Here is a 144,179-nt window from a genome sequence, read left to right on the forward strand (position 1 = left end):
AGCTGCTTGCTTTCAGATTGGTTTCAAAGTCTGATTGGAGTTTTCGTTCAGGAGTAAATCAATACTAGGGCTGTCAAGGTTAATGTGATAATGCGTAAACGCAAATTTGTTTTGACGCCACTAATTTCTCTAATGCATTAACGCAACTTGCGATTTTTAGGTTGTAGCGGGCTCAGTTTTAAAGCTAGAGTGAAGATACTGACATCATATGAAACTAGAAAACTTTTAAAATGGCCATGCCAGTTTTTCCTCGCCAAAATTTAGCGCAAGTTTGGAGCGTTATTTAGACTCCTTCACGACAAACTAGTATGGCATGGATTCCTTAGGTTTTCCTAGTTTCATATGATACCAGTATCTTCAGAACATAGACTTTCTCTCTGGTCTCCTGACGTGAGTTGAGTCTCGCAGCACAGGCTTGTTTGAGGGGGAGAAAGGGGTTCGTCACGGGTTGGCCGTCAACGCAACCCTCTGGAGGCGGGTCGGGCACACTTTGGCCCGACTCCTGGAGATGGTCCATCTCGGGCACGACTCGGCACAACTCGGCGCGCTAAAACTGGTAATGGAAATGCAAACCGGCGCAGCATGGTTTGACTCGGCCCTATAAACGTATTTAGCCACCTTATTGGGACACTCTTGACAAAAGCACCTTTGTGTTTGTGATTCACTGAAGCTAAATGAGTGAGCAGCTGCTGCAGCCTGTGACAGTGAACAGCTGGAGCTGCATTCCACTGAGGCTCCACAGCAAAGCTCCAAAATCCTACTGGAAGCTCTGCACACACACACACACACACACACACACACACACACACTAAAACACACATGGACTGTAGGTACCACAGACTATGACCTCACCTGTTCCAATGGAAACATGGTGGGGACCAATGCATTATATCCTTAGGTCAAACATACAGTGTATATACCTAACATTAGCTCACACACACACCGATCGACAGCAGGATGAGCTGAGAACCGTAAACCTTATTTATAGATCATCATGCACTCAGACACACTCACACAAAATAACCTCACTGTGTGTAGGTGTTTGTGTGTGTGTGCGCATTTTATTTGTGTTTGTGTATTTCTGTTCTTGCAAAAAAAATAAAAAGTTTGGTTTTGTGTTGTTAATTGATTTCCAATAATTAATATATACATACATTTACATAAAGCAGCATATTTGCCCACTCCCATGTTGAAAAAGTGTTAAATACTTGATATATATTCTCGCTAAATATCCCTTTAAGGTACATTTTGATACTGATAAAAAATGTGTGATTAATCACGATTCAATATTTTAATCGGTTGACAGCTCTAAATAAGTCATAGTATACTATGTCATAAATATCTCATCAAAGTTCATTGTAAAAAAAGTCATGGTATATTTCGAACATTTCATGAAAAAAAAGTCATAGTATAGTATGTTGAAAATTTCATGAAAAAAAAGTCAAAGTATAGTATGTCGAAAATTTCATTAAAAAAAATGTCGTAGTATAGTATTTTGAAAATTTCATGAAAAAAATATCATAGTATAGTATTTTGAAAATTTCATGAAAAAAAAGTCATAGTATGTCGAAAATTTCATGAAAAAAAATGTCGTAGTATAGTATGCTGAAAGTTTCATGGAAAAAAGTCATAGTATAGTATGTTGAAAATTTCATGGAAAAAAGTCATAGTATAGTATGCTGAAAATTTCCTGAAAAAAAATGTCGTAGTATAGTATTTCGAAAATTTCATGAAAAATAAGTCATAGTATAGTAGGTCAAAAATTTCATGAAAAAAATGTCATAGTATAGTATTTCGAAAATCTAATGAAAAAAAAGTCATAGTTTATCGAAAATTTCATGAAAAAAAATGTCATAGTCTAGTATGCTGAACGTTTCATGGAAAAAAGTCATAGTATAGTATGCTGAAAATTTCCTGAAAAAACATTTCGTAGTACAGTATTTCGAAATTTTCATGAAAAAAAATGTCGTAGTATAGTATGCTGAAAGTTTCATGGAAAAAAGTCATAATATAGTATGTTGAAAATTTCATGAAAAAAAGTCATAGTATAGTATGCTGAAAGTTTCATGAAAAAAGTCAATTATAGTATGTCGAAAATATCTTGGAAAAAAAAGTAAAGTATTGTATGTCGAAAATTTCATGAAAAAAATGTCGTATATAGTATGTCGAATATTTCATGGAAAAAAAGTCAGTTTAGTATGTCGAAAATTTCATGAAAAAAAAGTTAATGTATAGCATGTCGAAAATTTCATGGAAAAAGTCAGTGTAGTATGTCGAAAATTTGTATAGCTTGTTATAATAAATGTCCTATAGATTTCCAAAAATCATAATATATAATGTCATAGACATAGTAGTATGGCTTAAAAAAAATTATTTATAATAGTAGCCTATAGTATGCCGGTGTGTATAGTTTGTCATGGTATATAATAACCAGTTAACTCTAATCTGAGTTTTTACCTTTAAATAGAAGTGTATGCATTAAATACATTTCACTTAAATCAAAACAAACTACACTGTAAGAAACATGGATTTTGTTCTTCATAGTAAATATTTAATTTTTTTGAAGATGTGTTGTCTTCATTACACCGTCCTCCTCCTCCCCACTCTGTGTACCCGTCTCTTCTCATTGAAAAGACAAAGTAAATGTTATCTTCTGTTCACAAAATTGCAGTTTTGCTAAAAGCAGCTCACTTATAATCCAGTGTCTGTACTGAGCTAGTTACAGTGTTAAAAACAAACAGGATCTGCTCTCTCCATAAATACATCACTATTTAACCATAATAATAACAATATGTCACTTTAAAACCACGATTTCCCCAGATTTACAATAAAAAAACACAACTGGGTTCAACTCACTTTACATTTAAAACAGAAAGATATTACTGAAATAGTTAATTCTGTCATCGGCAAATAAATGCTGCATGTCAGTCTCTGTTTACATTTCCTTAAAATCAATAAAGTGAGTTGATGCCTGGTTATTCTCTGAGCATTCACACATACATGCGCACATTCTAGCATTTTTCAATGACTCTGAATACCTTGTAGCCCTTTAACCATGAAGTCTGTGATCCTTCGATTCGTTCTCCCAAGTTCTTTTTCTCATATTTTCCATACGGTTTCCGTTTGTGTAGAAAATCTTTTGCACTGGAAGCCCTGAGAGGCATGTGAGAAGTTTGATCTAAATTGTTTTCTCTCCTGTGTTTATGACTTCAAAATAGGGTCAGTAATGCATACAGTAGTGCCGAAAGGAAATTAAAACTCACCTGGACAAAACATGAATGCTTTTAGTCCTTTTAAGAACTTGGGATAGTGGCGCAGTTCAGCCTCTTGTGGCCAAAATGAGTATTACAACAACAAACACTTTTTTTTTTTTCCACCTGTTTTTAAGTTAAGCACAGGAGAGAAAACAATTTAGATCAGACTTATAAAATGGAGTTTGAGTATTTGGCTCAATAATGGTGCTTTTTTTGGTAATTATTTGTGAACATCAAAAGTATTTGTTGATTTTCAAAGAATTTCCATTGGTGATCTGTTTTGGGAACTCTCAGTAACTTCCAGGTTGATCTTCAGAAAATATAACTGCGCATTTTCAACACATTTCTGGTTTTTACACATAATTGCTTTTTTTTAAGTGTTTATATTGTACACTCATAGGTCTTTTGTGCTTAACATTAACATATTTAATCAAACTAAACTTAGCTGGGATGCTAACATCTTTTATCTTATAAATACAGTAATGGTAATGGCACTAATGGCACTAACTGCAGATCTTACTCACTCTGGATCATCCAGACATTAAAAAGTAAAAGCTAACAATAAATGTGCTTTTAGTGAGATACATATCATTTTTATGTTTTATAGCTATAGTCTAGTGTTTTTCTTTATGATAACCATGTGAAGGATTTTCTCCTTTGGAACAGTCCATCAGTCCAGCTGTATGGTTTACAGAGGCGGATCTTGTAATGAACAGTCAGTACATCCATATGTATTTCACGTCTGATAATCAGCAGTCTCTCTTTAGGTTTTGTACATCTGGTGGTTTCCTCCTGCGGCGCTTGGAGGCAGCTGGGCGCTGTTTCCTGCCTGGACGTCAACAAATCCCATCCTCTGTCTCCTCTTCCTTTGCTCGGTCATCTACAGAAACACAGGAAGTAAGTGTTTTTCCTACATCCTCATCAGTCAATTCACAGTGAGAAAAACTCCCTTGCTTTGGAAACGTCAGCGTATAACATGTCAAGTATAGTTCGTCGTAGTATAGGACAAAGGACTATAGCATGTAATTAGGGTCAGGCATAGTATAGTATGTTGAAAAAAATCATGAAATAAAATAAGTCATGGTATAGTAAATTTAATTAAAAAAAAAAAAAAGTCATAGTATAGTATTCTAAAAAGTCATGAAAAAAGTCGTAGGATAGTATGTCGAAAAAGGTCATGAAAAAAAAGTCTTAGTATAGTATGTCGTAAATTTAATTAAAAAAAAAAAGTCATAGTATAGTATTTGAAAAAGTCACGAAAGAGTCGTAGTATAGCATGTCGAAAAGTTATCAAAAAAGTCATATTGCGTTTCGAAAAAGTCATGAAAAAAAGTCATAGTATTGTCTAATTTTTGTTTCATTATGAAACTGTGGCGGGACAAATGACTGTCTACTATGGTGGTTCACCACAGTCTAGGTAATAATTGGAAACACTGATGTGTGTGTGAATACCTGCTCTTTCAGCTCAGTCAGCTGAGTGGTCAGCGTCGTCACCACCTTCATTGTTGCTGCCAGTTTGTCCTGTAACATCCTCATCTCGTTCTGCTCCCCGTCGCTGTCGGTTACCACCAGAGACATCGCCTGCATCCGTGGAAACCAGTCCAAGTTGTTGTTCTGAAACAGAAGAAGACGTGTTTGTGACTGCCGGATCACGTCCATGTGCTTTGATATCTCCAGTATTTAGATTAGATGGTGTGTACAGTAGATGTTTTACTTTGATCATGTGTGCTACGTAGCTCTCCGGTCCGGTGTAGTCCGTCTTGTTCTTCTCGCGCACCAAAACGATGAAGTACAGGTAGTTCCAGATGTTGTGCTCCAGTTTGAAGTGCTCTTCGAATGACACTGTCTTATTGTCAAACTTGTCTCTCTCCAGACCTGCAACAACACACAAAACTGGTGGTCACATTTTCTGCAGAAAATGTATTAAAAACCTGCAAATCTTCTTGATAATAAGCCTAATGCTGAGTTCAGACCAAGAGCGAAGCCACCGGTATCATTTGTGTTCATTCACACTAGACAGGAAAAGGAGCTTGTCTCCATAGATACCAACAACTTTCTTTCCATCAACCATGGAAGAAATAACCACTGTTGCTGCTTTGTACATGTTGTGGAAGTCCCAGAAAACGCCGTCTTGTCTGGGTTCATAACCTCACCCGGCGGCGAGCTGTATTCACATACAGTGTTGCACTGATTGTATCTAGCAAGCCACACGTCGCTACTGCGGTATGGACCTCAAAATAAACAGATTGAGCTGTGATTTAATTGCAATAAATGGATCAAAAGGATGCCAAAATAACTACATAATGCCAATTTGTAAAAAGTCTGAATTTAAGCTTTGTCAGGTCTGTCTGACAGACGACAAGCAAACAACTTTTAAAATGCTTCTTTTCTGACTGGAGTTCTGATCGATCAGTGGCAGGCTATGCGGCTGCTCCATCAACACTCAACATAACGTCATCTAGGCATAAAAACGTCAGCAACGTTGTTGTTTCTACCACAGACAGTCTGTGGTTTATACACATACATTTACACGCAGAGTTTGGTCCGGTCTCTGTACAGATATGATGAACTATCGTAGCTCTGGGTGACCACAGACGGAGAATCTCAACACTGATAGGCTTTTACGACACAGCGACTGGCGTATTGTATTGACTTTGTATGTAACCGTGTCGAGGAAGAAAACTTCGTCTGAACACAGCATAACAGTCAATCCGAACATGTTATTTGTTTCTACCCACCGCAGATGAAACATGTGGTCTTCAGTATCTCTTCTTTCTTCTGTTTCTCGCTCCTCAGGTCGGCAAACGTGTCGATGATGACTCCAAAGATCAGGTTGAGGACGATAATGATGACGATGAAGTAGAAAAGCAGGTCGTACACCACACGGGCCGGAAACAACGGCTCCTACACACACACACACACACAGTATATATATATATATATACATATATATACACACACATGTACTTAAAGGTGCAATGTGTAAGATTCGGCCAGAATTTTAGTTCAAAACATTCAAAAAATGAACTGACATTATCAACAGAAAGTCGGCGTGATGACGTTTAGTAGTCTCATTTAGACACTTGTTAGCAACTGCCTTTTTTAAGAAACATAAAGGCTTAAAAATTCACGAGTGGAATATTCACGGACGTATTTTATATCGTATAACAAAACGTTAAAATCTCTTCAGCTTGTGTTAACCCCAGACCTTATTTCAGGCATTTAACTAAAAACACATCGACTTACAAACGAGGGAACCGGAAGCAAAGAGACGAACTCTGGTATTTTTCTGACAACAGCCGCTGCCGCCATTTTGGACTGAAAATGCTTATTATATTTATAATATTTTATTGTTCAACACAGGCGATATCTGTAGAATATCATAATAGAATAGAAATAATTTTGTTTTACTTAAGTATGGCACTTGGTAGGCAGACGTTTTACTGGCGTCCGGTAGTCGCGAACAATTGACTCTCACTTCTTAGCAATATACGTTTTTTGGTGAAAGTCAATACACTTCCACCATTTTGGACTGAAAGTGACTACCGGACGCCAGTAAAACACAATTTTTTAAAGGTTTAGAAATCATTTGGTAATCACTAACAAATACTTAATATAGTATATAAAATAAGATGATAATAGTTTACTAATGTAATCAGAATATAATTGTTATTGTCTCTTATCAGCTATGATACAATATAGAATGTATAAACTAATTATTTTATATTACACAAACTAATATTAAAATATATTTTTTTTGCATTTCCAATATTAGTAAATATTAATTATCATTTTATTGTTTGACATTAAAATAACTATTAACTAAGTTTAATTAACTATCAATTTACCATTTACAAATAAAGGTTATTATAAAGTGTTACCAAAACGATTTTGTCACTTAAAATTACAGATAATTTAAGAATTTTTGCTTATAATAAAGTGAAAATCATTACCGTTTATTAACGACTATTAATGATTTGACTGAGAGAATTTCACAATCTGGCAACCCATAAGTTGTTCTCATTAATGTCTTATAACTGATCTATAAAGCATAAGTAAAAGACTTATTAACCATTAAATAAATAAAGTGGTACTGTAAAGTAAATGTAGAAGCATTATCTAGCATGAAATGGAAGTACTCAAAGTAAAGTAGCTTAAGTACTGTACTTGAATTTGTAAAGTATTGTGTTGCGTTCCACCACTATCGATATGTGTGTATGATGGGATGGATACAGGTAAAAATAAAACGTCGCTTACATTCTTGGATGGTTTGCGGAGAACGTCGCCGACTCCTCCTCCGTTCCTCAGTCCGTGGTTCAACACAGTGACGATACACATCAGCAGGGTGTCGCACGCTCGCTCCAAGTTCGGCTCCTCTGAAACACACAACACACGCTGTCACCGCCGTGGTAATGATGTTAAAGATAGACATGTTGCAGAGGTCCGACACCGCACCGGGCTGCACTGAGATTTGTTTATTTCTCTAACAGGACTTTTTCTCTTGTTTTCTTTTTGGGCTTAAAAGTTGTGCGCTCCCCGTCGTCCGGACCTGTTAGAGACCGCAAACCTCCAAAAAGGGAATCATCTGCTTTCTGTTAATTTATCTCCAGGAGGAGATGGTTAAGAAGATGCCATTGTGAAAATAAATAACACACTAAACTAAGGTGGAGGAATCTAAATACATATTTATGCAACGAGTTGGGCTAGCTAACTAGAAAGCATGAATGCGCCTGCAGCTTGGAGGATGACGTCTGACCTGTAGCTTCTGAACATCTAGCTCTCCTGACTGACTCTCACCTTCCTCCTCAGTGACGCCGACGGCGGCGGTGGTCTCCGCGGTGCAGCTGACTCCATCTGAAGAACACGACTTGAGGAAATCCTGTGAGGCTTCACTCGGCTGAGGAGCTGAACAACAACAACAACAACACAGTGTTATTGACAGAAGCTGCATCCAAAATCTCTAATTTAAAACAATTAAAACTATGTTCTTATTTATTGTTTTTACTTATTGTTAACTATTACTGTTGTTTTTGTCACACTGTAAGCCACATTACCCACAGACAATAAAGACTGAACTGATAAAATGAACTCAGCGGGGTTTCATTCTCAGATCTGTCAGCGCTGACAACATTATACCGAAGAAATATGGCGACACCATATTACAACACTAAAGCTCAATAACACCAGTCATCTGACTGATTTTAAGAGGAGACACTACAGGAAAACAATATAGTTTTTCATGCACTGCTCAATTTAGAGATTTGGGGCTATTTTGTTTCTATAACATGTCTTCTTTCAGACTAGTGGGAAAAACGTTTATTATACTACACTTTGCTTATTTGCATCTGTCAATGTCTCCCAAAGTTACCATTAGATAATGCCTCATTTGCATATTTAACATAAAATTTCAGTGAAATTTGTGAAGTTTTAGAAGTGGGAATAAAGACAAATGATGGCAGAACTGCAAACATGAGACTCGGTTTAGGGGCCAAAGGTCTCTAGTGGTTTCTACTGAAGCTATCTAATAAAGGCACAAAATAAACAGCTACCTGCAGCGATCTGCGCCAGCGGGTCGACCTCCATGACGAAATCATCCTTCAGGCAGAGGAAGCCGACGATGGAGAAGAGGTAGACGAGGATGAGAGCGAGCAGCGCCGTCAGTAGGATGGAGCGACCGTTACGAGTCACGCTCTTTATCACGTTGAACAGCGTCTCCTCCCGGTAGATCAGGTCAAACAGCTGCACAGACAGACAAGACAGAGGAACGGGTCATTCAGAGAGCTGGTGAGCTGTGGGATCATTAGTTTAATCGTGTCGTTGTTTACCAGGATGCTGTAGAAGAGCTCGTGGACAAACAGTCCCAGCGTGGAGGTCAGGACGTACGCCAGGTGGTATATGAACTCCACATCCATCACCATGGCCTTGTATCCCATAATAAAGGTCCCGTTGTTGCCCACAAAACTCACTACAAACACCACCTTGTTGATGAGCTGGAGGGGAACAACACAGGATTTTAACATTTTAACCAGACAGACGATAGACAGAAGACACCCTCTTCAGTTATATCAGATATACTGTCTATCATATTGCATTAAAGCGATAGTTTGGGTGTTTTGAGGTGGGGTTGTATCAGGCTCACATTTGAGGTACTTATAGACCCTTTTTGTGTAGACGTCATGACGAAAATGAGCCTTACAAAGTTGACATATTGAGAGAAACTAGTATTTTCTTCAGCCATTGTTAAAAAAACAAGCCAACATCTTGCTAGCCAGCGTTAACTAACGTGTTCAGAGAATTATTCTGCCTCCACTTAACGCTCCGCCCACAAAACACCTCATCATGGTTACCAACAGAAAAGGGGTCGATAGATGGCTTTTCACATATCTATGAGTGTGCCTCCTCTGCCCAGGTGGATTATGGGTAATGTAGTGTTACTCACATTGAGCGACCCCAGCAGTATGAGCGTGTTGCCGATGCCAAAATGATAGATGGATCTGAGTATCATGGCGATGGTGAGAGGCTGGAGGCCGTAACGCTGAGAGAACAGGCCCAGAACCGAGAGACCCGTCAGGATCCAGAACAACATCAACAGCAAGGAGTCATCGATCGCTCCCACTGAGAGAGGTGGAGGAGGAGGAGGACGAGGGAGGGGAAGAAAGAAGAGGAAGACAAAGTAACATTTTTATTAAAAATGAGTTACAATCAGGACAGAATTTAAATTCAAATTCAAAAGTCTATTTTGCAATTTTATTTTCAGTGTGAACTGAAGTTCAAGTGAGCACACACCCTGACAGAAGTATCAGTACTTTCAGTATCAGTAGCACTAGTATTTGCAGCAGTACCTTGTCCCGAGGCGTAGGGGTAGAAGAAAGCGATGATGAGGTTGATGAAGACGGCGAGGTTGAAGGAGATGGTTCCCCACAGAGACATCCTCCTGGAGAACCAGTACAACACCGGCATACCTAAAGGCACATTATACTGTTTTTTAGGAACACACCAGTTGGGTTTAATGGTCTTTGATCAGCTGATCATATTACACTGATTTACCCAGAGAAGGAGGGGAGGAGGAGAGAGAAGTGGAGAATAGAGTGGAAGAGAGAGGAGGAGGAGGAGAGAGGAGAGAGGAGAGGGAGAGGATAAGAGAGTGGAAGAGAGAGAAGAAGGAGGAGGATGAGAAAGAAGGGAAGAGAGAAGAAAAGAAAGGAGGAGGGGAAGAGAGAGGAGGAGAAGAAGAAAACCCTGTATATAAGTAAAAAAAAGGTGTGTGTACTGACTCCTCAGCTTCTTCTGCCACTCCATCTCTCCGTGCAGGAAGGAGGTTTGTTCGAAGAAGCGCGTGACCTTTGACCCCTGCTCATCCTGCTCCGTGGTGTTGAACACTCGGATCTTTGATTCCTCGGTCAGAAACTCACAGATGGGATGAACCGGAAACACGATCTGCTCCATGCTGCGGTCGTCACGGACAATCTGGAGAGGGTGGTGTGTTACATTACAACAGCTGGACTACACCTGCACCGTATACAGCCAGTACTTGTAGACGCTAGTCGTAGTGGTCATAGGATTGGTAGAAATCTGCAGTAATAGTACCAGCAGTAGTCGTCACATTATTGTAAGGCTCACACAGGTACACAGAGTACCTAGTGGTATTATTAGTACCTCAATCTGTGACGTGAGCTGGTCGTAGTACTCCAGTGGGTCCTGTTCCACTACAGCAGCTGGAGCTGTGGACTTCAACATCTGGGACAGAGGACGGTTGTTCAGGTTGTTCAGCTGCAGACAGAAAAACACAAGCAGCATCATAACGTGAGTTTTAGACTACTACTACTACTCCTACTGCTACTACTACTGTTAGATGGATGGATGGAGAGTTTACCATGGAGGAGATTCCCTCCTCTCCCTCTTTACTGTTCTTCTGAGGTTTCAGCAGGCTCTGCAGGACCTTGTTGTGTCTGGCCAGCTGCACACAAACAAACAACGAGAGAGAAAACTTGTTTACAGAACTACAAACCCGGACTGAGAGCAGAGTGGGACCAAAGGATGCAGGCATCCAATGAGGAGCTTGTGTTTAGTCACCTGCTGAGCCAGGATGTAGATGTTGTGTCCAACCTCGCGGGGAGAAACCTCGCACTCCTCACTCTCATTGTCCTGTTGGTAGGCCTTCTTTATCACCTCCACCTGCACACACACACACACACACACACACAGTTACAGTATATTACACATGAACACACGCCACTAACAAACGCTCTAAATACAATCTGTTGAAAGAATCTGACCAGCTCTCGTGGTCGGAGGTTGAACAGGATCCTTTCTGCGTTCTCGCTGTCATGACGGCTCTCCATCAAAGCCAACAGCAGCTTGGAGGCGTTGTCCTGGCAACCGGGAAGAAAACAGCAGCAGTCAAACAACAGGTGTGACCCTCACAGGTGAATATAGTGCAGGATACATATTGAAGTGGAGAGTAACAGACAGCTGAGAACATGTTTAACTCCATCGTGGCTTCTCTGACATGAACTTTTTGTGGGTCAGACAGATAAGCAATGAGCTAAAACTCACCCTAATATAATAAAGGAGCTGCAGATTCAGCTGATCATTCACTACCAGAGACACATAACACAGTGTTACGTACACCGTGTGCACGTGAACCAACGTACCTTCAGCTGGAGCACCATCTCCATCCGATATCGACACAGAGGACTGATGTCATTCAGGATCAGAGCTGTGATGATGTCGATACCGTTGGACTCGTGGGTCACGATGCACGTCTGCAACAAACACACACAGAAACTGAGCGCCCATGTTCATGACCTGCTTCTATAACTGCGTCCCTGTGCTGCACCAGTCTACCTGGTTCTCCTGGCAGGGGCCCTGGCAGTACTCGGTGAGCGTCTCCAGGGTCTGAGTGATCAGGTGGACGTTTGATTCGTTGATGTAGAGGCCCAGCAGGCCCAGGCCTCCGGTGGTGCTTCCACACATGATGTCCAGGAACTGAAGAGTCTCGCACACCAAGTTGTAGTTGGTCTTATTGTTCTGGCAACGCAGGAAGTTCTGGAAACACATGCAAAGTCAAAAAGGCTTTATTTTGCTAAAAAATAACAGATTTATGGACCAAATTCATCTACAGTCCCACTGAATCTCACATTTATGGGAAGTTTACATTAGGTTTGTCACAGTAGTTGGTGTTACCGGTATTACTCGGTGGTCGGGCACACACAGATTACATTACGTATCCACCGCCCCCACCGTCATTTTGCTTTTATTACAGAAATAAAACCCATTTAGTTCATTTTGGCGTGTCAGCGCCGTATTCTCAATAGATAGTCGGACGACAGACGCTATAATCTGACAGTGAATGCATATGCTCCGTAAGGAGTCTCAGCTTAGAGTAGCAAGTTTCATATTTCACACACACTGGACGAGAGAGAGTTGACAGACCGAGAGATGACACAGGATTTGGTGTCGAAGCGAAAAGCAAACGCGCCTATTTGGCAATATTTCAGATTTAACCATAATGTTAATGAGGTAATCACCGCAAGGAGGACGAAGCGGTCACAGCCAGTATACGCGGTGCAGCAGTGCCAGGTAGATCCCTGCGGCCCCAAAGCAAAAGCTGGACCGGAGAGGCCAGACACGCCGCCACCCGACGGTAAAGATCAAGGTAAGCGCGCTACATATATTGACCGTCATCTTTTCTTGTAAATGGTGACACCGGTGTTGTCACAAGTTTATTAACCAGTGGGAAAATTTCCTCAACGTCACATCCCTAGTTTAGATGCAGGAACTTGTTCTTGTCGAACAACAGTTGTTGTTTTACTGTTTGTGTTCAGGTTAAACCAACAAGATGTGAAACGTGTTAAAGGTTGAGCTTTAGAGGTATTTCTAAACTGAGTCAGGCCAGATGTTTCCCAGTCTTTATGCCAAGCTAGGCTAACCACGTTGACTGACTCCAGCTCCATACTGAACACACAGACATGAGACTGATATCCTTCTGAACATCTCACTGAGAACCCAGATGTGTGCCACGCTGGTTTATTATGAGTTCTTTAGTCAGTAGAAACCGACCTGCAAGTCATGGTTGTGGTTTTCACACAGCAGCTGGAGGAACCTCAGGATGGGCTTCATCATGGTCACAGCTGGTCCCATCTCCATCTCCACCTCCCTCTGCTCTGCTACGGCCTGAACTGGCAGGGCGGAGGCGCCTGCTACCGGGGCGATGGATTGGCCCTGGACCATCAACGGGTGACCTCCTGTGCCAGGAAGTACTAATGTTGCAGAGCCACCTGTTCAACGGGGAAACACATATTATTATATTATAGTATTTATACAATGTGACGATTCAAACCTCTGATCTCTGTAAAGGCTGAAGAACTTCAGAGGAGACTCAATAATTCAAATACCTAAAAGGATCCTCAAGTTAGTTTCTCAGGCTTTTCAAAATAAAACATTTAACAACCAGATAATGAAAGTATAAAAACAGCAGATTTCTTTGAAGATGTCTCACTGTTCTCCAGCTCCTTCTCGTTGGCCTTGTGCGTCATCTCTCCGACATTAACAGACACTGTAGCTTTTATATCGGTCTGAGCTTCCTTCATCCGGTCATGAAGAACCTTAAAGAACTTCTCTGACTTGTTGTCGCCCATCATCGCCTTGTAGAAGGAGTTCTGCAGGAGAACGTTTACACACAAGGTTAATTCACAGAGCTACAACTCGATCGGTTTTGTTAATGTGGAAGGCTGTTTTTTTTTAAGCTTTCACCTGTATCTCCGTGTTTCCTCCCTCCAGCAGACAGATGGCCAGCTGGATGCTCTCCTGGAAGATCTTGTCGTTCTTGGTGCTCATCACCAGATCGGTGAACAGCTTCGTTCCTCCTTCTCTGTCCAGACGACACTGAACTGTAGCCACCGCCGCCCAGTCCCGCTCCTGCTCCATGCCTGACACACAAATAAAACAGAAAATACATCTTACAGCTTTTCTCACTGTGTGGAGGTATCATTTTTTGTTATTTTTACTGAACTACTGCAGCTTTCTTTTCATAGTTGTAATTTTTTTTAATGTCATTTTGTGACAAACATTCAGTTCACTGTATATGACTTCACATGAAAGCTCAAAGGTGAATTTTCTGTTTATACTATAATACATGCAACACATTGCTACACAAATACATTTACTGTAAACACGAATGTGCATATCCTGTTTCTGTGTATACAGAATTGTACAGTATTAACCTTTCCTAGTAAACTTCGACCTACTGTTGAAACGGGAATCTAAACAGCTTAGTGTGTTACACAACAGCCTTCAGCTCAACAGAACTGACCTTCTGGTATAGTACAGTCAGCAGTCAGCGTCAACAGAAAAGTAGAACAAAACAGAGATTTGGATATAAGTAACATTTCCAGGGTTGACTGCCGCGGTGAAAAAACATGTAAACATTTTGACCAGTACGGCTCACACGATGACAAAACAACTTTTCATTTTGGTGGCGTTGGCCAGTTTACTGACACAATAACTGGTTTTGAAGCACGAATGAAATGTTTTGGGTGAGTTACAACCTTTTGCAGACATGAAATAGAGTTGTGATGTCCCATCAAACAGTTGTGACAACTGCACTTACAAAAAAAGCCTCACTGTATTCTATGACATATTCCTATCTCGTCTTATCCTTTCTTCCTATCCCACAGTATGTTCTGCATTCTCTGTAACTTTACATTCATCTGATGAACTTTTCCCTCGCAGAAACAATGTTTTATTTGGTTCTGTGTGGTCGAACCTTAGTCTAGTTGAAACATCCACGCTGTGATGCCGATTTTACATTTTAAAATGTCGGCTGTGTCTCAGTGTGAAGCGGCGTACCTGAAGCTCCGAGCTCAGCCAGGTCGTTCTTCGGGGTGTTCTTCGGAAACAAGTAGTTCTGCAGTAAAACCTTCCGCAGTGAAATTCCCTGAAACAACACGGACAGCGGGTCACACTTCACCCTCCTTCATGTTACAATCAACAGCCATCACAACACATTTAGCGTGACTGCGTTTTGTGTACTTGCGTGGACTGTGTCTCTGACCGTGGACATAGGGATTAGGAAGAGGTTGGGGTCAGACACAGGGGTTAGCTTCTGGAATAATAACTGACCTTTTCATCAAAGTCCAGAGTCCTGATCAGCATCTCCTGCAGAGTTCTCAGAACTTTGATACACAACTTCTCCTCTGCACACATCAACGCTTTGGTGTGCTGGATCAGCCTACACAAACACACATATAACACACACATATTTACTTTCCCATTATCCCTCTGTCCGTGTGCCAGTGCTGCAGTGGAGCTTGGACTCTGAGAACCTGGACCTACTTGGAGATGAATCCTCCGGACTCGCAGCGCTGCCGGGCGTCGGTTCCCTCCAGAAAGAGCAGCTCGGGCTGGTGGAGGACGTCCACCAACACCGACAGCTCTGCGTTCACCAGCGGTTTCAGACGCTCCTCCAGAGTGTTGATGATGTCCTGAGGAACACACACACACAGTTTCAGTAAGTTGTTTTAAGGAGATATCTTAGTTAAAGAGCTTTGAGTGGTCGGAAGACTAGAAAAGCGCTATATAAATGCAAGTCCATTTACAATTTAAGTTGTTTCTAGGATGAAATCCTTTATCAGATTGTTTTGGAATTTGCATTCATGATTTCAATTTTTTTTTTGCATTTCTGTCTGATTTTGATATGTGGCATATTTTGAGTTATCTGTCTTACACCGTGTCCTAACTGGATGTGACACGAGCGAGCATCAGCGCAAAATCCGCTTGATTACATTGCTTTCTATTGGAGTGTCCTAACTATAGTTATAGTTGGACGCTCGCATCCAGTTACGACAAGATGTTATGTTGTCTACCTATCTTGAAAAAGAGGAGGATTTCCTACTTACTTACAGTACATATCATTTTCTTATTGACTCACTTCATTCTATACTTCTTATCTGTCATATTCAGGCTTGAAATTTCAGGACTGTGTAGTAATACTCTGCATGCAACTTGTCTCAGTTTTGTACTTGTGTGAATGTCTCTGGGCTTGTTTTCATACTCATAACTGTGCTTATTTAGTAAAGTGTTGTGTACCTGCAGTTTCTCTATGATGTTCTTGTAGTCCCAGGGGTTGCTGGGAGCGATGGGTCTGGACGAGCGGGACGAGGACTTGTAGTTGGGGTTGGAGCGGGACAGAGAGTTGAGAGCAGAGCTGGACATCACGTTAGTGATCTGAGCCTCCAGGTCCAGAGGAAGAGAGATGGAGCGACTCTTAGCTGAAGAGAGAGAAAGAGCGATATATATACAGACATCAATAACAAAGAGTGAGGAATCTGTTCCTGTGAGGTACAAACAGAGATATTACAGAAGTTTTCAGGTGTTTTACTTCAGTAAAAGTAGAAATACTACAATTTAAAAGTACCCTGTTACAAGTAAAACTCGTGAAAACGTTGTACTTAAAGTATAAAAATATAAATACTATGCAGCCAAAATGGGCTGTGTTACCTGTCATAGCGAGGGTCTTGATGCAGGTCTCCACCTGTGCTCGGTGCTGCTGCTGCAGCCAGGGACAGTCCAACAGTCGGACGGACGACTGAAGCAGCTGAGTCACAATGGTGTGATGAGTCTGGGGGAGAGAAAGAGAAGAATTGAAATCTAAACTAACCAAACATCATTAAAACTACCAATGCCAATCAAATCAAACATAATATTTGGTGTTTTGTCACCAAAGTGCATCATGGTCCCGACCTGCAGAGACGTGCTGTTCTCAGAGAAAGGGGAGCTGAAGAAGGCGTGGATGGTGTCAAAGACCACGTTGATGATGTATTTCTCCAAGATGGGATCAGAGAGACGTTTCTCTCGTTTATTACAAACCTGCAGAGGAAAGACATGAAACACTTTGTGGAGGCCAACATACACACACATACACACTTGATGACTGGAGGTAATAACTGATTATTTCAGAGTACTATGTACTGGACAAAGTTCCTATCGCTGCATTACTAGTACTAGTAGTCACCAGTACAGTGCCGTTACCCTGGCCATGTCCACTGTGAAGTCCTCAAACAGCTTCCAGATGTGATTCGATGTGTAGATTTCCTTCATCTCCACCTCCGTGTCCACGTAGCAGTGATTCACAAAGTTCACATAGGCCACCTTCACCTGGAGACAGACAGACAGAGAGGTTTTAGTTTTCAAAATGTACCTTAAAGGGAGATTTGTCAAGTATTTAATACTCTTATCAACATGGGAATGGACAAATATGCGGCTTTATGCAAATGTATGTATATATTTATTATTGGAAAACAATTAACAACACAAAACAATGACACATATTGTCCAGAAACCCTCACAGGTACTGCATTTAGCATAGAAAATATGCTCATATCATAACATGGCAAACAGCTGTCAGTGTGTCAGTGTGCTGACTTGACTATGACTTGCCCCAAACTGCATGTGATTATCATAAAGTGGGCATGTCTGTAAAGGGGAGACTCGTGGGTACCCAGAGAACCCATTTTCATTCACATATCTTGAGGTCAGAGGTCAAGGGACCCCTTTGAAAATGGCCATGACATTTCTTCACTGTGATGTTAATACTTTTACTGAAGAAAAAGATCAGAGTACTTTTTCCACCGTAATGGCTGGCAGTATTTACATAAAACTCCTTTATATAACTGTAAGTATAAAACGGTGACAAGACTGATGAAAAGATGGAGCTGAATAAAAATATAACGACCCGGTCAGTACCTCAGTGATGCAGTCCTCATGTGTCACCACTCTGACCACGTCCTCCAGAGGCAGCAGCGAAGTACATTTGATCTCAGTGTAAACGTTTTTCCCCTCAGCACAGGCTGCTAACAGCTCCACCAGAGAGATGTGGTACCTGCAGACGGGAGGAAACAAGAGATTATCAACACAACATTCAAAGACAGACATTCTCTATATGTCTAAAATCTACAAGCATATCAAATACAGAAAGGAAAGTCATACAGTGGCCACAGAGGTATCAACAGAATGGTCTAAGTCAGCTGAAGAGATTGGTGTATGGCACCATCTAGTGGCTGCATCAGAGCGGTTACACCAACATGCCACAGATCCACAGCCCCCCAGTAAAGGAAGTGAGTGGCAGTCACTACACAGAACATTTGCCTTCTGCCTGGGGCTGACTCAGACTTCCTGCAAGCACCATCTTTATTGCACAAACGGTAACTCAAATCTGCCGTTTGAATGCCTGGGTGAAATATTATGACAAGAACATAGATTAGTTTGACAGCTACGTTTCATTCGCTGAGTCTGTGATATGAGGGGTGTTTAAGGTCCATTGGAAAGCTTGGAATTTTTCACCGATATTTTGATCACAACTTGTTCTTATATTTACGAAGTTTACTTTTGTACGGCGTTATTGTTAAAATACTTCGTAACAAGACATAGTTTAGACTACGTACAGTTGGTTTACGGATTCTGAAAGCTGAAGACCTCAGCTTTTCAAAACGGTATGGCATGCATATGTTCTATAATATATAATAATATATATTTGCCTTTAATAGGCCATTTATAGAGTTTATTGTTCTTGTTTGATGGCTGTGTGGTGCTGCTGACTGTACAACAAATTGCCATTGGTTACCTGAGTGGGCTGCTCTCGCCGACCCCCTCCCTGCTCTCTGCCATCAGCTCCAACATGACATTGAAGGAGGTCTTGTCGTTGTAAAAGACGACTACGTCCTCACCTGCGTTAGTTAACTACAGAGAGACGACAGCGTTACATCACCACATAAACACACAGTGACACAAAGTGACGTATCTCGTCCTCGTCCTCACCTCGGTCATGATCATGTCCTGGCACTTCTTGACGTACTTGCCCTCGGCCTTGATGATGGTGTGGAGGAAGTTGAGGTACTGAACGTGTCGGCCGTGCGTGGCCAGACAGTGGATGAAGTGCTGCAGGACGCTCTCGGAGATCTCGCTGCACAGCTGGTAGTTGTTACAAAAGATGTGCTGCACCGTCTCCGCCTCCAGCAGCTGCAGACGGACGAGGAAAGTCAAACATAGATTTATTCAATTCATGAATTTAGTCATTTAGTTTGTGAAATGTGAAAAATAGAGCTCTGACCAATGTCATCCTAACGGTGTAGTTTTAAACAGCAAATGTGGAGATCTTGGCAATTATTTGCATTATTTTCTTCTTTGTTTTTGCTGTATTCAGACCAAGAGCAAAGCAAATTTTTGCCTCACTATAGTCGCGGGAGTTGGACCGCCGGTATCATTTGTGTTCATTCGCTAGACGCACCAGAGAGAAGGAGCTTATCTCCATAAATACCAACAACTTTTCTTTCCACCATTTCTGCCACCAACCACGGACGAAATAACCACTGTTGCTGCTTTGTACATGTTGTGGAAGTCCCAGATATGTCAGAAAACCAAACGCCGTCGTGTCTGGGTTCATAACATCACCCGGCGGCGAGCTGTATTCCCATACAGTGCCATTGCACTGACTGTATCTAGCGAGCCACATGTCGCTACTGTGGTATGAACCCAAAATAAACAGATTTTGCTGTAATTTAATTGCAATAAACGTCTCAAAAGGATGCCAAAATAACTACATAATAATGCCGATTTGTAAAAAGTCTGAATCGTACCCCCGGGTTGAGGAAGAGGTTGAGGTTCTTGTGCAGCAGAGCCTGGTTCTCCTGGTTCCCCGTACAGAACTTCTGTAGGAACAGATGAGTGTACTTGATGATCTCCAGCATCTTCACATCGTTCTGCAGACAGACAGACAGACAGACAGACGGACAGACGGACAGAGAGACAGAGAGACAGAGAGGACGAAGGGGTTAACATTTAAAGGAATCTGTTTGTGTTTTACTTCATGTTGCTGAGCTGAACTGCTCTTTCCAAACTCCAACTGACGGGCTCAGGACCAAGGTCCCAACGGGCCAGGGGGCCCCGAGACAGAACCTTTTCTACAATGTGGATATTAATATTTCAAGAACAATGATGCATTACTCCAATCAACTTTAAGTTCATCTATTTACTAAATAGAGCCTTAAATCATAATCTAGTCCCAAGGATTTAGTGCTGAAATTCGTAATTTTTTTACCAAAAAAAAGCCTAATTTCTTTGTATTTATGAAAGAAATGGAATTATATCCGTCAACAATTTCTTCCTCACAAAACAAAAAAGCAATGAAAACAATAAATGTTTGCAATATCTTTAAAGCTTTTAAGTGAAATTATTGTCATACTCTCGCCTGGTCTTTCTTTATTATTATCTATTTATTTACTTATATTTATTGTGTTTTTTTAAATTTTATGTTGGTTTTGTTTAACTTCTGTTGTCCTTTTATGTTTGGCACAGCTCTTTGTTTATGTTTAGTAACCAGCCTTACCTGGTCATATGACACCTGCAGCAGGTCCAGCATGACTTTATGAGCTCCCATGTTCTTCAACAACCTCTGCTGCTTCTTCCAAACTCCACTGCTGCACATCTTATTCAACCTCTCCAGGATCTACAGAGAGAGAGGCGGTCGACAGATGGACAATTACAAGAGACAAATGAATATGTTTGTCAAACTATAGGTAGTTTATAAAAGCTGCTGTTTGCTATTCTTAACAATAATTGTCCCCAAAGTAAAGTACCTACTGGCTAATAACAGTACAATTTACTCTCCACTTAACTTCTCATTCACAAAGTAAATAAATATAATATTATAAATAAATAACAAGTAATGCTGATACTGAAAGAGTGTCTGAAAGCAATAAGGGATAAATATAAATAAAATATGCTGGAAATCAGATTTCAATTAAGACAAAGCAAATATATCTAAGTCTATTGCAATGCTATGTAAAATGTACAATATATATAATACGGCTTCTTTATTTATTTTGAAGCTGTTCACTTACGACCCCATACATCACTTAACTCTGTCTGAATGTATGGAACATTTATGGTGATGAACTGAAAAACACACTTTTCAAACTTAAAAGAAGTTTTAAAATCATTTAGTAAACAACGTGAAATGTATGATTTCAATGGCATATTGGCATTAAAATGGTATAAATATTGTAAACTTAAATACTTTGTAGGCGGACGTTTTACTGGCATCCAGTAGTCGCTTTCAGTCCAAAATGGTGGAAGCATAGCTTTGCTGCTGGGTGCTGATGTTGCAATGGAACGAACAACTGACTTTCACTTCTTAGTAATGTATGTTCTTTGGTAAAATGGACGGGATGAAGGCAACTTTTGATAGAAAATTTAATTCCAACGTGGACATTTTGCGTGATTCGCTGGCAAAGCTTGTGATTGAAAATAGAAATAATTTTAAAGCTGAACTCATTCATAAGATCAAGGAAATACATGATCATTTGGACTTGGAGATTAGACACGTAGTGTGAAAGAAGAGGCAAACAATCAATTTGATTAGCGGGAATTTAAAGTGTAATTTTATACAAAACAAGGACTGTGGATTGTGTCCTTTATTTCTTACAGTGCAGTCATGTTAGGAAGGTAAATAAGGTTGATTAGATGATTAGACACACCAACAACTCTTTCGATATACATACTGTGCGGCCATGTGAGTATTGTATAAAGATAGATTTTTTAAAATTTTAACCTATCCTCTAATTTTCCCTTTTATTTACATTTGAGACATTTCGCTGTTATCCAGAGAATATTAGGGGAACAAAATTAAATGTAATCATTCTAAGCAGTGAAAGACACCATTTCTGAAGAGGTTAAGACAAAAGCACCACATAAAGCACTTTATCAACAAAAAGAGACATCACAGCCCCGCCCACATTGACTGATTGAGGTGATCTGTTGGAAGTGCACCGTAGAAATGCCACAATGGAAAAGGAGACCAAAAACACCCCCCAAAAAACAAATTACCATTTGAAGGAACACAGGTGGACGACTGTTCTCACCTCTTTGACTTTCTGGTAGTTCTCGTTGCCCTTCTCCTGCTTGTCCTTCTTGGGCGTTGTGACCTCTGATGCCCCCTGTAGGATGCAGCGGTTAAGACAGCATATGCAGTTGTCTCTGGGTAAGGTACTACATTATACACACTTGAATCAGTAATACAGTATATATGTTACGATTATAAACACATACACGTGATCTTAAATTTTGGGCCGCGCATTGATGTCCATGTGGAGCCTCGCAGATATGGACGCGACGTCAACGGTCTGTTATAAAGAAATAACAGACCGTAGAACGCTGTGATTGACCAACCAGTATCAAGTATTCAACAAAGCCGTGTAATAAACATCTATAACGCAGAGTTTTAATATGACAAAATGGCTTACTGCACACTAAAAACTACTTGTTATTGATCGTTAGTTAGTTAGTAAGTTAGTTAGTTAGTTAGTTAGTTAGTTAGTTTGGAACTTGTACTGGGCTTCACGACGTAAATTATGTGGTGTCGTCATATTTTAGTCTTTCGCATTTTCTACATTTGATTGGACCTCTGAATCTCTGTCCATATTTCCAATATTTCAACAATTAAAATAGATCTTGAAAAACAATTAACCTGTAAGAGCTTTGTAGGCGGGACTAAGAGTGGGAGTGTGCCCCAGAAGTGTCAAAAAGCGTAGATAAGATGTTTACAGCTGTGCAGGTAAGTCAACTTACAGAAGTAACAACTCTTAAGTTCACTGCTTTGATTGTCGTGGAAAATATTAAGTTCACTGCTCCCAGTAAATGCTACCACAACTTCGGTGTCAACTAGAAATGACATTGGCAGGACGGATACATCACTCATTATTGACTGGTTAGGCTAAAACAAGTCAAAATAACCTCCTTCCTAAACAGAAATATACTAACACGAACACTATGTCAGACTGAATGATGAAGACAAAGTAAATAACAATTCAGTCTAATTATTAGGCTAGTGTTTGCCAGAACCCAACTGGGTTATTGCTTGTTAGGTTGTTGTTTTAATGGTTTGATATGTAGTACGTATATGATGACAATGATAAAATGGTGCCATTAAAGGAGCAGTGAGTAGGATCTAGGGGGATCTATTGGCAATTGAGTTTTCATTTGTGTGTTATCACCTGAAAATAAGAATCTGTGTTTTTCGTTAGCTTAGAATGAGATGTTTATATCAACATAGGGAGCGGGTCCTCTTCAGCGGAGTCCGGCATTTCGCACCGCCATGTTTCTACAGTAGCCCAGAATGGACAAACCAAGCACTGGCTTCAGAGAGGACCTTTCGCCTTTTTTCGTTACCTGAAGGCCACTCTACACGCTATGTAAGGGAGGGGTGAGCGGAGGGGTATTCTGTTGGTGGCAATCTGTAACCTCACTGCTAGATGCCACTAAACCCTACACACTGAACCTTTAAGACACGTTTGGAGCATTGTGCCTTTATTTCACAGTACAACAAAACAGTGGAGAGAGAGGTTATGCGTGACATGCAACAAAAGCCCCAAGCCAAATCTGGACCCAGGACCATGGTTGCCCCTTAACCACCTGAGACATCAGCAAGCCCAACACCAACATTACATACAATAAGTTGAAAACCCAGGATGCAAAGGTTCCAAAAATTGTTTTTTAGTTTCTGTTTAGTAGTTAGTTTCACGTGTAATATTCTGATCATCAATTAATGTTAGTCTTCTACCAGGAAAATTGTTTTTATGCTGGTTTAATAGTGACTTTGAGTTTGTTTGTTAGTGGTTATACACTGTTAGTTGTTATATAGGTATTTACATCAGCTTGGAATGTCACTCATCCAAAGTCTTTGGGGTTTAGACAGTAATGATGAAGTAATATTTGCTTCAACTCCCTGTATGAACTCTCTGTCAATCCAAAGCTGTATGCTGATGATACTGCACTTTTCACCACCTTTTCATCTCTTTCCTACTTGAACTTGGGTACTTTTTTTGTTTCTGTATGTAGTTAGTAGTTAGTTTAATAAGTGATATTCTGACTATCAAATTAATGTTAGTCTTCTACCAAGAAAAATTGTTCTTGGTCTGGTTTAAGTAGTGACTTTGAGTTAGTTAGTTTATTAGCGGTTATACACTGTTAGTTGTTATATAGTTATTTACATCAACTTGGAATGTCTTTCAGCCATCTAGACAAGAAGATCACACCTATTAGTTCTGAAGGGCTGTAAGTCTTTGGGAGTTAGACAATAATTATGAAGTAACCTTTGCTTCCACTTCCTGTATGAACTATCTCTCAATCTAAAGCTGTATGCTGATGATACTGCACTTCTCAAAACTTTCTCATCTGTATTTCCCCCTATCAACTCATGTTTTTTTTTTTTAATGTTTTATTGTGTGTCCAATTTTAAGCATTAGGAAACAAATATGACCCAGTCATATCAGTTGTGTCAGGAACATGAACAGTTTCATGTCCAGGCACTCGGGTAGATTTTGGTGAATAAAAATCATAATGACAAAAGTAAGGAGGACAAATTAATATCCTAAAAGTCTACTCTGTTGTTTGACCCTTTGATGAAGGCTTGTAAATGTTTATTTGCATTGGTTGAATCTCCAATAGTACTTTTTCAAAATAAATGCCTATTGTGAAACTAAAGGTTAAAATAATGATGTTTTTGCTCCCCACCTCTCCTTTCTCCTTCTTCTCTTTCTTCCCGTCGCTTCCACCTGAGTTTTTCTTCTCCACCCACAGTTCAGATTTCTCCACCAGCGTTCGGAGACGATCCAGATCCGCCTTGATCAGCTTGTAGTTCTCCACATCTTGAGCCGAGATCAACAACTGGACCTGCAGAAGCAATATTTTGGAGGATTAACATGTCCCGTGTCCTGCTAACAGTGGGTTGGTCAATCAATCTGTTTCTGCATTCTTCCATTCCTACTGATTCAGAATGATTCAGATTGAGCGGATTTAATAAAGAATGTAGATTTGATCAAATGCTATCAAATCCCAACCTTACAGCAATTGTAGTCATAATGCCCCAAAATTAGCTAGTACTAGGACATCCAACACCAAATACCTTGTCATTTGAGAAATTACTCTTTATGGCATCCCAAATCTATTTTGCTTCTTTTCTTACTCAAATAATATGACAAGAATTGGAACCAGGATTCACTCAGAACCAGATTGATTATGCAATTCAGTTGAAAGTATAGGTGTAACTTTCAAATATTATGCATAGTGTATGATGCTAACTGCCATTATTTTTCCTTTTCCCTTCTGTGTATTTTCATCCTTCATTTTGTTTCCTTCTTCACTTATTGTGAAGCACATTAGTTTGAAAAGTGAGACGTTCAGGAAAACATATTAGATTTTGTCTTATGGTCGGTAGTCATTCCCAATCCTAACATTGTGTAAGCATTAAATTCTGCATGTGTGTGTTTTGTGTGTGTGTGTACCTGTTTGAAGGTGTGCAGCACTTCCTGTCTCTGGCTGAAGTGCCTGAAGAGGAGCTGCAGTGCTCCAGACACCAAAGGAGGGTAGTCGTGCATGGTGAGGTGGGTCAACACCCGCAGGAACATACGACCGCCTTCATCATCCACCTCCAGGATACTGTTCCCCTTACTGTATTCACACACAGACACAAAATATATAATACATCAATATATATCTGCTTCTTAAAGGTCCAGTATGTAGGATTTGGCGGCATCTAGTGGTGTTTGCAGATTGCAACCAACTGAGTAAAAAGTGAAAAGCTCTCTCTAGAGCCAGTGTTTGCTTTTTCCAATCTGGGCTACTGTAGAAACATGGTGGATCAACATGAGCCCCGTTCCTACTGCAGGAACTTTCCTTCAGAACTAAGAACCTTTTGAGGAACTCAATGCGTTTCAACTGCAGGGACCAGGGTCAAAATTACGTACGTACACAGCCCTATTGTTCAAACACACACAGTGCCGCTGCTTCAACTGTACCGTTTCATTCATAAAACAAAGAAGTACTCTCGTATTGATTTAGGACCATTTTAGGACGAGGGGAGAACATTTCTCTTTGTTTGATAACATTAAAAGTAAATTTAGGCTCTGCTGTTGGCCTTCCGACTCATTTAAAAAAGACAGAGAGAAAAGGAGAGAGAGAGCGCACTGGTGCTGTGAATGAATATGAATGAGTGAATATTTCACGGCGTTAACGTTCTAAAGCTCAATTAAATAACCTTCAAACACTCAACAGATGATTTAGTGTGGAGACAGACGATCTTCGTTTCATTTTCCTCCTCTGCATTTCAGTCATCACATCCAACGTGCATCAGTAAATACTATGCAAATGTCGTCGCAGTGAGACAAAACCTATTTAACCTAGTTTATTTCTTTTTAACATGATTTTTAGATGAAAAGGGCGGACACACTGAACTGCAGAGTGTGTTTACCACTACGACCACCAGCTTCCCTTGTCACATATCATGTTGCTTTTTCATACGCCAGCGGACTAATTTGCCTAATCTTCACACGTCTTCAGACCGCGGTGGAAACGCAGGCAACAGTGGGCTGAAGGAACCTTTTAGTTCGTTGAAATGTAGTTCCCGGGACTAAAAGTCCTTTTGGAGGACTCCATGAAGAGGACCCGTTCCCTATGTAGATATGAATGACTCATTCTAAGCTACTAAAACCACAAAACGATTAGTTTCAGGTTATTATACACTAATGAAAACATAGTTAGGAATATTATATTCCACTTCTGCTAATAGATCCCCCGAAATGTTACAAACTGCTCCTTAAAAATTTACCAAAAAACTCAAGTTATTCAATAGTGATGCAGGTATTTATGAATAAAACTTTGTCAATAAATAAGTAAAGTTAGAAGTCTACATACTGTATATGTCATGAACATGGACAGCATTACATACCCGACTCCAAACATAGCCTCTGCCTGCTCTCCAATGTGCTGCAGGTTGATGGTGGCTGAGGAGGAACAAACACAAATGTTAATAAACAACAGGACTGAATTCACAAAAAGTTATTTTGATTTGACATTATTCACGTACACACGCGGGTTGCTTCGATAGTAAAAACAGGAAGCATACTTGGACCACTTTAAAGTGTTTATGTTAACAAACATGAAATGCAAACAGGGGGAAAGATGGTGCAAACGCTGCCTCTAGATTTCTTAAGTTATCCTGCTAAATTGAAAACATTTTTCTAGGTTCTACCTGTCGTTTGTATGTTGACTGGGACGTCTGGAAGCATTGGGAGAAGTAATAACACATGCCTTTACCAAACTCTGCAGGGTGTGTGTAGATTGGTCACACATACATTTTTAAAATAGATTTATATTCTGGATAAAGTTAAGTAAAATTTTCCTTTAACAAATCAGGTAAAAGTCTGAATGAGATCAAAATCTCTTTTTCAATAGAGGGCAGCACATTCAGCAGCAAATCATAACTTTTTTATATTCCGTTAATATATGTTAAGTTACAAACACTAAAACTAAAAGAGTGTGTTTCCATTGGCTCTGTGTGTGTACCTGCATGCTCCAAATTAGTGGTGGCGTCAGCATCAGCCATGGGATAAACATCCACAAACTCCTTCTTAAACACAGACAGCAGGAAGGAGATGCGGTAGTCCAGACGAACGTTTAGGATGAACTGATGAAGAGCAGAGTTAGGTTGAGTAAAAGCTTCATGAAACCCTTTCACATTCAAATAATAATAATTAAACAGAGGATCCATTTACAGTATCAGTCAGAGTGTTCATGTTTGTGAGATCGTTTCTCTGTTAGGAAAAATATACAGTGTTGTTGTGCATCATTTCTCATGCAGATTACCATCTAATTGACATTTGTGTATTTATTATATGACTTTTATTTATGACTTGCCCCAAACTGCACGTGATTATCATAAAGTGGGCATGTTTTTAAAGGGGAGACTCTTGGGTACCGATAGAACCCATTTTCATTCACATATCTTGGGGTCAGAGGTCAAAGTATTCCTTTGAAAATGGCCATGACAGTTTTTCGTCTCCAAAATTTTGCGTAAGTTTGGAGCAGTATTTAGCCTCCTTCACAAAAAGCTAGTATGTATGTACATGGATGTACATGGTTTGTACCAATGGATTCCTTAGGTTTTCTAGATTCATGCCAGTATCCTCACTCTAGCTTTAAAATTGAGACCGCTACAACCTAAAAATCACAAGATGCATTAATGTGTTAAAGAAATAAGTGGCGTGAAAACAAATTTTCGGTTATACGTTTTTACCTGCCTAATTGTAATATTTTTACTTTAAAGATATTTCACAAAACTATATGAAGTTTATAATGTTCAGTTTTAGTGAAGTTATTTACCTGTAATATCTCCAGTATCTTCAGCTTGGTGTCCATCACCGTCAGGTCCATCTTGTCAATACTATCTTTACTGCCTCTCTGTCCGTCAATCGCAAGTCCCGCCCCCGCCCCTCTAGCTGCTCCACCTCCAAATATGGACTGCTTCCTGTTGAGGACCATGGTGGACATTATCTGACCCATCCCATGTATGGAGCGCTTCACGTTCTTCCCTTCAGACATGGAAGAAAAGAGCAATGGTCTGCATTATTACCTTTCATAAATTCTTTGATCACAAAAGAAACACTGAACCATAGTCATTCAAATATAAGCCCTATAGTTTCACAAAGCTAAGGAAGATTCTTGGTAATCAAGGTCATGCGATGATAAACTAAAGAAAAGGCAGCTTGAGTTTTTGTTTTAATCTTGAAGACATTTCTATACACGTCCAAGAGGACTCTTCACCTCTCCTGACTGTTCGGGATCCCAGGAGACGTGGTGGCTTCTCATCTACTTACTGCCCTCCTGTCATCCGTTCTCAGGCAGTTTCACAACAGTTCACACCAATTCACTTCATTGATGTAACCTTAACAATCCTTAGGTGACAATAGCCGTGTTTCCACCAAGAAATTCAAGGTAATTATAGTCCCTGGAACTACTTTTCAAGGAACTAAAAGGTTCCTTCAGACCATTGTTGTCTATGTTTCCACCGCGGTCTAAAGACCTGTGAAGATTAGGCAAATTAGTCCGCTGACGTATGAAAAAGCAACATGACGTGATTTGAAAATGGCGATGCCCGTTTTTCCTTGACAAAATTTATCGGAACTTTGGTGCGTTTTTTATTCTCCTTCTCGACAAACTAGTATGACATGTTTGGCGTACTAATGGATTCCTTAGTTTTTCTTGTTTCATATGATACCAGTAACTGCAATCTAGCTTTGAGCCAGCTACAACCTCCAAAACAGGAGATCTAAATGTTGAAAATGATGAAAAGCAAAACACTCCAGCAACACTTAACAAATATCTGTCAAGACAAACCAGGTTTTTACAATCATCACCATTGGTCAACATCATGGAAAATAAGAACTGTACTTGTTAGTTTAGATTAACGGTAACCAGAGCAGAGAGTACCTGATCCATCATCATGGAATAAGAGCCCTGCATATCCAGGATTGGGTCTACAGTCGATGATGCCCAGCAGGGTTCTGGTGAGTCTGAGCAGCTCAAAGAAACTGTAGAAACCAAAGTAGATCAAATGTCTGGCCAAACTCACCACCTGGAGAAAGAGCGTAAGCAAAGGAAGTGATCACAGTAGAAAAGCGAGTTGTAAGGTGTGAAATGAGACAGGAAGTAGAAGAGCAGGGACAGACCTCGTATGTGAGTTTATTTTTCTCCTCGTTGTGGAACGGCAGCTCGTCGTTCAGGACGTTGTTGAGATATTCCTCCATGAATACCATTGTGTTGGAGAAACGGTTCTTCTTGTTGTCTCTGCTGTCATCCATGTTGGAGTCATAACTGAGGATGACAAACATCAGAAAGAATTTACTAAAATAAGTCAAAGCTAACAGAAACCTGGTTAACACTAAAAGTCTTAGTCAAGAACATCTCATCTGGTTGAACCTTTTTACTGTGATTGATGGAAAGTCTCCCTGCACACCACAAAATCTCTACAAAATTCAAATTCTCTGCCCAAATGCACATCTCAATCATGGCCACAAGATGACGGAAAAACAAGACTCATTCATTCATTATCCATAACCGCTTATCCTATTGAGGTTAAGTATAAGTAAAAGACTCCTCATAAAAGGGGCATTGAAGACTTCTGGAAGTAAGGCGCATGTTCCCGGGAGGTCTGAAAGTGCTGAGCCTTGCTCAAATGCAAAACTAAGTCATGGCCATAAGCACACAGCAGACTTCCAGTAATAGCGACAACACCACAGACAAGACACACTCAAAGTTTGAGCTGGTGAATCCATAAACCAGATTGTGCTAAGTGTCCTTATAAAAAGTGCTCTCAAGAATTGTGGAAGTAACAGGCATGTTCCCAGGTGGTCTGGAAGTGCTGAGCCTTGCCCAGATGAACAACTCAGTCATGACCACTAGCCTAGTGCAGACCTCCATTAGTGATCATTACAGACATATCATAACCAGATTAAGCCTGAACAGGGACTTGAACCCTGGACCCTCAGATTAAAAGTCTGATGCTCTACCGACTGAGCTATCCAGGCTTCAAAAGGACTATCCTCTGGACGAAACGTCACCCGAAGTTTGAGCCGGTGAATCCATTAAACAGAGACAAAAATATGTGTTAGTGAAAGTATCCTAATAAAAGGGGCATTGAAGACTTCTGGAAGTAGTACTGATGTTGCCAGGAGGTCTGGAATTGCTGAGTCTTGCCCAAATGCACAAGTATGTCATGGCCATAAGCAGACATTAGACTTCCAGTAATGGCAACAATACTGAGCACCACAGACATATCATAACCAGATTAAACTTGACGCCTGAACAGGGACTTGAACCCTGGACCCTCAGATTAAAAGTCTGATGCTCTACCGACTGAGCTATCCAAGCTTCAAAAAGACTATCCTCTGGACGAAACGTCACCCGAAGTTTGAGCCGGTGAATCACTAAAACAGAGACAAAAATAATGTGGTTAAGTCTGAGTGAAAGTGTCTGACTAAAAGGGGCACTGAAGACTTCTGGAAGTAGCACTTACATTCCCAGAGTGTCTGAAATTGCTGAGTCTTGCACAAATGCACAAGTAAGTCATGGCCATAAGCAGACATTAGACTTCCAGTAATGGCAACAATACTGAGCACCACAGACATATCATACCCCCAATAAAGTTGCGCCTGAACAGGGACTTGAAACCTGGACCCTCAGATTAAAAGTCTGATGCTCTACCGACTGAGCTATCCAGGCTCTAAAAAGACTATCCTCTAGACGAAACGTCATCCGAAGTTTGAGCCGATGAATCCATAAAACTGAGACAAAAGTATGTGTTTAAGTCTGAGTGAATGTGTCCTAATAAAAGGGGCATTGAAGACTTCTGGAAGTCTTATTGCACTTATGTTCCCGGGTGGTCCGGAAGTGCTGAGTCTTGCCCAAATGCACTACCAAGTCATGGTCATAAGCACACAGAAGACTTCCAGTAATGGCGACAATACTGAGCACCACAGACATGTCATACCCCCAATAAACTTGACACCTGAACAGGGACTTGAACCCTGGACCCTCAGATTAAAAGTCTGATGCTCTACCGACTGAGCTATCCAGGCTTCAAAATGACTATCCTCTGGACGAAACGTCACCCGAAGTTTGAGCCGGTGAATCACTAAACCAGAGACAAAAATAATGTGGTTAAGTCTGAGTGAAAGTGTCTGACTAAAAGGGTCACTGAAGACTTCTGGAAGTAGCACTTAAGTTCCCGGGAGGTCTGAAATTGCTGAGTCTTGCACAAATGCACAAGTAAGTCATGGCCATAAGCAGACATTAGACTTCCAGTAATGGCAACAATACTGAGCACCACAGACATATCATAACCAGATTAAACTTCACGCCTGAACAGGGACTTGAACCCTGGACCCTCAGATTAAAAGTCTGATGCTCTACCGACTGAGCTATCCAGGCTCTAAAAAGACTATCCTCTGGACGAAACGTCACCCGAAGTTTGAGCCGATGAATCCATAAAACAGAGACAAAAGTATGTGTTTAAGTCTGAGTGAAAGTGTGCTACTAAAAGGGGCATTGAAGACTTCTGGAGATCTTATTGCACTTAAGTTCCCGGGAGGTCTGAAATTGATGAGTCTCGCCCAAATGCACAAGTAAGTCATGGCCATAAGCAGACATTAGACTTCCAGTAATGGCAACAATACTGAGCACCACAGACATATCATACCCCCAATAAAGTTGCGCCTGAACAGGGACTCGAACCCTGGACCCTCAGATTAAAAGTCTGATGCTCTACCGACTGAGCTATCCAGGCTCTGAAAAGACTATCCTCTGGACGAAACTTCACCCGAAGTTTGAGCCGATGAATCCATAAAACAGAGACAAAAGTATGTGTTTAAATCTGAGTGAAAGTGTTCTACTAAAAGGGGCATTGAAGACTTCTGGACGTAGCACTTATGTTCACGGGAGGACTGAAATTGCTGGGTCTTGCACAAATGCACAAGTAGGTCATGGCCATAAGCAGACATTAGACTTTCAGTAATGGCAACAATACTGAGCACCACAGACATATCATAACCAGATTAAACTTGACGCCTGAACAGGGACTTGAACCCTGGACCCTCAGATTAAAAGTCTGATGCTCTACCGACTGAGCTACCCAGGCTCTAAAAAAACTATCCTCTGGACGAAACTTCACCCGAAGTTTGAGCCGATGAATCCATAAAACCGAGACAAAAGTATGTGTTTAAGTCTGAGTGAATGTGTCCTACTAAAAGGGGCATTGAAGACTTCTGGAAGTCTTATTGCACTTATGTTCCCGGAAGGTCTGAAATTGCTGAGTCTTGCCCAAATGCACAAGTAAGTAATGGCCATAAGGACACCTTAGACTTCCAGTAATGGCAACAATACTGAGCAACACAGACATGTCTTACCCCCAACAAAGTTGCGCCTGAACAGGGACTTGAACCCTGGACCCTCAGATTAAAAGTCTGATGCTCTACCGACTGAGCTATCCAGGCTTCGAGAGACCCATCTTCTGTACGAAAAGTGACCCCAAGTATGAGCCGGTAAATCCATAAAACAGAGTGACATATATGTGTTTAAGTCTGAGGGAAAGCGTCCTAAAAAAAGGAGCACTGAAGACATCTGCTAGTAGCACTTATGTTCCCGGGTGGTCTGGAAGTGCTGAGCCTTGCCCAAATGCACTACCAAGTTATGGTCATAAGCACACAGAAGACTTCCGGTAATGGCGACAATACTGAGCACCACAGACATGTCATACCCCCAATAAAGTTGACGCCTGAACAGGGACTTGAACCCTGGACCCTCAGATTAAAAGTCTGATGCTCTACCGACTGAGCTATCCAGGCTTCAAAAAGACTATCCTCTGGACGAAACGTCACCCGAAGTTTGAGCCGGTGAATCACTAAAACAGAGACAAAAATAATGTGGTTAAGTCTGAGTGAAAGTGTCTGACTAAAAGGGGCACTGAAGACTTCTGGAAGTAGCACTTAAGTTCCCGGGAGGTCTGAAATTGCTGAGTCTTGCACAAATGCATAAGTAAGTCATGGCCATAAGCAGACATTAGACTTCCAGTATTGGCAACAATACTGAGCACCACAGACATGTCATACCCCCAATAAACTTGGCACCTGAACAGGGACTTGCACCCTGGACCCTCAGATTAAAAGTCTGATGCTCTACCGACTGAGCTATCCAGGCTTCAAAAAGACTATCCTCTGGACGAAACGTCACCCGAAGTTTGAGCCGGTGAATCACTAAAACAGAGACAAAAATAATGTGGTTAAGTCTGAGTGAAAGTGTCTGACTAAAAGGGGCACTGAAGACTTCTGGAAGTAGCACTTAAGTTCCCGGGAGGTCTGAAATTGCTGAGTCTTGCCCAAATGCACAAGTAAGTCATGGCCATAAGCAGACATTAGACTTCCAGTAATGGCAACAATACTGAGCACCACAGACATATCATAACCAGATTAAACTTGACGCCTGAACAGGGACTTGAACCCTGGACCCTCAGATTAAAAGTCTGATGCTCTACCGACTGAGCTATCCAGGCTCTAAAAAGACTATCCTCTGGACGAAACGTCACCCGAAATTTGAGCCGATGAATCCATAAAACAGAGACAAAAGTATGTGTTTAAGTCTGAGTGAAAGTGTCCTACTAAAAGGGGCATTGAAGACTTCTGGAGGTCTTATTGCACTTAAGTTCCCGGGAGGTCTGAAATTGCTGAGTCTTGCCCAAATGCACAAGTAAGTCATGGCCATAAGCAGACATTAGACTTCCAGTAATGGCAACAATACTGAGCACCACAAACATATCATACCCCCAATAAAGTTGCGCCTGAACAGGGACTTGAACCCTGGACCCTCAGATTAAAAGTCTGATGCTCTACCGACTGAGCTATCCAGGCTCTAAAAAGACTATCCTCTGGACGAAACGTCACCCGAAGTTTGAGCCGATGAATCCATAAAACAGAGACAAAAGTATGTGTTTAAGTCTGAGTGAATGTGTCCTACTAAAAGGGGCATTGAAGACTTCTGGAAGTCTTATTGCACTTATGTTCCCGGAAGGTCTGAAATTGCTGAGTCTTGCCCAAATGCACAAGTAAGTCATGGCCATAAGGACACCTTAGACTTCCAGTAATGGCAACAATACTGAGCAACACAGACATGTCTTACCCCCAATAAAGTTGCGCCTGAACAGGGACTTGAACCCTGGACCCTCAGATTAAAAGTCTGATGCTCTACCGACTGAGCTATCCAGGCTTCTAGAGACCCATCTTCTGTACGAAAACTGACCCCAAGTATGAGCCGGTAAATCCATAAAACAGAGTGACATATATGTGTTTAAGTCTGAGGGAAAGCGTCCTAAAAAAAGGAGCACTGAAGACATCTGCTAGTAGCACTTATGTTCCCGGGTGGTCTGGAAGTGCTGAGCCTTGCCCAAATGCACTACCAAGTTATGGTCATAAGCACACAGAAGACTTCCGGTAATGGCGACAATACTGAGCACCACAGACATGTCATACCCCCAATAAACTTGACACCTGAACAGTGACTTGAACCCTGGACCCTCAGATTAAAAGCCTGATGCTCTACCGACTGAGCTATCCAGGCTTCAAAAAGACTATCCTCTGGACGAAACGTCACCCGAAGTTTGAGCCGGTGAATCACTAAAACAGAGACAAAAATAATGTGGTTAAGTCTGAGTGAATGTGTCCTACTAAAAGGGGCATTGAAGACTTCTGGAAGTCTTATTGCACTTATGTTCCCGGAAGGTCTGAAATTGCTGAGTCTTGCCCAAATGCACAAGTAAGTCATGGCCATAAGGACACCTTAGACTTCCAGTAATGGCAACAATACTGAGCAACACAGACATGTCTTACCCCCAATAAAGTTGCGCCTGAACAGGGACTTGAACCCTGGACCCTCAGATTAAAAGTCTGATGCTCTACCGACTGAGCTATCCAGGCTTCTAGAGACCCATCTTCTGTACGAAAACTGACCCCAAGTATGAGCCGGTAAATCCATAAAACAGAGTGACATATATGTGTTTAAGTCTGAGGGAAAGCGTCCTAAAAAAAGGGGCATTGAAGACATCTGGTGGTAGCATTTATGGTCCCGGGTGGTCTGAAATTGCTGAGTCTTGCCCAAATGCACAAGTAAGTCATGGCCATAAACAGACATTAGACTTCCAGTAATGGCCAACAATACTGAGCACCACAGACATGTCATACCCCCAATAAAGTTGCGCCTGAACAGGGACTTGAACCCTGGACCCTCAGATTAAAAGTCTGATGCTCTACCGACTGAGCTATCCAGGCTTCAAAAAGACTATCCTCTGGACGAAACGTCACCCGAAGTTTGAGCCGGTGAATCACTAAAACAGAGACAAAAATAATGTGGTTAAGTCTGAGTGAAAGTGTCTGACTAAAAGGGGCACTGAAGACTTCTGGAAGTAGCATTTACGTTCCCAGAGTGTCTGAAATTGCTGAGTCTTGCACAAATGCACAAGTAAGTCATGGCCATAAGCAGACATTAGACTTCCAGTAATGGCAACAATACTGAGCACCACAGACATGTCATACCCCCAATAAAGTTGACGCCTGAACAGGGACTTGAACCCTGGACCCTCAGATTAAAAGTCTGATGCTCTACCGACTGAGCTATCCAGGCTTCAGGGGCACATCATCTGTACGAAAAGTGACCTCAAATATGAGCCGGTAAATCCATAAAACAGAGTGACATATATGTGTTTAAGTCTGAGGGAAAGCGTCCTAAAAAAAGGGGCATTGAAGACATCTGGTGGTAGCATTTATGGTCCCGGGTGGTCTGAAATTGCTGAGTCTTGCCCAAATGCACAAGTAAGTCATGGCCATAAACAGACATTAGACTTCCAGTAATGGCCAACAATACTGAGCACCACAGACATGTCATACCCCCAATAAAGTTGCGCCTGAACAGGAACTTGAACCCTGGACCCTCAGATTAAAAGTCTGATGCTCTACCGACTGAGCTATCCAGGCTTCAAAAAGACTATCCTCTGGACGAAACGTCACCCGAAGTTTGAGCCGGTGAATCACTAAAACAGAGACAAAAATAATGTGGTTAAGTCTGAGTGAAAGTGTCTGACTAAAAGGGGCACTGAAGACTTCTGGAAGTAGCATTTACGTTCCCAGAGTGTCTGAAATTGCTGAGTCTTGCACAAATGCACAAGTAAGTCATGGCCATAAGCAGACATTAGACTTCCAGTAATGGCAACAATACTGAGCACCACAGACATGTCATACCCCCAATAAAGTTGACGCCTGAACAGGGACTTTAACCCTGGACCCTCAGATTAAAAGTCTGATGCTCTACCGACTGAGCTATCCAGGCTTCAGGGGCACATCTTCTGTACGAAAAGTGACCTCAAATATGAGCCGGTAAATCCATAAAACAGAGTGACATATATGTGTTTAAGTCTGAGGGAAAGCGTCCTAAAAAAAGGGGCATTGAAGACATCTGGTGGTAGCATTTATGGTGCCGGGTGGTCTGAAATTGCTGAGTCTTGCCCAAATGCACAACTCATTCATGGCCACAAACCAACTGCAGACTTCCCTTAATGATGACAATAGTGAGCACTACAGACACGTCACACAACGAATTTGACCATAAACTAGGTTGGACATGTACTATCTTTGTAGTTAGTACACAAAAAATGTATCTCAGATCTCAGATTAAAATTCTACCGACTGAGCCATCCAGGCTCCATGTGTCCAAATTCAGCAAATCCAGTCAGGCAGGACAGAAAACACATTTCAAAAGATGTGACAATTCCCATAACACATTGAGCAATATTAAAATCTACCAACTCTTTGATGGTGATGGAGGTGGGGATCTCGGTCCAGAGGCGGGCAAACTTTACAGGTGTCACCAGTTCCTGAGGGTCTCGGTCTACGTGGGCGTGGAGCATGAGGCGACAGAAGGAGGCCCGGAGGTCAAAGGGCAGCGTCTCGTCCATCATGCACAGAAAGATGAGCTCCACGTCCAGCTGCTTGGAGATCTCGTCTATGGCCAGATACTGACGGTCCAGACACATTCGGGCAAAGAGCTTCAGCTGGTACCTGAGGGTTTCCACAGAGACAGACAGGCTTCATGAGCTTTGCTTTCTTCTATTGCCATTCTTGGGTTAACTTACAATATACTGAAAGTCAATGGTGTGATTTTCATGAAATCTTCTATGGATTACCCCTCTATGTGTGTCTACCTGTAGTAGGTGAGGACGTTCTCATCGTGAGCATTTCCTTGTCTGGCCTCCTGAGCCAGCTGTCTGATGCTTTTCTCCTGTCTCTCATTGGTCTTGTCTGTCCACACGAGCCACACCTGCAGGAAGAGACAAGAACAAAATCAAACTGATTAGACATCTCTGTCTAATCCGATTACAATTTCTGCCTACGCCACTGCTTATGGTTATGATGCCAACGTCCCCAGTTTGATTCCAGGTTTGAAGCTCCACCACTACACCCCCCTCCATGTTCCTCTCCATGTTTCTTGCCTCTATCTCTCCCTCTATCAAAATCTAAATTCAAAACAAATCATTTTAAAACTACAATTAGTGACTCGCAGTTGTATGCCTCCAGTCAAAAAAACAATCAAGTTCCAGATACACACATGACTGTCCAAAATGTCAACACTTCATCATTTTATCTTGTTAGATATTTGTGGGAAATTGTCAAAATTAGCATATGAATTATGTCTGTCAATCGATATCCATAGTTAATCGCGAATCATCATAATTTCTATCTGTTCAAAATGTAACTTAAAAGGAGATTTGTTAAGTATTTAATACTTTTATTAACATGGGAGTGGACAAATATGCTGCTTTATGCAAATGTATGTATATAGTTATTACTGGAAATCAATTAAAAACTCAAAACAATGACAGATATTGTCCAGAAACCCTCACAGGTACTGCATTTAGCAAAACAAATATGCTCAAATCATAAAATGGCAAACTGCAGCCCAACAGGCAACAACAGCTGTCAGTGTGTCAGTGTGCTGACTTGACTATGACTTTCCCCAAACTGCATGTGATTATCATAAAGTGGGCTGTCAGTAAAGGGTAGACTCGTGGGTACCCATAGAACCCATTTTCATTCACATATCTTGAGGTCAGAGGTCAATGGACCCCTCAAAAAATACCCATTACAGTTTTTTCTCGCCATTCATTCACATATCTTATATCTGGGTTTGCAGTATCTGCGGGTTCTGCAGCATATGTCACTAACAAAGTCATAAAAAAATATAGACCAAAAAAAAACAGAGATGCAGGCAGATTTACCTCGTCCTCGTCTCCGTAGTCATCCATTCCCAAGTATTCTCCCTGGCCGCCACCAGTGGGCGCATCTTTGGGGACACGACGTCTGGATGGAACAAAACAAAAATCAAGTGAAATTCTAACATGTTGACATTTACTCGCGTGTGTTGGACCGCCGGTATCATTTGTATTCATTCACTCTAAACGCGCCAGAGAGGAGAAGGAGCTCGTCTCCATAGATACCAACAACTTCTCTTAATTCCGCCATATCAACCATGGCAGAAATAACCACTGTTGCTGTTTTGTACATGTTGTGGAAGTCCCAGATATGTGAGAAAACATAACGCCATCGTGTCTGGGTTCATAACATCACCCGGCGGCGAGCTGTTTTCACGTACAGCACCATTTCACTGACTGTATCTAGCAAGCCACACGTCGTTACTGCAGTATGAACCCAGAATAAACACCTCCCCCTTTAATGTTAACCCTGTATGAATAGGGCCTTAGATGATGCAGAAATCGTTTGTGATTGAGGGGTCAAAGGTCATCCCTCCCTCCCTCTCTCCTTACTCTGTCTTGATGAGGATGTCTTGGTTTTTGGGGTCCAGCACACATTTACAGATGAGCTCCTGAGTGACCGGGATGGCCACGTTGTTGGACACACACAGGTCTGACAGGTAGTCCAGAAACCTGCACGAACACAAACACAATATAATAAACGAACAACAACAACATACTGACTGCCTCTCCCCCCTGCTTCCCCCTTCCATGTGTACCTGGGCTCTCGGTTCTTGCGGACCAGGCTGACGAAGGTCTCCACTTCGGTCTTGGTGATGTGTTTCTCCAGCAGCTTTCGGTTGTTGTGCAGCAGGGCGGTGATAGTGTCCTCAGCCAGGATGTCATAACCGATCTGACTCTGCATCACACCGAACTGCTTGGCTATATGCTCCTGGAGGAGGGAGGAAGAGGAGGGAGAGTCAGAGGCTTGCTGCAGAAGACATGCTCGACTCTAACCTGGTCTCCTGGGAAGGCGTATAAATACCACGTCATTACACGGACATTCCGTGTGTCATGAATACTCATTTATAGCTTTTTCACGTGTCATTTGTACGCCACACTAATGTCAGCACTTAAGTTTAGGCAAGAAAACTACTTAGTTAGGGTAAAAGAAAACATCACGGTTGGGCTTAAAATAAGTACATAAACTAAGTAAAACACGTACGGAAAACATGTGACAAACGTCACTAACATAACTTACAAAACAAAACAACGGTCAACAACGGTTTGGAACACGGGTCTTCTGGTTAAAAGTCCGTTGTTTGATGGAAATGGAGGACCAACTTGTTGATTTGAGGCAACAACATAAGTGTTTAATTAACGTGTCTCCATGACTTCCTCCGTCCATCCTTCGTGAATTTTCAGTACAAAGTAAAAACTAACATCACTAATTCGAACCACTAAAAGAAAAATGGTCCAAGTATAGAACCCTGGGGTACGCCTTTTGATACGGAGAAGCTAACTGAACTGAACACACTGAGTGAGATATGACAGGTACTGGTCATCATCATCATCATCATCATCATCATCATCATCATCATCATCATCATCATCATCCTCCTTACCTGGTTCTTGCGGTAGTCCTCCTGGGAGTGTCGGAGGACTCTGTAGCAGAGTCTGAACATGTACTGGTAGGGAGCGTTCTTCTGGTCCGCCAGCTCCTCCAGACGCAGCAGAGGACCCTCCCCTCCTCCCCGGTCCTTAAAGGGAGCCTTCAGGATGCCAAAGATCTGAACACACACAATCAGATATTTGGCCGTCATGTTTCCTGCTTCTGCTTCGTGATTTCTTTCTCAAATACCGGAGTCATTTTGGGATCCTACCTGTTTGAGGATGTTCTGTTCTCTCATCAGTTTCTGTCTCTCTCGGTTGGCTTTGGTCATGACTACGTCCAGGACCGCCTGACCGCTGTTGATGACGTCAGCCACGAAGAAAACCACGTCCTCCAGCAGCTTGATGGCAAACCTGACCCACAAAAAACAGCGAATATTAACTCTTCCTCAAGGCCTGCCTCCCTGCCTCATCTTGCTCATGTTCCCATGATTCTCTGAATTTGGAGACAATACAGGAAATATCTTTCGCTAATGTTGTTTTCAAAACAAAATTTTTTCAGAAACTTACAAGTTTGCAGTTTTGTCCAGAATGTTTACCGTGATTTCTCCGTAATCTACCGGTGGCTGTCAGTATTGAGTGGTTAGACGCCCTGCTTCACTTAACCATCATTCTTGGATTAGAGACATTTTCTACTAAACATTTAATTTAGAGAGAGCGTCATACCGGCGGTCGTTCTGGCTGATGAAGCCCTGGCTGAACTGGTCCACCATGGTGCACAGCATGGCGCTGGCATCGTTGGCAAAGTCCAGATCTCTGATCTCCATCACAGGAACGGAGACGATGGCGAACGCCTCCTTGTCCTCTTTAGTGGGACACGTTCCTAACTGAAAGACGGGTTACATTAATAAACACTCAGATACACTCTGACAACACTCATTTTTATTTGTATTGCACCTCTAGTCAATTGAAAGCATGTAAAGCTTATTTGAACTTGCGTGGGACTAACCATAAGTCTGATGGGTCTCTCCTCGTCTATGTCGATGGGGACGTTGGTGCTCTGGATCCAGGTGTTGGTGCACAGATGTCTCAGTCGTACGTACGAGTTTCTGAAAGACAACCAGCAAACTGTCTGTTCACTTTGCTTTATTTAAATCACTCTGCTCCTCTGTGGCGTTTCTAGTCCTGTGTGGTTCTCTGCATTAGTTTGTGAGGCTGAGTTTGATAAGTTCATCAACGTACTAACAAAATCGGCTGCTATGACTTTTTCTTTTAAAAGAAATACTGTTTTCACTCACTACGTAATTCCAATACTTTGCCATTTTTTTGGTTCTTTTGTATGAGGGGTGGAAGTCAGGGCCTGCTTAAGGCATAGGCAATATAGGCGGTCGCCTATAGGGCGCCACCTTCTGGGAGGGCGCTGGTCGCCCTCTAAAAAAACATAATTAAATAAATAAAAAATAAAAGGCACCCTTCCTCATTTTGTGACAAATGAACAAATAAAGAAAGAAAGAAAAACACTTTTCATCCCTGTAACTCGTTGTAATAAAACTGACTAAACACTTTTAAGCCAACAATATCAGGGACCATTAGAGCCAAATTTTGCCCCTGGTCCCAAAAGGGTTGACAGTTTTTCTCTCTAAGATTTAGTGTAAGTTTGGAGCGTTATTTAACCTCCTTTGCGACCAACTAGTATGACATGGTTGGTACCAATGGATTCTTTAGTTTTTTTAGTTTCATATGATACCAGTAACCTCAGTCTAGCTTTAAAACTGAGCCCGGTACAATCTTCAATAGATCGATTGTGTTAACGCGTTAAAGAAATTAGTTAACGTGATTTTGGGACCTTTAATCCAGTATGCACATTTTTTTCTTTACATTAAAACACTTCGTAGGACCCACTTCCTGTCCTTCTCTGTAGTATTTTAATGTGAAACATCTGCAGGAAGTGACTGCCGTGTGCTCCTACCGTGGTACGAACGAGTCGGTCTTCTGCAGCGTTGTCGGGTCGAGCTCGAACAGCGAGGCGATGTCGTTGCCGTGAGCCACTGCTACCAGCTTGTACTTGATCCTCTCGCCGTGGGAGCGCTTGTTGCTCCGACTATCCATCTACAGAGAGGTCAGAGGTCAAAGGATTAAAATACACAAACTGACCGCTCTTTACTTCAAATAGAAGAACTTATTAGAATAGTTTCTCCAGAGGGGATATTCTGTTATGTACTTTTACTGGGCTGATATTGTAGTCATGTAGTAATGTAGGTTATAACTTTCAGACCCGATAACTCTCTGAGGCTCGCTGCTGTTGATGAAGTGACGACAGTAATGAAGTTAAAACAGTGACTTACCGAGGCCGCCAGCTCTGTGGTTTCTCCTTTATAGCCCGGGTTCTCCTACAACAACAACGACAACAGTTAAAGATATTATCTACTGCAAGAAGCATTTTTTAGATTCGTCAAAAATATAAATAGGTGCATATTTTTCAGAATATGAATGTTTTCACTTCCTGCACCTCACTGTGGAGCTCTATAAGTATGAACATAATATGTAAACAAATGTAAATGAACATTACCTCCTGCAATAAAGTACAAAAAAAAGATACATTCATTCATTCATTCGTCAATCCTTCCACCCAGTGTTGCCATGGTTACCTCAGCAGCCAGGTAGTTGCCGGTGGCCAGGTGTTTGAAGCGATAGAGGCTGTTCCAGTGTCCCGCCCCCCCACGACACGGGTCATGATGGACAACCTGATGGACCAATCAGCACACAGAGAGAGTTTAATACAACTTCAGCTTCAGAGGAAACTCACCGTGTGTGTGTGTGTGTGTGTATATGTGTGTGTGTGTGTGTGTGTGTGTGTGTGTGTGTACCTCGACCTCCCACAGGGCGTTGGAGCTGGTCGCCGAGGTCGCAGACTGCCTCAGCGTGGTGCGGAGGAAAACGTGGAGTTTGCTTTTGTACTCGTCGCAGGTCAGAAACTTTTCCTGCTCAGCGTGAAACAAACGCACCACCTCGCCCTGAGAGACAGGAAGTTCATTTAAAGAGACATTAAAGGACATTAAAAAGACCGTCAATTTTGCATGAATTCAGTAACCATGACGACAAGTTTTTGTCTTAAAAATTCAATTCTTCACCACCGATGTAGAAAATAAAAGATAAGAACAGAGTAGAAGAGGATGGAGACCTTTTGATGCTGCTGCAAATATGGGAACTAATTATGATATTATTATTATTACAGTATTATTATTATTATTATTATTCAGTGGATTTTATTTATCTATTTAATTTCTTGCATTCTATCTTATTTTCATTTTTAATCTTATTTTGTGTTCCATTTTCCATCTTATTATGGCATTCTACCCCCGTTTTTATGTTCATTCTGTCTATTTTCCTTTATTGTAAAGCACTTTATGCTGCATTTCTAGTATGAAAGGTGCTATACAAACAAAGTTAGTATTATTATTCACAACTGCAACTGCTTCACACTTCTTCTGCATAGCAACAACAGCTGAGGCTCATGGGTATTGTAGTATTTAAAGTGATCCAACAACCCAAACTAATGGAAAAACCTGGTTTCTCAGAAACGATATTCTGGGCCTTAAAAAGAATATTGATAGTGCAATAATTAAAAATGTTAATAATTAATAGACGTTGTCAGGTTTTTGAACTACAGATCCATTATCCTTCTTTGACTGTTTCCCATATTTTTTGCCAATATTTGTTCAAATATCACAATTCTACTACAATATCACTGGATTACTGTGAGACTGAAGAAAACTTAAAAACATGATGATTCTCAGGCAAGTTCTGCAACTATAAGGAGAGTCTTTTTTCTATTATTTTCTAATTTTTTTCTAATTTCTTTTTCACGATGGATAACTGAGATGAGATAATCTCTGCATTTTAAGTCAAACTGAATCTAAAAATATGTGCATCATGTCTGTGTCTCCAGATTTCACTGAGTTATGACTCAGAGAAGGAGTCTGATTTTTTTTAATGCAAATTGCGGCAATCATTTTAAAGCACTTTAATATAATGAATAAATAAACAATTTCTAAAAACTGTGGGTCAAGACTCCCACAAAGGGTTCGAAACATGAATGTGAGGAGTCATGAGAAGCAGAAAAAAAACATGTTTTTTCTGTTTTACTGCATTAGTTCCTCTAATCTTTCCTTTTTTTCTGTGGATTACTGGTTTTGGTATTTCAGGCCTTTCAAATAAACAAGGAATAATTACTTATTGGCTGGTCACAACTGGTGGATGAGGGGTCACAAAGTACTTGTATACTGTATGTACTGTATGTAATGCAGTAAAGTAACTCACTCCTTTGAGGACTTCCTCTCGGTGGTCACTGAACATCATGAACAGGTTGATCTTCCAGCTGGTGTTACAGTTCACCGAGTTCACCTGCAGAGGGAGGAAGAGCTGTTGACTAGACGGTTCTGTTGCAGTACACGTCTTCATCAGTATCAGTACCGTATTCTGTACTAGTCTCGGTGTCAGTACTGTGTCTCACCTCCTTGCAGCCTGGATGGTCGCTCAGTTCGTAGTTTGAAGCGTGAAGCGGCTGACCGGCGTTCACCGGGTTCAGGATCACTTTATCTCCCACCACCACCTGCAACGGAGAACATACATTAAACACACACACTGCTGGTGATACTAGTGCAGATACTTCAAGTACTACTACTGTACTACTATGTCTCGCCCATATTAAATTATGCTTCAGGGATGAGGGGTTCTGTACAGAACAGAGCTGCACGCTGTTGTTTATGTGCTCATACGTTTGCTCCTACTTCGGGTGTTCAGGGTGATATAGAAGTGTATTTACGTTGTCTCCGTTGGCGCGGAGCTTCCAGAAGGGCTGGATGAAGAGCCAGGAGCCTTCGTTCCCCGTCCCGTCCAGAGTGACCCGCATGGCGTTCTTCTCCAACAGAGCCGGCAGACGCTTGTTCACCGTCAGGTATTTATTACTCTTCATATGGAGCAACTGGAGACAGAGAACGTGGCCATTTAGTTCACTGTATGTTAGATAAAGCTAAAGTACAAGTCGACTGATATTATTTATTGTTCTTCATGTTCAGACTCAAACCAACAGTGAATGTTTCTACGAACAAGTATTGTGTGTGTTTCAAAGCCTGATATCTCTTCTTCCTCCGTACCATAGAGCTCTATTGTTGCCCTTTTCTGACATTTTTCACTAATATTTTTCACATATTTTACTAATAATTTTCGGATATTTTACGGCTATTCTCCACAAATTTTTTGTATATTTTTCACAATTTCTTTCAGATATTTCAATAATTTAATTATTTAATAATTTATTTTTCACAAGTAAAATATGTAAAGAAAAAAAAGAAAAAAGAAATTAAAAGAAAAATCTCCCAAGTATATGTGAAAAATACTAGTGAAAAATTTCCAAATAAATATGTGAAAAAATATCCCCAAAAATTGTGAAAAATATTAGTGAAAAATTTCCCGAAAATATGCGAAAAGTATTAGTGAAAAATGTGTGAAAAATATGTGAAATATATCTGAAAAATGTGTGAAAATTATTAGTGAAAAATGTCCAAAAATGTGTGAAAAATAACAGGAAAAAATAACCGAAAAAAGTGTGAAAAAAAATTGTGAGAAATGTCCAAAAATACATTTAAAAATATCTGATGATTTTGTGAAAAATGTGTGAAAAATATTCGTGAAAAATGTCCAAAAACTTGAAAGATTTTCAAAAAACATGTAAAACCACATCAGTGAGCCTCACTGTGTCACTGGGTGACATGCTCCTTTATCACACTGAACACACACACACTGTGGTTTACTCTGACTCAATACCACATACAACGTCCTGCTGCCACTAATACTCATTAGAGAACCACATGTGGATTAAACCGCCGCTGAAAATAGTCCCCAACAAAGTCACTATTTCCTCCTGTTATAAAAACTACTGTGTGCAGCTGTTTAAAGGACAGGTTCACAAGGGTTTCTATTCTGTCTTAAAACAATATTCAGTCTGACTTCCTGTCTGGGTCTCTCATCTCTAAGCCCATTGGTTCCTGCTGAAGACATAAATCTTTAAGAATATATAGTTTCATGTTCATTCGGGAACCTGTTTGACAGTAACAGTATTGAGAGTCTGAATGTGAGATTTGATGAAGTCAAATATAGAATAACGCCAGTTTTATCTGGAGAGAGTGTGTAAACGTGTGAGAGGTGCAGCTCAGTTGTCATTTACAGTTTAATGTAACGTCTGTCTACCTGTCCACACCTTCAACACACACACACACACACACCTTTCTCCTGCAGGAATCTTTATCTTAACAGTCTGACACATTTTCACTCAGCAGCGACCACACCCAGATTCACTGTGTGTGTATGTGTGTGTGTATATGTGTGTGTGTGCGTGTGTATCACGATGACAGATCCTCAGCTCTGAAGCGAGTTCAATATTAACACTAAGAGATAGCAATATGTTGACACATAGAGCAGTAAGCAGTAAGACAGGGTGTGTGTGTGTGTGTGTGTGTGTGTGTGTGTGTGTGTGTGTGTGTGTGTAGCAGTAAGAAAGGGTGTGTGTGTGTATGTGTGTGTGTGTGGGTAGCAGTAAGACAGGGTTTGTGTGTGTGTGTGTGTGTGTGTGTGTGTGTGTGTGTGTGTAGCAGTAAGACAGGGTGTGTGTGTGTGTGTGTGTGTGTGTAGCAGTAAGACAGGGTGTGTGTGTGTGTGTGTGTGTGTGTGTGTGTGTAGCAGTAAGACAGGGTGTGTGTGTGTGTGTGTGTGTGTATATCAGACAAGTACAGTAAATGATCGCACATGTATCAACACGGTCAAAAGGACACATGTTGCCATGGCGAGGAGCGGAAGTCTACAGTGTGCATGTACGTTTACTCAAGTACTGTACTGTACTTTACTTTACTTGAGTATTTCCATTGTCTGCTACTTTCTTCCTCTACTCCACTGCAATTCAGGGGAAACATTGTACTTTATATCTTTCTTCATGTTCACACTCAAACTATTGTGTGTGTTTCAAAGCCTGATATCTATTCTTCCTCTGTGCCATAGAGTTCCATTGCTGTCTTTTTCAGTCATTTTTCCACTAATATTTTTCACATATTTTACTCATAATTTTCGGACATCTTCCGGATAATTTCCACATATTTTTTGGACTTTTTTCACATTTTTTTGTAATATTTTTTGTATATATTTTTCACAATTTGTTCACATATTTTACTAGTAACTATATTTTTTGCAAGTAAAATATGTACAAAAAAAAATATCCCCAAAATATGTGAGAAAGAGAAATATTTGTGTAAAATGTCCCAAAAAGATGTGAGAAATATTTGTGTAAAATGTCCAGAAAAATATATGAAAAATGTCCAAAAAATATATGAAAAATATCCTAAAAATTAGTGAAAAATAATAGTGAAATATGTCCGAAAGATGTGTTAAAAATATACAAAAAAATTGTGAAAAATATGTATAGTTAATTTATTATTCAATGTTTATATTTATTTAATTTTTTCATATTTTTTTGTAAATTTTTCATAATTTTCTTCACATATGTTATTAATAATTAGATTTTTTTGCAAGTAAAATATGTAAAAAAAAAAGATTTAAATATCTGAAAAATGTCCGGAAAATGTGAAAAATGTACAGTTATTCTGAGCAGTATGACTACAGTGTATTAATGTGCAGAGAGCAAATGTGTCAACGAAATCTGCTTATTGCTGCATCTGAATGCACCGTAACATATCAAACATACCGATCTGTTATCAAGAATGATAAACAGCCTTTTACCTGTATGATGATAACATATCACTGTTGTTTCAAACACTGTGTCTGAGCCAATCAGTAACCTGCACATGTCCTGTTTCCTATTGAGCCTTATTTTCAGTGCTGGACTGCAACAGAGCCTCAGTTTCACGTTTAACTTTATGAATAACATATATATGTTTGTAGATTACCTGCATGACGGTTCCGTATCTGACAACGTCTCCGTGGACTTTCTTGTTTTCTGTCTCGTTCTGCTTCTGCTCCAGGTTGGACGCATGCTGCAAAACACACACAAACACACAGTTCACTCTATTGACTTGTAACATGGAGTAAAATCTATCTGTGAACCCTGTCTTTATACGCCACAATACAACCAGACAATAACAATGAGCAGTCAGAGGATTTGTAGTAATAGTGAAACCCTCCTGTTCTCTGTCTCCTACACAGTCACATGTTTCAGACGGAGATCAGTTTCATCCTCTGTGGTGTTTGAGAGAACGGAGACAGAGCTGGCATGTGTTTAGCTTAGCACAAAGACTGGAAGCAGAGGGAAACTGCTAGCCTAGCTCCTAGCCTAGCCTATAGGACTTTGGTATTTTGATTTGTCATGTGCTTGTGGTTGATGTTAGGGCTGGGTACGATATATATCATCATAATGATATAAGTAATGGATAATGTACAGCGAGTCGGTCATTGTTGTGAGAGAAACCCTGATAGGGCGATACTGCACCCCAACGTGGAGCTTGCATCGCCCTGAAGGGGTTTCTTACACAACAATGACCCGCTAGCTGTACATTATCCCGCTTATTACGCGACTACTTAGTAAAGAAATCAATAATTTGACACAAAAATGGTCCTCCAGAGTCCGACATCAGAACTGTGCCCATAGCAACGGTCTGTTATACATAGCAACGGTCTGCTATAAAGAAATAACAGACCGTAGAACGCCGTGATCGACCAATCAGAATCAAGTATATCAAGTATATCGTATATATCTTTCTGTACCGTTTCTTTCACGATATAGGCTAGGCCAATATTTCTTTATTTTTTCTCAGTAATTTCACTTAAAACTGCTCTGTTCAATTTGCATTCAAGTTCTTAAAATTAGAAAATATATTAGTTACAAGTACAACATATAAGTATTTAATTTCCACCGGAGTATACAAAAATAGGCTTTACCATGGGGTTATTTCATATAGACTATTTATTTATTGAATTACCTGATAAAAAGGATTTGGGCCATATCGCCCAGCCTTACGTTTATGTCTTTTCAGATTTAGAGATGTTTTTCGTTTTTGCAAATACTGAACTTTATCGCTGATGTTTCTTGCATTCACCTTATGCCTAATTCACACTACACGACTTTAGCCCTGATTTTCCGTCCCCGACAAAAGCCCCAGATCGGAGGCAAATCGGCGTTCGAGCGCGGCGCAAACCATTGGAAATAACGGGGTTCACTTAGAAATGTGCTTGATTAGAAATGTACCTTGATAGTTCGAATCAACAACATTTACTGTAGGAGGTCAGCCCAAATAAAGAAAGGAAGAAAATCACATCATTGTATCGGACACACAAAAGGTTGAAAGTGATCAGACCAGAGTATCAGAAATGTGTTACCTGTAGTTTCTGCAGCAGAACCACATCACCGATCTTGTCCTTCTCATGTTTGGCTTGTTTGGCTTTCCAGAACTGTTTCTGAGCCGAGTACCGACTCATAGGACAAACCTTGAACAGGCAGTCTGAGAACACACAACACAACACCATAGATTAGAATAGAACCAGATAACTGAATACAGCTCACTTCAACATGACAGCATGAAACAGACAGAAGAGATCTTTATTTTTATTATATATTATATACATATTCTCTTTAACCTCTTTTACCTGATCGACCTGGTATCAGGTTCAGCTAAGCTGTGTGTTAAAACACTGCCTTTAAAAACTTCATAAAATGCTGTGGTGGTCTTTTTTTCTGAATTGTTTCTAAGAGACGAGGCATTAACGCTACTAAAACAACACTCCAAGTGAATTTTGTCCAAACAATGATTGTTTGGCAATGATTTCAATATTTTAGTTACAAAATCAACACATGAGAAATTGTATTTATACTTTATAATATTTTTGACAGTTTTTATATTGAATGTTCATACTTGACTTTGGTCAAAATTATACAATTTAGTTGTTTTTTTATTGATTTTATACTGTATACTGTGCACAATGGTAGAATGTGATGATGCACAGGGTAAATGTCATGGTCAAAGGCTCCATTGTGTGCCGAAGCCTCCTGTAGTGGATATCAGTAGTATTTAAGAGCCAAATTCCCTTTCAAGAGGTAGAAAACCCATTTGGCACACTTTGGGTATCCAAGTGGGCAAATGGGGAGTCCGCCTGGTCCTATCCTTACTAAAACCTTTGTAGAATCTATGTGCTTTGTGTTATTTATATCTGCGTTGGCACAGTTGTAGTCAAGGAGTTGCTGAATGAATTCAGTGGCATCTCTGTGCATGGCATCATTGCTATAATGGTGTTATCCACTGTCTAATTCTAGAAAACATTTTAGGCGAGGATAAAAATGTACATTTTCCTTTGGTTCATCACAATTTAGTCAGACATAGTAACAGTCACAATGTTACTGAAACTGAGGATGAATTCTCTGAGGTCTTACCTATCCATAGAGACCAAGATCATGCATATAGACCTGGTAGTTGTGGAGCTATTCTTGATTTACTTTGGGTATATCTGTTTAGGAGAACCACACCTTCCAGCATCCTAGGGCTGAAGAGGTTAAGTTTACTCTTCATGTATTTTATTCTACACATTGTGGAGTCACATGACGTCTCACTGTGTTGTGGTTGGTTTGAGCGATTAGTTCCAGAGTGGTTTTGATTGGTCAGTGGACCAGCGCCTGAAGCTAATTGGCTGTTTTGGTTTCAGAACATCAAAGCGGTGAAGCGTCTGACATTAAGCCTATCTCTGAGTTAGTTTATCACGTTTTCTGCCCCACGACCAAATATAGTCTTTCTCTCTATGAGCTGATTCATGGACGGACTAGCGGACCTAGTTGTTGCTGGTGGCGCAACAGGAGTCATTCAGATTCACCAACATGACGCTCCATCCATGTTTCAGTCTGAATGAAGGAGGTGGACCAACACACTGACGGTGTGTGGAAGGTTAGGGGTAAATATTGACTCTCCTCCAGCAGATCCTGTACATTAAAACCATTAACACTGCTACTGCATGGTGTGTGTGTGTGTAAGGCAAACACAATTTGCCTGTGTGTAATCACTCTGTATTATGTTGTGAGCTAAATGGACATTCAGGTTTAAAATCATCTTGACTTAGGGAAATGAGCTTTTAACACACAAACACACAAACGCTCTCTCTTCAACCCTGTCTCCTGCAAAACTGCGTTTCAAAACAAAAAAACAGAACAAAACAACTTAGTTATGTTTAGTAAAACATCATGGTTTGGCTTAAAATGATGGTGTGTTATTTTATTGAGCTGCAGATGTAAATGACTTTTGGCTTCACACGGGGCACCATAGCTATCTCCTGGGGGAAAGTTTTTATAAACGATTAAAGGTCCGGATTTGAGCCACTAGCCACCAATTAAATAGGCCTGGACTTTAGGACCACTTTAATAGAGAAGTGATATATGATTAAGGACTTTATAAATAAATAGCAACCAACGTCAGTCACGTCTCACTGTGATCTACTTGTAAACTAGTTCAACTGCTCGCTGTCCAAAAACCTAAAACAGCACAGAGCAGATGGTGCAGCTGGACTCACATCACTCACACATATCATTTATATTTCATACAGCACTCTGGAGGTTTACATGGGTCCATTTGGTTCTTATAACAAAGACCTGACCCAGGACCTGAATCAGGCCGGGCGTACAGGAGCTGATGATCCCACAGGTGATCAGCAGAGCAGGGGGTAGCAGATGTTTAACTGTGAACTAATCCTGTGTCTATCTCTACATGTTTAAAGACAAATATAACAATATTTTTCATTTCAAAAGTTTAACAACAGGACACAAGATGTCTCCTACTTCGCTAAAATGTCTATTCTGATTGTCTGTGACCTGGAGGCTTCAAGTTTCCAAATCACACTTGTGTGAGTTTCATACTGAGCCCTGATTGGCTCCAAACTAGTGATGTCATAAATCCTGCAGGTACGTCCAGATGTTGAACTGAGATTGAAGGTGAGCTCAGAGAAACTTTCCTCCTTCAGATGATTGTGAACTTTTTTTGACTGAATGGGGCTTTAAACTAACAACTCTGGAGTTTCAATCAGTGATATAAAACTGTCTTTTTGCATCACTTTGTGACCCGCTGCTGTCTGACCTGATTATACTCCATCAAGCACACAATCACTTCCAAACTGAGACTGTAGCAACCAGTGTAACACATCCTGTAGGCCGTAACAACTACTCCTTTTAACCACTTTTACCCGATGGACCCGGTACCAGGTTCAGCTGAGCTGTGTGTTAAAACACTGCCTTTAAAAACTTCATAAAATGCTGTGGTGGTCCTTTATTACGAATTGTTTCTAAAAGACGAGGCATTAACGTTACTAAAACAACAAGTCCAACACTCCAAGTGAATTTTGTCCAAACAATGATTGTTTGGCAATGATTTCAATATTTTAGTTACAAAATCAACACATGAGAAATTGTCTTTTTACTTTATAATATTTTTGACAGTTTTTATATTGAATGTTCATACTTGATTTTGGATTATTTTTTGTAATCTTATTTACGTTGTTATTGATCTTACTTGTTATTATCTAAGTTTCACGTGGTCAAAATTATACAATTTAGTTGTTTATTTTATTGATTTCATACTGTGCACAATGGTAGAATGTGATGATAAACAGGGTAAATGTCATGGTTAAAGGCTCCATTGTGGGCACATCGCCTCCTGTAGTCGATATCAGTAGTATTTTATAGCCAGATTCCCTTTCAAGAGGTAGAAAACCCATTTGGCACACTTTGGGTATCCAAGTGGCCAAATGGGGAGTCAGCCTGGTCCTATCTTACTAAAACCTTTGTAGAATCTATGTGCTTTGTGTTATTTATATCTGCTTTGGCACAGTTGTAGTCGAGGAGTTGCTGAATGAATTCAGTGGCATCTCTGTGGTCGGCATCATTGCTATAATGGTATTATCCACTGTCTAATCTAGAAAACATTTTAGGCGAGGATAAAAATTAAATTTTTTCCTTTGGTTCATCACAATTTACCCAGGCACAGTAACAGTCACGATGTTACTGACACTGGGGATGAATCCTCTGAGGTTGTACCTATCAATAGAGACCAGCATCATGCATATAGACCTGGTAGTTGTGGAGCTATTTTGATTTATTTTGGGTATGTCTGTCTAGGCGAACCACACCTTCAGCACCTCAACATGGCGACGTCTGATCCGGCAGCTCACAGCTAACGATGCTAACAGCGCTAAAAGTTTTCCACGCTTCCACAACGACGTCGGTCGAGACGGCGTTATGAGCTGTAAACAGCCCTAAAAACAGCATCAGAAAACTCAGATTTCTATAGTTTTGCCTGTCAATAAGTGTGAGAATAAAGACACATTCCTGTCCTGCAGCCAGCTGTAACGGCTGTTCTTGAGAACTTCAAACCTCAAAATGATGAAACTGTTTATTTAGCAGAGATTTAATTAATACAGGTTCCACCGTACGAACCAGTCATGATGTAGGGATTACTTATAACTAAATATTTATTCCAACTAACTTCCTGGTGGAACTGTTTTGTATCTGACTGACGCAACTGACAAAACTACTTTCTAATATACGACCTGCTGGATTTGTGAACAGTTACAAATCAGTAACAGCAGATCGATTGGTGATCAGAAAAATAAATATTTAATAATTGGTATTCATATTAACACAAACACACACACACGTGGTCTTACCTCTGAACTTCTTTGGAGGAGTCTCCAAATCTCCAGCAGCTGGTTCGACCACACAGCGGTCATCTACCAACCTGCAGACAAAAACCAAAGAAGAAGATCATTAATCAATTAATCAAGAACATATCCAGCAGGTGAAAATAACCTTTTGTTGCAGTCCTACTTTCAACTGCATCACAACAGCTGTGAGAAAAAAATTAAACACATAAGACAAAAGTATTGTTTGCTTGTTACAAACTCTTCTCTGCTCTCAGCCCTGTCTCCAAAAAATCACAGTCCCATACAACAAAACTGCATCGTCATTTAGGTTTCAAAGGAAACTCCTGGATTACTTTAGTTTTTCTGACGTATCACAAATACGTTTCTAATCAAAGTCCGCAGAAGTCCTCATAGGAAGGAGGTCGGAGTGGTGGGTGGGTCAAATCATGGACAGTATATAAGAAGTGGTTTGTTGTGTTATTTGTTCGTGGTGGTTTGTGGACTTTGAAGCCTCGAGTTCAGCATTTTGGCCGTCGTCATCTTGTTTTTTTGCAACCAGAAGACACACGAGAGGGAGGAGTTAAGTATAACCGGGTTTAACTTTAGTAAAATTACACCAGAAGTAAGTGGAAAATGTGTATTTGCGTTTGCCTGTGTATGTGTGTGCTTGTGTGTATGTGTGTGTGTGTGTGTGTGTGTGTGTGTGTGTGCGTGCGTGTGCGTGTGTGGTCATTAGAGTAAATCTCTCTAACCATCAGTGTTTAGTCAACAGAGGGTCTCAATAGTGACACACACACCTGGCGTCCAGCCGTATGTAGGTAATGTGTGTATGAATGGACAGGTAATCCTGCTGACTGCAGACTGTCTGAGATTCAACAGGTGTGTGCGCGCGTGTGTGTGTGTGTGTGTGTATGTGTATGTGTGTGTGTGTGTGTGTGTGTGTGTGTGTGTGAGTGTGCGTGTGCGTGTGCGTGTGTGTTATTCTGTTGATCCTCCGGCTGGTTTTCTTTCGTCTGAACCAGAGCAGGAGAATAAAAATTTGACTTTTTCTGTGAAGTAGACAACGCTTCACCATCTTTAATTTCACAATAATTTACCTTCCCCAAATAATACTTATCTTTATTGAATAGAGCCTGAACGCATCATAATGTAAATGATTTAAACACAGATTTGTTGTTCACAATGTAGCAGAGAAAAATTATTTTGGTCACCTGGACGCATCGATAGTGAGTTTAACAGTCTACCTATGGTGCCGTCAGGTATCCACATGTTTACATATTACGTTGGTTTAAGAACAGCGTGATGTAATGTGTGTTTAGCGAGCGAGTTGTCAAGCGACAGAGAGAGAGAGAGGGAGAGATGCGCTCAGATCAGCTGTTTGACGATCAGTGGAGCAGAGAAATTAGCGATAAAGTTTTCTCGTGTTATTAAATGTACAGTAGTGTCACACACACACACAGACTTTTTGCTCTCCCCACTTGTGAAATGAATCTGGCGCCGTGTTCAGGATTCGGCATCTTACCGAGGACCAGGGGAGACAGGTGGTGGAGCGGTATGCCGGTCGGGTTTGGTCTGGGCCGTTCAGATCCGGGTACAGGTGTAACGGGCACCGCAGCAATATTCTTGATGTAAAAACAATCAATAGTTCTCCTCATTTTGAGTTAGCGGTATGTTTTATGGATGTGATGTTGCTGGAGAAGGCTAAATGTCAGCTGCACCGGTGCACCCAATGAAAACATTTAGTCCCATATGTAACCTTTATTCCTCTATCTTTATCACATTTTTTTAAATGTCTTGACTTTCCAAAAAATGTCCTATTTTTTCCATCTATTCTCCCTCTATTGTTCCTGTTTTCTTTCTTCACCTCTTTTTCTTTTTCTCCTTATTCCTACGTCTTTCCTCTTCCTCTCTTCCTTTCTTTCTTTCTTTCTTTAAAATATCTTCACTTTCCAAAACATGTCTCCATTTTCCAAAACGTTCTTTTTCTCATTTCTTTTCTGTCTCTTGTGTCTCTTTTGATTTAGTTTTCCCCTTCCTCCCACTTTTCTTCCTCTCGGTCTTTCTTTCTTCTCCGACCGCCCACAGCGTCCGCCATCACTAAAGCAGCCACTCACTTCTTTTGTCTGACTGCCAGGTGTGTCCCAGGTGTGTGCTGCTGATTGCTGCATTCACCGGACTGTCAGTCTCTCACACACACACACACACGCACACACTCTCTCTCAGGTATGTTGACTCAGTGACTAACACGTTGCTCAGCTGGCCTGTTTCACATTATTAAAACTGATTCACAGAAATCACAACCTCAACATCTGTTTCTTGTCAGAGGTAATCTGTCCAACGTCTCATTAACAGCTCCTTACTTCTGTCTTTGTCCCGTCTCTATTTCTAGTTTGTCTTCCCTTCTGTCTCTAACAGTTTGCTTTCATTATATCTCCAAAGACTAAAACAGATCTAGTTAAACGACTGGATGAAGCTGTGAGGACAACCTCACCATCAGCTCACCATTAGCTCCATCACTAAGGAGCTCTGTTTAAAGGGAACAGTAAAACTCTGAGCAACACGTGTTAGCAATCATTCACTTACAGTTTTCTTGTAAACAAACAAACAAACAACTTGTTTGCATTCAGTGTTTCTCACCGAAACGATTTGGTGCATTCTTGAGCTCTGACAAATGTGCACTTCCTTCCTCATAAAACATCTGCAAAGCTGATTGTTTTAAGCATCCTGCATTGTTTACAACCAGGTTAACTAGCTAGCAGCCTTCTTCTTCTTCTTTGTTGGTGCATTACAACCTCCTGCACCTTAAAGTCCCCCTCCTCCAGCCAATTTTATTTCCTGTTTTTTGGTTAACGTTCTTTCTCAAACAGAGAATGTGGGGGTGGTTAATAGTCAGACGTAATTCATTACCATGGCAACCAGATTGCATAATTTTTCAACCCAGTTCAGATTAATTTACTGTTAATCAGACCACAAATGAGACAAGAATCAGCACAACACACAGACTGTCTCTCTCTTGCTATCTTCTTTACCGTCTCCTCCTAGCGAGGCGGCCGTCTGGCTGCTGCTGCACCGAGGAGCTGCACCGCCGCACGCCGGTCACAGCGCACCGGAGGACGGATAGACATGTTGCCGAGGTTCGCCGTTTGTTTCGGGACGTTTTGGAGGTGCACCGACCACCAGCACCAGCCGCTCTCGCCTCAGCTCCAGCACCGACACCACAAACCTCCGGTATCGGCTGCTTTCCATTAATTTATCTCCAGCAGGAGGAGACGGTAAAGAAGAGAGCGAGTGAGAGAGACAGTTCATTCTGCCGGTTTGATTTTGTGTAATTCACTGCGTTGATTTCACCCGTTCACCGCACACACAAATTCCATTGTGAATATAAACACACTAAACTAAGGTGGAGGAAACTAAAAATAAAATGAAACCCCTCAAACGAGCATGAGTGAACCTGCAGCTTGGAGGATGACCTTTGACCTGCAGCTTCTCCTATAGTCAGACGTCATATTCCCATTTCACCAACAACCTTATTTTTTTTAACTTAGCACAAAATTAAGTTATTTGTCAAAAAAAATTGGCAAACTGTGGCTTATCAACTTATAATGGAAATGACTCAAATAAATATGAAATATCACAGAAATGTCAAAATACACTGGAGGGGGGCTTTAAGAGTGGTATGCTGTTATGATTTGTTGCTGTCATGTGACTCATTTCTGTGTCCTCTCTCTAAAGGTTTACTCTCTGTAAAATGTGGTTTGTTTTTTTCATCCTGTTCCTCCTCCCCCTCCTCCTCCTTCCTTCCACCGGCAGAACAAACAGATTTGAATATGGTTTTGTGTATCTGAATAAGTGCAGGTGTTTTCCATCTCAACTGCCCGTCAGTCACAGACTGAACCTGCAGGACGAGACAGAACCAGAGCCGAGACTCACATCTGAGCTGCATCTTATCCAAAGATGAATACGATTTTAAAAGTACAAGAGGTGGACACATTAATATGAATACTAATAGGTTTTAGTATTGTATGCATGTCGATCAAAGGACTGCAGACAGAGACAACGTGTGACAAGTGACAGCAGAGTGAATGGATGAAAAGAGAGATGCATCCTCGCATTGAAAGTAATTCCTTCCACAGTTCAACTCAAACTCAAACAAACCACAAAGTCGCCTCTAGAAGTCTAAATAAAAACTTTTGTTTGCATTTTAAGTTGAACTTGATATTCTATTTTAGCTTGTTTTTTATTTAATTTGACTCTTTAAAAACCTATTAATGTGTGTGTTTTATTGCCTCGTCATGTTGCTTGTCTCACGTAAAGCACTCTGAATTGCCTTCTATAGTTGTGCAAATAAATTAGCCTGAAACATCAGACAGATATTTGACTATTTGACCAGAGACTCTGACTCAGTGGTGGCCTAAAGCTTTGTTTATGGTCGCCGTAGTGAAGCCGACGCAGAAAATTGCGCCATTGGCACAAAGGCTCCGCAAGTTGTCGCGGTGGTTTGTCATGCACCTCTGAATTTTTATAACTACGCGCCGACTGCGCAAGCTGCGCTCCGGTTTCAACATGGACGCCTTCAAGGGAAGACTGGCCGAGCAGGTTGGCCTGTACAGACATCTCTACGACTGTTCACTGAGAGACCACAGGGACAGCCACATGACATTAAACTCTTGAAGAGAAACAGGCAACACACTGGAGAAAGACTAGGCTCTTTTGCTGTGGAAGAATATCAGAGATCATTTTGTAAAAGCTAAAAAAAAAGGTCTCATGGAAAGAGTGGCGACCCGAGGGGAAGCACTGAGAGACTTGGAGGTAAGCGACAGTAATAATTACAGACACAAATGCAATGTTTGACGGTATGTCGGTGTTTACCACTCGTTGACTTCTTGCTTATCCACATAATGTTTTGTTTGTACACCTCCTGGCGTTTCGGAGAATACTGCAATGAACAACGCGCTGAGCATAAACGCCTCTGGGTATGCTTGTAGCGTGTACGCCATCTACGGAGACCCGCGCCACAATGTCTCGCGCGAGTATAAACAAAGCTTAGAGGTTAGAAAAGCGAGCTTGTGACCTGAGGGTCGTCGTTTCACTCCCCCCAGACCGGCAGGATAAATCTGGGTGGAGAAAGTTAATAAGCAGCGCTTGACCCTCCCTCATTACCACCTGTAACCCCAGACCGATGCAGTGGAGCTGCTTGATGGTTGTACTGGGCTGGTTGTACTGGGCAGCTTTCAGGTGAGAATGTGTAACTGAGTGAATGTGATCGGGGCGTTCCTGAAAAAGAGAGCATTCCTGTATAAATAAAGGTGAAAAATAAAATAAAACCTTTCAGCTGTCAGCAGTGATATGATCCTCGTATCAACATTTATTCACTGCTGGGAAGCAGACAGGGATCACAGAGGTCTAATCTTCCAGGGAAGGGAACGAGGAAGGTAGAGAAGTCGTTTTATGTGCTGAAATGTGTCTCCAGCTTGTTTGTATGTCAATATTCGGTGTGGATTAACATGTATTAGAAGTGAAGAGCAGAAACCTCTAAGCTCCCTGTTTGAATCCTGTTTGTTTTGATGCCGCAGAATTTGACTGTAAGGAAACCAGCAGGTTCATCCACTCACATGTCTCTCTCTCTCTCCCATGGCAGATATTCACTATTCAAATGTCTCTCTCGCAGTCTATCGCTGGCAGTAAACTCCGATAAACACAAACTGTAAGTAAACACTCACTGAGAGTCGAAGGCAAGTTGTCAGTTAAAATGTTTCCCACATGGCCATAAAGTATATGGACAGATGCATATGTGTGCCATCTGGCTGTAACAGCCAGATTAGTGATGGACGTTCATCTCCTTATGGAGCTGACTTCCAACATAAACACTGTTGTTGCTGTATTGTTCAGGTGTCCACTTACTTTTACTGTCTGGAGACGTCCACTCCTTATGTGCGTATTAATATGAATGTGTATTTTTTCTATTATTATTATTATTACTATTATTATTTAATTTTTATATTTAAATATAAATTCATTTAAAACAAATTTGTATTATTATTATTATAAATAATAATATGTATGTTTATGTTATAATATATATATATGCATTTTGTCTATTATTATTATTACATTTTTATTGTTTTCATTTAAAACAAATTTGTACTTTTTTTATAAATAATAATATGTATGTATTTTTTCTATTATTATTATTATTATTATTTAATTTGTATTATATTCATTTAAAACAAATTTGTATTATTATTATTTTTATAAATAATATGTATGTTATAATATGTATGTATTTTTCTATTATTATTACATTTTATTATATTCATTTAAAACACATTTTTATTATTACATTTTTTATAAATTAAATATGTATTGTCAGACAAATATCTGTAGTCAGAGAGAAACAAACGAGAGCAGAAGTGAATAAAGTACCGAAGGATTTTTCACAAAAACTAGAGAAGAACAAACATTTAGAAATATCACAGAGAAACATCTAAATAAAATCTGAATACAGACTCATGCTGCAGTCTTCCTTTAGCCTCTTTCACACAGCCTGCTCACCGTTCTGTATAAAAGGTTTGAACACAGAATGAGAGGACAGAGTTGTTCTGCTGTTAAGCCGTCAGCTCTTCTTCTCTTTGTGATTTTATTGCGGTTTTTATTGTTTGATAAACGGGCGGAGGAATCTCAAGGAAGTGCTAGATTATTTACTTTTATCATGTTAATATTTATCATGGTCACCAACTCAGATTAGTGTGTGAGCACGCTAAATAAACACCCGGTGCTAATGAAAGTCATCGGTTCTGCAGGTATTTGGTCCTGATCTAAACGTACGGCTGAAGCTGACAGGAAGCAGTTTTAGAGGAATCCTGAAGTGTTGGACATGTGTACATTCTGACCAATAGGTGGCGCTAGAGGAAAAGTCAGAGGATCACCAACCATCATCTGGACACATAAACATCTAAACCAAATTTCACGTCAATCCATCCAACAGTTGAGATTATTTCACTCTGGACCGAACGTGTTGGACCCAATGACATTTCCCTCCATACAGCTGTTAGCGTATGACGCTAGTGTGGCTAAAAATGGTGACCCATTGTTCTATTGAGATCAATGGGAGCCAGTGAAAGTCAGCAAGTGAAGCTAAAGGCTACAGAGAAGCTGTAAAGGTCAAGATTGAGTCAAATACACCAGAGTGGGTGTAAGACCACAGTACAGGAAACACACACACTGGCACTGTGGAAATCTCTCCTGGACATACAACCACTTCCTTTTCCTGCCATACAACCACACATAGCTGCCACTTTCTCTCTCTCTGTGTGTTAAAGGTTGGATTCTGGACAGAACAACGTCGGAGAAAGTTACTGTTGGAGCCATGTTTGCATTGTGTTCATTATATACGTATGTCTGTATAATATATGAAGCAGTGTGTGTCCACTTGTAGTAATTAGTAGTACTTGTAGTATGGGGAAAGTACAAATAGGTGAATCAGTGAAAACAGAAGAAGTGAAACTCAGTTGATATTTACATTGCAACGTCAGCGCCCAGCAGCAGAGCTACGCTTCCGCCATTTTGGACTGAAAGCAACCAGCGGACGCCAGTAAAACGTCCGCCTACAAAGTGCCGTACAAAAGTAAAACTAAATCATTCTATTCTATTGTCATATTTAATGTCTCTACTGAAATGTTCTGTGTTGAACAATAAAATCATTCTAAATATGCATACTATTATAACTATTTATTTATTAAACGTTTTTGCCCGGCTGCTTCCCAGAGGAGCATAAAGTGAGCGATGGACATACATGGAAAGTTAGAAAAATCCAGCACACAGATTTTGAGAGCAATCTCACACTTTTCTACGTCAAGGATCCAAAATCGATGTCCAATAGACCACAGACCATGGACTTATAAGAGGTTGTGTCCTGTGATTTTGCCCTGCGTGTTAGTAAATAGCCTACAACTACATTAAATTCTGTTGATGTCATGCCACTAGCACTACTAGCTACTGGCCGATAGTCGGTTGTTTGGGAACAGAGACGTTAATACATCCACCACAGTACAGACTTACAGCATACAGCCCATGGGTGTATTATAAGATAATAAAAGTGATGAATTACTGCCAATATATTCATTATTACAGCCGCATACAGCTAGCAGGAAGCTGGCAGAACCAGATATGTCACATGAGCGTGCAGGGCGATACAGTCCCGTGGGTCTGATGTTTATAATGCCGAGGAAAATAACTCTGGATTTAGCTATTAGTTCATTTTACAACTTCTAATACATAATGATTTAAATGAGGGCTATTTAAGTGTTCCTACTGGGAAGTTGATTTACCTAAAAAAAAATGATTTACATACGTCTCTTTATACATCCATGGCCACAGACTCATTGGCGGCAGCGCTGTTGTCAAAAAAGCACCAGAGTTTCGTCTCTTTGCTTCTGGAGTCTTTGGCTGTACTTTAGTCTAGACCATATATTTTATATATTATACCTGCACCGCCTGCTATATCAAGCTAAACTGCATTTCACTGTCTCAGTACCTTGACTCTGTGCAATGACAATAAAGTTGAATCTGATATAATCAATATGGAAAACACCAAAAAACATAATAAGAATCTGATTTTGAGTGTAACTTCCTGCAGATAAACATCAGTAATAAGACGTGTGTTCAGTGCAGTAAAATGTCTGTAAAACATACAGTCAGTTCTCAGAGGGTTCGTGTACAAATACCACAGACCGGACTTCTACACAGAAACCACACTGTAGAGAAAACACCACACAGTGCGATAAGTAGACCGTGAGACTGAGTCTATGTAGCAGTATGATTCAGGGGGTGGACACAATAATGTGAACATTATGAAGCCAACTGATTCAACACATCCTTAAAGTCTTTTCTTTTTCTTAAATCCAGAGCAAGATGGCGGCAGGCCGTGAAGTGCAAGTGAACACTTGTTTTTAGTAATCTAAACAACCGCACCCATCATAAGTACTATACTTACAGCTGTGAACTGAGAAGCACTGGCAGCTTTCCAGGACACATGTCGACGAGATATTTACACTAGTGACGTTGCAGCATCTCGGTGCACTGATCTGCTTTCAGACCGAACCGGTTTGGTCCGGTTCAGTCGAGCTCTGATGACCAAACACAGTGTTTCCCAAAATCCATTTTACCATTTTTTTATCCTTAATCTTGTACCGAGCCGTGACTCCTAAACTGAGTCATGAACCGAGCCGTGACGCCTGTGTACCGTTACACTCCTGATGATAACGCACATGTTATCATGCGTGTGCAGGATTTTCCAGGCAGCTAAAACAAGTGATAGTTGAGTTGAGCCGATATAGTCGGTCTCTTTGGTGTTGTTACACAACGTCATACTGTCATTCGATTGAAGCGGGCACTTATAACAGATCAATATCACCATGCTAACAGCCAGTTTGGAGCACACACCTGTTCAGGTCTGAACCATGTGGATGTGGTCACCTGTTCACTGTGATCTCAGCGCTCCGTAATGTTACTCTGAACCACAAACTAGTCAGACGACCAGAGCCGAAACATTTAATCATTAAACAATTAGCTGCAACTATTTTCAGAGTCAGAATCAGAAATACTTTATTGATCCCCGGGGGGAAATCAGTCACTCATTTTAATAATCATTACCTGATTCAGCTTCTCAGATGTGAGTTTTGGTTGTTTTTATTCGTCTTGTGTGAAAACAGACTGAATATCTTCGGCTTTTCGACAAAACAAGACGCCACTTTGGGATTTAAGAGACTGTGATGGGAGTTTTGTTTTACTTACTTATCATCGATAACCAATTTTTTTTCTCCAACAATTGATTATGTGTTTGCATATTTATTTAACATCTAGGAACGCACACATTTACATTATTATGTATTATTCCAATAATTCAAAGCCAAATTGCTTTAATTGCCTTAACAAGCACAGCATCTACACACTCAGTAGGCGGTTGTATACACCTTTAAAGTTGGTTTATGATCCGCCAATAAACACAGACGAGAAGAAGAAAAAGACGAAGACGAAAAAGAAGAAGAAGAAAAAGAAGAAGCGCAGCACACTGACTAGAAAGCCAAACATGTTGTTACCAGTGTGAATTCTTTTCATAGTTTCAGAGGAAGACAACACGATTGCAATTTGCACAAAAAGTTTTTTGATGCACTTTACTAGAAAACCATAAATGAACATTTGAAGAGTCAGAACTGTACTCTGTTTTGTTGTAACAGTGATGTCAGTTAGATCTGGTTAGAGCCATAGAATATTAAATCATCCATCTTTGCCCACCACGTCTTAGCCTTTCTTACCCTCAGGTGTGCATAATATACTACAGGTTATGAACTTATCTTTAATCTCTGCTACAGGGCTAACAGTGTGCAACTAACTGCTAACGCCAACAAACGACTAGCTTCCACCACCACAGCTGAGACTCCAACACAAACTCCACAGCGCAAAAAAAAAAACAAAGTTATATCTGGTGAAACCTGTCTGTGAAATAGAAATGTGACCGACGTCGGCAGGAACACTAGGATCAACATCGGCCTTTGATTCATGGAGGGACCTTTGTTTGGGAACAAACATTACTGCCAAGCATGTGAAATATATAGCGACATCGTGGTTTTAGCTGTCAATCAGTCTCGTGTGGATCGCCTCACTGTTTTGATTAATGCTCGCTCGCGTCTATGTAGTGCGAGCAACAGGACACGCACGCACTACCTGAATGTGAGTGAGCATCTGTCAAAACAGTGAGGCCAAACACATCAGCTAAAACCACAACATCACTCTTTATTTTATTATATTAATGTTAGCTGACCAGACGGAGGTGTCTCCATGAATCAATGCTGATCCTAGTGTTGGCTTTTCCTGCCTCAGCCTCATGACCGCGGTCGGAGGGAACAGGGGAGACACCGGCACCCGGTCAGAGACGATAACGTAACTCGCTGCGGAGCCCCGTCACTTCACAACACACGGGAAACCTCTGTTGGCCTGGAGGAGCTGCAGCATTTATTTCTGCACAAACGTCCACTGTACATTCACTAGATATTCTCAGAGCTAAACTAACTCTCCTGCAGTGTGTAGTGTGCGCGCATGCACGTGAGAGTGGAGCGAGAGAGCGAGAGAGCGAGAGAGCGAGAGAGCGAGAACGCGCGCGGTGTGTGAGTGAAGGCAAGCAGGCAGAGGAGCAGAGACTCCGGTCCTGTAGACCAAAGCTACGATCTCCCCCACGTCCTCCGACCGCGGCCAACACTGTTTTGCAAGACGGGCTTCACTAGATATAACTTTGCGGTTTTGGTGCTTCCGTGTAGTTTGTGTTGGAGTCTGAGTCTGAACAGCGAAGCCACACGCGAGCGCGCATGGGACACCGACCCGGATTGATTTATACATGTAAGAAGTTACAAACAGTCCCTTTAACGCAAATTACGATTTTTCAGTTTTAAAGCTGCAGTGAAGATACTGATATCATATGATGCCAAATCTCCCTTTAAGGTACATTTTGAACATATAGAAAATGTGTGATTAATATGCGATTACTCAGGATTAGCTATGATGATCATACGATTAAATATTTTAATCGATTGACAGCCCTACTTTAAATGTCTTGTTTTGTCAGATATTCACTTTAATATAATATAAAACAGAAAAAATTTGCATGAACCCTTGGCCTACTATTTATTTAACAATAACTCAATTATCAAAATAGTTGGCGATTTTTTTTCTGTGGATCAACTATAATCGATTAGTTGACTAATCTTTGCAGCTCTAGTAGATTCAGGTACATTTAAAACAGACATATAATGATTAATATCCTGGTTAATAAATGTGCCTTTAAGGGATAAAACAACAGATTTAGATTCTGAGTGGAGCTTTTACATGAATAAATAATGAGTTTCCTGACTGACTTCTTCTGGGAGTTGATATTATATATTGAAGTACATATTTAAGAACATATTAAAGTACATATTAAAGTACACATTGAAGTAAATATTAAAGTACATATTAAAGTACTTATTGAAGTAAATATTAAAGTAAATATTGAAGTACATATTGAAGTACATATTAAACTACATATTAAAGTACATATTAAACTACATATTAACGTAAATATTAAACTACATATTAAAGTACATATTGAAGTACATATTAAAGTACATATTAAAGTAAATATTAAAATACATATTAAAATAAATATTAAATTACATATTAAAGTAAATATTGAAGTACATATTAAACTACATATTAAAGTAAATATTGAAGTATAAAGTACATATTACAGTACATATTGAAGTACATATTAAAGTAAATATTAAAATACATATTGAGTTGGAAATGACATGAGAATGTAAGGAATAATGGAAGTGTAACTCCCAAACATGAGTCCTGTATGTGTTGTTCCATTTGTTTGTGGGTTTGGATGTGTAAATGCCCATATGTTGTTGATATGTGTATTACCTTGAAAAACATCAATAAAAACTAAAGTGAAAAAAGAAAAAGTACATATTGAAGTACATATTAAAGTACATATTAAAGTACATATTGAAGTACACATAGGTAACCAGTTTCACAGGAAGCACGTGCATGAGGACTACCACAGTGTCTCCCAGTGACAGTGTCTCAGAGCCAGCAGACCTATAGAGCTGTAACTCACCCCAGGGTGCTGATGAAGCCGTTGACGGTTCCCTCGGCGTACAGGGACACGATATCCCCGATGTGGAGGAAACTGGAGGCAGAGTCCGACATCCTGCTGCTGGTTCAGGATCCTCCAGTATACAGAAGCAAGCAAACAGGTAGTAGAGACACTTTCTACTCCTTCTTTTAACCTCCTTTATGTGTCCTCCTTTATCTCTCTCTGTGTGTGAGCGTCAGAAAACTCCACAGACACTTCCTCTCATGCAGCAGCTGGAGGAGTAAATAAAGAAGAAAAGCTCTTTATGCATTCAACCTGCAGTCAGTCAACTTGTTCAGTCCGCCTCCTCTCAGGCACTGCCGGGTTCTGCATGACAGCAAACTGGAAAAACCTCTGAAGAAGTTGAAGAAGCTGAAGAAGTTGTTGGGCGGATTAAAATCTGGAGAGTTCCTGCAGAGCTCCTCACATACAGTATCACACACAGCTGGTTGCAGATGAGTGGTCTATATGAGTGTGAGAGGTATAGAGACACAACACTGTACTGTTCCCTCCCTCTGTCAGTGTCACTGTGTGTGTGGGGGGGCGTGCATGTGCGCGCTCACGCCCAAGACTCTGGTGTTATAGAAACCAGGAAGTGAGTCGAGGTGTCGATAAGAGGCTGACAGACAGCTTCGAGAAAGAACAACCGCCTCGGGGACAAACACACACATGCACACACATGCATACACGCACACACATGCACACACATGCATACACACACATCCACACACATGCACACACAGACACACACATGCACACACACACACACGCACACACATACATACATGCAACAAGGCTGCAACCCCGGGCGTGCACGGGCAAGCCCATGAGGCATATGTGCACGCGCACCCCCCTCACATAACCCACATTAACCAAAACAAACAAGTTAAGTGACATATTTAACAGATATAAAACACAAGAAAGAGGCAACATTTACAAATACAAACAAGTACAAACTTATTTTTAAAGCTGCAGTAGGCAGAATATTTTTGGCATCATTGGGCAAAAATGTCATAATAACTTTTCAGTATGTTGTAATTCAAGTGTTCTGAGAGATAACTAGACTTCTTCACCTCCTTGTGGCTCTGTTTTCAGGCTTTAGAAAATCTCGCCCGTGACGGGAGACTTTGGCCAATCACAGGTCGTTTCAGAGAGAGAGAGCGTTCCTATTGGCTGTGCTCCGGCCATGTGGGCGGTGCTTGGTATTTCCTCAACAGATCTCAACATGGCTGCCGGGTCACAAACTTTCTCATTTTACAGCTAAACAGAACACTACAAGATGTTTCTGAAAACATTTAAAGAACAGAAATAGGCATTACAGTAACAGAATATTGATTCATATTTGATCAGCGCTGCCTAGTTTGACCGTTTGATCGGAGTTTGCGAGTGATTGACAGCTGCTAAGACACAGCAAGGCTCCAGCTCGGCTCTGATTGGTTGTTTTCCTTCCAGTCTGTGAAATCTTGCAGATGCCGTTAGGAGCACCGGAGTACACAGCCAAGCCCTCCAGCAGGAGCGCCGGTTGTCGATCCCGACTTTCGTAGTGGCCAAACGGCGGTACTGCAACTTCCCTGTCTGTCACTTTGGGCGCAAAAATACTTTTTATCATAGACTTACATTGGGAGAGAGATGTCTGTAACTCAGTGGATAATTTTTTAAAGATAAATCAACTTCCCAGTACAAACACTTGAATAGCCCTTATATAAATCATTAGGTATTAAAAGTTATAAAACGCACTAATAGCTGAATCCAGAGTTATTTCCCTTCCTCCGTTCATGTGAGTGAGACCCAGACCGAGGCTGGAGCGCCAAGCCGTGACGACGGCGTGATGTTGGGACCCCGTGACCGAGTCATGTGACCGAGCTGACGCTACTCCGCCAAGATCCGGGTACTTTTCCAGACGGAAGTCGAGCCATTTAGGCTTCATGCGCCAATGAGCAACTCTCATAGGAATGACCGGAGCCCTGCCTCCAACGCTGTATCCAGTTCTTTTAATACATCCATGGTATTTCCTCAACAGATCTCAACATGGCTGCCGGGTCACAAACTTTCTCATTTTACAGCTAAACAGAACACTACAAGATGATTCTGAAAACATTAAAAGAAGAGAAATAGGCATTACAGTAACAGAATACTGATTCATATTTGATCAGCGCTGCCTAGTTTGACCGTTTGATCAGAGTTCACAAGTGATTGACAGCTGCTCAGAGACAGCAAGGCTCTAGATCAGCTCTGATTGGTTGTTTTCCTCCGGTCTGTGAAATCTTGCAGATGCCATTAGGAGCACCGGAGGACACAGCATGGATGTGTAAAGAGAACTGGATACAGCGTTGGAGGCGGGGCTCGCTCATTCCTATGAAAGTTGCTCAGTGGTGCATGAAGCAGCAGTAAAAAGACATTCAGAGTAAAATGTCAGTCACTCTGTGCTGACACTTTTGTTTTGTTTAACTGTGAAACTTTTTATCAGGTAACTTGTACTTATCTTTACACCATGAAGTCAAGTTCCTCTTCTGACGTGGATCATTTTCACTGTTATGACACCAAAATACAAACTAAAGCCTCCAGAATGAGAAAGAGACGCGTTTCAAACATGTTCATTACGGAAGTTTGTGGTTTTTCAAAGTAAACCACCGTGAGAACACAGAAAAAAACTCACCGAGGCCCAGTGGTGGAGAGTAACTAAGTACATTTACTCAGTACTGTGCTTAGTACATGTTCAAGGTACTTACATGTTCTGCTACTTTATCCTTCTCCTCCACTACATCTCCTGATTAAACTAGTCATCAGGATATAAAGGAGTTACAATGAAACATACACATTATTGAATGCAGTACCTTTACTTGTAGTGGAGTATTTTCAGTGTCGTTTTAGTACTTTTTGTACTTTTGGTTTTGTGTGTGTGTGTGTGTGTGTGTTTGTGTGTGTGTGTGTGTGTGTGTGTGTGTGTGAAGTCATGCTGACTGGACTTCCTGTTTCAGCTGTTAAAGCAGCAGGCTGGTAAAAACAGTAAGAGGACCAGTAGTGGTTTGTGTCTCAATGTTGTTGTTGTTGTGGTCACTATAAAGGACAGACACACACATACACATACACACACACGCACACACGCACACGCACACACACACACACACACACACTTTTTTTTTCTCTGATCAAACTCTTTTTGGTAGAAGTTCCTGATGTTAAAATCATGAAACAAGACTCCTCAATCTCTCATCTTGTCTTATCTTATAATATATGCACAGCCTCACCAGGAGGCATCATATCTTTCTACAATATTTATCAAAGGGATAAAACATATATGTATATATTAAGGCTGTCAATCGATTAAAATATTTAATCACAACTACTCACAAATTACTTACTCACATTTTTTATGTGCTCAAAATGTACCTTAAAGGGAGATTTGTCAAGTATTTAATACTCTGATCAACATGGTAGTGGGCAAATATGCTGCTTTATGCAAACGTATGTATATATTTATTATTGGAAATCAATTAACAACACAAAACAATTACACATATTGTCCAGAAACCCTCACAGGTACTGCATTTAGCATAAAACAATATGCTCAAATCATAACATGGCAAACTCAAGTCCAACAGGCAACAACAGCTGTCAGTGTTATTATCATAAAGTGGGCATGTCTGTAAAGGGGAGACTCGTGGGTACCCATAGAACCCATTTTCATTCACATATCTTGAGGTCAGAGGTCAAGGGAACCCTTTGAAAATGGCCATGGCAGTTTTTGTTTTGACATTCACAATTAGTAGTCTACTCGCTCCACCTGTCCTGTCCATTAAGAGATTTATAGTATGAGCTATGTGTGTGTGTGTGTGTGTGTGTGTCCATGGTGACAGTCAGGGTCCCTTCGGTCTCCGTGGCGATGGAGAGAGGAGGCCAACAGCATGTTTGTTTCTGGAGAGGTGTAAAACTTCCGCCGGGCGTAAACAACAAATCTAGACCTGTGTGTGTGTGTGTGTGTGTGTGTGTGCGTGTGTGTGTGTGTGTGTGTGTGTGTGTGTGTGTGTGTGTGTGCGTGTGTGTGTGTGTGTGTGACATGCAACCACGCTAATACATTATCGGCCTCTGTTGTGCTTCAGTGAAAGAAAACCTGCTCAGTTTCAGCCCGCTTTGTACCTCGTGTCCTCTTAATATTCATCAGACAAACAACACTCTTGTTCCTTTTGATGGATGCGAAACCAAACGCAGAAAATCAAACCTGTTCTGAAAACTTTAATGACGAATGTTTTGAAGTCGGTGTGTAAACGTGATCGACACAACATGAGGTCGTATTTATTTTTAAACCTGTGACAATTTTGGACAAAAAAAAACAGACTTGGTATGCAAAGACCTTTAATCTTCAGAGAAGAGAGATGCTGGTAAACACCCCCTCGTGACCTTCTCTACTCCTGGTTATTAACGGGTTGAAAGTTAGTTTAAGACAGTTTTTATGTTTTAAACTAGTTTGTCCTCCTCTGACTCCGTCCTCTTTCTCTCACACATCTCACTATGTTCATTTTAAGACCCGAAGCTGTCACTAAATTTCAGGGGATCAGGCTGAAGAGAGCTCTCTGACGGTACATCACATGGTTATATATATGTGTGTGTGTGTGTGTGTGTGTGACACAGTTGCGTCTACCTTTTGAAGTGATGGGGGCTGGCGGGCTGCTGGACGCTCGGAGGATGGAGGGATGGACAGATTTAGAAAAAGACAGCTGTCTAAATAGGGAGAAGATCTAAAAAAAAAAAAAAAAAAAGGCGAGATTTTCCATCTGAACTTGAAAACACAAACTTCTCTGGAGGCTACAGACCCGGACGGGTCGGCTAACTGGGGCGAAGACAGCGAGGAGAAAATAAGTCAGAATTAAATATACGATACACTGACGGAGATGTCAAAGTACACATTTAATGATTCATAATTTGGGCTGCGTTTTGAGTGGTTTCCCCTGATGAACAGTTTGGCTATCAGCCCCTCATCACCTCTAATAAGTGTGTGAAAAAGAGACAACAAAAAAAAATACCATTTAAAACTTAAAAAAAACAATATTACTAAACTGGAAAGACAATAAGAAGAACATCCCAGTGGCATCTTCTACTATCTGAGTACATTTAAAACAGAAAGACAAACAGCATTAACCCTCTGAGACCCGCGGGATAGCGGGCAATCCTGACTGACTTTACGGTCTTTCAGAGGCTCTAGCAGGTTCAGTTTTAAAGCTAGAGTGAAGCTACAGATATCATATGAAACTAGAAAACCTAAAGAATCCAGTGCTACCAGCCATGTCAGGAAGGAGGTTAAATAACGCTCCAAAGTTGGGCTAAAATATAGCGAGGAAAAACTGGCATGGCCATTTTCAAAGTGGTCCCTTGACCTCTGACCTCATTCTCATTACTGATTACTACATTCCTGTTTACATTACAGTTTATTCACTTTGCATCATCTGTCTATAACAAATAATTTATTTCATAACTTCTGCACTATTTTATGTCTTATATTCTTATTTTTACTTGCATGTTTTTTTCTTTTTATTAGAGCTGCAACAATCAGTCGTTAACTATTTTGATAGTTGACTGTTGTTAAAGTTATTTTTCATGCAAAAATGGTGGAAAATGCTGTTTTCAGCCTCTCAAGCATGGAGATTTCCTGCTTTTCTTTGTTTTATATCAGATTAAAGTGAATATCTGACAAAACAAGACATTTAAAGACTTTACCCTGGACTTTGAGGAACTGAGTTCCTACTAACAAAGATTGAGATATTACTCACTTTTAACAAACCCAGTTTTTCGACAGATGAAATTTACATCATTAATTTGATTAATATCTTATCAAAAATATTATATCCATAAAATGATATGGCTTAAAAGTCCTTTTATACTTTTAAAGATACTGATTTAAAAAAAAATATTTGACTACGATTGATAACTTAAAACTCAAAAATTCTAAAGTGGCAATAACTATTAGATTATTTCAACATTTCAAATTTATTCCAATTGTTTAACAGACCCCAATTGTTTTTTTAAAATTTGATTTTATCAATCTTTTCCTTTCCTTAAATTGTATTTGTTGTATAATTTATTTATTTATTTATTTATTTATTTATTTATTTATTTATTTATTTTTATACTGTGAAATATATTTACTGAATTTTTTTGTAATGAGAAATATGAACGTGTCTATGCAACTTTAAGAAACTGGGATGGGCATTTTTCACAGTTTTTTAAAATTATTTTATGGACCAAACGATTAATCAAGAAAATAATCAGAGGAGCATTTGCAGCCCAACATACATATACATATGTAGTGAGCATTGATTTTCATCGCCATCGACAGCTTCTCTGTAATTGTTGTGCACATGATAATAAAGAAGATGAAAGTCTGAGTGGACTCAGAACTGGATGTTGGAGTCAGTGATCGGTCCCATTCAGGACAACAGAGACTAGACATATGAAGTTCAGACCCGTCAGTGAATGTGGGTTAAATCCCACACGAACACACCAGATAGTGTGTTTTTTTTATTTCAGGTCATCTTGGAGCTGCAGGGAGACGATTCGCTCCAAACCAAACAGAACCGTCAGCTCGGGGAGATTTAGATTGGATTTAAGAGAAAGGAGGAATTTCATGCTCTGTTGTTTCACACCAACATTTTCCACCGACTTTCTCTCCCATATAAGGTGTGTGTGTGTGTGTAAGTGTGTGTGTGTGTGTGTGTGTGTGTGTGTGCCCGCTGACCCCTGGTACCCTCCATGTCTTTCCACTGCAGAGACTGACAGCCTTATATAGAGCTGCAGCAGCACAGAGGACAGTGTGTCCATATCCAGCCTGTCAGCTCACCTGATTGGTTGATGAATGGAGGCTGTCGCACCTGCAGCACCTGCAGAACCTGTTGATTGACACGTCAGGGTGATTAGTTTACAGAACAGGCTGTAAAGTGATTATAATTGAGGTGGTGTTCAGACTAAAATGAGCCGAGCGTGAAGAAACACAGCAGAGGTGCCAAGAGATGGTCATCATCAAATACGTACCAGCTCCTTCCTGGTAGGTTGCTTTGTAACGCCAACACCCTACTGATCATAGACATAGATATTATATATATATATATATATATAGACGCCAACGTTGGCGCCATATTGGACAGGGCAAGACTGGCCCGTAAGTGAACAGGGGAGCTGCCGTTTCTCTGGATAAAAAGCACTATAACATCTACATTTATCAACCGATTTCAACGAGTCATATTATATTCAAACATTTATGATCTACGAGGCGTAACGTTAAGTTAATGTTACGTTTTTTTTTTTTCTTTTCTCAAAGATTTTGGTGAAAAACTGTTAAATACGTTAACGTCACTGCTTCCGGTTCATGGATCAGCGGTCTGTCCTTCGATATGATGGGATTCAATTAATTATTAGGTAATTACTAAAAACTAGTTCTATCATAACACATCTTCCTTTAAGCATTTTTCACATTATCAACTGTTCAAGTTAACGTTACATCTTAGCAAAACGTTTTCTTCTGTTACATCAGATAAGAGCTAGCTAACGTTCGTCATTGTTAGCTAATCGATGTAAGTTAATGTTAGCTTATTGATGTTCATATTTAACATGATATCATGTTTAAAACATGAAATATGCGTATTAAAAATGATATGTACATATTACATATTGCAGACAGTAAAAATGATGGCATGTCTTGGTTAACAATTAAACTATTACATTATTATTATTATTATTATTGTAATTTTTATAATTGCTGTATTATCACCATTATTTTTATACTAATATTTATTATATTTTATACCATTATTTATTTATGAACTACTGTTTGCCTGTTATTCTGATTGCTCTTATTAGTAAGTACATAATAGTAATTGCAGTAGCAGTGTGAGGAGTAGCCTATAGATTGAAAGCATGATCGCTAAAACGAAGGAACACATTTCGTTGTATAATATATTATATTATATTGTATTGTATTGTATTGTATTATATTATATTATATTATATTATATTATATCATATTATACAGGGACCTTTAAACAAGGAAATAAGCTAAAGCTACTTGACAAACGTGAGTTTTAACAATTCCTTTTGATAAATGAATTATTTTCCATCACGTCAGTAATTCAGTTCATGTCAGCCTACGGTACACACTCGTCTCCTGAGCGTCTAGCAGCGTTTATAGCTGAACTATCCAGATTCTAAGTAAATGGAGACAAAACTTTATTTATCTACTCCAAGTAGATCATAAACCCTTTAATATAATAACGACTTGTTGAAATCGGTTGAGGAATGTAGACGTGCTCTACGTGAGTAGATCGTGCTTTTTATCCAGAAAAACAGCAGCTCCAACGTTCACTTGCAGAAGAGTTACAGGCCAGTCTTGCCAGGTCCAATATGGCGCCAACGTTGATGTATCGTTGCAACAGGCTGAAGCGTCCAATGCGACGTCTATGTACAGTATATATTATGTCTATGTTGTGTGCAGCCACGAAGCTCAAAGTGCAGCTGGGTCTTATGGGATTTCAGTGGACTTTGACTTGTTCATGGCACGAGATCACCAAAGTCAATCAATCCTCTGCAAAACAAAGATGTAAATTCAATAGTTGTCATGGTTTTTCAATCTGGACCAAAATGTTGGGCCAACAGTCAGACATCACAGCAGCTAAAGAGTCACCCTGAAATAAAATTAATTACAGTTAATGTCTGGTGTTTCCTTTCTTCTGTTTCATTGGTCACAGATGACTCAGGCAGCTCGCTGCACGTCCTGACAAGCTGGCAGTCGAGTAGAGAGGAGTGTTCCTTTGTGTGTGAGCATTGTATTTGTTGTATTTAACGCCGACTGTACGGACGAAAAGAATTAAAAGCATTAATGATATTAAAGTTAATCCTCCTGGAAATCCATTTTCCGCTGCTTCACCATGTCGGGAGTGTGGTGGCAGCCAAGAGGGATGATTTATATACTGTGTCGGCACAAATGTCAGACAATATTTTTATAGTTTACATAATCACAATAACTCAGAAGATGTTCTCTCTGAATCTTTGAGTGTTTCAGTTTAACCTGCCGGAGCTTCTGATGACTAGTGGAACGTGTTTTACTGCCAGGGAGGGAATAAATACCTGAGAGTATAATACATGCCAACAGGATAATTGTGTGCCAATTAGTAAATCGAACAAACAAGAAGTATCTGCACTGATGATTATTAATATGTTCACCACTTTAATGTAGCAGTTGGTAAAGGTGGAGCTACTTTTAATGACTTTTTTGTATATTTTATCAATATTTTAGTATATTTTAATTTATTAATATTTTTTCTTCTGATATTTAACTTATATTTATATGATATTTTACTAATATTTTATAGATATTTTACTTTTTGGGATATTTTACTGATATTATTTTGGATATTTTTACAATTTTTTTGTCTAATAATTTTTTTATATTTTTTATTATATTTAACATATATTTTTTAAATTATATTTTACTAATATTTTACTGATGTCCTTTTGGATATTTTACAAATATTTTTTGGGATATTTTATTTGTTCATCTCTTTAATGTTGCAGCTGGTACTGCTGGTAGTTTAATCTGTAATAATGCATCAGCATTTAGTAGTGGATTATATTTGTATTAATAATCTGAATATGATTTATATTTATTACTGTTATTCTTATTCTTATCCATTTATTTTTCAATTAATTTAATCCATTTTTATTTTTATTTTACATTTCTTGTTATTTATTTATTTTTATTTTTATTATCATTATTATTATTTTTTCTTTCTTTCTTTCTTTCATTATTATTACCATTTTTTCTCCTCCCTTGTTTTTGAATATTTTGTTTTGTGTACATACTGTATTTGTTATGGTTTAGGTTGTTGTAGTATTTTTTCTAAAGGAAACAATAAAAAGCATGATTTAAAAAAAATCTGAATCTGAAAAATAACTGAAGTCATCCAGTAAATCTAGAGCAGTAGAAGTATACAGTAGCATAAAATGGAAATACTCAAGTAAAGTACAAGTACCTCAAAATTGCACTTTAGTATAGTACTTGAGTAAATGTACTGTCTGCCTATGGAGGTCTGCTTGTCGCCGTCTTACTTATTTTCAGGTCAAAACTTGAGACTTTAATGATTCAAAGTGATGAGTCCGAAGCTGTGACACCTGACGGACAGTAACACTGCCCTGGTGCATCATGGGAGAGCTCCTGATGATCTGTGAAACCAACTGACACACACACACACACACACACACACACACACACCGCCCATTTGGCAAACACTGTACAGAGGCCGTCACACATGAACTCGTTCACACCAACATGCAGATTGCTTTCACTTATTTAATATATCCATTCATACAGTATGTGCGTGTGTGCGTGCGTGCAGAGGCTCACCTGTGGTCTTTTTATAGTGCTTCCATCCTGATTGATGAGCCGACAATCAAGCAGTTAGGTGTTCAGCCAGGTGAGGCGTGTATCAGCCAATCAGTCCATGGATGACTCATTTTGAATGGCAGTTTTGAACAAACAAGTGACTTTATGTCAGATTCCTGTGTCTTATGTGGAGAACCGTGTGCAGTGTGAAGCAATGTTGAATTGCAAATTGGATGCAAAGCAGAAAAATGTTTTTTGGGGTTTTGGAGACTTGAGCTGAGGTCTGAGTGTCAGTGTCAATTATTGTGCTTTATGTGTCATTAAGTGTCTGATTATGGGAGATTAAAGCTCAGCCCTAGCTCCCATCCTCTATAATAAAGCAATACATAATAAAATGTTCAGGTTTGTACTAAACAAACATTGTGAACGTGTCACTTTGGGCTCTGGGTAAGATAGAATCTATATAGAATACATAATAGTAGAACAGGCACAGTCTTTACTACATTTTACTGATTATACTGACATACTTTTACTGCAGCACAGGATGTGAATATGTCGTACTACCAGTATAAATCAGTACTTTTACTGCAGTAGAACTGGAGGTGACTGCAGTCGACTCCATCAGTCTCAGTTTCACTAACAAGACAACATCGACCTCCAGTGGTGAGAAGATGAACTGCAGCTGTGTGAGTGCCTGAGCAGAAACACATTTAGTGTATCTCACAGTGGGGTATTAGTACTTTTATTGTAAAAGAGTATTCTCACAGTGTGGTATTAGTACTTTTACTGTAAAAGAGTATTCTCACAGTGTGGTATTAGTACTTTTACTGTAACAGAGTATTTTCACAGTGTGGTATTAGTACTTTTATTGAAACAGAGTATTTACATAGTGTGGTATTAGTACTTGTACTGTAACAGAGTATTTAACAGTGTGGTATTAGCACTTTTATTGTAACAGAGTATTTTTATTCTGTTGTATTAGTACTTTTATTGAAACAGAGTATTTACATAGTGAGGTATTAGTACTTGTACTGAAACAGAGTATTTTACAGTGAGGTATTAGTACTTTTACCGTAACACAGTATTTTCACAGTGTGGTATTAGTATTTTTATTGAAACAGAGTATTTACATAGTGTGGTATTAGTACTTTTATTGAAACAGAGTATTTACATAGTGTGGTATTAGTACTTTTACTGTAACAGAGTATTTTACAGTGTGGTATTAGTACTTTTACTGTAACATAGTATTTTACAGTGTGGTATTAGTACTTTTACTGTAACATAGTATTTTACAGTGTGGTATTAGTACTTTTACTGTAACAGAGTATTTTTATTCTGTTGTATTAGTACTTTTACTGTAACAGAGTATTTACATAGTGTGGTATTAGTACTTTTACTGTTACAGAGTATGTTTACAGTGTGGTATTAATACTTTTACTGTAACAGAGTATTTTACAGTGTGGTATTAGTACTTTTACTGTAACATAGTATTTTACAGTGTGGTATTAGTACTTTTACTGTAACAGAGTATTTTTATTCTGTTGTATTAGTACTTTTACTGTAACAGAGTATTTTTATTCTGTTGTATTAGTACTTTTACTGTAACAGAGTATTTTTATTCTGTTGTATTAGTACTTTTACTGTAACAGAGTATTTTTATTCTGTTGTATTAGTACTTTTACTGTAACAGAGTATTTACATAGTGTGGTATTAGTACTTTTACTGTTACAGAGTATGTTTACAATGTGGTATTAGTATTTTTATTGAAACAGAGTATTTACATAGTGTGGTATTAGTACTTTTACTGTTACAGAGTATGTTTACAGTGTGGTATTAATACTTTTACTGTAACATAGTATTTTACAGTGTGGTATTAGTACTTTTACTGTAACAGAGTATGTTTACAATGTGGTATTAGTATTTTTATTGAAACAGAGTATTTACATAGTGTGGTATTAGTACTTTTACTGTAACAGAGTATGTTCACAGTGTGGTATTAGTACTTTTACTGTAACAGAGTATTTTCGCAGTAGTAGTAGATTGTTAGTTCCGGGAAACAGAAACGGTGTCAGAGTGAGAGGTCTGTCCGCCTCCTCTCCTCTCTGCTCTGCTCTCCTCCTCCGCTAGCTCAGTTAGCCTGCTAGCTAGCAGCTCAGCTCAGGTAAACATGGCCATGTCGCAGGCTCTGTCAGAGGAGGAGTTCCATCGGATGCAGGTAAGATACGCGAAAACAATACTGCTGCAGGTGTTTGTCTGAGGTCTGCAGGTAGTTAGCTGTCAGAACAGACACCTGTCAGGCTGCTGCAGCATCACTGACAGGGACGCTAGCTCGCTCATGCTAACCGTTAGCCGTCAGTAGTTAACGGTGTCCGGTGTTCAGCTCGGCTGCTGTCACCGTTAATGATCTAATAATGTCAGGTCAGTCTGAGCGGAGGTATCGATCCGATTGATCATTAACTGATGGACGCATCTTTAATTGACAGCTCAGGACAGGATGCTAGCTCAGTTAGCTCAGTTAGCTCAGTTAGCTTAGCTTAGCTTAGCTTAGCCTCCTCCTCTATCATGTTAGCATCCTCGGGACAGTCACGAGCTAACACACAGACACACACACAGACAGACACACACACAGACACACACACACAGAGGTGTTGTTGTTTATCTGCTCAGCTCAGTGTTGGCTGTCGTTTAATGCAAAGTTATGTGATATAAATATGATAAAAGCACATGCACAGTGTGTACACATGAAGCAGGGGGCAGTGGGAGAAGAAGTACTGTTACTTTACCTTTACTGCAGTAAAAGTACTATTACCACACTGTAAACATACTCCACTACAAGTTAAAGTACTAATACCACACTGTGGAAATACTCTGTAACAGTAAAAGTACTAATACCACACTGTAAACATACTCCACTACAAGTTAAAGTACTAATACCACACTGTGGAAATACTCTGTAACAGTAAAAGTACTAATACCACACTGTAAACATACTCCACTACAAGTTAAAGTACTATTACCACACTGTAAACATACTCCACTACAAGTTAAAGTACTAATACCACACTGTGAAAATACTCTGTAACAGTAAAAGTACTAATACCACACTGTAAACATACTCCACTACAAGTTAAAGTACTAATACCACACTGTGAAAATACTCTGTAACAGTAAAAGTACTAATACCACACTGTAAACATACTCCACTACAAGTTAAAGTACTATTACCACACTGTAAACATACTCCACTACAAGTTAAAGTACTAATACCACACTGTAAACATACTCCACTACAAGTTAAAGTACTATTACCACACTGTAAACATACTCCACTACAAGTTAAAGTACTAATACCACACTGTGGAAATACTCCACTACAAGTTAAAGTACTAATAACACACTGTGAAAATACTCCACTACAAGTTAAAGTACTAATACCACACTGTGGAAATACTCCACTACAAGTTAAAGTACTATTACCACACTGTAAACATACTCCACTACAAGTTAAAGTACTAATACCACACTGTGGAAATACTCCACTACAAGTTAAAGTACTAATACCACACTGTAAACATACTCCACTACAAGTTAAAGTACTAATACCACACTGTGAAAATACTCTGTAACAGTAAAAGTACTAATACCACACTGTAAACATACTCCACTACAAGTTAAAGTACTATTACCACACTGTAAACATACTCCACTACAAGTTAAAGTACTAATACCACACTGTGGAAATACTCCACTACAAGTTAAAGTACTATTACCACACTGTGGAAATACTCCACTACAAGTTAAAGTACTAATACCACACTGTAAACATACTCCACTACAAGTTAAAGTACTAATACCACACTGTGAAAATACTCTGTAACAGTAAAAGTACTAATACCACACTGTAAACATACTCCACTACAAGTTAAAGTACTATTACCACACTGTAAACATACTCCACTACAAGTTAAAGTACTAATACCACACTGTGGAAATACTCCACTACAAGTTAAAGTACTATTACCACACTGTGGAAATACTCCACTACAAGTTAAAGTACTAATACCACACTGTGGAAATACTCCACTACAAGTTAAAGTACTAATACCACACTGTGAAAATACTCCACTACAAGTTAAAGTACTAATACCACACTGTGGAAATACTCCACTACAAGTTAAAGTACTAATACCACACTGTAAACATACTCTGTTTCAGTAAAAGTACTATTACCACACTGTGAAAGTACTCTGTTACAGTAAAACTACTAATATCACACTGTGAAAATACTCTGTTACAAGTTAAAGTAAAAAAAAAAAAAAGAAAGTAACTAAAGCTGTCAGACAAATGTAGTGGAGTTAAAAAGTACAATATTTACCTCTGAGATGTGGTGGAGGAGTAGAAGTACTTTACTCAAGTACATGTAGTCCTACTTACAGGTAAACATGGACCAGAGGACAGCAGAGTCACACCTGACACCTGTTAGCATGCTAACTGCAGACAGTGATGGTGTTTACATACAGAAGGTTTTAGATGCACACTATAGGTAGCTCAACTATATGGTCATTATTGAGACTGTAGGTTGTTCTGCTTTTCATAGTAAAACATGCAAGTAAACGAGTGAAGGTGTCTACTTACATCTGTTGACATCTTTTTGGGTGCTACCACTTAGTTTTTGCACCTTATTGATACTCTTTATTGTTAATTTGTTATAGGGTGAATTAGCCTAATGTGGGACATTTTATGCATTTCAGATTTCTGGAATATATTGTGATATAAAACCAATACATTAAATCCAAACTCTCCAGGATGTGTCTTAATCAAACCAAAAAGAAAAAGAAAATAGAGATATCACACTCATAAAAGAATTGGTAGACATATTAATACTGTTGGTGCCAAGTTGTTTCAGACAAATCTTTATTTCCTAATGTGGGACAGTCATGTCCGAAATGTGGGACACTGAAACGTCTGTTATAAGACTTAAATCAACTTAATTAATGTAGGAAACACTCAAGGCTAAATGTTCCATCCCATGTTCAGTAATTTTACCACTTACAATGTTATTGCTGTTACAAAACCTCAAATTATAGATAATTATAGATGTGGATGTTACACCATCAAACAAACAATAGACTACAATAGCTTTGAAGCATTTAGACATATTAGAAAGACATTAAATAGCCTATAATATCATATCTGTTATGCAAAGAAAGCATAATTAAATGCACAGCTAAAAGTTAATGAATCTGCTGTGAACTGCAAAGTTAAAATGTTAAACTGTTAAAATATTTTCGTATCATTATAGGCTACGGGGAACACATACAACTGTAACAGGCAGAGGGCCTATTTGAAGCCAATACATCAAACCTTGAGGCAAAACATCAAACCTGAACCTGCATAAAACCATTGCCACACACTGCATTATGGGTAATGATTGAATAACCTGTAATGATTGGCATAAAAACAATAACCTGCAGAACCGGCAGCGATGCAGCCACCCTAAGTTATTGAATATAGTTTGCACTTCACCTTAAATATGTAAAATAATGCATTAGAAGACTAAAAGCCTATAAATAACCGTTATTATTGCACAATTCATGCTGTCCCACTTTTTGAAACCATATTTCCTAAAGTGGGACAATGGAAAATTTGATTGAAATAACAAATATAGAGCATATTTACACCATATTATAATATGGTTTGATGAACAAACACATCATAAACATATCCTGATTCAAAACTAGCAGGATTGTTTCGTTATAAGAAATTTATACCCTTAACATTAAGTTTGTCTAAACTAAATGTCATTGACCTTTGGGTGGTCGTCACACAGGGTGCTTCCTGTTTGGAGATTGCTCCACCCAAATCTATGACTGCATGGTTGTGTGGTTTTGATCACACGACATCACAGCTTGTGTTAACCAATAATTTTATTGACTTTTATTTAACTGAGGGAGACCTTCACCCACTGAGCTTATATGCCCCACATTACGGCAACTCAACCTATTCGCCCTCTTTCCTACTTTGTATTGGAACTGCTCCACAACCCTCAGGACCGATAAAGTTTTATCTTATCTTATTTTATCTTATCTTAATTACACAGGGCGAGCACTCACAAGCTTTATTCTTACATTTTTCGCCTGATGCTAAAGGATTTCTGCCTACTGAAGCTTTAACAGAAAATGAGGAAAATGGATTAGGTATAGAGATAAAGACCTAGTACTTTACACTGCATCATTAATTGTAAACTGTATCCTCCTCTTTGCAGTTTTGTTGTTATATTTGTATTTTATTTGTGTATATATAAAGGCAATAAAGGCTAAAGTGACAAAAATAAGAAGACTCGCGCAGAGGTTCTCATTTGTTACCGTGCCGGCAGGAAACAGTGTCATCCTGTAAAAAAGCTGAAGAATTATATAACCTTTTAGCTGATTTTAGACCATTTCTGCAATAACTTGCATAGTCATTTCTGTCAGTAATTACCTTGTAGTTGGTTCAAGGTAAAGAGTGGGAACACCTGGTCCAGTGGATGAGATGTGTCGTACTGATTAAATCTTTGGCCTTGGTTATTGTGAGTTATTGTTCTCTCGTTTAACATGCATTCCCAACATCCAGTTAGGCCAGTTTACAAAGTTGAGGTGCTTCTTTATCTCTGGATAAAACAATTGTGGTGAAAAGTGACATAATGTTCGTTCCCAAAACAACATAGTTTGTTTCTTATCTGTCGTTTGTTTTTCTCTCTGACATGTAGTGAAACACACTGAGCTGTTTGTTCGACTCCGTTCACACCACATTTCCTTGAGCTTTCTTTATGTTTTATTTTGGACAAACGAGTCCAAGTCCAGTTTGTAACATTTAGGGGGATCTATTGGCAGAAATGGATTATAATATTAATAACTATGTTTTCTTTAGTGTATAAACACCTGAAAATAAGAATTGTTGTGTTTTTGTTACTTTAGAATGAGCTGTTTATATCTACATAGGCCCTGTGGGTCCTCTTCACAGAGCCAGCTCCCGTGTTACACCTCCACGTTTCTACAGTAGCCCAGAACGGACAAACCAAACACTGTTAACATTTCTTACTTTACGCACTCTGCTCTTACAACAACTGGCTCTAGAGAGGAGCATTCGCGTTTTCACATCGGCCAATGTAGCAATCCAACACGCTTGGCACACGGGAGATGTCGTAATCTGCAACGTAAACGCTATTACCGCCAGATGCTACACATTGTTCCTATAAATTATAGATGTAGTTTTAAGAGCAGAACAAAAGCAGGATGCATACACATGAGGTGATGATGATATAATATAATGTATATAATGTGTGTGTGTGTAGGCTCAGCTGTTGGAGCTCCGAACTCAAAACTACCAGTTGTCTGATGATCTCAGGAAGAACTCGGCTGGTAAAACAACCTCTCTGAACTTTCTATTGTTTACTGATGATGATGATGATGATGATGATGATGATGTTTTATGTATTATAAATGACTATATCACAGCCTGACATCAGTTTATCTGCTGGTGTCAACAAAGCAGTTTTTAATCTTACTTTAACAAGGTATTCTCTTCGAGATCAAGTTGTTTTATCAAGTGTTTTACGATGGCTTTGGTTCAGTTTTGCTCTAAGTTATAGAAAAATAAAACAACTAGAAGAAATGTGCATCTTAAACAGAAATAAGTATTTAAAATGATGTTGGGTACAAATTACTTTTGAAAACAATTTTATTCACTGAATACAGTGTATTAATCTAAATATACTACATAATGTAGTCTAGAGTGTGACGTGCATACGAGGCAAAATGATGATTGTTTCTATTGTTCTATAATGACCATGAAGTTTGTGTTTTTATTAGAGACCAAACATTACAGTAAGTTAATGTCGTTATATAATCTTGGAAAGCATAAAAGCATAAACCACATATTACCCACACTATACTGCAGTAACAGAATTACAGCGTTTACAGTCCAAAAGGAAAGAAGTTAGTTGCAGTGGTGGAGAGAAGTGGTTACTAACTGTGTCGCAATGAAGTCATGGAGAAATGTTCACATGATGCATTGATTTGAAGGATCTGAAACTTGTGCAAATATGCTGAGTATTATTAGTAGTATTTAATGAGTCACTTTGGCTCTTTGAGTTTTTCACGTTGAAAACTGAGCTGAGCGATTGTAAAATACCGTAAAATACAGATGTGTATATTAAATCATTGAATTTAGTTTGGCCATGTGTTGAATAATGAGAGACGTTCAGTGACGGCGTCAGTTTGTTTTATTCATGAAATAAATAATTGACTCGTGTTTTATATAATTTACGAGTGGAACACCTGACTTGCTGTGAAAACAACCAGCTGCCTACAAAAGACAAGAGTATTTATTAAACTGTTACTGATGAATTATTGAGGAATAATGTGCTCCCAATAGTTTATAATGATGTTTGTTATGTTTCAGAGCTGAACGCCGTCCGTCAGAAGAATGTGGTTCTGGAAAGAGATTTTGTCAAAGCGCAGAAGGTAACGAATACTTTATTATTAGAAATGATGAATATTTTCTGAACAAAAACTGATTTGTTTCACCTGAATTTGGAGGTTTAATGTCAGAATGTTTTATATTCTAATAATAAAGGAAGTTATTTCAGAGAGCAGATTTAACTTTGCTCATATTAATGATTTTTTATTTTTATTTCCCGTCTCTTCAGTCGTTGAATAAGAGCAAGAAAGCTCAGGTGAGTTGGTTGTTAATATAATTTTCTTTTCCGTTAATTTATATTCGTAGAGACGTTTTATCTAGATTATTTTTTAATTTTTCTTTAAACCTGTGAGTCTAGTTTCAGTATTTTTAACATTGTTATATTTATATGATGAATACCTGATCTTTTTTTTTAGTTACTGTAGTTTATTTTTCAAATCTTTTCTTGTTAGTTCTTTTATTTTGGTCCACATGCACACAGACTGCTGCAGCATTAATTTAGTTTTTGTGCAAAAACAATAAGGAAGTTTATTTTTAGAATACAAACTTTAAGTATCTATTATGAACTATTAGTGTACTATTGTTGCTGTGTTTTGATGCAGGAGGTGGAAGCGTTGCTGAGTGAGAATGAGATGCTTCAGGGGAAACTCCACAGTCAGGAGGAAGATTTCAGACTACAGAACAGCACGCTGATGACTGAACTCTCCAAGGTAACGCAGATCATTACTCTTACTAGTGACATACAGAATATATTACTTTCATTTAACTGACACTGTGTCGACACAGGAGACGTAGAGTGAGCAAGACGTTAGCAGCTTCAGTGTCACACAGGATCTGTTCAGGGGCAGTGGAAAGTGTAGGTCACACACGTTTTGGCGGCGCTCAGACCTCAACAATCATTCACTTTAGTTAGGGGAGTTGGCGGTCTGTGTAGATAGCTGGATCGATTAAAATAGAAGCCAAACAGTTCCTTCAGACCACGGTTATTATAGTAAACTAAAACGAAAATAAGCAGTGAAAAATATTGTTAGTAAAGTGAAGCTAAATAAAAACCTTAAAGAAAAAATAACTGACATTATATATATATATATATAAAAATATATATAATCGCACACTTTTGATCTGTTCAAAATGTACCTTAAAGGGAGATTTGTCAAGTATGTAATACTCTTATCAACATGGGAGTGGACAAATATGCTGCTTTATGCAAATATATGTTTATATTTATTATTGGAAATCAATTAACACAAAACAATGACAAATATTGTCCATAAACCCTCACAGCTACTGCATTTAGCATAAAAAATATGCTCAAATGTGAATACCATTACTGTTTGTTTCCAGCTGTGTACGCAGATCGAGCAGCTGGAGCAGGAGAACCAGGGTCTGAAGGAAGGAGGAGCAGCATCTGCATCCAGCCCTCCACCCAATCCCACCTCCAGTCCTGTAGATGGAGAGCTGCTCCGCCTCCAGGCCGAAAACTCCACCCTCCAGAAGAAAATGAAAGGTGTGTTGTTATCGCTGCTACGTGGGCAGGTGAACTCACCTCGGATGAACAGCAGGGGACAGATGTGATGATGAGTCTCAGACAGCAGCAGCTTGAGGAAAGTCAGGAAACATTTATCTTTAAGCTCTTCTCTTGAGTCTCAAAGCTCTTCAGGATTAATAAAAATAAACAAAACCAGTCGAAACAGGTCTTAAAGGTGTTCTTAAATGTGAGGATTCAGTGATTTTCTTTGTCAGAGTAACAACATGATAGTTAACTTAATAAATAGGTAATATAGAAATAATAGTCTAATAAATAAATGTATAGATAATTAAATTGATAAATATATAGATAAATAAATAAATAAATAATGAAATAGATCAATAAATAAATAGATAATTAAATAGACAAATAAAAAAAATAGATGAATACATATTTAAATAAATAAATAAATAAATAGATAGATAGATAAAGTGATGGTGTGATTTCTCCTGCAGCCCTCCAGGAGCGCTACGACAAGAGCAACCAGAGCGCCACCACAGAGATCGACGGGTCGGCCGGCGCCAACGGAGTCTCTGATGTCACAGGGAGAGGGGATGAGCCGGCAGCAGAAGGAACCAATGAGAGACTGGAACAGGTGATTGACAGACAGTGTCTCTTAAAGGAATATTCAAGGTTTTGAAGGTTTTTTTACAACCCGATCTTATTTTTTGGCATCAATCATTCCTATTTTTTATTCCTAAAAAAAAACATAATCTAATCCTTTACATATTTATTATGTTAAGGGGACTCTCCGTTATTAACACCCAGAATCGATCATTTCTATAAACTGTGTGTATTTTAAACGTGTTTTCTCTCCCTGTTTGCAGACGGAGGCTCAGCTGGAACACACAGAGAAACAGCTACATGGTGAGTTTACAGTTATTATTATTATTATTAGACACAAACATGAACTCCTGTCCTCTCATGTGATCTATAATAAGTCTTTGGTCTGATGAAAATAAACGTAGATTTATTAAACTCTTGAAAATAAAAAAGTCAGAGAATAAAAAAATGCCTTTATTTGCTTTAAAATAGTGTTTTGAGTTCTGTTGATTTAACCAGTAATCATGAAACACTTCACAGTTGGTAGTCAACTCTGAGACCAGTGAAGCATTTGAATTTCACAAAATTCAGGAGATCTCTTCTATGAGGTCACAGTGAGATGATTTCTCTAGACAAACACTGACTTTAAAGGAACACACTGAGGGACGAATTCACAAAAGGACCTGCTCAAATAAAACAAAAAGAAACCGTGTAAATCTCAATACACCCCTAACTGAGCTGTGTCTCAGCGTCATACAAACTCATTTCATCATACAATGTGAGTGACTAAGACAAAGAACATGTCTGTAGGTGTGCGTTTGAAAACACCAACAGCGCTGACAGACTGGATATTAAATCCCATATCGGGTTTCTCTCTCACATTTATTAAATTCCTTTCTGAAGTTCTGAGGAATGCCTCTGAACCTCGTCTGTCAGGATCCGGAGTTCACATCTCTTTTTCTCTCTCTCCATTGTTCTGCCTACAAAGACAACATTTATACTTTACTACATAGATAACTGAAGTCAGACGCAAAACGAGACTCAGGCCAAACCGCGTATACATCTGGACCGTGTTCGGTCAGTCTGTGAATTTGTGGCTAAACTGTTACACAAATAGTCAGTGGTCATTTCTATATTGTTAAATCCAGCAGTACATGTCCACCAGGTCCGGCAAGGACACTAGGGGGTTGCGCTGCTCCACTCAAAAGAACATACTGTATGTTGTTCGTTCCATTGCAACATCAGCGCCCAGCAGCAGAGCTACCCTTCCGCCATTTTGGACTGAAAGCGACTACCGGACGCCAGTAAAATGTTCTTGCTTCCATACTCTTTGACTCAACTGGCGCTGGACGGGCTCATTTACATAATGGACTGTTCCCGTCTTTTCATTTTGAAAGACCAACGACCAATGAGGAAACTCCAACACTCGGCCAACCAATCGTGTAACTTCATCACTCAGTGACAGACTTTTGTTTTTGTAGGGTTGGCCCTCTGCCGTCCAGCCAAAAAGTGCAAATTGCATTCAACTGCAAGACTTGGGCGTATTTGCACTGTAATATCATTAGTGTAACATCTTTAGTGAATCGGATCTTGAGACGGGGGCAGATGGCGGATGCAAGTGATGAGTTTCATGGAGTTATCAGCGGCCGCAATCCATTCTTGGTGAATTCACCCCTCAGTGTGTTTTCAGCATCGTTTAAATCATTCATATAAAAATCAATATCTAAATCATACTGATAATTATCCCAGCTGTTGTTTGGTTAAGAGAGAAATCTCGTTGAACTTAAAGGTTCAGTCTGGTGTTATTCTAATAATGATAATAATGATAAAAACATGTGAAACCATCAGTGTGGCCCTTTTTAAATTCTAGTCTTTTACCAGCAGTAAATCTGTCAAAGTCACAGTACAAGTCCACCTCTCACTGTTTTTATGGCATGTTTTGTTGCTGCTGGCTTTTATTTGAGAATGAACGGTGGAGTCGCAGCCTGGCTTTATTAAAGCGTCGAGCAGCTAGCTGGCTCAGGGCAGACACACACTACAAGCTGACCGAGTGAACAACAACTCACTGAAAGGTTAATGAGAAACCCTGGCCCCCAGGCATTTTCTGGCAAAGCTGCAAAGCCAAAACAAATTTATAGCCCGTTAATTTGATTACTTTTCCAGCTGTTACCCAAATACAACTGCAGTGTTGTACTTGATAGATGAAGGAGGTCATGAATGTGTTAACTGGCATGTGTTCGGGTCAAATGGGAGGGTTGAGCTGCAGCTGTATGACCGACAGAGTTGGTGGTTTGAATGATCAAAATCTCATTAAATTAGGGTTGTCGAAATTAAAATGTCACAGCACACCAGATTTCTAGAAGTAAATGACATATTTCTGCATAGTACTGTTTGACTGAAATCTGTGTGAAGCACCAAACATTACTGTTCTGTAAGTACTGTTTAGTGCTGAAAGCTCAGATTCATAAACTTCTTCTTTGATCAGATTTAGATGTATATTGTGCCAGTTTTAGACTGTTTTATTAGACAATGTTCATGAACGACTGAAGATTATCCTGGCAAATCCTTTTTGTTCATCTGATCTTAAAAAGAAAAAACTACAGTATTTAGATCAGACTTAGAAAATGGATCACTAGAATTTGTTTTCCTCACTTGCCTCTCAGGGTTTCAAAGTTTTGTGAAGCAAATGATGTCTTAATTTAGTGTTTGATTATGACTTTAACATCACACATCCATGTTTGTTTGGTTCCATGTTGATATAAAGGGTGTTCATCATGGTAACTTACAAATGAAGTGAATTTACGGACATTTTCAGGCGTCTCGCTGCGGTTGTTTGTTGTAATATTTGATCGAAAAAGCTGCAGAGTTCAGATGAACGCGCCGTCAGTGAACGTGTCTCAGTTGATGTTTGACTTTGCTGCTCAGCCAGATTTAAAAACTAAAAAAAGATTTAGTGAAACTCCTCCAGAGGAAGTGTAGCGTGTAGTGTGTGTCTGGCCTAACAGACTGCCCCCCTGCTGTGTGCGGCGCCCCCTTTAGGCCTGTCAGAGAAGAGCGTAGAGAAGATTGTAGCTAAGCAGGCAGCGCTAGGCTGGTCGGCTGCTCTCTGTCCAATAACTCACTGCTTTGGACCAGAGCTGGAGATGGCACTGAACACCGAGCAGGAGGAGAAGAGGCTGCTGAGGGAGCAGGTCCACAACCTGGAGGTACTCACACACACACACACACACACACACACACACACACACACAGTGACACTAGGGCTGTCAGGAATATCATATTTTGGGCGTCGAAACTTCGGTGGGAAATATTTCGAAGGTCTCTTATTTAATAGGCTATTTTGGGATTTATACTTTATTACATACTTAAATTAAAAACAAAACCAGAAACATTTGAATACTGATTTGGAGGTCGATTATACTACATGTGGCATATTAAAAACACCATATGAACACAACTTTTAAAACTTGATTTTCATTGGAGGGGGGGGGGGCTTTAAGATTGTTTTTGAATATGTGGTGGATTCATCAGAATAATGCAGACATGAAGATTATCTCCTTTGAGTCAGCGTCCATGGTCGTCATCCAACGATGACAACAAACAGTGTGATCTTTAGTGGAGTTTAAAACGTTTGGAAGATAAACTTTAGAGTGTAAATGTAATATTTGTTGCAGCCAACATCGGTTTGTCTGAAGATAAAGTGAAGCTTTGTGTTTTTATGGACAGTTTAACGTTGTGCAACAGAGCTGCTTTACATGTGCAGCATCTCACCACACTGCCATAAACATTAATAGATATATATATAAACGTTAAATGACCCACAATCAGACGCCGAGTAGCACGTTGCTGCAAACTGAGCTTACTGCATCGTCCCGTTTGTGTCAAATTTGGACTCCCAAAAAACACAAGTTCAAACTCGGTGTACTGAGAAAGGCCTGAAATAAACCTTTTAGCTTAACATCAGATGTAAATGTGTATAAACTGTTGACTCAAACATGTGTCTCCTGTCTGTCTTCAGGCGTCCAAACAGGCTGAAATCACCAAACTGCAGGAAGAGATAACAAAGGTAAATGTTACCAGACAACATGAAGCCTCACATCATATATTTCTGTTATACGATTTATTGACTTATTGAGCTGCTGAAATTATTTTATTTTGAAAAAAAAACCTTGCTCATACTTCTTAAGAAGCATTAACAACACATACCATAAAAAGCCCAGTGAGTCTATAGAGAGCTGTAGGGATGACGTCCTGATTCCCTTGACAAAAAGCCAATGGGATTTTCCATACTTCACCAGAAGTAAAACCCAAATGTTAGGCTAAAAATGAACTACACCACGATGGCATGACGTCACGTAAGCCACATGTTAGTGACCGCCTTTTTTAAGAAAAGGCTTCAAAATGATCAAGTGGGATATTTACTGACGTATTTTGTATCGTAGAATAAAACATTAAAATCTCTTCGGCTTGTGTTAACCAAGGACCTTATTTCAGGCATCTAACTAAAAACCCATTGACTTCCAGACGAGGGAACAGGAAGTGAAGAAATGCTGACTCATTTCTGGGTTTTAGGACTCATTCCTGGAGCTCTCTATATTGACTGTTTATCAGAATGTCAGAGATTTCTTTTAAGGAAGATTAGATCCAACTTTTAATTCTGATTTCCTGTCTGTCTGTCTGTCTGTCTGTCTGTCTGTCTGTCTGTCCTCCAGCTGTCTGACAAGTTAAAGAAGAAACAGGAGAGGTGAGACACTATAACGTTTATTGATAATCAACCTGCTTTTGTTATGAACATAAACTGTATATAAGAAGTGGACGTAGTCACCGTGACGTCATCAACCATTGAAGAAGTTTGTGTTTCTGTTTTGTAGTTTTCAGCGTCTGCAGGGAGAGAAGGAGGCTCTGTACAACGACAGCAGGTCAGATACTACTACTAGTACTACTACTACTGTTACCACTGTTGCTACTACTGTTTTTTACAATGACAGCGGGTCAGATACTACTACTACCGTTAATACTACTACTGCTACTGTTACTGTACAATGACAGCAGGTCAGATACTACTACTACTACAACTGTTACTAATACTACTACTACAACTGTTACTAATACTACTGTTACTGTACAACGACAGAAGGTCAGATAATACTACTACTACTACTGTTAATACTACTACTGCTACTGTTATTAATACTACTATTACTGTTGATAATACTACTGTTACTGTACTACTACAGCTACTGTTACTAACTACTACTGTTAATACAACTACTACTACTGTCACTGTAACTAGTACTACTACTACTTATGCTACTACCACTACTGATACTACCATTGTTACTTGTACGGCTGCTGCTACTCCTACTGCTGTTACTACTACAGTACACTACTAATGCTACTACTACTACTGGTACTACAGCTAATACCACTACTACTACTGCCTCTAGTGCTCCTTACAGCTACTGTTACCTACTATGTGTACTATTACCACAGTATTGACAGCCCGTGGCTCTTGCTGTGTGTTGTGTACATCAGATGTTGACATGTTGTTGTTTAATGTTTGTGTGTCTGCAGGACAAAGATCGATGAGATCAACCAGAGGAAAGAAGAGGAGCTGAAGGCCACCAACATCCGCATCCAGAAACTACAGTCAGACGTCATGGCAGCCAATCAGGTCAGACCTCAGTGACACACAGCCAAGAAGTACTCTGATCCTTTACTGCAGTAAAAGTAACAATACCACAGTGTAGAAATAAATACTCTGTTGCAAGTAAAAGTGCTGCATTCAAACTCTTACTTACGTTATCAGATAATTGTTGTGTAGAGTAGAATTGTAAAGTAGCATGAAATGGAAATATGCAATTAAAGTACAAGTACGTCAGAATAGTGTGGCTGACCTCTGTTTGTGTGTTGGTTTTAGATGACGGCTGAGATGAGAGAGCAGCTGCAGAGCAAAGAGAAAGAACATGAACTGGCCCTGCACGCCCTGAAAGACCAGGTAACACACACACACACACACACACACACACACACGCTTAAGTCGATTTTGGGGGTGCATATTTGAACACACACACACATACACTCGATCAGGAAACAGGAAGTGTGAGTTAAAAGAAGTAGTGATAGTTTGAAGGGTGGCAGGTAACATCTGACCTAAATGGAAGTAACTGACTGTCTGATGTTCCCACAGAAAAATTGTTGACAGCGGCGGATAAAATCGTCAGGCCATCCGCCATTTTTCCAATTTCTTGGCATCTCATGCCTCCGTGTCTATCGATTCCTCTTCAATGCTTTCCCACAGTTCCGCATGCACAATGACGCATACGCACGCTGTGTCATGTTTCACTTTGTTTGAGACTGGAGCCACGGTGGAGAGAGAAAAAAAAAAAAGCGGTCAAAAGCATGACGCTACCAAACCATTCAGGTTCAGAACTGTTCAGATAGTTTGTTTCCTTTCCGAGCTTTAGAAATAAAACCAGCCCAGACTTTGCCACTCAGTCCAACTTGTCATTTTCATCAAACCAAAATAATTCTGATTTTTTTTGTTCTCAATTCTTACTCTGCAAAACCAAGCAGAAATACCAAGTTTTTTGGGAGTGTCCTCCTCACACATTTGCAACCAATAAAGCTACTATTATTGGCTCCATACTGATCAATATTGGGAAACAAGTGTGAAGTAAAACCTGTTTTTCATTCACACTCAATTAAATGTATATTTCCAAAACAAGACAGAGGGCTGAGGAGGGAGGGAGGGAGGGAGAAGATGAGGAAACAAGGTAAGGGTTGAAGGGAGGAATGAGACTTCTGCTCTGTTCTTTCACTTTTCTGTGAAGATGTTTCCCTGCCAAAGTGATTCAGTCATGAGACATTGATTCATATTCACCAGGAACAAAGTAAAATGAATGACTTGAACGGAGGAACAGAACTTTAACATGTTTTCCAGTATCACTCTGGCAGTGGAATAACCTGGTGTTCTTCTACCTGCTGCTCTCTCCGTGTGTCTGACTTTCTTCTTCTCTTCTCCTCCTCCTCTGTTCTTTCTTCTTCGTGTCTGTTTTTGTTCTTTTGGTTTATGTATTTCCTGTCCTTCCTTTGTTTTTCTTGCTTACTTAATTGGTACTTTTTTTTCCGGTTCTCTTTGCTGGTTTCTTTTGGGTTCTTTGTTTCCTGTTCGCTCCGCTGCCCCCTGCCTGTGGTGCGTCGGTACTGCAGGTAGCCAGTCAGAGTGCAGTCAGTCAGGAGCAGGTGGACAACATCCTGCAGGAGAACGATGCTCTGAGGACAAACCTAGCTGCTCTAGAACAGGTAATAAACCTAGAGAACATTCCATAGAACCGTAACGCCACTTCATCTCTGAGAACTAACCTTGCTGGTCTAGAACAGGTAATAAACCTGGAGAACATTCCATAGAACCGTAACACCACATCATCTCTTGAGTACTAACCTAGCTGCTCTAGAACAGGTAATAAACCTGGAGAACATCATCTAGAAGTTTAACCCTAATACAGTGTTCTATGGACTAACCCTGCCACCGTAAACTGGCCCCAGGTCTTTACTACACTATAGATGTGATCCTGAACAGAACTATCTAGAACACCTTACTCAGTATGGACCTGTACCTCCGTCTTACAGGAGAGCAGTGCTCTGAGGACTAATCTGTGTGCTCTTGAACAGGTAATTATATCTCAGACTATCTAGAACGCTTTTCTGTAGGTGCCCATGACTTTGCATAGAACATTATATTAATACAAAGCTAGGCACTTTACAAGATTAACAACTGTAAAACTGGCTTGGCACGCTAACTTCGGCTGCTCCTTATACTAGTAACAGAATATTTAAAGTTTGTGATCAGGACTGGGTTGCACCAGCTCTTTGTAAGTCCTCAATAATTAGTTTCATACTAGAGATTTACTAAATCGGGTTGCACCAGTAAAACTCAAGAACTGAAGTAATGTGTAAATCGGGTTGGCAGGAAACATCTCTAGCTCTAGATAGATTGTATAGATGAACGATACAACGAGGCAGTTTGCTCAGGGCTGCTACAGCAGAAGGGACAAAGCTCTATTTTAAAGTTGTGTATCTTTGACCAGATGGCACTAATGTGAAGTGTGGGTTGAGGCGGTGATCAGTGTCATTTACTATTAGTAGTGCTAGAAAGTGTGACGGCTCTGTCGCTCATGTCTGAGACATTAGAAGTGCAAAAGGTTTACATTATGTAAGTGAAGGAATTTGTTTTGTCTGTCTGTAGTAAGCTCTAAAAAAGTTAGTAGTATTCATCAGAGATTTTCTTGGCCGATACAGTTTTTTTTTGCCGTTTTTCTTTTTAAAAACAATAATTGACAGCACACAAAAACATTTTTGTAACTTTTATTCAATGAAAAATGTAATTGTATATGTTCAAACATATCAGAGAAGAAGTGCATGCAACGTAAAACCATCCTGTGGCACACCAGCGTGAATTCGACTGACAAAAAAAATCAGATATACTGTATGAGACTGATCGGCCAGTCACCGGTCATGGCCGATCAGCTGACAAACGACCGGTTTTGACTACAGACTGTAAATAACAAGTGGATGTAGTCACTGTGACGTCACCCATTGGTGTGTGGACTACGGTTTTGAAGCCTCGAGTTCAGCCTTTTGGCCGCCGAGAGGGTGGAGCTGAGTACAACCGAACGCTGAATAAGACATTTTTAGGCGACCAGAATGTTACAATTAACTTTGATGAACTGAAAACACACTGTGAAAGTTGTAAGAAGCAAACACAGACAACTCCCAGACCGGACAACATCCTGGTAGCAACCTGTCAATCACAAGGTAGCCCCGCCCTAAAGGCTCAACGTCTGATAGGTGTGAACGCAGCCTTTCACCTGGTTGTAAATATTTAGTAACAACTAAACTTTACCTAAGAACTAGTTTTTAAGATGTTTTAATTTAGTGATGCCTAAAACTAAGCTAACTTTGATCTCACGAACAGCTGCTGCAGCCGATTCTAGTCCCTTAACAGTAACCCTAACATCTGAAGAACTCTCTAAAACTCACATGAAACCTTAACTATAACCATGTGTATGTTCTCTGAGTCATTCATCTCCATCTCATCTGCTTCACTGAAAACTCTGACTATGATATAGAACTCTATATTGTCGATATATGAGATTCTAATCCATCAGATATAATCTGCTGTCATCTATTGTTGTCTTCATTCACTTCCTGTTTTCTACTGTCTTCTACCGTCTCCTGCTGTGACTCACCGTTGCCTTACTCTTTAATCCCCTCCATCACCAGACTGGGCACTAATGGGTAGTCATTTAAAAAAAAGAATCACAGGATAAATGAAGTGTACTTGACGTGTGCAGATCCAGACGGTGAAGACGCAGGAGATGAATCTGTTGCGTGAGCAGCAGGAGGCGCTGACGTCCGAGCTGCAGCAGAGACGAGTTGAACAGGAGAGTATGTTGGCTCAGAGAGACGACCTGGACTCCCAGCTGCAGGTAACGCACACACAGATATTTTCCAAAGTAAAAGTCCGTAGAAGTGTATGATTTAACTTTTTCCCATGGTCTAGCAAAAAAATAGCAATAAATCGTAATATGGAATCACAATACTTAAAAATCGCAATACACATTGAATCGGCACCCAAGGATCGTGATGGTATCGAATCAGGAGATAGGTGCATCATCCCAGCACTAGTGCGTAGGATTGTTTCAGACTCTGTGATCCAAACAATCCAAAAGTCAAAATTTATTGAAAAAGATAGATGAAATCATTTTCAAAATTCACAACATGATTTTATCCAACAAAATATTCAGCGATCAGTCCATATTTGTTGGCGTTTAGTCTTTCAAAAACATTTTCACAGAGGTCAAAAAACTGTCTGCTCTCCCACTCGCTGCACACAGAGGTACCCGTTACCTGTAGTAACGGGCGGTTTAGCAGCTTTTTTTATTTATATAACCCACAGTATTAAAAAATCATATTTTTCCATTTTTTATAGGGTGATGACGTCATAAAGTATGACGCCAGACATTCAAATCTTCATTCAAAAACCTCCATAGAAGCTTTGTATGTAAAATAAAACATTTGGTGCAGCTCTATAAATGTCCGTCCCTATTTCTTGGACAGAACATCACACATGTAAATACCAATTCACTGTCCAAAAAGGAATATCATGTTGTTTCATTCACTAAATATGTGTTTCCTCCATTTTTTTTTTTCCTCACATTTTTCCTTGTGTCTCTTAGTTGTGTCCACAGTGAGCGGGACAAAGACGCGAGGAAACGTGGAGGCGTTTACGGGTCTTTATTTCTATTTCTCTGTTGTCTTTCCTTCAGGAGTCGAGTTTCGCCAACAGGAAGTTGTTGGAGCAGTTAACAGAAGAAGGACAAGAGAAGGAGAAACTGCTGAGAGATCTGGACGAGGCCAAGAAGGTACACACACACACACACACACACACACACATACACACACACACACGCACGCATGCACGCACAAACACACACTTTGAATACACACTTGTTTGTGTGATGTACAAGAAGACTCATTAAGCCATTAAGCTTCTAAATGCACTAATGATCATCACAAACATAACGAGGGTGTGTGTGTGTGTGTGTGTGTGTGTGTGTGTGTGTGTGTGTGTGTGTGTGTGTGTGTGTGTGTGTGTGTGTGTGTGTGTGTGTGTGTGTGTGTGTGTGTGTGTGTGTGTGTGTGTGTGTGTGTGTGTGTGTGTGTGTGTGTGTGGTGTGTGTGGTGTTTGTGTGTGTGAGCAGACAGCAGAGAAGAGGAAGGCCATGTTGGATGACATGGCAATGCAGCTGAACCAGGAGAAGTCCGACCACAAGGAGGCGCTGTCGGACCTCAAACTGCAGCACGAGAAGGAGGTGAGACGGGCGGACTGACTGCACTCTGTCATCCATCTGTCTGTTGGATTCTTTAATATTTGTTCCTCTTTTCCTCTTTCTCTACTTGAGTTTTTGTTTTCTGTCATTTTATCAATGTATTTTCTTATTTTAATTATCGCTGATTCATTTCTGTGTTTCTTTCTTTGTGTCTCTTCTCAGGTTTTAAATATGTGTAGAAATATAAAACGGAATCTGGTTTTGTGAATTAAGTCTAAGAATGATTTAACTGTTCAGTTTTTGTTGCATCTCTCCTCCTTATTTCCTCTCCTTATTTCCTCTCCTTGTTTCTTCTTGTTTCCTCTCCTCCCCTCTCCTCTCCTATCATTGTTTCCTCTACTTGTCTCCTCTCCTTGAGTCATCTAACCTCTCTCTTCTCCCCTCCTTGTCTCCTCTCCTCACCTTGTTTCTTCCTCCCCTCTCATCTCCTCCCCTTGTTTCCTCTCCTCTCCTCCTCAGGTCCTCGGGGTGAGGGCTCGATATGAGAAGGAGCTGCGAGGCCTCCATGAAGACAAGAATCGCTCTGAGGAGGAGATCCGACAACAGCTCAGAGACGAGAAGGTAATCAGGAGGCAGAAGTGTCTCTCATAATGTCATCAGGGCAGAACAGCAGCTGCTCATGTTTCATCTTGTACTGTCCATATACTGTATGATTATTTATATTATATTATTTGATTATATATTATATATATCTATCTGTGTGTGTTTTGAGGCTCGGACGAAGTCGCTGGAGGGTCTCCAGCAGCGGGTGGAGGAGCTGCAGGCTCAGGTTCAGTCCATGGAGGGAACCAAAGGATGGTTTGAGAGACGCCTGAAGGAGTCCGAGGTCAGTCTCACTCTGAACTAGTTAGCTGCTGAACTAGCTTAGTTATGAGTAGGGGTGGGGGAAAAAAATCGATTCATCTATATAGGTAGCTCGGAGTGTGATGATAAATCTGTTATTAATTAATTTATTGATTATTTATTTGTTGTCCCTGCAGGAGAACATGGAGAAGAACTCTCTGGAACATCAGGACGATATCAAGCGGCTGCAGAAAGAACACACACTTCAGCTGGAGGTACACACACACACGCACACACGCACACACACACACACACACACACACACACACACACACACACACACACACGCATTCTTATACATGCAGTCGGTCCGTGCGTGTGTGTTGAATCCGGTCCAGCTCTAATTGAATGTGTGTTTCTAATTAAAGCGTAGTGGTCTCCATGGTAACGCAGACAGGTTAACGCGTGTTAACAACAGATCAGTGTGGAGGAGGTGGTTTCCACTGGTTTCCTCTTCCTTCCTTGTCTCATCTCTGTATTTCCTCTCCTTGTGTCCCCTCTCCTCTCCTTATTTCCTCTTCTTGTCTCCTCTCCTTGCATTCTCTCTCATCTCCTTGTTCCCACTGGTTTCCTTTCCCCTCCTTGTCTCCTCTTCTTGTCTCCTCTGCTCGTGTCTTCTCTCCTCTCCTTGTTTCCCCCATCCCTCCTTGTCTCCTCTCCTCACAATGTGTCCTCTTCTTCTCTCCTCTCCTCATGTCCTCTCTCCCCTCCTTGTCATCACTCCTGGCCTTGTTTCCTCTTCTTGTCTCCTCACCTCATGTTCTCTCTCCTCTCTTTGTTTCCTCTTCTTGTCTCCTCTCCTCATGTCCTTTCTCCTCTCCTTGTTTCCTTTTTTTGTCTCCTCTCCTCATACCCTCTCTCCTCTCTTTGTCTCCTTTTCTTGTCTCCTCTCCTCATGTCCTCTCTCCCCTCTTTGTTACCTCTTGTCTCCCTTCCTTGCTTTGGTCCGGTCCAGCTCTAATTGAATGTGTGTTTCTAATTAAAGCGTAGTGGTCTCCATGGTAACGCAGACAGGTTAACGCGTGTTAACAGCAGATCAGCGTGGAGGAGGCTCATGTGAACGCTGACAGTCTGTTACAGAGACACAATCTGTCAGCATGTTGGTGAAAAACACACTGAGGGGCGAAGTCACTAAAGGACGGCGCTGCGTTTGCAGCCCCTAAAACCTGCACAAATAAGACACAAAGAAACCGTGTAATTCTCAAAGCACCCCTCACTGTGCTGCCAAACAAACACGTCTCAGTGCTCCTGTGATATTTGCACGTATTTAAATGAGGTAAATTAGACATTTGGTGCTAAATCGACCTCTTTCTATGCAAATGAGCCTCATTGCAAAAAATAGTCCAGTTCAAAAAGATCAGCGCCGATAGCCACGCACAGCTACACTAAGATTATTAGCATCTTCAGAGAGCTGGTGGGAACTGAAGCACATTTATAAATAAGAGGTGTCACACTCTCTATTGGTCATCTTCTTTTACAGTCTGTAGGTGTGAAAACAACAACAGACTGGATGTTAAATCCCATATCGGATTTCTCTCTGTCACGTTTAAACTAGGGCTTTCAAAGTAAACACAATAATAACCTAAATTCGTTTTAATGCCACTAATTTCTTTAACACATTAACGCAACTTGGGCTCAGTTTTAAAGCTAGAGTGGTGATACTGGTATCATATGAAACTAGAAAACTTAAGGAATCTATTGGTACCAACCATGTCATACTAGCTTGTCGTGAAGGAGGGTAAATAACGCTCCACACTTGCACTACATTTGTATTTTGAAAAGATAAAAAATGTGCGATTAAATATTTTAATCGATTGACAGCCCTACTTTTTTTCATGAAAAAAGGACAAAATTGCCAAAGCATCAAGTAATAATGAGAATATAAAGACAAAGGCACATTCAGCGCTAATGCCGACGGTAACTGGCAATCGATATCCGTGGCATGTCCCTCCCCGGCTTACTGTCTTTACAGGTAAACATCAGAGAGCACTCTGCTAGCCGTTTCATGGTCTGAGCAATTCTTCCACCACTGTAATAGACGAATATAATGAAATGCTTTGTTGCAGTCCTGCAGTTGGTCTCTGTTAATACGTCCATGAGTTGTCGCCTGCAGGTTTTCAGTTCAGTGAATAAAACTGATCCACTAAGATAGAAAATGTCCAAATGTAGCTTTGATCAACTTGGAAAGGAAAAGAAGAGTTCGTCTTCACACTGAAGTTTACAGAAACAGCTGGTCTACATATACAGACAAGAAAGCACACAATTATGAGATCACACGATACAACACGAAACCCATTATCCCCAAACAATGAACTCTGCACATAAAAAACACAGCACTTACCTTCGTTATCGTTCGAGTCTGATAACGAACCAATGAAGCACAACCCGCCGTGCATCATGGGATATGTCAGCGTGGATGTAACAAGTACTTCGAGCCAATCAGATAACCCGGCTGACTTTGTGTTCCTCTGAGGAAACGGTTTCTCCCTGAAGGCCTCCAGAGACCGACTGTCACTGATTACTGTGAGTGTTATCTGTTGGATAACAGCCCGAGAGCACGACGAGGACTCTTAATAGGAAAAGTTAATTAATGATGGAGGAGGTCTAATTAGCGGGCAGGTCGGGTGTTCTGGGTTTGAGTTTCAGTCGTCACAAGTTGTTTCCTGTCTGACTGACTTCAAGGAGCGTTAAAAATCACCAGTTTGTTCTGATCTCTTCACTTCCGTCACGTCCAGCAGACACCTGATTATCATTGAAAGGGTTTATAGCTCATACATATTCATGTTATTGTGTAAAAAATGTATCTACACCTTAAAGATTCTTGGACTGTTGGACAATAGAAGACAATAGACTGGGGGTTTCTGCATGTTTTGATCCATGAGCTATTATTTAGATATAGTGTATATACTGAATTATATTTTATGTCTCTCACTCACTGAAAGTCCTTTCAGACACAACACAACAACAGCACCACTGCGCTCTGAAACACATTATTTCTAACGGCTTGCACCGCGCCACGATGACTTTTTGCCACATTGAGCTACGCCCAACTTTGGGCGCTGCACGATGTGATTTGTGACGAGCGCAACTCAAACTGCGTTGTGTCACGAGCATCTCTTCCCCCAGTAAACAACATTTGGTGTAGTTCTATTGCCGTCCGGGTAGAAACAGACGAGCTCATGCACGCTGTACAGCGGCAGGAACAGGTTGAGATAACGAAAAGGAAAAAAGAGTGAAAATTTGCCATAAATCTGTAGAAATACGGGAAACTTGTGACCCTGGGAGGAAAAGAGTCTCTCGGGAAAATCAGGAGGGTTGTACGCAGTTTGGTTCCGTTAAAACGATCTCAGGTCTGTTTGTCCGGTTAGTACGGTTCATTTGGACTAGTGTGAAAGCTGTCACACCATAACCAACCACAGGATTTTATGATAGCAGATATGTAATTTTAGCATGATTTTAAAGGCTATATTACTAATGAATCCTTCTGCTGATCGTGAAATCTGTTCATCATTATTATTATTATTACAGCAGTGTCACATCTTGAATCCTTAAATTTCACCAAACAAGTCCTTGACTGTCATTGAAAAGTCATTGAATGTGATGTGGGAACCTTGAAACTCATTTTCAGCATCTACGCGCTACTTTTTAGATTTTCTTGCTTTTTTTCTGTCAGCTTTTCTTTTTTTTTTGTTTGCTGGCTGTATTTCAGTATAAATAAATATAAACGCCTCAGAAATTAACGCACAAGCTCATTCTGCCTGATAAGCTGTGTTTGTGTGTATGTTAAAGTTAAGATATGTGTGTGTTACATTACCGGGAATCAGCCGACTCGGTTGTTTTCCTGGAGAATTACCTGTTTTTTTCCTCCGTCAGGTGGGCGGCTGCAGCCTGTGGGTGTTTTTAATGTAGATTTTAGTCAAATTAATTAGCCGCAGAAGATTAGAGGAGAATTAAATGTAGTTGTCTAAATTAATCCCTCAGTCAGCTGGATTAAGAGTGAGGGGGCATCACTGGAGGTGGAGACGTCGTGGCTGTTTAAATGTTTTCTTTCACCAGGAGAGGAGGAAGAGGAAGAGAGGAAGATGAAAAGTTTCTAAAAAGGGTCGACGTTTTTGTCTTTTCTTAAAGGGCAGACTCTCGTTATAACTATTCTGACTCAGAGTTGAAGTGAGTCCGAGTGAGCTGGTGTCATGCTGTACAGTGTGTGATGGTTCTGATGGTTTACCCTCTGGTCCAGTCGCTTCCCGTCACTCTCATTAACGCTATTTTTAGACGACTGGGATCAGGACACTGACACTTATGGACGGAGCCCTGGAGGTGACACGGACGACATGTTTTAATAATACACGTCTATTCGTGCTAGAGACGTCACAATATCAGAAATATAGTAGTCTATACCAATACCAGTGAAATACCACGATTTTCAATACCAATTCGATACCATGGTAAAAAAAAATTTTTAAATCAATAAATCTCATGTACTTCAACATCCACTCCTTTTATTACCGTTACTGTTTTTTGTGGATTTATTAATAATCCCGGATGATCCGCCGCAAGTTTCTCTCCAAAAACTAAAATTTTCTGAAAAACTGTTAAGTAAAATCACATAAAATGTGATATAGTCTTAGTCAGGGTTGTTCTAAACGGGACTCCATTTAACATTTCAGCAAACCTCTAATGATAAAACAATGTCCTCATGTGTCTCTTTCCGTCCTGCAGGAGAAGCAGTCAGAGATGGAGGGAGTGAAGCAGCAGCTGGTGGAGATGGAGAAACAGAAGGATGAGCACAACGACACCATCGGGAAACTCAAACAGGTACTCCTAATACTCCCAATGCAGCAAGTACTACTACAACCACGTCCACTGCTAGAACTGCTCCCGCTTCCTCCACTAGTGGAGCTGGATGTTTTTTCAAACATTTGGGATTTCTTACAAGAACGCTGCTGTCCTCTCAAAGGTCTCATGTGACCCCCCGTCAAATTTACTATTCAGTTCAGGATTCTTGTGATTACTTTCAGAGCTCTGCATGTTGCGAAGGCTGCAGCCTTATATCACCAGCAGGTCTCTAAGATGAGACAGAACTTTATTCATCCCAAGGGAAATTATTGTGCAGCAGTTGCAGTACAACGTTGGAAAGAGGTATAAAATAATACAGGATACATATAAAATATCAATAAGGTGCAGAAGTGTGATCGGGGTTTGATGACTCCCGTTGTGGTTTTCACACTGACTGAATGACTGAACTGCTACAGGATCTTTTACCGAGAGGAATCCCCGATGAAAACACATGCGAGAAGCTATAGACTGTATAAAATATGGACGTAGTCTCCGTGACCTCACCCCTAGGTTTCTGAAGAGTCGTTGTGAAGCTCAAAGTGGCCATCGCCATCTTGGCAGTGACGACTCAGCCTAATCCAAAAATAGCCAAAGAGGTGGATCGAGGGTGATTTTTAGGTTGTAGCCGGCTCAGTTTTAAATCTAGAGCGTCATAATAGCTTGTCAGGAAGGAGGCTAAATAACGCTCCAAACTAAATTGTGTCGAGGAAAAACTGTCACGTCCATTTTCAAAGGGGTCCCTTGACCTCTGACCTTATGATATGTGAATGAAAATGGGTTCTATGGGTACCCACAAGTCTCCCCTTTACAGACATGCCCGCTTTATGATAATCACATGCAGTTTGGGGCAAGTCATAGTCAAGTCAGCACACTGACACACTGACAGCTGTTGTTGCCTTCTGGGCTGCAGTTCGCCATATTATGATTTGAGCATATTTTTTTATGCTAAATGCAGTACCTGTGAGGGTTTCTGAACAATATTTGTCATTGTTTTGTGTTGTTAATTGATTTCCAATAATAAATATATACATACATTTGCATAAAGCAGCATATTTGTCCACTCCCATGTTGATAAGAGTATTAAATACTTGACAAATCTCTTTTTAAGGTACATTTTGAACTAATAAAAAAATGTGCGATTAATCGCGATTAAATATTTTAATCGTTTGACAGCCCTAATAAATACACTTTTCCTTATTCCGTAATCTCAAACTGTATATTTGTAAAACAGGTGGATCAAATATGCACATCATTGGTGTGGTCCTTGTTTTAAAAACCTGCATTGGGGCTAAATACTGTATATATTTTTTATACTTTCTATCTCCTCACCTCCATCAATCTGTTTCTGTCTCTCTGTAGGAGATAAAGGACACCGTGGACGGTCAGAGGATTCTAGAAAAGAAGGGAAGTGCAGCGGTGAGTAAATGTTAATAGACTGATGTAACCAAAGACAGACAGACAGACGGGCGGTACAAAGAATAGAGATGAGAGAGAGAGAATATATTTTCCAGAGTAATTTAAGAGCAACCGTGCATGGAAAATAATAATTAGAAAGTAAATCTCTGACCATATGTGTGTGTGTTGCGTGTGCAGCTGAAGGACTTGAAGCGGCAGCTGCATCTGGAGAGGAAGAGAGCCGACAAACTGCAGGAGAGACTCCAGGAGATACTGACCAACAGCAAGACCAGGACAGGTACACACACCTATTAAACACCATGAATGTGTGATGTCACACAATGCCCTGTTTGCCCCACATTTAGATTTTCTGTGTCCTGTATCGGACACAAATGGCAGCGAGTGGTAAGCTCAAACTCCAGGCTTTAAAATGTCACCGTGTAACTTTATTGTTACGGACATTAAATTTGACCTCTGCATTTAACCCATGCTCAGCATTAGGAGAGACTGTTTCCACGTTTACCTGCGTTTTATTGATCTCCATGAACTCAGAGCTTCGTTCACTGTCGGTGGATTAGAACCTGACGGGACACCGAAACTAACAGGAAGAGTATTTAAATCCCCTAAATGGACGGCGTTCCCCTTTAAATGCTTCAGTAAGGCGAGACAGCAGTACTTTGCCAGAGTGTGTGTGTGTGTGTGTGTGTGTGTCCTAAGTGGCTGCGATGTGATTGTAACGTGACCGATGGGTCCGATAATCGGCAGCGTGCTGACCCTGCGTCAGGAGGTTCTGGCTCAGTCCGGAACCTGCTGCTTAATATTTAATGCAGCGCGCTGATTCCCAGAGCTGACGTGGACACACTGGCGTCTGCTCGCAAAACACACACACACACACACACACACACACACACACACACGCACACGCACACACGCACACACGCACACACGCACACACGCACAGTCTGTCACTTTCTGTTTGTCCCCATTTAACTTGATTGTTTTTTGGGGGTTTTTTTACCCACTAAATATGGGTCTTCTGTTGCATATGTTTCTCTCTTTTTCTCTCTTGGACTTCCCTTTCTTCAACAGTCGTTCTGTCACACTGTGTGTGTGTGAGTGTCTGTGAAATGAGTAAAAACACACACTCACTCAGAGCGGCGCAGGGCAGTCCTCAGCATCATGTATAATCTATGAGAAGTGATGAATGTTTAAAAGACTCTTCTGCACAAACCTGAGAATCAGACATTTTAAAGTAGCCTACTTATCTCTCTGCCCACTGAGAGCACCTGCATTAAAGGGACGGTCCGCTGCATTAAAGGGACGGTCCAGTCCGCTGCGTTAAAGGGACGATCCGCTGCGTTGAAGGGACGGTCCGCTGCATTAAAGGGACGGTCCGCTGCATTAAAAGGACAGTCAAAGTTACGGTCCGCTGCATTAAAGGGATGGTCAAAGTTACTGTCCGTTAAAGGGACGGTTTGCTGCATTAAGGGGACGATGTGATGCGTTAAAGGGAGGGTCCAGTCCGCAGCATTAAAGTGACAGTGTGCTGAATTAAAGGGACGGTATGCTGCGTTAAAGTTACAGTCCGCAGCATTAAAGGGACGGCCCAGTCCGCTGCGTTAAGTGGATGGTCGGGTGCATTAAAGGGATTGTCCAGTATTGCATTAAAGGGATGGTCCGCTACGTTAAAGGGACTGCTGGATTAAAGGGACTCTGCGCTACATTTAAGGGGTGGTGCGCTGCATTAAAGTGACGGTGCATTGTAATAAAGTGACCGTGCACTGCATTAAGGGGACGGTCTGCTGAATTAAAGGGACGGTCTGCTGCGCTAAAGGAACAGTACGCTGCATTAACGACCCACTGCATTAAAGGGACTGCCCGCTGCATATTACACAACTCAATAGTTTTATTACATGTATTTGTTTGAGTTTGTAAGTGAGCTTCAGTCCAGACATTTAAATTCAACAAGGGGCATTGCAGTAGCTGAAGGTACAGTTTGTTTCAAAGGGAAGAGTGACTTAACGTAACTTAAAAGCTGAAAAAACTCATTGTGATGTCACAGTGTACTGACACACCCAGGGGTACACTTGTTCATCACTGCAGTGAGGTGAGAAGTTGCCCATTAATTTTCCTCCACTCTCTGTCTGCAGGTCTGGAGGAGCTGGTTCTGTCCGAGATCAACAGTCCCAGTCGGACTCAGCAGACCGGAGACTCGTCCTCCGTCTCCTCCTTCTCCTATAGAGACATGATGAAGGAGTCTCAGCCGACCAATCAGAACAAGGTGGGTAGAGCCTGGACCAAAGTCTCTTCAACGCCACCGTTCTTTTGTTTTCTTAAAGTCAGTTTCGTCTCGTCGCCTCCGCCTCCTCTTCGTCATTGGAAAACTGTTTGTTGTTGAATGCATTTTGTCGCTGACCTCTCTAGTTGTGACAGCTGTTGCCACGGCGACGTGCTGATGTCAGACTGACTTTAACGTCCCATCCTCCTCCTCTCTGTCTCTCACATATTATATTCTCTGTTTTTGTTTCGTAACATTTATTTTCTCAAGAGTCTTTGAAGTTCCTCTGCTGTTATTTTTATCTCCTTTACTGTTTCATCATAGTGTGTGTGCGTGCGTGTGTGTGTTTCTATTGATAGAAACACTGTAAATAGAGCCGGCAGGTTCAGTTTATGTAGCTGAGTGTTTATGTCAAAATCGTGAGACTCTGCAGAGTCCACCGTCGGGTCAGTTTACTGTGATGGTTCGCTTGTCATTAACAATGGTGTCACATGACAAAACAGAGTGTGGGTGTAACATCCTCCTGCTGCAACATTTCCCATCAGACACCTCTGTGAGACGGAGCTGTGAGTTCATCTTTAAGGCCTCAGTATGCTCCTGATTAGTTTGTACAACCATTTTAATTCACATTTTCAGACCCTGTTTAATCACTTCCTGTGTTTTGGGTGATCTGATCTTAATCACTTCCTGTGTTTTGGGTGATCTGGTCTTAAAAATGCATAAAATTGTAAATAAAATCAGGAAGCGTTCAAGTACGGGATAATCCAGCAAGCTCGACATGGCGATGCAGCACCCATCGCGGAGCGGAGGGGTCTTGCGTCGCTTTGTCAGGTTTTATTTCACAACAATGACGCGCTAGCTGTACATTATCCTGCTTATTACACGGCTACTTACTTAAGAAATCAATATTTTGACACAAAAACGGTCCTCCAGAGTCCGAGATCAGAACTGCGCCCATAGCAACGGTCTGTTATACATAACAACAGTCTGCTATAAAGAAATGGCAGACCGTAGAACGCCGTTATTGACCAATCAGAATCGAGTATTCAACAATGTTTAATAAAGTTTTCTCTCTCTGACAGTCTGGAGGAGGCAGCCCTCAGTCTCAGCGTCCTGCTGAGTTATCCGATGACGAGGTCGGCGAGTTGTTCCAGCGACTCGCTGAGGTTCAGCAGGAGAAGTGGATGCTGGAGGAGAAGGTGAGGAGACATCTCACCTGTCCCCGTGTGTCTCCACTCCCGCCAAACTAAAATATCCAAAATGTCTACAAAGTCAAACTTCCCCTCCTTCCACCTCGTCCTCCCTTGACGTCTCACTTCTGCTCTTTAAACGCTTCACTTGATGCCTCGAGTCGACAGTCAGGTCAACAATAAAAAGTTCAGCCTGTTTATGTTTTTAGATGCATTATTAATATCCTCTGCAGCGTTCAATATTCCTGCTGTTTCCCAGCGGGGCCGGCGCCGCGGTCTCTGCGTGCCGACGCTGCAATAACTGTTAGTTGATCGACAGAATATTTATGAACGCTTCATGTTGAAACTTGATCACATGTTTCTGTTTGTCAAGTAAAATACTCAACATTTTCTGATTACAGCTGCGAGAATGCAAAGATAAATTTTGCTTTTATTTGTTCCATATTTATGAGGACTTTTGGTTTTCGGCTGGAGCTCTGTTACTTTATTTTTTTTTACATATTAGAGACTAAATTGTTGGACGATTTATTGATTGACAGCAGACCTCTGGTGGAATATAGTAAGTACTGTACTCAAGTACTGTACAAGTACATACAAATTATAGAAAAATATATTAGTAAACTAGCAGAAAAAAATGAAATACTTCCAAAATAAAGAGTAAAATGTCATAAAAAAATATGAGTACAATATCCCAAAAATATGAGTGAAATGTTATAAAAATGTAAGTTAAATATCAGAAAAATATTAATAAATTATCAGAAACAAATTAGTAAAATATGTGAAAAGTATTCGTAAAATATCCACACAAAAAAAGTAACTCCACCTTCACCAGCTGCAACATTAAAGTGATGAACACATTAATGCATCAATCATTAGAACACTATAATATAATATAGGTTATTCTGCATCATGAGTACTTTTACTTTTGGTACTTTAAGTATATTTTGATGCTGATACTTTTGTGCTTTTACTGCATTAAGATTTTGAAGAAGGACTTTTACTTGTAACAGAGTATTTCTACATTGTAGTATTAGTACTGTAGTACTTGTTCCACCTCTGCAGCAGACTGAACAGACTGTTTGTTTTTCTTCTTCAGGTGAAACATCTGGAGGTGAGCTGTTCGTCGATGGCTGAAGATATCTGCAGGAAGAGCTCCATCATAGAGACCTACGTGATGGACAGCCGCATAGGTAACATACACAGACACACACACACACACACACACACAGTAGTTCTGTCTTTTTCTAATGTAAACGTCCACTCAGCCGTTAGCAGAAAGCTGCATCGATCGGTTAGTTTGTTACTTGTTGTTACTGTGTGACTTTCTAATCTGAACTAACGTGGCGTCCACAGCAGTACGTCGCTGAGCTTCCTGCCGGTACTCCTGTCTGCTTCTCCAAACTGGGAGCAAGCCAGAATAAAATAAACCTTCAGTCCGTTAATCAGCTTGAAAGGAGTTTGAATGTTGTGGCTGTTCACCAGGCGGGAAGGGACTGATGGAAAGACTATACAGTTGCATTATGAGAAATGTAGTCTCCAGTGTTTTTGGAGTTATAAGACAGGATATCTCCACGTCTGCTGCACACATTTAGACTGTTCTGTTTCTCACACTTCACAGGAGCTCTTCACTAAATCACTCCATTAATGTAGAAACTACATTTTCTGGCAGGAGCTTTAAAAGTGCTGAGATTATTTATTATTTATTATTAATCACCTTGAAGTGGATATCAGGCCGCTGACTAGACTGACAAACATGTTAAAAGCTCTAAAAGCTGCTTTTGACATTATTTAGTAAATATAACCATCAGATTGATGAAATAATTGTGAGCTGTTTGTAAAAGGTTCTGTATAAAATCAGAGGTAATGTAAAAGTGCATCGGTCAGCAGAAAGTTTGCCGGCTCAGCAGGTCGTTTATCTCACAGTGACACTTCATTACAACCACTTTAATCTACCGCTTCAATTACCCACACTCAGGTTTACATGCAGTCTGTGTGTTCAGATAAAACAGGACCAACGTGATGTGATCACACTGATCAATGAATACGATCAGTGTGTATCGATGAAACACTAACAGAGAGGAGGACGCTGTGAGTTCTCCTTTGTTATGAATTATTATATTTAACATTTAATCTCTCTCTCTCTCTCTCTGTTAATACATTTGAACTCTATGTCTCTCCTCTGATGTTCAGTGCTGCTATATTTAGCTGCACGCCCATGCTGTGTGTGTGTGTGTGTGTGTGAGAAGTGTTTCTTAATAACTCCTCAAACTATCAGCTGATTTATTTTTCAATTAAACACCCTCCTCCTCCTCCTCCGCTCTTCTTTATAATGAGCCTCCCTGCAGACATCTATGTTAGACATAAAACAATATAAAAACTGCACATTAATAAGACTGCAATGCTTTTTTATTCTGGTTCTTACCTTCATTTCAACAGCTGTTAATGTTAAAATAATGCACCTTAAAAACACATAAATGAGTCAAATAGCTGAACATCAATGTAAAAAGTGAAACATCTTATAATAAGAGAGTTCATATCTACAAACTAGAGCCGGGTCGTATCTGTCTATCCTGAGCTTCACGCACACGGGAGAGGTTATAATCTGCAACCTCACTATTAGAAGCCACCAGATGTTACACACTGCACCTTTAAATCTATCGACTGTTTAACCCAAGTGAAAACTGTAAAACATCTAAAGAGATTTTTCAATGAAATTTTTCTACATATTTTTCTATGACATCTTAGTACATTTCTGTGATGTTTTTGATTATATTACAATTTTCTCTGATATTCTTTGGTATTTTTACTGTACAATCTTGAAAAGGTTTTTACAGTCTTACGGGGTCATATAGCTCCTAATTATACTTTACATGCGATTGATTCCCTCTATTTTTGGATTTTTTTTTCTGTGCTTTTTGGTATTGCCAGGCAGTTTTAGCCCACGAGCCACTGAGCATTCATGAGGTTATATTGTAAGCATCGATTTAATTTACTAATGTCTTCCCTCAATAGAGGCTTTAGAAAAATGTATATCATTAATGTGTTATGGTTGAGTGTGTCTCCATTCATCAATTTTTATGGTGTGGCTCTTGTCATATTTTTCCGGTCTTGGGCTCTCTCTATATTTTGTATTGTATTGCTGGTTGTTTCTGACTGTCGTGGTCACGCCTCCTTTGTTGTCCTGATGGCACATTCTCACAGATGGATCCTAATCATGTAATCTCTTTCCTGATTGGTGTCTGTGCCTCACCTGAATATTTAAAACTGGCATTACTGCTTGAATGATCACGCTGATGATGACTTATAGCTGAAACGCGTTTGTTTTTTTTGCCCGGAATAATCTTTGTAAATTTATCTGTGAGTGCCGGTGATTTGTTTCTTCACAACATGTAAAGAGACTCGTGGCATCTTGACGCCGGTTATCGGCAGCGTTTCAACGATACGCCACTTAACTGTTTCCAGGCTGTTGATTTATGTGAAATGAAAACATGTAACTGTCAGATTTGATCAGCTGTAGCTGCTTATAAACAAAGTAAAACTCTTTGAATTACTATGTGTGTGAAATGTGCTGTACAAATAGTTACCTTTCCTCCCTCCCCATCCCTCCTCTCCTCCATCATCCTGTTCTCCTCCTCCTCTTCTCCTCCTTTCTCTCCTACTGTTTTCAATTTCATGTCTGACTGGTTTAATTCTCCTCCCTCTCTCTCCCATTAACACTGTGATAATGGTAAATCTAATGGGCAGTAAAACTGGGGGCTGAGCTGCTTCTGCTGCAGACTGGACTAAGAGACAGTGTGTGTGTAAGTGTGTGTTTGTGTGATGAAATGAATATTTGATACTGCAGCTGTTTAAAAACACACACACACTCACACACACTCGGCTCTATACATCCAGTGTTCGTTTACATTTAGTTAAAAGTTGTTGGGAAAACCCGACCGAGCGTGTCACAGCTATTATAACCTGCTGCAGCGTTGCTAGGCAACAGTGTTTGATCTGCGGAGAGCAGTTGGGGGTTTAGTGCCTTGCTTCAGGGCACGTCAGCAGCTCCTGTTCACACCAGTGGTAAAAAGTAGTAGTATTCTCCTTTCTACTGCAGTAAAAGTACTAAGACCCCACTGTGAAAATACTCCACTATAAAAAAAATCCTGCATTCAAAATAAGCCTGGGACGATTCACCCATCTCCTGATTCCATACTATCACGATACTTGGGTGCTGATTCGATATGTATTGCTTCCTGTGAGAACCACGTATGTTAAACAGCTCCAGCTGTTGTCCAGCTGTGTGCAGCTGTGCTTCAACATGCAGGTAAACCCAGTTACAGGTGTTAAATATTTACTCTCTGCTCAGTCAGCATCCTGCATCTGTTCTATACATACAGCTGTGTGTGTGTTTGTTGCAGTCTTTTTTATGTCTCAGTTTTATGCAACACACACACACACACACACACACACACACACACACACACACTCTAGTTTTATGTCATCAGATGTGAAGAACAAGCTTCTGTGTGTGTTTGGTAGTAAAGCTGTCTGTTTTACAACTCTCCTCCCTCCTCTCTCGTTTCTTCACCTCCTCACCCCTCCTTCCAGTCTTTCATTTCCTCTCTTTTGTCTCCTTCTCTCCTTTTTTCTCTCGTCTCCTTACATCCCCCTGTCTTGTCTCATTTCCCCACTTGTCTTTATCTCCCCACTTGTCTCCTCTCTCCTGACTCCTCCTTTCCTCTCTTGTCTCCTCCTCTTCTCTCTCATCTATTATCCTCCTTCTCTAATCTCCTCTCTCTTCATCTCTCATCTCCTCCTCTGTTCTCGTCTCCTTCTCTCCTCCTCATTTTTGTTCTTCTCTCCTTTGTTGTTTCCTCCTCTATTCTCTTATCTCCTTCTCTTCTTTTTTATCCTGTGTCCTCCTTTCCTCTCCTTTTGTTTCCTTCTCTCCTCCCGTCTTGCCTCATCTCCCCACTTTTCTTATCTCCTCTCCTCTCCTCTCTCCTTGTTTTCTCTCCTATCCCCTCCGCTACATCCTTGTCATCTCCTCCTCTCTTCCTCACTTTTCCTCTTCTCCTCTCTGTTATAGCCTCCTGTCCTTCCTTGTCTTGTATCCTCCTCTCCTTTTCTCCTCTTCTGTTTCCTCTCCTCTATGGTTTCTTCTTCTTCTCTCTTCTGCCTTCTTACCTTCCCCTTATTCTCCTCTCTTGTCTACGCCTCTCCTCTCCTGTTTCCTCTCCCTCTCTCCTCTTCCCCTTTCCTCCACTCCTCTCTTGTCTCCTCAACCCCAAACATTTATAAACATGAACTTTTTCTTCACTTTCCGTAGTGTAAATAAACGAATGAGCTTCCTGTGATTAAAGATCTCTGTTAGCTGTCAGCGTTTATCAAACATCCCATTCATCATCTCCGTACAGCAGGAGGTCACAGCCTTCATGTAAATATGGAGAGGAGGAGGATTATTGTTACAGCTGCAGCATCACAGCCTGAACGCCATGTGGCCAAAAGTATGTGGACACATTTTCAGGCTCTGACTCCGCAGCACTGGATCGGACAAACTCTGTACTTTTTGTTTTATTGAACGTGTTTCATCTCTGCTCGGTGGTGTGAAACAGAAACCTCCGTCTGTCCAGTAGAAAGAGACTCAACAGCTGTCTGACATCTATAACCAGCGGGTCTCTTCTTCAAACAGAAAAGAGTCTGTTCACTGACTCGTCTCCTCGTTTCCTTGTCTCCTCAGATGTGTCGGGCAGTGCCGTCGGAGGTCACGGAGGTCACGGAGGTCACGGAGGTCACGGAGGCTCTCAGGGGGAGAGAGGAGGTCTGGGTTCGGTCCTCAGAGATCTGGTCAAACCGGGAGACGAGAACCTGAGAGAGATGAACAAGAAGCTGCAGAACATGTTGGAGGAGCAGCTGACCAAGAACATGCACCTGCAGAAGGTAACACACACACACACACACACACACACACACATATATATGTGTGTTTAAGATGTTATAAAAGCAAGGAAAATTGAAATAATTACACTTTATTACACTTTTTCATTTACATTATTATTATTATTATTATTATTATTATTATTATTATCTACATTGTGCTAATTAACATCTTAATTATTTATTTAAAGTATTATATTAAAATAGAAATATTTTATGTTTATATAAATATATATATATATATATGTGTATATATACACATATATATATATATATATATATATATATATATGTGTTTAAGATGTTATAAAAACAAAGGAAAACTGAAATATATTTCGAACAAATATACACTTTTCCTGGAAAGATTATTAAAATGATTAATCCACTAATTGTTTAAGTATTACTTTATGTAATTAACTGATTATCTTTGAGTTTTGGAAAACAAGACATTTGAAGAACGGCATTTTACACTTTTTTGACATGTAATGGACTAAAAAAATATTGATAGATACTTGTTAGTAGCAGAGGTAGTAGCTATTGATAATAGAATAATAACTGAAGACTGCCGTTTCTCTCTCTCTGTCTGTAGGACCTGGAACTCTTGTCCCAGGAATTAGTCCGTCTCAGTAAAGAGAGCAGTCCTGGTGGCAGTGTAGCCGGGTCGGGATGAGGCTATCGCCTGGATCCATCCGTCCATTCCCTTCCTTCTCACTCAGATGGAAGACATGGGCTGGGCTCAGACTAACACTTGGAACCAACATTTCTTCCCTTTCCCATTCCCTGCGTTCGTAACCTCAGACCCGCTGTGGGCTTCAACTACTGTCTGGACCTGCTATGATTTCACCATCTCAGTCCGCACTCTGGGCTACGACTAAATGCTGGAATCTGTTCTTTCTCAGTGACGAGAAGAAACAGTGAGTTTTAAAGGTGTAGAAGAAGAAACTGAAGACCAGAGGGAATGGAAAAGTTGGGCTCAGCTCATTGTTGTTGCTATTGAATGTACTGTAATTAGATTGCACCACTCAGTTCCTCGGAGTCCTGGCTACGACCTGGAAAACATACATTATAACAGACCTATGATTTCTATTGTAACTGACTGTAAATCTGTACTCTCTCTGGTTTCTGTGTCTGAGGGTGATTTCAGAAAGCACCTTTAGGATTCTAATGTCTGTCTGTTGGGTCCTGGCTATGTCCTGGAACACACATGCCTGGTATCTTAACTGAATGAACGAGTTATTTTATTGTTTTCTATGTGCAGTAACTCTATTGTGACCTGGCTATTTCCTGGGCTTCCTGTCTGCAACAAAATACTTCAGTACTAAATACCCGGGGTCTGTCTATGACCTGGATTGTCAGAGAAGTTGAGCTTTAAGATTCATTCTTTACCTTTGAAACTGTTTAACACTTCTTATTTCACACGAGCTTTCAGCCACATCTCATGACCTTCAACAGCAGAGGCAGTTTGCTCCGTTGTCATGGAGATTTGTTTAGTTTTTCTCAGGTGATAACTAAACCAGATGTTGATGAAGGCGGTGAGATGTGGCTGAAAGAAAGTGGACCTTTTTGTTTAGAAGTCTTTGAGTCATCCACGGCAACAGAGGTTTAGTCTAAGTTCCAGTTGAGCCGTATTTCTTTAAACGTGGTCAGTAAAGATGATTTCTCCAGTTTATTTTCTGCCTCCAACAGACGCAGCATGAACACAAAGCTAAAGGCTGAACTTTAGACGCTTGCATGTCCCTGTAAAGAGTGAGACCTCTCTGTAGTACAACTCTTAAATCTTCATATTATCTGTTTGCTTTTTCAGCTGGTGTTTACTCATAAACAGTCTGGTTGGAAACAACCCAGCTACTCTGAGCTTTGGAGGCAGAATTAAGAACGGGGGCTTTGTCTTCCTACGTAGTTAACAAGCTAATGAGCCACAAAAAACGCGACTGAATAATGTCCACAAAAACGTGAAATGACAACTCTTACAGTAAATCAACTTGTTTAAACAGGACAAACGTTAAGTTGACTGCTGCTAACAACCTCCAGGACACCACGACGGTAACTCATTTAATCAAAGTGTGTTTGTCGGCCATGGCTATGTCATGGAGCACCAACATACTGTACTCGTGTTAACAGATTGAATGTTTTCCATTCCTTTTATGTTTGTTTAATGTTTGTTTCCTGGACTAAACGCCCGTTACACCTGTACGTCTGACGTCGTTTTGTGTCTTTGGTTGTTCTCTGGAGAGTTGTTGCAGCCCGGTTACGATGTAGAACTATTCTGCATCCCTTTTTTTATTTATTACTTTTCAAACACTCTGGGATGTAAAATTCCTCGTGGAAATGCACCTGCGTCTTCTGTTACAGAGCGAGTCTCGTGGAACTGGGACAGACTATTTGCTGGATTTCATTTTGCTTCCTTCATCTGTATATTGTATTTAGGGCTTGTTATTTGGGGGTTTTATTCATAGGAAAATTTTATTAATTTATCAGTTTGTGTTGACATTTAAAAGAAATGCAGGAAAAAAGGATGCAAAATTTGGATTTATACCCCGAGACTATTTCAGATGTGTAAGATCATAACATTAGTCAGAATTATTTAAAACTATTCACTGCTTTTAAAAAATTGCTTTTTTTTCTTCTTTTGGTGTAAAAGGTGGTCTTGTGTTTGTACGACGGCGTATTTGCTATTAAAATTATTACGAACCCGGGGGAGAGGAGTAATATTACAAGAAAAAAACTGAATATACTCTGAGATTATAAAATCACAAATTTACGAAGAAAACTCTGAATAATAGTGTTTTTTATTAAGGAAGCATCGCTTCACTTTCCATGGTTGGATCAAGGTCCTTAACATAACAACACTACTTAGGCGCAATAAAATTCAGACGACGACTAAATTTGACTTTAATCTCAGATTTTTTTCCTCACAAAATTAGGACTTTATAATCTCAGAGAATAAGAAAGTTTTTGAGTTTTTTCTCTGTAATAATTATATTTTCTTACCTACATTGACCCTAATACGTCGTCCTATGTTCCTCATCCTCCCAGACATTTCGTTCAACTTGGGATGCAAAATGGCTCAATGAAAACTAAAATGATTGTCCTATATCTCTTTGCTTTGTTTGCGTTTTGATAATTCAGCTTTTCCTCACCAGGGCCGTGTCTATGTCTTGGATCACATTAACTGTAATTTGTCTTGCACTATTAACTTTTTTTTGTGACTTATTTCCATCCCTACTGGGGGACACCAAATGGTGCAGAAAAAAAAAAGAAGTGAAACTGTCAGCTTTGGCTGCTATTCTGCGACTGAGTACTTTACATTTTCTGTTGGGCTGGGTCTACTTCCTGCTTGAAACAACATATCTTATTATTTTGACTGTATCTTTAAATCTTATTTCTGTGATTCTGTAAAAAAAAAAAAAGTTTTGACAGGAAGTGAAAGACAAACACTTACTGTCAGCTCTGCCTTTGTTTCTTCTCTTGGATATTTTGTTTGCTACGTGGCCCCTGACTACGTCCTGGACTGAACCTCTGGCACAGGCTGCTTCTGGTGACCGGGCTCTGACTATATCCTGGACATTGTGCTTATAGCAGACTGTGCGTTTTATGTTGTGACTGCCTGTACATTTATGCTTTATTTTTGTTTGTACACTGCAAAAAAATATATATGATGTTAAGAAATCTTCTCGGAGCGAGTGAGAAGAACTCGACTTGTTTACGGTGCAGCTTTTGTTTTGTTCAAGGAAAAAGAGACTCTTATTCAACCTCCGACCTCCTCTGATCCTTCACACCAAACTCAATGGCATTATTACGTATTTAAAAGATACATAAACGGCAGTTAATGTCCAAAATATTAACTGGATGTCACAATGTACAAGATTAATTTAACAAGCCGGTCGAGCTGCACTGAAAACACACTGCAGTCTTCTCTCTCTCTCTCTCTCACTGGCTCAGACTGACTGAGCGGGATCGGTCTATGTGCTGGGCAGCGACTCGGCCTGTTGCTTTGTTTTGTTTGTATCGTTTAAATCTGTATATATATTCACGCTGTGATATGACTTCTAACTGTATGAAGAATCAACTGATCTATTTATGAGACTGATGATCATGACGCTAATTATTGTAACATCGAGAAAATCTGATAAAATATTGTCTGGAGATGACGACGACGTGTCCGTTTGCTTCTCTGCTCACACGACGACTTTACATCAACCAGACTTCAGTCTGAAAGTTCACATATTTTAAGAGAAATTGTTGACAGTGAACATGAATCTAGTTAAGCAGAATTATCTGAATTTTTTAATTATTAATATTTCAGTGATTTACAGACATACATAGACTTTGAATGAAAAAAAACCTTCACATGTTAAGTTTTATTTCTTTCAATTTTCTGATGGATTTGTGTGTATAAATAGTACTTCTATAATAATATTTTGAGTGATTATCACTGAAGATATGTACATTTTTCATACGTTTTTATTGTATTTTGGATTCCTGGCAGCTTTAAATTGGCCAAATGAGAAGCGAGATTTATAGATGATTTTTTGCTGATAAAAAGATACCATGTATGTGGAGTAAGGACAGTTTAAAGTGTAAAAAAGTGCATATAAAGTTAGCAAAAAATTAACCAGAATCAACCATGATTCTGTAGGGCTTGGTCTACATCCTGGACTACATGCTTGGAGAGGAGAAGACGTGTCTTTGGTGTTAATCTCTTAAAATTACGTTAACATTTTCCAGTGAATTCTTAAAATCTGCTAAAAGTTGAGTGAAGTTTGGTTCAGCTCTGTGAATCCTGCAGACAAACTCTGTTTCTGTTGATTAAAACTCTTTCTGCTCTCAGTAAAGTTTGGTGATGGAGGTCGAGTTCGGGGCTCTCAGCCACTTCGCCTCGCTCGGTACTAATTAGCTGTCCGGTACTTCCTGTCCCGCAGAGAGAGAGAGACTGATTAGAGAGGTGACCGCTCGCCGCTGACGGGGTCCCGCCATAACGAGATAGCGTCTGATTGGCCCGGGCCGAGGGTTAATTGAATGGGAGGCAGTTGATGATGACTTCTTACAAATGTGGTTTTAATTAAAATGAAAGCTCAGAGGTAGACTGGCTGCTCCTGCAGTCCGTCTGTCTGTCCGTCTGTCTGTCTGTCTGTCCGTCTTTAACCCGTCTCTCACTGTCTAAAAGCAACTGCAACCAAAACATCGTCTGAAGCCCAGAAAGCACTTTACCCGCCAAACCTCTGTTATAAAAAGCTCAATTATTACAGTTTTAGTGATGATCTTTTATGTAGTAATGTGGTACTGATATTAATGTTTACAATAGCACCTGTCCAAACTTTTATTATACATTTATTGTCATTTATTTCTTATTTACTTATTACTTATTGACTTATTTCTAGTCGTGTGGATCTGAACTGGCGTGTTCACAGAAAGCTGGTGGAGATGTTTAAACGTTATCTAGAGATTCAACATCAGACCATCACGTCTCTGAACACACACACACACACACACACACACAGAGAGAGATATCATCTGGCTCTATAATTAAACTGTCGTCTTCAGCATCAGACTGCAGCTGCACGGGACACACAACGCCGTCCTTCCTGTCCACCAGCTACTGTTACACACACGCACACAGTATGTATATCTGTGCTCGCATGACGGGGTTGAATGAACTCGTGTCCTCCTGATTGTGATCTTCAGCTGACGTCTGATCAGATGGTTCGAGGTCTCGTTCAGCATCACAGGAGTCTGGGAGACCCACACTCATCTGGTCTGGTCCGGCCCTGCAGTTTAAATAGCAATGATATCATTTATTTAGTCTAATTAACGGGAAACAAATGGAGCCAGACTGTGCTGTTGTTCTTAAAACTGCCAAATAACGAGGATTATTTAGTGGTTATGGATGAGTCCTCCTCATTAGACTGTAAACTAGTTCAGATATGGGGTCCCTTTATTGATTATATCAGAAAGCAATGCGACTCAGCTGCAGCTAAGATTCATACCAACAGTTTATACGATTTATCTTTAAAATTGTGCTCATTGTGCATCCCCGGACTGTGACCTGTGGGGACGCTGGAGACACAACAGATATGGACTATTATGTCCTCCTCTTGTAGTGGAGATTTCAACGTGCTACAAGTATATAACTATGAAACTAACAGTATACCTCACTTATAGTAGTTCATAGTATAGTTGCAGTACAAAATACAACTTAGATGTAAACTAGTTGTGTACTCAAAGTTTAGTGTTTTTACACTTAAAATACACTTAAAAGTATACTTTTATAAACTAAAAAGTAGGCAAATTTAGTCCCAAGAAGTATTGAAGTAGTACACTTACAAGTATGCTACTAGTACTTTGATATTAGTATACTTACTACATAAAGTATACTTCAGGGAAATATACTTGAACTTTGTAAAATAAACTTGAAGTAAACTAAGATTATTAGTTGATTAGATTTTGTTTTAATAATCTGAATCTGTAAAGTAACTAAAGCTGTCAGATAAATGTAGTGGAGTAAAATAGTACGATATTTACCTCTGAGATGTCGTGGAGGAGAAGTAGAAAGTAGCAGAGAATGGAAATACTCAAGTAAAGTAGAAGTACTGTACCTCAAAATTTTACTTAAAGAAATGTGGGCCAACTAACTAACTAACTAATTAACTAACTAACCGACCAACCAACCAACTAACTAACTAACTAACTAATTAACTAACTAACCGACCAACCAACCAACCAACTAACTAACTAACTAACTGACTAACTAATTAACTAACTAACTGACCAACCAACCAACCAACTAACTAACTAACTAATTAACTAACTAACCGACCAACCAACCAACCAACTAACTAACTAACTAACTAACTAACTAACTGACTAACTAATTAACTAACTAACCGACCAACCAACCAACCAACTAACTAACTAACTAACTAACTGACTAACTAACTAACTAACCGACCAACCAACCAACCAACTAACTAACTAATTAACTAACTAACCGACCAACCAACCAACCAACTAACTAACTAATTAACTAACTAACCAACCAACCAACCAACTAACTAACTAACTAATTAACTAACTAACCGACTAACCAACCAACCAACTAACTAACTAACTGACTAACTAATTAACTAACTAACTGACCAACCAACCAACCAACTAACTAACTAACTAACTAACTAACTGACTAATTAACTAACAAACTATCCAACTAACTAGCTAACTAACTGACTGACTAATTAATTAACCAACTAACTAACTGATTAACTGACTAACTGACTAACAGACTGACTGACTAACTAACTAACTAACTAACTAACTAACTAACTAACAACTGACAAACTAACTAATTAACTAACCAACCAACCAACCAACTAACCAACTAACTAACTAACTAAGGTCGCGCGTCCTGTAAGCACAATGAATGGCTGAGGAATGTGTCAATCACAGCCTTGTCCCGCCCCCCAGCTCTCACCAGCCAATAGCAGCCCGCTCTACTGACACCAAGTTCAAACCAAAACCAAAACAATGAGGAGGATAATGAAATACTGCAGCATGTCAGAACTACCGGCATTATCAGAGTTATCTGAACAGAAAGAGAGGAGACTACTGAAGGAGAGAGTACCCCACAACCAGAGGAGTTAGTTGTGGATGACAGCGAGCCTTAAAGTCCGTTACCACCGAACCCGGAGACCGCTAGCTAGCGATGCTAACACGAAGCTAACGTTCCCGCCATGGCTCTGAAGCAGCAGCAGGTGCTCAGGTGCTCTGAGGTCTAAAAGGAGCTAAAAGGTAACATTTATTTGCTTTATTTACTTTCTAGTTGTTGTTTAAGTTGCTGATGAAACTTCCTTACACTTTTCATGTGTGTTGTGTGTTTGACACACGTGATAAAGTGGTGAACAGGAGATATTGATCTGGTATTGGCTGTTTGAGGAGCTGAAATCAGATTATTTGGAGAATATCTACATGATGATGTCATAACTCTAAAGAATATAACACCAGGTTATCATGCATGAGGATACTTCATGGTTTTTTTTTTTTTTTTTTTTACATTTATCCTTTGATATTGCAATATATTGTTATTAATATCTTTTTATTTGTTTGTTTGTTTTATTGAAAGAACAAACATGAATTACTTCTTTATTGTTTTCTTCCATTTACATGCATGTTCTTTTTGAATATCTATTTATTGTAATTTGCTTAATGAATTGTGTATATGTATATATATATCTATATATATGTATATATAGATATATATGTTTTTGTTTTTATTTTGTTCTTTTTTTAATTTTAATTTATTATTGAATTGACGCTTTGGCAATATTGTTCACCTGACAGTCATGCCAATAACGCAAATTAAATTAAATTGAATTGATGCGGACCTGTTTGATGCATTTTTTTGAATATTTATCACCCGCATACTTTAATATTGTTATACACTGTGAGCATACTAGTGGTTATGTGTATAGAATACTGGCATCTGTTCGTTGTTGCCATGGATACCGATGCAACATCAGCGCCTGGCAACAGAGCTACGCTTCCGCCATTTTGGACTGAAAGCGACTACTGGAAGCCAGTAAAACGTCCGTCTACAAAGTGCTGTACAAAAGTAAAACAAAATTATTTCTATTCTATCGTCCTAATTTTAATGTCTCTACCGAAATGGTTTGTTTTGAACAATACGATATTATAAATATAATAAGCATTTTCAGTTCAAGAGGGCAGCGGCGGCGTTTCGTAGCCAAAAAGGTTTTCTAGCTTCCGTGTTTTAAATTGACAAAGATTCTGTGGTTCTTCTTCACTGTGAAGATTTGCTGCTGTCAAATTGAATATTGTTTGACATTTTTATAATGATTAGTGGAGTAATTGATTTGTCAATTAATAGTTTTAATTAATTCTAAATAATCTTCATTGGCAGATTCTCCACTGAGATTTGTTGTTTTTCTTTGTGTTGTGATAAACTGTTGTTGCTCTGTCTGTCTGTCTGTCTGTCTGTGTCTCAGACTGTCTGTCTGTCTGTGTCTCAGCCTGTCTGTGTCTCAGTGGAAACGTTGGTCCAGTAGAAACCTGATGCCGTCTGTGGTTCTGCCTGTCTGCCCTGCTGATCCTCTCTTTTGTATCAGACTGTACCGTCACACACCACAGCAACATGATCACATGAGTCTTACCTGTCTCTTCACCTGTCCATCTACCTGTACAGACTGTCAGTTTGTTCTTTCCTGCTGTAACCTCATCCTGTCTGTCTGTCTGTCTGTGGGACCTACTGTACTGTACAGAAATAAAACACCTCCTCAGTCTGGCTGCTGATTAATCTGATAGCCAGTTAGATTTATATTTAGTTATATTCATTTTCAAATCACTGTGCTCGCTTGTTTTCTACACTGTCTAATAAACTAAAGCAGCAGACTCTTTGTTAAAGAAATAAATGTCGTAGAGCTGCAAGATTCTGATCAAAATGAGAATCTCGATTATTATTGTTGCACTCAGGGAACATTTTATTTACACATCTATACTTTTACTGGAGACTACTTTAACTACATTTAGATGTTTACATACTTTTACTTCAGACAGATTGAATGCAGGACTTTTACTTGTAACATTTTCACATATTTTTCAGACATTTTTCACATATTTTTTGGATATTTTTCAGACATTTTTTCGAAACATTTTTCACGTTTTTCTGATATTTTTCAGACATTTTTCACATAAGTTTTGGATATTTTTCACATACATTTGGGATTTTTACTTGTGGAAAATTTTCACAGTGTGGTAATAGTACTTTTACTGCAGTAGACGATCTTCACTATCTCAGTAGTTATCTTGTATTCAGTCATCATTAAATGTCCTGTCTGCGTCCTGTGTGTCAGCTCAGCTGTGGATCTGTCTGCGAGGCGTTCAGGGCCAACGTTGGCTTCATTATGTCGTTGAGCGTGTGTCTATCAGTCTACCTGTCGTCCTTATCTACCTGTGGATCAGTCAGTGCCGCGCTGAGACGACAATCTGTCTGAGCTCTGGCTTCATCCCCACATTCAGTTTGTGCTCGGCTGTCAGACGTGTTGAGGACGAGTCCTGTCTGCCAGCTGTGAGGCTCCGGGCGTTTTGTTTGACTAAACACTCATTAGACATCAGCGTGTAGTGTTCAAGATCTGGCTGTCTGCTGTACTGATGCAGGAGAGATAAATAGGTGGAGGAAGACTCCTGTAGGGCTGTGATTAATTATCACTTTCTTTCAATCTATCAGTGAATATTAAAAAAACGGAAGAATGCTTGTTACAAGTTCACAGATAAAAAAGAACTTTATCTCAAAGGAAATCTCATGTTCACACCAACATGTTTGTCAATGCTGTCTGATTTTCTGTCTGTCTCTTAGCTTTTTGGATATTTTCTCACATTTTTTCACATATAAATCCTTTTCTGATATTTTTCACATTTTCTTACATTTTTAACATATTTTTCCGACATTTTTCAGGTTTTTCTGATATTCATCACAAGTCTTTCTGATATATTTCACATAGTTTTTCTACATATTCCACATGTTTTTCTGATATTTTTCACATATTTTTCGGATTTTTTCACCAATATTTTTCAAATATGTTACTAATATTTTTTTATTTTTTTTTCACTACTTTTTCACGTATTTTACTTTTATTAGTACAAATATCTGAAAATTATTAAAATATGTGAAAAATATTAGTGAAAAATGTCAAAAGGACAACAACGGAGCTCTATGGCACAGAAGGAAAAAGAGATAGCAGGCTTTAAAATTGTTTAAAAAATTCGTATCACTTTCTGTCTCCAGTAGTGGAACATTTCAGACTGTACCCACTGAACCTGATGACCTGATGAAAACTGAACCATGATTGTTATTTGATCCCATTCAGCTCAGATTTTTATTCAATAATGACAAACAACAACAAAGAAGAAGAAACATCAGCTTATCTTTCCCATATTCAGACTTTAACATATGCATATACAGTATATATTTTAATATTACAATAAAACTGATTTTTTGTATAAAGTTAAAGTGTCCTGAGAGTGAGCCAGCAGGAGGGAACAGGATCCTGTTGCACTAATGAACCTCATTAAAACCAATCAGATCACATAGCAGAGAGTGGGGGGGTCATGAGACCTGGTAGTCTGGTCAGTCTGGCTCTGATGTCTGAACACACACACAACAAAAGAGACAACAACACACACACTCACCTGAGCACTAAACACACTGCGGCTGCAACTAATGATTAGTTTTAACCAGGGACCCCGGGGCCCATTTGTACTCTTAGATGCCATCGGAACTATCTGTATTCTAAAACTTTTCAATTTAAATACTTCAGACCTGTTTGATTGTGATAAACAGAAACACATTTCAATTTGAATCATCTTAACACCACGTTGTTCTGCCCTGATATTCAGGGATGTCGCATTAGCTTGGCCGGCTTCATGGCTTCGTTTGCCAGCACCTGAAGATACATGACACATTTTTGGTCTCCCGTCGCTGTCGCTCGATATAACTGTCGTCATATTTTCTCAGTTCAGCTACTTTATTCTTTGATTTTTTGAGTTTCTGTAAAAACTTGAATAGATAAATCCTGACAACAACTGATATATTTGACTTTAGGACATCTCTGACTACATACTTGCTGAAAATCAAACATTTTTACTGTATTAATTTAGATATTTTCCAAAGTAAAAGTCCCTAGAAGTGTATGATTCAACTTTTTCTCACTGTCTAGTGTTAAAAAAGTTAACAAAAATCACAATAAATAGCAATACTTAGAAATCGCAATATTTAAAAATTGCAATACATATCGAATTGCCACCTAAGTATCGTGATAGTATAGAATCGGGAGATAGATGGATCGTCCCAGCCCTACCGGACCCCACTTTGAGAGTCACTGATAATAGGGTATAATAATTCTCACTATACATTCGAACAGCACTACAAATTGGCGAACTCACTATATAGTCCATTATAAAGTGAGTAGTGAGTGATTTCAGACACAGCCCCTGAAGCTGACTGAATAACAAAACAGAAACAGAGAAAAAATAAATAAAAGAACAAATAGAATCAAGACAGAAAAGAAATGAACAAAAGACAAATTACAAGAAGAAAGAGAAGAAGTGAGGGGAGCTGTAATCAGACCTCAGGCTGTTTCTTCTCAATTACAGCCTCCTACACTGCTGACTGTGTGTCTATATAAAGACATGGACATCTCTGATTGGACCTATACATGTATGTGTGTGTGTGTGTTGTTGGCTGTGTGTTTATTAATGTGTGTGTGTGTGTCTTGCCGCAGTGCCACATCTCTGTCCTCCCACTCTGAAGCTAAAAACAAACGCAGCGGCTCTCATTACACACTGAGAGTCCAATCAATACGCCGAGGCCTCTGGGGGCCACACTGCACTCTGACTGGGTGTGTGTGTGTGTGTGTGTGTGTGTGTGTGTGTGTTCAAGGCAGTGGTGTAAAGTTTACCTGAGCTCAACTGTTTGGCTTCAAACAAATAAACAATAAAACAACACGAGAGGATGACACAGTGGTGCATTCACTGTCCTCTCCAGTGACGCGTCTGACATGCATTGATTGTCTCACGATGTCTTTACTGTCCTCTTTAGTGTTGTGTTTACTGTCCTCTCTCGTGATGCCTTTACTGTCCTCTCTCGTGATGTGTTTACAGTCTTTGCTGATTATTGTCTGATAACGCGCTCATGTCTTTCCTGGTGATGCATTGACTGTCTTCTTCTACGATGCGTCAATTGTCCTCTCTCATGATGTGTTTGCTGTCTCTTCTGACGATGTGTTCACTGTTTTCTTTGGTGATGTGCTTATTGCTCTCTCTGAAAGATGTGTTTGCTGTCTTTTTAATGATGCGTTTACTGTCCTCTCTGGTGGTGCTTTTACTGTCCTCTCTGGTGGTGCATTCACTGTCCTCTCTGGTGATGCGTTCAATGTCCTCTCTGGTGATGCGTTCACCATCCTCTCTGGTGATGCGTTCACTGTCCTCTCTCGCAATGCGTTTACTGTCCTCTCTGGTGATGCGTTCACCGTCCTCTCTGGTGATGTGTTCACTGTCCTCTCTTGCAATGCGTTTACTGTCCTCTCTGGTGATGCATTCACTGTCCTCTCTCGTGTTACCTTTAATGTCTTCTTTGGTGATTCCTTCTCTGTCCTCTTTGGTGATGTGTTCACTGTCCTCTCTCGCAATGTGTTTACCGTCCTCCCTGGTGATGCGTTCACTGTCCTTTATGGTGATGAAGAACAGAACGTAAAGCATGTTTTCTTTCATGAGTCGTGTTGTCAGACATGTTGTTGGTTTCTGTTACGAAAACAAACTGAGGGATTCTGTCATCGCACATGGACACACACACACACACATCTACACACACACACACACACACACACACAGATCTACACACACACACACACTCACTGTCGTCTATATTTAGCGAACTGCTGCAGGAGAAAACTCGTGAATCTTTTAAACTCTGTAACCCGACTTCCACCTCCACTCTCTCCACTTCTCTCTCCCGCTCCGTCAGACGTGGGGATCGCCGCGGCAACCCCCTGGTTTCCCGGGGCGATTAGAGAGCCCTGTTACATCATCGTCCCGTCCTCACACTCGTCTGTATTTCTGTACTTGTGAGGACCGTCATTGACACCTTACATTCACCACTAATGTGTTAAACCAGAAGGAAATGTTGATTCCTTGTCTTTTGGCGTCAGTACCCTGGGACTGTAGTCACATGACCCTACATATCATATATTAAATTAATCGTCACAAGTTGCCCTTTCCAGCGATTTATGGTCCATCTTTCTATTCATTTGACCTTTCACAATATCAAAAAGTACAGTTTGACATGTGGTTTCCTTCGTTCTTTCAGGCACCAGAGGAATCCTTCCGGAGCCGACCTCCTCGTAGCTCAGAGACTCTGACGGTGAGTCCTCAGTTCACTTTTTTGGATGTTTCTTTAGTTTTTTATTTTTGATCTTGGGACAGGCTGACCACCACAGAGGAACAGGGGGCCTCTGTGCTCTTCACGGATAATGTTGCAGTTTCGTCACAAGAATGGCTGCACCCAGTCAAAGCATGCATTTCCCCGAGGAACAAGCTAAAAAAACTCTCCCACAATCCTTTAATGTGTGGAAGTATTTTAGACAGAAACCCAACAATGTGGTGCTCTGTAAACTCTGCAAATTGGAAATGGCTTATCACTGCAGTACCACTTAAGCACTGCGAAAGCATCCCAGAGAGCTCTGTCAAGGCGGCAGCAAGACAGCAACGTAGTCCTTTTTACTTTGTGTAACCACCAAAGCACGATATATGAGGATTATCAACATCCCTTTCAACGTGTTTCTGTTAGTAGTAGACACTTAAAATAGATTTATATTACACCATGTGTAACCTCACATATGTTTGTGTCATCTTGTGCGTTGCACTTCGAAAGGTCAGTGGCAACCGAGGTCAAAGTTGAAATAATTTGAACCTTGAGTGCATGGCTCGGTGGCATTTTCGAGCGGTGCCCCACACAGAGGGTAGTGCTTCAGCTTAGTCCGGCTGCACCGCTCTCCCCATAGGAAAACAACGACACAGCCAGCACAGAGAGTTTTTACCGCTGATCATGTGTAGACGGCTTAAAGGATGATTTCAGACATTTGTTTCCCCGCCGTCTGAAAGCACCTTATACTGTATGTAAGGGATGATGTACAGCGAGCCAACAGAGCGATGCGACCCCGATGCGCGCTGTCAGGGCTTATTTCACAAGAATGACCCGCTAGCTGTACATTATCACGCTTATTACACAGCTACTTAATTAAGAAATCAAGAATTTGACACAGAAATGGTCCTCCAGAGTCCGACACCAGAACAAAGAGTGTAGAAGCAAAGAGATAAAACTCAGATTTCAGGCGCACATCACTCCTCCTCCTCCTCCTCCTCCTCCTCCTCCATGCTGCCCCTCCTGTCTGCTACTGTTTCACCTCCTCTCCTCTCCTCTAATCTCTTCTTTCACTTCACCTCCTGCTCTTTACCCTCCTCTCATCCTGTCATCCCCTCCTGTCTCATTTCTTTTCTCCTCTCATCAATCCTCACCCCTCCTCTCTTCTCCTCTCCTCTCCTCTCCTCTCCTCTTCCCTCCTTTTGACCCCTCCTCTCATTTCTCTCTTCCCTCTCTCTGTTCCTTCTCTCCTTTCTCCTCCTCCATCCTTTCTCTGGTTGTCCTTTCATTTGTCCTTTGCACCTCCTCACGTTTCTAGTGCGGTAAATATTCATCCTTCTTCCATCGCTGATTGAAAATATGATCTGAAAATATTTATTGTCACTGAGACATCATCAGAAGAGAAAGAAATCATTCAAAAAACAAATAAAAAAATAAAACAATAATGAGGCAGTGAAGCACACAACAACAAACATGGTAACACAGGATCCAACATGGACTGAAAGAAGGTGGATTTTGTGAAGATTCTTCCTCCAGCTGATCTTCTGTCTCTCTCTGACTGTTTGTGTTGATCAGAGCTGAAGATGAAGTGATGAAAAGCTCCGAGCAGCAACGTGGAGACATGAGACAGAACCCTAGCAGAGGAGACGGACACAAGGACACAAGGATGCAAGGACACAAGGACACATGGAGCAAAGACAAAAGGTACCAGACAAACAAACTAACACACAGGCACGAAGGAGGAAACTAATGACAGTTGTCTGTGGTTTCATGTGAAGAAACATCCATAAAACATGAAAATAACTAACAAAGATGCTCAAAACCAAAAAACTTAAAATAAAAATCAACCAGCAAATACAAACCTCAAAAAAACATCAAAAGTAAAGACATACCCACGAACAAACTGCTTAAAAACAATAAATAAATAGTAGGGCTGTCATGGCCGTTTTCAAAGGGGTGCATTGACCTCTGACCTCAAGATATGTGAATGAAAATGGGTTCTATGGGTACCCACGAGTCTCCCCTTTACAGACATGCCCACTTTATGATAATGTGTTGTTAATTGATTTCCAATAATACATACATTTGCATAAAGCAGCATATTTGTCATGCCAACCGCCATCTAAGTTACTGTGTGTAACGTTAATACACTGACTGTAAGGATGTATATATACTGTACATGTAGCAGCGTCATCACGCAGAAACCTACGTCAGGTCATGTGGGATAAAGTTTTTAGAAGGACTTGAAGGGAAAATCATTTTTGATGCTAAAACTTTGTCCAAAATGTGAATGTTGGGGATTTAAATACATCAGGAACACCACTGGGAAGATACAGAATGATAGAAAAACTTGAAATGAACGGACCCACTCTTTATTATTAACATCATGATGAGCTCAAAGAGTGTGAACACATTTTCATCTCTTCTGCACCAAACATATCATCACAACTGATGCCTTGCTCATTCTAGTGATGCATTTTGGGTACCTGGCTAAAGGACGGAGCTGCAACTCCCTGCACAGTGAAGACATTCAGTGCATGAATGAGTGAAAGATGAGTGAATATGAATGAGTGTGTGTGTGAGAGAGGGAGGGAGGATTGCGTGAGAAGGAAGTGCCTACTCGCTCTCTCAAATGTAACACGACCACCCGCTGACCTTCTCCTGTGTGTGTGTGTGCGTGTGTGTGTTTCTGCACACAGTTGCGTGCCAATGTGTGTGTGAGGATGTGCATCTGTTTGACTGCATGCTCATATATTGTGCTGTGCTGTGTGTGTGTGTGTGTGTGTGTGTGTGTGTGTGTGTGTGAGCACTTTTGTACTTCTGTTTTTGTGAGGAACGATTAGAGGTTTCGACCTCCACAGTGAGGACATGTTGTCTGGTCCTTGTGTCTTTAAAGGGCTGTCTGAGGGTTCAGACTTCAGGGTCAAGGTCAGAAAGGTTAGCGTTAAGCATGTAGTTTTGGAGGCTGTTCTCATGCACCGTTCGTAGCTAAACCTACAAAAAGTAATGCATTGTAGTTCGTATACATGATGTCACTGCTTTTCCTGGTCATGTGTGACACACAAAGAGAATTGTGACCCCGGGAGGAAACCGGGAGAGGGCGATGAAAAACGGGAGTCTCCCGGGAAAATTGTGAGGGTTGGCAAGTACGCTCTTGACTCTACTAGCGGGGCAGTTAAACATAACAATGGTGCATTTTTGCGATAAAAGCAACAAATTTGGCACAGATGTAGGTTTATATGTTATGAAAAGATATAGATATCAGGGTCCAACAGCTGAATTTTAGCAGCTTCTGCTTTCAAATGCAGCGTCGGTCTTCATCCTTCTCCTCCTCCTCCTCCTCCTAATACACGTCCTGCCATCCTATATCTCTTTTTTAATATTTAACCTCCTTTTTATCTCCCTCTCTCTATCGATCCAAACCTTTCATCCCTCTCTTCTTCCTCCTCTTCCTCCTCTCTCCCTCTTTCTACTTCCTTGTCTTCATCTCTCTCTTGAATCCTCTTTCCTACATCCTTTATTACCGTTACTCCTCTCAACTCCTCTTCTCAGTGTTACTACTACATCACTACTACTACTACTACTACTACAGTGTTACTACTACTACTACTACTACTACTACTGTACTACTGTACTATTACTGCAGTACTACTACTACTACTGTACTATTACTATAGTACTACTACTTACAACATGGAGGGTCTGGACTAGGAGAGAATCTCCTTCCTAGTCTGCATCTACTACCCAACTTCAGTACTACTACTACGTCACTACTACTGTTGTACCATTACTACCAGGACTAATTCTACTACAATTGCTGATGCTATTACTATTCTACTATCACTACCACTACTTCTACTACTAAATATAGTATTACCACCTCAACTACTACTGCTTCATCTAATACTATTACCACAACTGCTATATACCCCGACAACTATTTTGACCACTACTAGTACTACAGTACTACCCTTACTTCCGCTACTATTGCTGCAACTATTATTGCTGCTACTACTATTACTGGTACTTCTACTAATATTATTACTACTAATTGAACTACTGCTGCTACTACTACTACTGTACTATCACCACCGCTATTACTGCTACTTCCTTCCTCCCCTTTTTCTCCCGTCCTCCCCCTCTCCTTCACTTCTTCCTGCTTTTAAATACATAAATCTACACATAGTAAAACTCCTCTTCCTCCTCCTCTCTTTCCACTTACTGTCTTTTTCTCCTTCGATTTATACTCTCCCTCTCTCTTTCTCTCAATCCATATCTTTTTACCCCCGCCCCCTCTCTCCACTCCCTCTTTCAGCTTTTAAATGCAGAACTTTATGTCTGAATTTGGCTCATTCTGTGTGAGTGTCTCATCTATCATTCATGAGTGTTAAATTATAAACTGTGGGTCACTGCGCCGCCCTCGGCCAACATCCTCTGTCTCTGAGAGAGAGACATAGACACACACAGAGAGAGAGAGAGAGTTAACAGTAGATGGATATCAAGTCTCGATGTTATCAGGGTACACACTGAAGTTGTCTGTCCTCCAATTCTCCGGCAGCAGGACTCTTCTTCTACAAAGCCACTGGTCTCTCAGCTCATATCACTCTTAGGGATCTGAATCATTCTGCAGAGCCAACAAAGTCCCAAAAATGTATATATATTCTTTATCTTGTACTCACAAGATGAGATACTATATCATAACTTGTGCACACACGATAAGATAAAATATTAATCATGTTTCAGGGCTTTGAGATTGTGTTGGAATCCAGTATGAAATCCACTTCTTGAATCAGAATCCTTTCAAATCTGTAATACGAGACCTGCTTTTAACCACCACGGTCACTTTACCTCCTCATTCTGTCTTCATTTGCTCTTGTATTGTTTCTGAAAGTGTTTTTGACGGACATGAAAACGCTGTGGGGCACTGACCAAGTGGCGGTATGTGATAGGGGTGTGTAAAAAAATTGATTCATCTATGTATTGCGATTGTTTTTTATTTTTTTTTACGACTTTGAAATTGATTTTTTTAATGCCAGAATCAATATATTTGCTTCATTTGAGTCTATGTGGAGGTAGAAGGAAGTTACCGCTTTTATTGTTGTAGTCTGAGTAACGTGACGTCATATACGTTCTGTATCCTTCAACCAAAACAAACCGCCGCAAGCCGAAACGAAGAAAACGGCGGAGGGTCTGCGTGGATCCGACCTGCACCCTCACATGTTAAATCTAAAGTGGTAAACACTACACATCCAGTAAAGTATGGAAACACTTTGGGTTTCACACATTGCAGGAAAAGCAGAGCTAGACATCACGGCTAAAGCTGCATGCTAACTCTGTCATGGACAGGAAACGTTATCGTATTGCGGTAACGTGCGGTCAAGCCAGCCGTCACTCTCATCTCCGTGGTCAAATGGGCCGACGCTACAACTGTAGAGCACCCATATACTGACATTTATGTTAAATGCATTCAAACGGCCCCGATGGAGCTGACCATGGATGTATAAAGAGAACGGAGCTGACGGGAGAGCTAGAGCCGGCCTTGGAGAAGTTAGAGGAAGTAAACACGTGTGACTACGTCCGGTTTTCAAAATAAGGTGTTAACAAAGGGAACTGTATATACAAAATACATATATGGAAATAAGATTGATCGGATTATATTCACCAGAAGTTTAAAACATTACATGTCCCTTATAAATTAAAAAGAAAATACCACTTATTTGTGAGGGAAATGTCTTTATTCTTTGTTTTTTGGGTCGGTGTAAAAAAAGTATCAAATAATTCCTGACAATGATCCTGATATATTTGACTTCAGGACATCTCTGACTACATTCATGCTGAAAATCAAACAATTTTACTGGATTAATATAGATATTTTCCAAAGTAAAAGTCCCTAGAAGTGTATGATTCAACTTTTTCCCCGTGGTCTAGTGTTAAAAAAGTTAACAAAAATTGCAACTCATCAATACTTTAAAATCGCAATACATATTAAATGGGCATTATTTACCCAACAGCATTTAACGAGTTGGGTGTGAGAACTGCTCTGTATGTGAAGCAGCAGCAGCTCGACATTGAATCCCACAGAACCACCTGGCACTCAGGTGTGGCAGGGCACCGCTAAGCTAATCCAGGCTAACCTCTGCTGAACTGTTTACACCTCTGCATGAATCATTCATTGAGAAGGAACTCATATAAATTAGACATGAAACAAACACTTAGCTGCTGGCTACACGCCACGTTAGCACCAGTTGTCAGATCCACTGCAGAGGCAAACACAAGGCCATATCAGATTAATTACTCACTGAAATCCTGCCCTCTGATTGGTTCACGCCCAATGATTTCTGTCTTGTTGGCGGCACAGAGGACGGAGCGTTACGGAGAAAACAATGTTATTAAAAATGTGATCTTTTCATACTCACTGCTGCTCCTTTACTGTCCGGCTTCACTTCATACATCATCATTACATTATATATTATTACATACATCCACACAGTCAGTGAGTTTATTAGTTTTTCTCTCTGGAGGCTTCAGACCAGACTATTAGACAGGCAGGACGTTATTGGAGATGGAGATTGTGATTCAACAGGGATGACGGGAGCGCCGTCGTGAAGTGTTTGCTGATGAGATGAGTTTTAAACTTATGACCGATGACGGCGAGTGACTCTTCTGCTTTAGAGGAAAATTGAGATGTGGGTGGTGGCGTGATGACAGGGACGCTGTCAGGAAGGAAATAGCGGTTGTCTCCCTATAAAAATATAACTTGGCAATTTGTCCGATGGCTTTAAATATCGCTGCTAAGAGCAAACAAACAGCGGGATGACATACTGACTGTGTGTTCGTTTAATGACGTCCTGAGAGACTTTTTTGTCTTGCAAAATTATCTTTTAAATTGACAAACATCACATGTGTGATTCATGACGCAATTCAAACGGGATCAAAAATAATATTTGTCTCGCTCCGTTGACTACATATTTTTTTCAAAATAAGGTCCCATGGGGATCCACCTGAAGGGGCGGGACTTTACCTCTCTATAGGATGCTGTTGTGACTGACTAGCGCTGGCATGATCTTGGCTGGCGTGTTAGCTAAGTCCATAGGCCACGGTGCACAGACGGGTTTTCAGGAGTTATTTAAAGGTGTCCATAGATGCAGAATTACAGATTTGTGCTGGGAGAGCGTTCCAGAGGATGGGGGCCGCCACACTGAAGGCTCCGTCACACCGTCACATATGTCCTTCTGGCCATGTAGTATGTTCGGTTTTCTTTCTTGCTTAAATAATGTGACCAAATCTGGAACAAGTGACTGAAGCACAGTAAGAATCTTTCTGAGGATGGTTGTGACGTCCTGAATATTTACGGACCTCGACCAGCTCGGAGGAACTGATTCAGGAAGCACAGCGATGGTGTGAAGAGGTTTTTTGGATGAGTGTTAACCTGATGGCAGCGGCCGACAGGAAGTGACTGTGATGTTTGACTGCAGAGGGGAAGGTCAGAGCAGTGAGGAGGACGGAGGGCTGATGATGACCGAGTCCCTGCAGCTGTTCGTCATCGACTCCCAGCGGGAGTGACTATTTTTGATTTTGTGAGACTTTGGTTTGATTTGGAGTCGTGGGAAATTACCTGGAAATGAAAATAAAAGCCAGTTTTTGACAATTTTAACTTCACAGGTGTGAACTGTTCATATTCTGGGAAAATGTTGTGGATTATATTTTCTATGACTTCAGGTGCTTTAACACGTGTTAAGGCGTTTTAAAGCCGTCGCCATGTTGAGAGCCATGTGAAAGCAAAAAATAAAAATACTCCCAATTCCGTATTGAGCACCTTTGAGTTTTGAGGTACTTGTACTTTACTTGAGTACTTCCATTTTCTGCTACTTTCTACTTTCCACTACATCTAATGTAGGTAAATATTGTACTCCACTACATTTACCCGACAGCTTTAGTTACTTTACAGCTTCAGATTATTAAAACAAAATCTAATAAACTAATAAATGATGATGTATTATTATAGATTAAACTATCAGCAGTATATAACGTCATTAAATATTATAATTATAATGTAATATATATACTTTGCATAATGAGTACTTTTACTTTTTGTACTTTAAGTCTATTTTGATGCTGATGATACTTTTGTACTGTAAGATTTTGAATGCAGGACTTTTACTTGTATCAGAGTATTTGTACACTGTGGTATTAGTACTTGTACTGCAGTTAAAGACCTGAGTACTTAGTTAGTTTGACCGGTCAGTGTTGTGACTGGTCTCCTCTCGGTGAACTCTGAAGACGTCTGGGAGTTCCCTGTTTGTCTGGGAAATGTCAGTCCACTCAGCACTGCTGCCTATATATAGAGACTACACACACACACACTACACGCACACACGCACACTACAGACGTGGAAATATCATCATTCATGTGTGTGTGTTCGTCTTCCTTCTCTGGATTCCTGTTTTCCGTCCTCCCCACTCTCCTTCCTCCTCCCAGACTGCACTGGGCCACTCTGAATTATTAATGAGGTCACACACACACACACACATATGCACACACGCACACACACACACACACACAGAGTCAGAGTGTGTCTCCTCTTACGATCAATACATCCACAAAAAGCCTTTCCGCCTCTGACCCTCCTCCTTCTTCTTCTTCTGCTTCTTCTTGCAGTCAAACATTCAATGTCTGACGATAAAACATAATAAATAATAGGAACTAAAGAACCAGAAAACTGAACCAAATATCTGTGAAGTAACAAGTTGTGGTAGAAGAAGTACTTTACTTCAGTAAAAATACTAATACATGTTCTAAAAATACCCAACTTAGAAGTATTATCAGCAAAATATACGTATCAAAAGTAAAAGTACTCATTATGCAGATTGGCTCCATTCAAAGTGTTATGTTATTATAGAATATTATGATACTGAGTTTTTATATTTTATATTTCTACTCCAGTACAATTCAGAATCAAATATTGTACAGATTAATAATAAAATATAATCAACAAATAAGAGCATTTTAATGTTGTAGTTCATCAATAGGGAGACATGGATAAAAAAGTACACACATTTAAAGATAAATATAAAATGGATAAGAAATAAATACAAAAACAATAAATAAATGCAAAAATATATTAATAATAAATAAATGCAAATAAAAAATAAATTCAACATTTAATACAAATAAATACATATGTAAATAAAAGTAAAAGTAAACAGAAGAGTAAATAAATAAGGAAATTAATAGAAAGATAAATAAATAAAGAAGCAAATTAAAACAAAAATATACAATATTTATGTCACATTTTATCAATTAAATAATGGTTATACTATATATATTATATATTTAATATTTTTGCTGCATTTAATGACATTTATTAATTTATCAAATCATTTATTTATTTATTAATTTATTTTTTATTTTGGCAGGTTCTGTCCTCCATACATCAATGTGACTCCAATTTCAAATACTTTGTATACTACTGGGTATATTAGCAGTGTAGTACTGCATCATATCATATAAGCATATATGTTTATGTAAAAAGTGTCAAATAAATTTAGTGCAGTAAAAAGTACAGTGTCTCCCTCTGAGATGTAGAGGAATAGAAGTGTAAAATAATGGGAAAAAGGAATGGAAATATTCAAAGTACAGGTAGGACAAAATTTTACTTAAGTAAAGTGTTGAGTAAATGTACTGAGTTACTGACTTACTTATCACGACAGAGGAACCTTAACGATGCATTTCATTTTATTATGAAAATACAGTAAAACAGGAAACAGAATAAATGAAAGTGTCTCGGTCGTTATAATCTGTCTCCTGACTGATCATGAGAAGCACACACAAACTAAAGTGTGTGTGTTTGTTAAGTTTACCCAGGGGAGTGCAGGAGTGATGGGGACTTAAACAAACTGTCCCCGGAGTCCAAACGCCCCTCCAAACACCTGATTAACCATTGATTTTTCCACTGCTCTGTGTGTGTGTGTGTGTGTGTGTGTGTGTGTGTGTGTGTGTGTGTGTGTGTGTGTGTGTGTGTGTGTGTGTGTGTGTGTGTGTGTGTGGTGTGTGTGTGTGTGTGTGTGTGTGTGTTGGTGTTTCCCGTCTTTCCAATACAGTATAAATAAGTCAACACAATTACAGCTCAATCTTTGCCACAAGTGGGAAGAAAAGACGGCGAAGAGAGAAAGAAAGAGAGGAGAGGCTCACGACACATGATTTGTTCAGTTTGCCCGGGGCTCCTTGCTCTCAGTGCGACTATCAACCGGGACGGACTGTCATCAGTGCGGCGATGAGTTTTTTAGCCATCATCATCATCACCTTTCATATCTATACAACCAATGTGTTTAAGAGCACAAAATTCGTCATAGATCTAATCTCTTAATTTAGCTCTCAAAATTCACCAGATTGATGCATTCAACAAAATGTTCTTTCTAAATGCACGATGGTTCCAAAGTCAGTCAGGTAAAACCAGGTATCTCCAGATGTGTTGATGTTGAATGAATCCTCCTTCTGAAGCTTAATAAACTCTTTAAAAAGCCTCTTGGATCGGCTGGAAAATGCATCGTCACAAAGCTGAAAACAGGCTGTTTTCTGACTTTTTTAGAGATACGTGGATCTCACAGGACAGCGACACTTCAAACATAATGATGATCTTATAGACCATAATGCATTGCTGTATATTAAACTAGCCAACAGGATATAAATGAGTTAAAATGCAACATACTCATTAATGCAACTGTAATATTAATCCAGAAACATCAGAAAGATAATAAGAAACACTGACAGGGAACATTTTGCTGACACAGCAGTACTTTTACTGGAGACTACTTTAACTACATTTAGATGATTACACACTTTTACTTGAGTAAGGTTTGACTTTGCAGGACTTTTACTTGTAGTGGAATATTTTCACATTGTGGTATTAATACTTTTACTGCAGTAAAGGACCTGAGTACTTCTTCCCCCATTGTCTCCTTATAGAAAAGGTCTTATAGTGTTTAATACTAAATCAATGGAGTGCTCTTTTAAAGGACCATCCCCGTGTTTTTCATGTAACAGCCCATTAAGTATAAATGGAGGATTCCTGCTGACTAAAGAACATCATCAGATAGTTTTCTTCCTTCAGGCAGCTGTGTTCAGGTTTCAGTGTTACATCACCTTCTGTACAGCAGGTAATCAACGCGGTAGTACTCGTCACAGTAACACACACACGTGTTCTGTTGGTAAATGAGCTCGTTCATCTTCATTTCTGTTCAAAGACCCTGTGACGAAGCTGTTCGCCGAGGAGTCGGAAGAACATAAAACAGACAGAGAAACGCAGCGAAAGCAAAGAGACCAAACTAAAGTGAAGCCTGAAGGCGAGTCGAGCAGATGATGATGATGATGTGGTTAGCTGGTTGTGTTTGGTGATGTGGACAAGAAAAATATCCTAAAGATGGACAGAAAGAGAGAGAGAGAGATCTGAGAAGCTGGAAGAATAAAAGCAGAATAATCTGTATGGAGAGAACTACCTAGAAGGGAGAGATGAGAGATGATGAACCTTTAAAGAGTAACTAAATGTTTTTCTTTCCCCTTTGCTTGATCCCGTTTGTTATTGTGTCTAATCAAGTCTTCAGTGGAAATCTCGGCAGAGGGTTAGGGCTCATTTCTATGAACATATCTGTATGCTTATTTTGAAGTATCACATTAGAAAAGCTGTATGGAAACAGCACAATTCATTAAAAAATCCTCAGTTGCGAAAAAATAGTTTGTACACTCTCTTGAGGTGTTTTTTTGCCATTTTTGCAAAAGAGTTGATGAGCTAAATAGATTATGGAAACACCTTTGCTGAATAAATTCTGACGTAACAAACATTTAACTCACATGACTGATCAGCTGTTTCCAGATCCATCCATCCATCCATCCATCCATCCATCCATCCATCAATCCATCAATCCATCCATCTATCCTTTTGCTTCTGCTTATCTGGGGTCAGACGACATACAGTATATAATCTCTCCAGCAATGGCGAGGAAGAGCCAGACGAGCGAGAGATTTTCAAGTCGCGTTTGAGGTCCAGCGGGTGGAAACATTCTGGCTTTTGCAAAAAGGAAGATGGCATTGATAAATCCCTCGTTGTTTGCAGAATATGCAAAGGCCAGATAAAATACAAGGGCAACACGACTAATCTTTCCACACACTTACTGAGACGCCATGTGACTGCCAAAACCGAACGCCCAAGTAACTCTAGCACTATTTGCCATTAATCGTTGTGTTTACTTGTTTATATCCATAATAAAACATTTTTACAAGAAAAACAGGAGGAATCCTGACCTGCACTGTCCAGTATCCAGCTATTTATTTCACACCACACTGATTGAATTTTTGGCAAAAAAAAAGTTACTTTTTCGATTTCAAGTCATTGAATTGTATCGTATGGTATCGCTCTAGATGAGCCAAATATCGTCCTTGAATCGTATCGTATCGTATCGTATCGTCTCGTATCTTATCGTATCGTATCGCTCTAGATGAGCCAAATATCGTCCTTGAATCGTATCGTATCGTATCGCTCTAGATTAGACAAATATCATCCTTGAATCGTATCGCATCGCATCGCATCGCATCGCATCGCATCGTATCGTATCGTATCGCTCTAGATGAGCCAAATATCGTCCTTGAATCGTATCGTATCGTATCGCTTTAGATGAGCCAAATATCACCCTTGAATCGTATCATATCGTATCTTATCGTATCGTATCGTATCGTATCGTATCGTATCGTATCTCTCTAGATGAGCCAAATATCGTCCTTGAATCGCATCGTATCGTATCACTCTAGATGAGCCAAATATCGTCCTTGAATCGTATCGTATCGTATTGCTTTAGATGAGCCAAATATCACCCTTGAATCGTATCGTATCGTATCGTATCGTATCGTATCGTATCGTATCGTATCGTATCGTATCTCTCTAGATGAGCCAAATATCGTCCTTGAATCGCATCGTATCGTATCGCTCAAGATGAGCCAAATATCCTTCTTGAATCGTATCGCATTGTATCGCATCGTATCGCATCGTATCGTATCGTATCGTATCGTATCGTATCGCTCTAGATGAGCCAAATATCACCCTTGAATCGTATCGTATCGTATCGTATCGTATCGTATCGTATCGTATCATATCGTATCATATAGCTCTAGATGAGCCAAATATCACCCTTGAATCGTATCGTATCGTATCTTATCGTATCGTATCGTATCGTATCGCATCGTATCGTATCGTATCGTATCGCATCGTATCGTATCGTATTGCTCTAGATGAGCCAAATATCGTCCTTGAATCGTATCGGAAACCATGGAAAGTTATGCGTATCATATTGCGTATCATATATGATGGTGAGGAGATTCCCTCAGCGATTACATTACAGCCTGTTTGGCGGCTGAATACTGGACCAATTTCAAAAAATTTTGTCATTTAGTCAAAAAGTTATTTATTACTTAGACACAAAAACATGTGAACATACATAGGGTCTCTAAGTGACCCTTTAAGGTTTCATTCATGTAGAAGCTTCACAGTAAAATGTTTTCAACACACAAACATTAAAGTTTGATGCACCGTCCAGCTGCTGCGTGTGCATTAGTGACGGTCCGACAGCTGACCAACATTTCTTTACATTCATTATTGATATTTAACTGTACATCCATCATGGTATGCAGCTCGTTGCGTGTCTGTGTGTGGGCGTATACACATGCTGCACATGTACCTTCAGGCGCTCTTTGTGGGTTTGTCTGAACGTCCTCACTAATGCAGATAATATCTTTATTTCTCTGCTTATTACTGCACATCATGTGAGATAGATGCTACTAAATCCTACACACTGATTCTTTAAGTTATTGGCTGGTCACATGTGTCCCACACATTCATGACTCACAGATGTGTGATTTCCATACACGGTACATTAATGTGTTGTAAGGCTAAATGTTAACGTTTATGATACTTTCATGTGTCAACATAGATTAAAAAAAAGGGTTTGAAACATGTGTAGCATGAAAGTCTATCACCATTATGTGGACATAAAGGGGAGGCACATTTATAAACATACATAAAATATGTATAATATGGTACTTTAATTAACCCTAAATGATGTGACATTTATGTAATATGGACAATGTATATGTAGGCTATTATACATATATATCGTCCTACATTTAGGAGTGTCTCTATCTATCGATCTATCGATCTATCGATCTATCTATCAAACAGTTTTGTTTATATATGCAAAGTACACCGCTTATATTTGCTGCTAGCACATTTAGCTGTTTGTTGTTCAAAGGTTTGCAGCTCCAGTGTCCTGCTGTGTGTGTGTGTGTGTGTGTGTGTGTGTGTGTGTGTGTGTTAGCAGTGTATTGTCTCACTAAGTGTTTCAGCTGATTGTGTTTCTTTCTTTCACGTCTGAGGGAACAAATGAAACTTGACCTCCGACACGTGTCTCAAACAAACCTTCTGCGTTCAGACTCAAATTAAAAACGGATTCCAAATCCAGTTTAAACATGCGATGAAGTAAATGTCAACATCAAAACGTACATTCACATTTTAAAGACTGTAAATCATTAGTTTACAGAATGTCTTTTCTCCCACAGCGATGGTGTTTGAGTGAGCTGGAGGCAACAAACATCAGCAGCAGATAAACAATAGTATCAGGTTCAGTCTAAGAGAGTTGAAAAAAGTTGGGATATAAATCCAAAGTGGTAAACTCTACACATCCAGTAAAGTATGGAAACACTTTGGGTTTCACACATTCCAGGAAAAGCAGAGCTAGACATCACGGCTAAAGCTGCATGCTAACTCTGTCATGGACAGGAAGCATTATCGTATCGCGTTATCGTATCGTATTATCGTATGGCGGTAACGTGTGGTAAAGCCGGCCGTCACTCTCATCTCCGTGGTCAAATGGGCCGACACTACAACTGTAGAGCACCCATATACTGACATTTATGTTAAATGCATTCAAACGGCCCCGATGGAGCTGACCATGGATGGATAAAGAGAACGGAGCTGACGGGAGAGCTAGAGACGGACTTGGAGAAGTTAGAGGAAGTATACAGGTGTGACTACGTCAGCTTTTCAAAATAAGGTGTTAACAAAGGGAACTGT

At 40.0% G+C, this 144,179-nt stretch overlaps 3 protein-coding genes and 19 non-coding genes across 29 annotated transcripts in view; 2 read left to right on the forward strand and 20 right to left on the reverse strand.

Annotated features, from left to right (window-relative positions):
• Positions 1-2,529: 2,529 nt before the first annotated feature.
• itpr3 (inositol 1,4,5-trisphosphate receptor, type 3) lies at positions 2,530-67,407 on the reverse strand. 4 transcript variants are annotated; one of them, XM_037772631.1, is made up of 62 exons: positions 66,866-67,407; positions 54,238-54,308; positions 49,921-50,042; positions 48,495-48,581; positions 45,365-45,523; positions 45,053-45,151; positions 44,860-44,943; positions 43,407-43,553; positions 43,188-43,283; positions 42,885-42,929; positions 42,509-42,648; positions 41,549-41,648; positions 41,266-41,426; positions 40,812-40,953; positions 40,554-40,718; positions 39,708-39,880; positions 39,502-39,621; positions 38,956-39,037; positions 37,882-37,997; positions 37,487-37,738; positions 29,813-29,957; positions 29,574-29,718; positions 28,467-28,675; positions 27,651-27,771; positions 27,337-27,363; positions 27,034-27,088; positions 25,592-25,757; positions 24,822-24,980; positions 22,172-22,246; positions 20,638-20,757; positions 19,889-20,011; positions 19,071-19,271; positions 18,877-18,992; positions 18,000-18,135; positions 17,286-17,411; positions 16,998-17,123; positions 16,755-16,875; positions 16,344-16,525; positions 15,591-15,739; positions 15,378-15,486; positions 15,105-15,192; positions 14,569-14,571; positions 14,010-14,185; positions 13,756-13,915; positions 13,317-13,534; positions 12,102-12,302; positions 11,909-12,019; positions 11,531-11,626; positions 11,328-11,429; positions 11,128-11,211; positions 10,911-11,024; positions 10,529-10,721; positions 10,097-10,216; positions 9,694-9,869; positions 9,080-9,244; positions 8,804-8,993; positions 8,052-8,159; positions 7,512-7,630; positions 5,993-6,158; positions 4,969-5,129; positions 4,707-4,868; positions 2,530-4,134 (listed from the first exon to the last, which is right to left on the reverse strand). In XM_037772631.1, exons 1-62 carry the CDS (start codon positions 66,955-66,957, stop codon positions 4,018-4,020), a joined length of 8,094 nt encoding a protein of 2,697 aa, XP_037628559.1. In that variant the 5' UTR covers positions 66,958-67,407; the 3' UTR covers positions 2,530-4,017. The 4 variants fall into 4 exon arrangements, with proteins under 4 accessions (XP_037628559.1, XP_037628561.1, XP_037628560.1 ...); XM_037772633.1 differs by lacking the exon at positions 27,337-27,363 and having other exon boundaries at positions 66,866-67,406; XM_037772632.1 differs by lacking the exon at positions 14,569-14,571 and having other exon boundaries at positions 66,866-67,406.
• On the reverse strand, positions 30,598-30,670 carry trnak-uuu. Its single transcript has one exon. It is a non-coding gene; the product is annotated as a tRNA-Lys (tRNA).
• trnak-uuu lies at positions 30,941-31,013 on the reverse strand. Its single transcript has one exon. It is a non-coding gene; the product is annotated as a tRNA-Lys (tRNA).
• Positions 31,292-31,364, reverse strand: trnak-uuu. Its single transcript has one exon. It is a non-coding gene; the product is annotated as a tRNA-Lys (tRNA).
• On the reverse strand, positions 31,648-31,720 carry trnak-uuu. Its single transcript has one exon. It is a non-coding gene; the product is annotated as a tRNA-Lys (tRNA).
• Positions 32,000-32,072, reverse strand: trnak-uuu. Its single transcript has one exon. It is a non-coding gene; the product is annotated as a tRNA-Lys (tRNA).
• On the reverse strand, positions 32,355-32,427 carry trnak-uuu. The gene has a single exon. It is a non-coding gene; the product is annotated as a tRNA-Lys (tRNA).
• On the reverse strand, positions 32,706-32,778 carry trnak-uuu. The gene has a single exon. It is a non-coding gene; the product is annotated as a tRNA-Lys (tRNA).
• Positions 33,061-33,133, reverse strand: trnak-uuu. The gene has a single exon. It is a non-coding gene; the product is annotated as a tRNA-Lys (tRNA).
• Positions 33,412-33,484, reverse strand: trnak-uuu. The gene has a single exon. It is a non-coding gene; the product is annotated as a tRNA-Lys (tRNA).
• Positions 33,764-33,836, reverse strand: trnak-uuu. The gene has a single exon. It is a non-coding gene; the product is annotated as a tRNA-Lys (tRNA).
• Positions 34,116-34,188, reverse strand: trnak-uuu. The gene has a single exon. It is a non-coding gene; the product is annotated as a tRNA-Lys (tRNA).
• Positions 34,471-34,543, reverse strand: trnak-uuu. Its single transcript has one exon. It is a non-coding gene; the product is annotated as a tRNA-Lys (tRNA).
• On the reverse strand, positions 34,826-34,898 carry trnak-uuu. Its single transcript has one exon. It is a non-coding gene; the product is annotated as a tRNA-Lys (tRNA).
• trnak-uuu lies at positions 35,177-35,249 on the reverse strand. Its single transcript has one exon. It is a non-coding gene; the product is annotated as a tRNA-Lys (tRNA).
• On the reverse strand, positions 35,533-35,605 carry trnak-uuu. The gene has a single exon. It is a non-coding gene; the product is annotated as a tRNA-Lys (tRNA).
• On the reverse strand, positions 35,884-35,956 carry trnak-uuu. Its single transcript has one exon. It is a non-coding gene; the product is annotated as a tRNA-Lys (tRNA).
• trnak-uuu lies at positions 36,236-36,308 on the reverse strand. Its single transcript has one exon. It is a non-coding gene; the product is annotated as a tRNA-Lys (tRNA).
• Positions 36,586-36,658, reverse strand: trnak-uuu. The gene has a single exon. It is a non-coding gene; the product is annotated as a tRNA-Lys (tRNA).
• Positions 36,938-37,010, reverse strand: trnak-uuu. Its single transcript has one exon. It is a non-coding gene; the product is annotated as a tRNA-Lys (tRNA).
• An 11,902-nt stretch (positions 67,408-79,309) lies between the features above and the next one.
• gripap1 (GRIP1 associated protein 1) lies at positions 79,310-119,287 on the forward strand. 4 transcript variants are annotated; one of them, XM_037772658.1, is made up of 30 exons: positions 79,310-79,464; positions 84,583-84,649; positions 85,692-85,753; positions 85,939-85,965; positions 86,312-86,419; positions 87,054-87,216; positions 87,693-87,832; positions 88,065-88,104; positions 90,820-90,986; positions 91,799-91,846; positions 92,493-92,524; positions 92,652-92,699; positions 93,355-93,454; positions 93,701-93,778; positions 94,993-95,085; positions 95,413-95,454; positions 97,137-97,271; positions 98,112-98,207; positions 98,547-98,657; positions 99,135-99,236; positions 99,388-99,501; positions 99,656-99,733; positions 104,238-104,333; positions 105,714-105,770; positions 105,948-106,047; positions 107,900-108,030; positions 109,110-109,226; positions 110,314-110,407; positions 114,940-115,139; positions 115,726-119,287. In XM_037772658.1, exons 1-30 carry the CDS (start codon positions 79,417-79,419, stop codon positions 115,804-115,806), a joined length of 2,775 nt encoding a protein of 924 aa, XP_037628586.1. In that variant the 5' UTR covers positions 79,310-79,416; the 3' UTR covers positions 115,807-119,287. The 4 variants fall into 4 exon arrangements, with proteins under 4 accessions (XP_037628586.1, XP_037628589.1, XP_037628588.1 ...); XM_037772661.1 differs by having other exon boundaries at positions 90,916-90,986; XM_037772660.1 differs by lacking the exon at positions 95,413-95,454.
• Positions 119,288-122,602: 3,315 nt separating this feature from the next.
• Positions 122,603-144,179, forward strand: part of kcnd1 (potassium voltage-gated channel, Shal-related subfamily, member 1) — an 80,505-nt gene continuing 58,928 nt past the window's right edge. The window contains exons 1-3 of one of the 2 annotated variants that reach the window (XM_037772690.1): positions 122,603-122,921; positions 129,010-129,063; positions 130,639-130,767. The gene's annotated coding sequence lies outside the window, so the exon portion shown is untranslated. The remainder of the gene's footprint in view (positions 122,922-129,009; positions 129,064-130,638; positions 130,768-144,179) is intronic. The other variant, XM_037772691.1, reaches the window with a different exon arrangement.

This window comes from Sebastes umbrosus, chromosome 6 (genome assembly GCF_015220745.1).
Source record: "Sebastes umbrosus isolate fSebUmb1 chromosome 6, fSebUmb1.pri, whole genome shotgun sequence".
NCBI lineage: Eukaryota > Metazoa > Chordata > Actinopteri > Perciformes > Sebastidae > Sebastes > Sebastes umbrosus.

Excerpts from the sequence above, each read along its gene's own strand:
- itpr3 (XM_037772631.1), bottom strand. The coding sequence starts at position 66,957 with ATGTCGGACTCTGCCTCCAGTTTCCTCCACATCGGGGATATCGTGTCC. Across the intron at positions 18,136-18,876 it reads GGCGAGAGCAGCCCACTCAG|GTACCACATCTCTCTGGTGG; the intron begins GTAACCAATGGC and ends TCCCGTCTGCAG. Across the intron at positions 9,870-10,096 it reads CCCCTACGCCTCGGGACAAG|TGGGAGCGATCGATGACTCC; the intron begins GTACTGCTGCAA and ends CACCTCTCTCAG.
- gripap1 (XM_037772658.1), top strand. The coding sequence starts at position 79,417 with ATGGCCATGTCGCAGGCTCTGTCAGAGGAGGAGTTCCATCGGATGCAG. Across the intron at positions 93,779-94,992 it reads TGCACGCCCTGAAAGACCAG|GTAGCCAGTCAGAGTGCAGT; the intron begins GTAACACACACA and ends TCGGTACTGCAG. Across the intron at positions 99,502-99,655 it reads GACGCCTGAAGGAGTCCGAG|GAGAACATGGAGAAGAACTC; the intron begins GTCAGTCTCACT and ends TTGTCCCTGCAG.